General features: G+C 61.5%; 2 protein-coding genes across 4 annotated transcripts; both read right to left on the bottom strand.

The window, feature by feature from the left end:
* Nucleotides 1-44265: 44265 nt before the first annotated feature.
* Nucleotides 44266-56537, bottom strand: PDGFA (platelet derived growth factor subunit A). Of its 3 annotated transcripts, XM_040989947.1 has the most exons (7): nt 56309-56537; nt 55041-55137; nt 52213-52317; nt 50181-50368; nt 45978-46104; nt 44928-45037; nt 44266-44814 (listed from the first exon to the last, which is right to left on the bottom strand). In XM_040989947.1, exons 1-7 carry the CDS (start codon nt 56369-56371, stop codon nt 44809-44811), a joined length of 696 nt encoding a protein of 231 aa, XP_040845881.1. In that variant the 5' UTR covers nt 56372-56537; the 3' UTR covers nt 44266-44808. The 3 variants fall into 3 exon arrangements, with proteins under 3 accessions (XP_040845881.1, XP_040845884.1, XP_040845882.1); XM_040989950.1 differs by lacking the exon at nt 44928-45037; XM_040989948.1 differs by lacking the exons at nt 44266-44814; nt 44928-45037 and adding an exon at nt 45830-45885.
* Nucleotides 56538-70699: 14162 nt separating this feature from the next.
* On the bottom strand, nt 70700-113046 carry PRKAR1B (protein kinase cAMP-dependent type I regulatory subunit beta). Its single transcript, XM_040990073.1, has 10 exons — nt 112865-113046; nt 107614-107784; nt 106571-106662; nt 90932-90993; nt 90058-90104; nt 84357-84515; nt 77157-77217; nt 75817-75938; nt 71605-71686; nt 70700-71119 (listed from the first exon to the last, which is right to left on the bottom strand). The coding sequence occupies exons 1-10, from the start codon at nt 113036-113038 to the stop codon at nt 70947-70949; spliced, it is 1143 nt and encodes a 380-aa protein (XP_040846007.1). The 5' UTR covers nt 113039-113046; the 3' UTR covers nt 70700-70946.
* Nucleotides 113047-116574: the final 3528 nt, after the last annotated feature.

Raw genomic sequence — 116574 nt, 5'->3', positions numbered from 1 at the left:
CGGGAGGAGGCTAAGGGTCCCAGGGTGCTGGTGAGGAGCCGGGAGGAGGCTAAGGGTCCCAGGGTGCTGGGGAGGAGCCGGGAGGAGGCTGAGGGTCCCTGGGTGCTGGGGAGGAGCCGGGAGGAGGCTAAGGGTCCCAGGGTGCTGGGGAGAAGCCGGGAGGAGGCTGAGGGTCCCAGGGTGCTGGTGAGGAGCCGGGAGGAGGCTAAGGATCCCAGGGTGCTGGGGAGGAGTCGGGAGGAGGCTAAGGGTCCCAGGGTGCTGGGGAGAAGCCGGGAGGAGGCTGAGGGTCCCTGGGTGCTGGGGAGGAGCCGGGAGGAGGCTGAGGGTCCCAGGGTGCTGGTGAGGAGCCGGGAGGAGGCTAAGGATCCCAGGGTGCTGGGGAGGAGTCGGGAGGAGGCTAAGGATCCCAGGGTGCTGGGGAGGAGTCGGGAGGAGGCTAAGGGTCCCAGGGTGCTGGGGAGAAGCCGGGAGGAGGCTAAGGATCCCAGGGTGCTGGTGAGGAGCCGGGAGGTGGCCGAGGGTCCCAGGGTGCTGGGGAGGTGCTGGGGAGGAGCCGGAAGGAGGCGGAGGGCCTCTGGGTGAGGGAAGCAGATGGGAGGGGCCTGAGGGCCTCTGGATGCTGGGGAGGAGCCAAGAGAAGTCTGGGGGCCTTTATGTGGCAGGCACCGGGCAGAGGTGCCAACGTCCTGGAGAGGGAGCCCCCAAGAGGGTGTGGAGCCACACACACACAGCACCCCCAGGGGACTGGCCACGCCATGGCCCGGAAGCAATCATGACCAGCTCACGAGGCAGGAACACCCTGCCTTATCTGCCAGAGGTGAGATAATGCGAAACGTGTGACACGGGCGCAGGCCAGCAGTGAGTGACGTCAGCTGGCCCCAGTCCCACCGCACCTGTGGGGACCGCCCGAAACCTGGCTGGTGGCCATGCCCCCCACCCCCGCCCGGCTCCGGCCTGCACCAACCCCAGGCCTGGCCTTGGCTGCAAGGCAGCTCCCACGGCCTCCAGCTGGCACCAGGAAGGCAGCCCACCTCCAGGGGCCCCACAGAGCCCTGGGGTCCACCTGGCCTCGCTGCCCACGCCTGCGGCCTGGCTTCCGGGTTCCTGCCCTCAAGTCCAGGGCATCCCCTGCGCCCAGGCCTCTGGCCTCAGCCGCACTCCCAGACGGGGGAAATATTTTGTTACCTTGGAGACGTCACGCACGCACACTGCTTGAGGCACGATTTCCCGCTACGGCTCCCGCCCGGCCCGGCCTCCGCCCCTGCCTACCCCTCCTGGAGGAGCGTCGCAGCTCCCTCAGTTGTTTCCCCGGGCAGAGACCCTGGGGGGAGACAACTTCTCACCCCTCTCCTTCCCGCCTCCCTTCAGGCGGTGCACCTGCACCTCCCGCAGGTGAGGCACCAGCGTGCATGGCCGCGTCTCAGCACCAGGTGGCAGCAGAGCGCCAGGGATGAGCTGGCAGAGGGCGGGAATGGGGGGCCCACTAGGGCCCAGCCCCACATGGGCCACCCCACAACGCCCACCCACAGTGGCCACACCCCCTGAGCCCCCAAGGTGCCCACTGCATGGAGCAAGACAGCCGTGGGCAGGTCGGAGGGCTCAGGCCTCTAACCCAGAGGGCCTGCTGTTGCCGGCCAGTCCCTCCCGCCCACCTGAGCAGGACACTTGCTCTCACGGATGCAGCGACAGGGCTGTGGGGGTCCAGTACGGCTGTGCTGGGCCTGAGCTGCACACGTCCCTCACAGACCCCTGCCGGAGTCGGTCGGTGAATACACAAAGGGGCCGACTAAAGGTAACCCCCAAGTGGACACGCAGTGGCCTTGCATGCGCAGCCTGGACCCACGGGGACGCCAGGACTGGGAAGAGTGCAGGCCGGAGGCAGAGGGGACATGCATCAAGGCTTGGCAGCGTCCTTGGTAGTCACTCTAAGCCCAGCCCATCTTGCTCTCCCCTCCCTGTGGCTTGTCTGCAGGATGCTTCTGGCCTCAAGAACTGGTGAAAGGAGGTGGCCTCACTGGCAGCACTGAGACCCCGGGCTCCCCTGTGCTCATCGTCCCTCCGGCCCCTGCCTGAGACACTCTAAAGCTCTGGAAGCTTCCACCAGTCTGCAGCCCTGGGTAGTCCTTATTGAAAGAGCACACAGCCTCCCACACCATACAGCATTAATCAGTAACGAGCGGCCTGGCTGTGAGGTCACTCCCCTGCCCGCTGGCCTCAGGCCTTGTGGATTGGCCCAAGCTGGCCCTGCCCATGGCAATCAGGGCCACCTTCACCGGGGAGACTGCTGCTCCCAGGGCCCGTCTCTGCTGGGCAACAGTGGGCATCACATGGTACCCCCAGCCCCCGCCAGCACCTGCCCCCTCAGGGACCGGGTCTGTCCTCCCAGATGGGGCCCTCATCCCTGCAGCCCCTCAGACCTAGAGACCACCAGCAGGAGCCCACCAGAGAGGGGTTGAAGGAGCCAGAGCCACAGCCCAGAGCTCCCTGCAGCCCACACAGAAGATACCCCAACATATCGATGACACCCCACACAGGTGCCTCACACGCAGCCTGGTCTTCCAGAAGCACAGCCAGGCTGCCGCCCGGGGGCTGTGGCTCCCCTACCTGTCCGTCTCCCCTGGAAGCATGGGCTCCCGGCCTGTGACAACCTGCCTAGTGCCCCTGGGCCTGGAGTAGGCTACTCTGCTCTGTCCACAGCACTCGTTTAGCAATGCTTCGGGCTCGGGTGAGACATATCCAGTGGCTATGCCAGGCACTGGTGGCACCCCCAGTGCAGAGGCCCTCAAGACACAGGAACGGTGGGCTTGGTGCCCACCCAGGCCCACCTCCCACCTGTCTGTCCGTCTGACAGGCAGCTCTGAGGTGGATGTGTAAGTAACGGCAGCAAGCTCAGGGACGTGCCCGCTCGGCCACAGCTCAGGGTCCACGCTGGAGTGGCCACCCGTGGCTCCCACACCTCAGGAGGCAGAGCTGGGCCCCTGGAAGACTGTGGTCAGCGCGGGCCCAATGTGGACTCTGCTGCAGACGGATTTCCTGTGTCTCTTGTCACATGCCTGCATGTGCAGAAGCACACACTGTGCGCACATGTAACATATGTGCATGTGTGTGTGGGTACTCTCGCGATGATGGCCTGCACTTCCTGTCTGGGAGACGCCCACCACTCCTCTGGCCAGCTGCCTTAAATGGAATTTGAGGACCAGGCTCATTTCTGCCTCCCAGCGCCCAGGAATGTCCACAGCCTGAACCCACTCCAGCCAGTCTGTAGGTTCCCCAAAAGTAGGAGCAGCCCAGGGTGCAGGTACCCAGGGTGGGAAACAACAGGTGCAGGAGGCTGTTAGCCACTGCCTCGCAGACACCGGGAGACCGCCATGGGCAGAGGGCTCCATCTCATCACTGCCTCTGCGGTTGGCACTGACTGCTGGCTGGGAGACACCCCGGGAGGGGTGGGGCCGCGAGCCTCCCAGCTGAGGAGGGTGTGGGTCCAGCGACTTTTATGGCTGTGAATTGGCAGCACCTGTGAAAGGTGTAAACCCAGGTGTGCTCTGGCTCCCAGGGACCGTTGCCCCCAGGCGGGACGGCCAGGGGCCAAGGCGTTCCCTGCCATAGGGTCCACATGAGACAGGCCTCAGCGTGGAACACAGGGACCTGCGCTCGCTAGGGTGGGTATCCGGCCCGCGGGTCCTTTAGGCGCTCCCTAGGCCCTGGAGGGTTAGCTCCAGCTTGGCCCCGCTATGCTGCACCGGCCAGGCCCAGCAGCCCCTCTGGGGAGGGAGACAGGCTGGACATGCCCAGTGTCGTGGGCTTCGTGGTGTCAGAGGCAAAAGCAAGGCAGCTCAACTCCCTTTGGAACATTGTGGGGCCACGGTGTTGTGAGCAAGGCACAGAGATGGCCCTGTGGGAGCAGAACCTGGCTCTCCGTCTGCACTTCATGCCGGCTGCACAGTGGCCTCCACGGCCGGCTGTCAGGTCGCCTTGCCTACGGACTAACTGAACTATTTGAAAGGGATCAGAGAGAGATCTTCCGTCCTCTGGGTCACTCCCCAGATGGAATCCAGCAGCTCCATTCAGGGCTGTGTGAGGGTGCGGAGCCCCGGGCCGTTAACAGGGCGCTGGATGGGAAGTGAAGCAGAGAAGACACCCAGGCCGGCCCACCACAACAGATCAGGATTTCAGGCCTAAGGCCCCTGGGCTGCAGGTGGGAGGGGAGCCTTGCTTGAGCTTGTTCCGGTTGAGCTGACACCCTCACACTGGCCTCGCTGCAGCACAGGGGTGAGTGAGGGAGGAAGAGATGGGGCCGACACGAGGACGTCCCTGGGTGGGGGCCCATCCCAGGGGAGCGGCTGCCCCAGGTGTGAAGGCTGCCACTCCCAGCCTGGGTGGGAGGGGTGTCAGAGCTCCCTGGACCCTGTGCTGCAGGTGCCCATAGCTCAGGGAGGGACAAGCCACAGTGGCCCTGCAGGTTGTGGGGGCAGAGCAGGCCCAGACCGAAGAGGGAGGAGGGACCCTGACCCGGCCCTGACTCAGGAGGGACACCCGTGGGCAGCCCAGCCCTGTACCTTCACCGACGCAGCTGGACATCGTGCTCCCAGCCCACCTGGCTCCTCTAGGCTCACGGTGTCAGGTTGTCCTGAGAGGCAGAGGAGGTGGCCCTGGGCGAGAGGCCACGTTGCAGGTAGACCTGGGCCCTGGGCCCGGCACAAGGACCGCCCCTCCCAAGGGTGGGGCCATGGGCAGCCATGCAGGGGGCAGTGTCTTGGGGCCGCCCTTGGGCCACCGCTGCCCGCCACAAGGCCTTCCATGCCAGCCGCTGCCCACATCAAGGGCCTGCCGGGGAAAGGCGTGTTTTCCCCTGCCCGCCGAGTTCAGGCCCGGAGCACCAGTGTCCCGCTCCGTGTTTAGGAATAACAGCTCTGCTGGAGCCTGGGACCAGATCAAAGCCCGAAACGAAACCCCCAGGAGGGAGGCCGCCCAGGGCAGCACATTTCTTCTGAGCTAAAAAAGGGGCTCGAAGCTGCCCTGCGGTCGGGAAGTCTGGCTCGCGAGCCGCGGGGACACGGCCTCCAGGGCTTCTGGGCGTGGAGGGTGAAAATATTTGGTTGACAATGGAGACAGCTTGGCAGCCGGTCAAGCCCAGCCTCCAGGAAAACCCAGTGTGCTGCCCCTTCACGCACTCAGACACACACAGAGCCACACACGAGTGTGTACAGATATGGATATGTACAGAAACACCCCGATAGACCCCACGCTGCACATACTGAAACATGGATGTATATACACATAGAACACAAACACCGCTATGTATACAGAGAGAAAGCATGGAAATGCGGAGGCAGAGACACGCGGAGACACAGCTGCACACACGACTGTGCAGGGCGCCCCGCGGCTCACAAGCACTCACGCACAGGGCGCATACGGACTGTGAACACGCATGTGGACACTCCGCGGGCTGCACGCATGTGTGCTCACACACAAGCTCCTAGTGCCCAGCGGCCAGGCCTGTGGCCCTCGCCAGGGACCTCCCAACCACGCGCTCACTCTCGGCCGGGACCTGCCTCCCTGCCAGGCCCCGGGGCCGAGGACAGCGTCTCTGCCATCACCTGCGTGTGTCTTCTCACACTGGCCCACCCTTGGCGTACAGTACGCTGGAAAGGAGTGGCCAAGGCAGGGGGCAAGAGGGTATGTGGACGCCCAGCGCCTGTTCTGCCACCCGCTCTGACAGGAAGGTGCCAGTGCCCAGGGTGATGCTGTGTCGAGACCTGCAAAGCTGCTGGGGTCCCAGGACTGGAGGGCAGAGCTGCTGCCTGGGCCCATGTAGGAACGTCAAGTTGGAGAAGCTGTGAAGGTGTAGGGAGCTCTGCAAATGGCAGCAGCAGCCAGGGCTGAGCCAGCCCGGAGCCAGGAGCTCTGTGTGGGGACCCCACATGGTTGCAGGGGCCCAAGGACTTGGACCATCCTCTGGGGCCTCCCTGGATCATGGGCAGGGGGATGATGGAAGCATCTGGAACCTGCACCTGTACAGGACGTGAATGTCACAGACAGCAGCTCAACCTGCTGCCCACAGTGCTGGCCCCAAGGTGGCCATCTCATCTCACCAGCAACAACACAGGGAATGGAGCCTGCGCATTACAGAATAGCCAGGGTGCCAGCACCCCTGGATCTTGCCCTCTCTGCGCTCATGGGGCAGGAAGACAGCCTGGTCCAGTCCGCGTGCCAAGGCTGCCCACCCTGGACAGCTCCCCCAGAGCACCGGCTCCCGCCTCAGTCCTGGGCAGAGGCACCGACGAGGTGACCCTCTCTCCAGGACGGTAAAAATAGCGCGTGGCCAGCTCCTCTTCTGGGCAATGTTATTTCAGGCTGCAAGTGTTAATGGAACAGGAATTGGCGCAAATGAAGCAGGTGGGCGGGGCTGTGAGTTGCAGCATGGACTGCTGTGCTGCCCTATGCTGCACCGACAGCCAAGTCCGGGGACTAGCGATCTGCTCCTGTTAGGCGATACCCCAGCCAGGCCAGGGACCTCACCCTGAACAAGAGCCCCGGCCCCAGGGGACTGCTAGGCTCAGTGCCCTGGCCCAGTGGCCTCGCTCCTCTGGGGGAGCCGCAGATATGATGTGGCAGTGGACATGGTCTGTGGTCCCCCAGGTGTCTGGTTGGGCAGTGACATCACCTGATTGTCCCCCTTCACAGATGAGCAAACTGAGACCCAGAGTGGACTGACTTCCAGACCTGCCGTGCAAAGCGCACCCCACCTGCTCACCTTCTGGGTCCTCCTCTGAAGAAGAGGCTGTTGGGGGTGTCAAGTGAGGCTGGTGCTGGAAGGGTCCCCTATGCCTGACACAGTCAATGTCACTGTGTCCCCGCATTATCCTGACCTCACAGCATTCCCACTGCCATCATGCACCTGATGGACACTTCCAGGATCCCCCAGAAAGAGTTCACAGTGGACACCTGGGTCCTGCCGCAAATTCCACCCCCTCTGAATACTCAACTAAGCCCACGCCAAGCCACACCCCCTCTGAATACTCAACTAAGCCCACGCCAAGCCACACCCCCTCTGAATACTCAACTAAGCCCACACCAAGCCACACCCCCTCTGAATACTCAACTAAGCCCACGCCAAGCCACACCCCCTCTGAATACTCAATTAATCCCACTCCAAGCCACACCCCCTCTGAATACTCAACTAAGCCCACACCAAGCCACACCCCCTCTGAATACTCAATTAAGCCCACACCAAGCCACACCCCCTCTGAATACTCAACTAAGCCCACGCCAAGCCACACCCCCTCTGAATACTCAACTAAGCCCACGCCAAGCCACACCCCCTCTGAATACTCAATTAATCCCATTCCAAGCCACACCCCCTCTGAATACTCAACGAAGCCCACGCCAAGCCACACCCCCTCTGAATACGCAACTAAGCCCACGCCAAGCCACACCCCCTCTGAATACTCAATTAAGCCCATTCCAAGCCACACCGCCTCTGAATACTCAACGAAGCCCACACCAAGCCACACCCCCTCTGAATACTCAACGAAGCCCACACCAAGCCACACCCCCTCTGAATACTCAATTAAGCCTCACTGTAAACTCCACCCCTTTTTGAGTATTCAATGAAGCTCTGCCTGACAAAGGCAGGCGCGAATGGGCAAATCTTGCTGAGGTCTTCTTGCTCCCAGGATGTCTGTCCTCGGTCTTCGAAGCTGGTGGCACCCAGCCCAGCAGCCCTCATCTCTGCTCTGCTCTGACTGAATCCTGCACATGCTTGCTCCTCCCACCACACCCTTCCCTGCTGAGAGGGAAGGGTCTAGGAGGGGCCCAGCCAGGGGCCTGGGTTGGATTTGCAGCGAGAGCACAGGGTGCCTGCCCCTTGAGCATGAAGGGCAGCTGCACCTCCCTGGCCCTCGGCCACCTGTGGCCCTATGCCGTGTACTCTATCTCAGAGACCCCACCACATCCCAGTCGGTGGGCTGCACCTCAGGGTTTCCACCCGGTAGCATTGGGGGGAGACATGGGAGCCCGCCTTGTGCCAGGGGCGCTCAGTTGCCCTCACGGTGCAGAGCCACTGAGGAGGGACTGGGCACAGTGGCCCACCCAGGGTCTGGGGTGCTGGGATCCCTCCATGCTGCTCTGTCTTTGGGGGCTAGGATACGGGTCCTGAAAAGGCGGGCCCCAGCCCGGTCATCCATCCTGCTGCCCGCTTGTTTACCATGTGGGGGTGCAAGCCTGCCCCTGGCCCCAGCTGTGGAGCAGCTGAGCTCATTGGAAACCGGGCCTGAGGCCTGAATGCAGCCCTTGTCCGCCGGCCCTCGCCGTGGCCTCGGCTGCTGCCCAGGGCCTCTATTGACTCAAGATAAGCCCTGTAGGAACAGCTCACCATTTGGCGCAGCGTCTGCGGGCCGGGCCGGGCAGGGCCAGCTGGGTTTGCCGAGGGCCAGGGTCCAGCGCCTGTGCAGCAGACACCCGGTCAGGCCTTGGCCCCGGGCCGTGCGACAGCAGCTATCGGCCCCCGGGTGGTGGTGCCAGGCGGCTGCCCGGCCCATGCAGGTGCTACAGGTGACATCAGAGCTGCAGGATCACTGAGTCTTCCGACTTGGGTCAATATTGACGTTTCCAGCTCCATGGAATCTAATCGGACTTCCGATGACACCTGTGGGCCTCCAGCCACTCCACCAGACCACTACGCCCGCCTGCCAGCCAGGCCTCAGCTCAGCAGCGTCTAAGGCAACAAGCCAGACGTTCTCGGGGGCAGGACCCGGTCGGAAGGCTGGCACTCGGCTGCCATGCTGGGCTGGATGGTGACAGTTTCAGCACCTGCTGATCCCTGGGAAAGGAGCAAGTACCTGCTGAGCACCCCTCCCCCCTCCCCAGGCTGGGGCCCTAAGAAAACCTGCAGGGTAACAGGTGTCCCCAGAGCAGGAGGGAAGCCCCCACCACATCGCAGCCACAGAGGCTCAGCCAGCAAGGAGGCCACACAGCCTTGACCCAGGAGGCAGAGCCAGGGCTGCCCATGCTGTCATGCACAGTCTCCAGGAGGCCCCTGTCCAGCAGCGTCCTCCCCTCTGGGCTGGGCCTGCTTCTGTACCAGGGCACAGCAGGTGCAGCCACAGCCTGACACGGACATCCCATATCGGAGCAGTGGAGTCCCAGCTATGCCCTGGACCCAGCCCCTGCTAATGCAGCTCTGAGGGGTGGGTGAGGAGGGCACAGAGGATGCCCTGGGTGCTTGGGGGGTGGGAAGGTAGGGGCCCTGGGTGTTTGGGGGGTGGGAGGGCAGGGGCCCTGGGTGCTTTAGGAGTGAGAGGGGTGGGGGAGGTACAGAGGATGCCCTGGGTGCTTCAGGGGTGGGAGGGGTGATGGAGGCACAGAGGATGCCCCAGGTGCTTGTACCCACTTGGGCCACTGCCACCACTGCAGAGTGGCCCAGAGGGAGGAAGAACTCTCTCTCTGATAGATAAATAAATCTAGACTTGCAGGTGGTAGGCCCTTGACCACAGGTGGTCTCAGCGGGGCTGCTGAGGGAGCAGCACAGGGCCTGCCTGGGTCAGGCAGCGGCTTTGGAACAGCGCGAGAGCCGGAGAGGTTGGGCCCAGGAGGACGCTCCAGGGCTAGGACTCTTGTAAATGAGGCCCTGAGTTTATTGGAGGGAGGTGCTTATTATCTCTGGAAAGGAATGTTCTGGAGAAAACAAACATCAGTAGCAGAGCTTATCCCCTAGCAGAAAAGCTAGTCAGGGCCAGGGGCTCATGGGAGCAGCAGGGGACCCTGTCCAGGGCAAAACCCACTCTAGTAGCTCCTCTCACCCCACCCTTCCCCCTCCCTTCCCGGCTTGGACACCACACCCTCCTTGCACCAACAGGTGCACTAGCCTCCTGCCAGGGCCTCAGCAGTGTCCAGGCCCCGCCTTGTGCACCTGCAGCCACTGCTGCCCTGTCTGTGGGGCCAAGTCCTCCGTGGTGCCTTGGGGAGGGCCCTGGGCATAGGCGGGGCCAGCTCACTCCACCCAGCCCAGCCTTCTGCCCTCTGGCAGTGGAGGTGAAGGTCCAGGGCCACCCCACCTGCTCAGCCACTGCCTGAACCCACCCTCAGGGCTGTCACCGCTCCCCGGCTGGCCAGCAGCTTCTTTGCACTGTGTTAGCCTAGGCTGTCCCAGTCATTCTGGCCTGTTCTTCACAGAGTGGCAAGCTCTGGAGTCAGCGCTATACCCCAGCTCAGCCCCAGCAGGACCCTGTCAGCCCCCACCAGCATCGTCCTCTCACTGTAGTCACAGCAGAGGTTAGCAAGTCCTAAGAAGGGTCCTCATCCCAACACACACTGACAGGTGTGAGACTCCCTAGGGAACTTCCTGGGGCAGCAAAATGAGAGAAAAATATCGACCGAATTCGCCCCCACACCCAACATCACCATCACCACCAGCACCATCATCTTCATCACCATCATCACCATTACCATCACCATCCTCATCATCTTCATCACCATCATCACCATCATCATCACCACCATCATCACCATCACCACCATCACCATCATCACCACCACCATCACCTTCATCACCATTACCATCACCACCATCACCACCATCATTGCCATCATCACCATCCTCATCATCACCATCACTTTCATCATCACCGCCCTCATGGGCAGACCCTTCTGTCACTACTGGTTGGTCTCCAGGGGCTTCTCCTGGGGCAGTCTCATCCAGCAGCTCCCCCTGGCTCAGGCCTGCCCAGTCTGCCCCGCCCAGACTTCAACACCATCCTGTTGTGCAAGTCCTGCATCCTGAACTCCAGGAGGAGCCTGACCCTGCACAAATCCCGAGACCTCTGTCCTGCAAGCCATGAGCACCCTGGGGACAGAGACAGGCCCAGTGGGGAGCAGGCACCGACTGCATTCCTGGTGACACAGCACTCGCAGGGGAGACACGGATGGGGCAGAGGTCTCACACGCAAAGTCCTGGGCCAGCACTGTTGCACTCACATCTCACCGTCAACTCCTCAGCAATGAGGTGGCGGGGACTTGGCGGCATCTGGGTTTCCTCCCCGCCAATCCAGGTCACTGTTGCCTATGACTCGGCCACCCAGACCGCCAATGCTGCCCATGTGTGGGGTCTCCCTGGCCGGGTCCAACATGCAGCAAACCTAAGGCTTTCCGTTCCTTTCCTGGTCCTCTGTGCTGGCATCTGGCTGTGGTGTGGCAGTTCAGACTGCACGGTCTCTTCCCGGCAGTGGGGAGGGGACTGGTTACGGTGGGTTCTTGGTCGGCCCAGAGCAGCACCTCTCCACTGTCCGCCTCATCCTGTCCTGAGCGCCTTTCCACTCAGTCCCAGCCAGGACCCCCCATTTCTGCCCAGGGGTCCAGGACACCTACAGGATCCAGGTTGGTTGAGTCCAGGTGGCATAGCTGCCCCCTTCCTCTGGCCATGCCTGGCACAGCTGCTGCTGTGCTCCTGGACCTCTGTGTGTCTTTCCCAAAGCTCCCGTAAGCAGCACAGAGGGTTAGGCACTGTCCAGCCTGCCAGGTCCCTGGGTCCAGCCCTGCCACAGCAACCACAGGCGGGACTCGAAATTAGGCCCACTGACACAGCAGACCCAGATCTAAGCAGGGATTTTCGCACAGCTCCACAATGCTGCTATAAATATCCAAATGGCCCCTGGCAGAAAAAAAAGGCTCCCACCCCAAAGGACAGGGAAACAGCCAATTTTTACCCGTTGCCATGGTGACCAGCAGGCTTTGGGTTCTCCTGCGAACTCTGATTTCCACGCCTTGTCCATGCTGTCCCCTTGGGCCAGGTCGTCCCGTGGCCCACCTTCAGCCTTTGCTCCGCTGCTGCCTTCACAGGAGGCAGAGACACAGGATGCCCCTCCCAGCCCCAAGGTCAGGCTCCCCTGGGAACGTCCCAGGATGGACACTGGATTATCCACTCTTCCTCATCTGCTGAAATGGCCTCTCAACATTGCCCTGAAAGCTGTGGGAGCAAGGCTCGTGCTAAGGGGCCCTGCGTCATCCGACCACCCTTGTGGCTCTGGGTGGACACAGCAAGGTCACCAGGCGCCCCGTCCACGCCTTGTTGATAGTAAAGTCTCGAGCGTGTAGGCGTTTCCTTTCTGGTCCGGCTCCTGCGGTCTTGCTTCTGGGGTCTGATAGCGCTCAATGAAGTGAGCTCTGAAGCTTCAGTACACAGGGTCCAGTCTCACAGCTCCTAAGAGGGCGCCTGGGCCAGCACGTGACAGCCTTGCAGGGGTCGGGTCTGTCCACTGCGTGCAGGAAGAGGACAGCACATGGGGACATGAGGAGCCTCTCCACCCCCTCCTGCAGCAAGGGGCTGAGCCTTCCCTGTCACTCACCCTGCAGAACTGAGCCTGGGGCCTGGTTCACACAGAGGTAACAGCAGCCTGGGGCCTTGGAAAGGCGCACCTGTCATCCCACCTTGGAGAACACAGCCAGGGGCCCGGACATTCCTGGACAAGAGCAGGCAGGGCCTGGGCAGCCAGGAGACAGCCCCTGCCAAGCTCCGGATGTGGCTCCCGGCACAGGCCTGTCTCGCAGGGACAGCCCTGCTCCCGTGCTGACAGTCCAGCCCGCGGTGGCAGTTTCTGCAGGTGGCCAACTGTCAGAAACCAGAGCCTGGGGCTGGGGAACCTGACATTCCTGGGGTCCCCCTGGCAGGGTCACTAAGTCCCAAAGCAACAGAACTGCCCTGGGTGGTCAGTGGCGTTGGGGCCACATGCAGACCAAACGCCTCCCTGGACAGTGAGCCAGGCCCTGTGCCCCCACACTGGCCCTGAGCCATGCCCAGCAGGGACCCAGTACCCACCCGTCCATCTGTGCCCACAGCTGCCAGGCCAGGTGGGAGCTCGGATGAGACCAAGGTCACCCAGGTTACAAAGTGTCTGAACCTGGGCTCCACCCGCCCTGGGGATCTTCCCCCTTTAGACCCTCACAAAGGCACGCAGAGCTGGGCAGGAGACATATGGCAGGTGGGACTGCAGAGGGCTACAGGGAGGCCCCCAAGCCATTGTGCCCACCCTGCCCAGTTCTGAGACAGTCCAAAGAACCAAGACTGGATGACATCACAGCTGGAAAACCCAACTGGCCAGATCCGCAGGCCTTTAGGGACAGGACAGCCGGCCTCAGGTCACGTGACTACCAGGACACTTGGGAGCACAGCGGAGCTAGCCCTGGAGGGCACGCAGGGAGTGCAGGGTGCCTGTCCTAACCCACGGCTGCACCGGTGTCTCTGAGGAGGGCATCACAGCGGCTGCTCTGACGGGTGGGTGCGAGGCAGCAGTGCCGCCGGCCCCTCCATGTCTGGGGCCCCTGCACCCCCGTGGGAGACACAGACGAGCCTGGCCCCAGCTGCTGCAGACATTCGGGGAGTGAACCAGTAGATGGAATATTTCTTCACCTTTCAAACACCACCCTAACAAGGGGATGTGTTCCTGGCAGCCCTTACTCTTCCAGTCAGGGGTGCCCAGTCAGGGCTCAGCATTCCCCAAGAGCCCGGGGACTCCGCCCCGCCTCGTGGTCACAGGCAAGAAGGCAGCTTTTATCCCCTTTCATCTGCTGCCAGGCCACTCCAAGGGGAGCAAGCACTTCCCAGCCAAGCCTGCTCTGCGAATTCTGCAGTAAAAATAGCTGAGGCCAGTGACTCTGTGGTGGGACTGCAGCCCCAGGAATGCCCGGCGTGTCCCCTGGGGGCCTGGCCGCCTTTCCCAGAACCAACAGCACAGGCTCCATGGCAGGGCAGAATCCTACCAGGCTGCTGCACCCCAGGGCCTTTAATCTGAATAAACAGCACAATGACATGGGTTCCGATCCCGGGCCTCAGAACCCCACAAGCACACAGCCAGGCTGCACCTGCAGCCCAGCAGGCTGGAGGTCCAGACCCTGAGGGGCAGCCTGAGGATTCACAAATTCCCTGCTTACTCCCTCGGCCAGTTTGCAGGAGAGGATACAGGACCTGCCTGTGGCTGATGCTTCCCAAGGTTTTAAGACTTCAATTCTATTAATGTTATCAGATGCATGAATGATGAAGAGTGGGTGAATGAGTGAAGGAGTGTGTAGGTGAATGAGTGTGTAGGTGAGTGAGTGAAGCAGTGTGTGTGTGAGTGAGTGAAGGAGTGTGTGTGTGTGTGAGTGATGGAGTGTGTGGGTGAGTGAGTGATGGAGTGTGTGTGTGAGTGAGTGAATGAGTGTGTGTGTGAGTGAGTGATGGAGTGTGTAGGTGAGTGAGTGAATGAGTGTGTGGGTGAGTGAGTGATGGAGTGTGTGTGTGAGTGAGTGAAGGAGTGTGTGTGTGAGTGAGTGATGGAGTGTGTAGGTGAGTGAGTGAAGCAGTGTGTGTGTGAGTGAGTGAAGGAGTGTGTGGGTGAGTGAGTGAAGGAGTGTGTGGGTGAGTGAGTGAAGGAGTGTGGGGGTGAGTGAGTGAAGGAGTGTGGGTGGGTGAGTGATGGAGTGTGTGTGTGAGTGAGTGAAAGAGTAGGTAAATGAGTGAGTGATGGAGTGTGTGGGTGAGTGAAGGAGTGTGTGTGAGTGAGTGAAGCAGTGTGTGTGTGAGTGAGTGAAGGAGTGAGTGTTAGTGAGTGATGGAGTGAGTGTTAGTGAGTGATGGAGTGTGTGTGTGTGAGTGAGTGAATGAGTGTGTGTGTGAGTGAGTGATGGAGTGTGTAGGTGAGTGAGTGAATGAGTGTGTGGGTGAGTGAGTGAAGGAGTGTGTGTGTGAGTGAGTGAAGGAGTGTGTGTGTGAGTGAGTGATGGAGTGTGTAGGTGAGTGAGTGAAGCAGTGTGTGTGTGAGTGAGTGAAGGAGTGTGTGGGTGAGTGAGTGAAGGAGTGTGTGGGTGAGTGAGTGAAGGAGTGTGGGGGTGAGTGAGTGAAGGAGTGTGGGTGGGTGAGTGATGGAGTGTGTGTGTGAGTGAGTGAAAGAGTAGGTAAATGAGTGAGTGATGGAGTGTGTGGGTGAGTGAAGGAGTGTGTGTGAGTGAGTGAAGCAGTGTGTGTGTGAGTGAGTGAAGGAGTGAGTGTTAGTGAGTGATGGAGTGAGTGTTAGTGAGTGATGGAGTGTGTGTGTGTGAGTGAGTGAAGGAGTGTGTGGGTGAGTGAGTGAATGAGTGTGTGGGTGAGTGAGTGAAGGAGTGTGTGGGTGAGTGAGTGAAAGAGTGTGTGGGTGAGTGAGTGATGGAGTATGTGGGTGAGTGAGTGATGGAGTGTGTGGGTGAGTGAGTGATGGAGTGTGTGGGTGAGTGAGTGATGGAGTGTGTGGGTGAGTGAGTGAATGAGTGTGTGGGTGAGTGAGTGATGGAGTGTGTGAGTGAGTGAAGAAGTGTGTGGATTGTTGAGTGAAGGAGTGTGTGTGTGAGTGAGTGAAGCAGTGTGTGGGTGAGTGAGTGATGGAGTGTGTAGGTGAATGAGTGAAGGAGTGTGTGTGTGAGTGAGTGAAGGAGTGTGTGGGTGAGTGAGTGAAGGAGTGTGTGGGTGAGTGAGTGAAGGAGTGTGTGTGTGAGTGAGTGAGTGAAGGAGTGTGTGGGTGAGTGAGTGATGGAGTGTGTGTGTGAGTGAAGGAGTGTGTGTGTGAGTGAGTGATGGAGTGTGTGTGTGAGTGAGTGAAGGAGTGTGTGGATTGTTGAGTGAAGGAGTGTGTGGATGAGTGAGTGAAGGAGTGTGTGTGTGAGTGAGTGATGGAGTGTGTGTGTGAGTGAGGAGTGTGTGTGTGAGTGAGGAGTGTGTGGGTGAGTGAGTGTGGATGTGTGGATGAGTGAGTGAGGAGTGTGTGTGTGAGTGAGTGATGGAGTGTGTGTGTGAGTGAGTGATGGAGTGTGTGGTGAGTGAGTGAGGAGTGTGTGGTGAGTGAGTGAGGTGTGTGTGTGTGAGTGAGTGATGGAGTGTGTGTGTGGTGAGTGAGGAGTGTGTGTGAGTGAGTGGGAGTGTGTGGGTGAGTGAGTGAGGAGTGTGTGTGTGTGTGTGTGGTGAGTGAGGTGTGTGTGTGTGAGTGGTGATGGAGTGTGTGTGTGGTGAGTGAGTGTGTGTGTGGTGAGTGAGGAGTGTGTGGGTGGTGAGTGATGGAGTGTGTGGTGAGTGAGTGTGTGTGTGGTGAGTGAGGAGTGTGTGGGTGTGTGAGTGGAGTGTGTGGGTGAGTGAGTGTGGAGTGTGTGTGTGAGTGAGTGATGGAGTGTGTGGTGAGTGAGTGGGAGTGTGTGGTGAGTGAGTGTGTGAGTGTGTGTGTGAGTGAGTGTGGAGTGTGTGTGTGAGTGAGTGAGTGGTGTGTGTGTGAGTGAGTGATGGAGTGTGTGTGTGAGTGAGTGTGGAGTGTGTGTGTGAGTGAGGAGTGTGTGGTGTGAGTGAGTGTGGAGTGTGTGGATGAGTGAGTGAGGAGTGTGTGGTGTGAGTGAGTGAGGAGTGTGTGTGTGAGTGAGTGTGGAGTGTGTGGGTGAGTGAGTGATGGAGTGTGTGGGTGTGAGTGATGGAGTGTGTGGGTAAGTGAGTGATGGAGTGTGTGTGTGAGTGAGTGAAGGAGTATGTGGGTGAGTGAGTGATGGAGTGTGTGGATGAGTGAGTGAAGGAGTGTGTGTGTGAGTGAGTGAAGGAGTGTGTGGGTGAGTGAATGATGGAGTGTGTGGGTAAGTGAGTTATGGAGTGTGTGTGTGAGTGAGTGATGGAGTGTGTGGATGAGTGAGTGAAGGAGTGTGTGGATGAGTGAGTGAATGAGTGTGTGTGTGAGTGAGTGATGGAGTGTGTGTGTGAGTGAGTGAAGGAGTGTGTGGATGAGTGAGTGAATGAGTGTGTGTGTGAGTGAGTGATGGAGTGTGTGTGTGAGTGAGTGAAGGAGTGTGTGTGTGAGTGAGTGATGGAGTGTGTGTGTGAGTGAGTGAAGGAGTGTGTGTGTGAGTGAAGGAGTGTGTGGGTGAGTGAGTGATGGAGTGTGTGGATGAGTGAGTGAAGGAGTGTGTGGGTGAGTGAGTGAAGGAGTGTGTGTGTGAGTGAGTGATGGAGTGTGTGGGTGAGTGAGTGATGGAGTGTGTGGGTGAATGAGTGATGGAGTGTGTGGGTAAGTGAGTGATGGAGTGTGTGTGTGAGTGAGTGAAGGAGTGTGTGTGTGAGTGAGTGAAGGAGTGTGTGGGTGAGTGAGTGAGGAGTGTGGGGGTGAGTGAGTGAAGGAGTGTGGGTGGTGTGAGTGATGGAGTGTGTGTGTGAGTGAGTGAAGAGTGGTAAATGAGTGAGTGATGGAGTGTGTGGGTGAGTGAAGGAGTGTGTGTGTGAGTGAAGCAGTGTGTGTGTGAGTGAGTGAAGGAGTGAGTGTTAGTGAGTGATGGAGTGAGTGTTAGTGAGTGATGGAGTGAGTGTTAGTGAGTGATGGAGTGTGTGGATGAGTGAGTGAAGGAGTGTGTGGGTGAGTGAGTGAATGAGTGTGTGGGTGAGTGAGTGAAGGAGTGTGTGGGTGAGTGAGTGAGAGTGTGTGGGTGAGTGAGTGATGGAGTGTGTGGGTGAGTGAGTGATGGAGTGTGTGGGTGAGTGAGTGATGGAGTGTGTGGGTGAGTGAGTGATGGAGTGTGTGGGTGAGTGAGTGATGGAGTGTGTGGGTGAGTGAGTGATGGAGTGTGTGGGTGAGTGAGTGATGGAGTGTGTGAGTGAGTGAAGAAGTGTGTGGATTGTTGAGTGAAGGAGTGTGTGTGTGAGTGAGTGAAGCAGTGTGTGGGTGAGTGAGTGATGGAGTGTGTAGGTGAATGAGTGAAGGAGTGTGTGTGTGAGTGAGTGAAGGAGTGTGTGGGTGAGTGAGTGAAGGAGTGTGTGGGTGAGTGAGTGAAGGAGTGTGTGTGTGAGTGAGTGAGTGAAGGAGTGTGTGGGTGAGTGAGTGATGGAGTGTGTGGATGAGTGAATGAAGGAGTGTGTGTGTGAGTGAGTGATGGAGTGTGTGTGTGAGTGAGTGAAGGAGTGTGTGGATTGTTGAGTGAAGGAGTGTGTGGATGAGTGAGTGAAGGAGTGTGTGTGTGAGTGAGTGATGGAGTGTGTGTGTGAGTGAGTGAAGGAGTGTGTGTGTGAGTGAAGGAGTGTGTGGGTGAGTGAATGATGGAATGTGTGGATGAGTGAGTGAAGGAGTGTGTGTGTGAGTGAGTGATGGAGTGTGTGTGTGAGTGAGTGATGGAGTGTGTGGATGAGTGAGTGAAGGAGTGTGTGGATGAGTGAGTGAAGGAGTGTGTGTGTGAGTGAGTGATGGAGTGTGTGTGTGAGTGAGTGAAGGAGTGTGTGTGAGTGAGTGAAGGAGTGTGTGGGTGAGTGAGTGAAGGAGTGTGTGTGTGTGTGTGTGTGTGAGTGAAGGAGTGTGTGTGTGAGTGAGTGATGGAGTGTGTGTGTGAGTGAGTGAGTGTGTGTGTGAGTGAGTGAAGGAGTATGTGGGTGAGTGAGTGATGGAGTGTGTGGATGAGTGAGTGAAGGAGTGTGTGTGTGAGTGAGTGAAGGAGTGTGTGGGTGAGTGAATGATGGAGTGTGTGGGTAAGTGAGTTATGGAGTGTGTGTGTGAGTGAGTGATGGAGTGTGTGGATGAGTGAGTGAAGGAGTGTGTGGATGAGTGAGTGATGGAGTGTGTGTGTGAGTGAGTGATGGAGTGTGTGTGTGAGTGAGTGAAGGAGTGTGTGTGTGAGTGAGTGATGGAGTGTGTGTGTGAGTGAGTGAAGGAGTGTGTGTGAGTGAGGAGTGTGTGGGTGTGTGGTGTGGAGTGTGTGGTGAGTGAGTGGAGTGTGTGGGTGTGAGTGAGGAGTGTGTGTGTGAGTGGTGATGGAGTGTGTGGTGTGAGTGAGTGTGGAGTGTGTGGGTGATGAGTGTGGGTGTGTGGGTAGTGAGTGTGGGTGTGTGTGTGAGTGAGTGAAGGAGTGTGTGTGTGAGTGAGTGAAGGAGTGTGTGTGTGAGTGAGTGAAGGAGTGTGTGTGTGAGTGAGTGAATGAAGGAGTGTGTGGGTGAGTGAGTGATGGAGTGTGTGGATGAGTGAGTGAAGGAGTGTGTGTGTGAGTGAGTGATGGAGTGTGTGTGTGAGTGAGTGAAGGAGTGTGTGGGTGAGTGAAGGAGTGTGTGTGTGAGTGAGTGATGGAGTGTGTGTGTGAGTGAGTGATGGAGTGTGTGGATGAGTGAGTGAAGGAGTGTGTGTGTGAGTGATGGAGTGTGTGGGTGAGTGAGTGATGGAGTGTGTGGATGAGTGAGTGAAGGAGTGTGTGTGTGAGTGAGTGAAGGAATGTGTGGATGAGTGAGTGATGGAGTATGTGTGTGAGTGAGTGATGGAGTGTGTGTGTGAGTGAGTGATGGAGTGTGTGGGTGAGTGAGTGAAGGAGTGTGTGAGTGAGTGAGTGAAGCAGTGTGTGGGTGAGTGAGTGATGGAGTGTGTGTGTGAGTGAGTGAATGAGTGTGTGGGTGAGTGAGTGATGGAGTGTGTGTGTGAGTGAGTGAAGGAGTGTGTGTGTGTGTGAGTGAAGGAGTGTGTGTGTGAGTGAGTGATGGAGTGTGTGGGTGAGTGAATGATGGAGTGTGTGGGTGAGTGAAGGAGTGTGTGTGTGAGTGAGTGATGGAGTATGTGGATGAGTGAGTGAAGGAGTGTGTGTGTGAGTGAGTGAAGGAGTGTGTGTGTGTGTGAGTGATGGAGTGTGTGTGTGAGTGAGTGATGGAGTGTGTGGGTGAGTGAAGGAGTGTGTGTGTGAGTGAGTGATGGAGTGTGTGTGTGAGTGAGTGATGGAGTGTGTGGATGAGTGAGTGAAGGTGTGTGTGGGTGAGTGAGTGAAGGAGTGTGTGGGTGAGTGAGTGAAGGAGTGTGGGTGGGTGAGTGATGGAGTGTGTGTGTGAGTGAGTGATGGAGTGTGTGTGTGAGTGAGTGAAGGAGTGTGTGGGTGAGTGAGTGAATGAGTGTGTGGGTGAGTGAGTGATGGAGTGTGTGGGTGAGTGAATGATGGAGTGTGTGGATGAGTGAGTGAAGGAGTGTGTGGGTGAGTGAGTGATGGAGTGTGTGGATGATTGAGTGAGTGATGGAGTATGTGTGTGAGTGAGTGAAGGAGTGTGTGTGTGAGTGAGTGAAGGAATGTGTGGGTGAGTGAAGGAGTGTGTGTGTGAGTGAGTGATGGAGTGCGTGGGTGAGTGAGTGAATGAGTGTGTGGATGAGTGAGTGAAGGAGTGTGTGTGTGTGTGAGTGAGTGATTGAGTGTGTGTGTGTGTGAGTGAAGGAGTGTGTGGGTGAATGATGGAGTGTGTGTGTGAGTGAGTGATGGAGTGTGTGGATGAGTGAGTGAAGGAGTGTGTGGGTGAGTGAGTGAAGGAGTGTGTGGATGATTGAGTGAGGTATGGGTGCGTGAACACATGGCCCAAGTGCTGTGGCCCCCAAGGGGCGGCTGGCACGGCATGCTTGCCTGTGAGGGCAAGACGCAGGGTGCACGGGTCCAATCTGGTGGGCCCAGGTGTGCCGGCCCAGGCAGCTCGGGCAGGGCCTGTCCTGAAGGATGGATCTCGCCGTGGGAAGGCCAACTGGACGGTGTGGAACTGCAGTGCTGTCCCTGCCTTCGCTGCAGACACCGAGGTGAACTCCTGCCCTCCAGAGCCACAGGCTTCTGAGTGAAACATGTGTGCCCCAACCCTCATGAGCTCTGAGCTGAGACTGAGCACTCGACACCTGGGAACAGGTAGGGCAGCAAGGCAGCAGGAAGGTGCAGGCCCGTGGCATTCCTGTCTACAGCAGCACCTCCCTGGAAAGACAAGAATCTGGGGCCGGAAACAGCCTTCCCCTGTTAAGATAATGCAGTCTGCAGCTGAGAAACCCAAGTTCATTGCAAGTTCACCAGCGGTCCCAGTGCCCGTGCCCTGGAAATCACTTCCTGGGGCCGTGGGAAAACCCAGAGTAGAGACGGAGGTGGCCCAGCCCGCAAGGAGGGGCTGCACCTGGTGTCCCCAGCACCCTCTCGACTCCATGCCACGGCCCCCACGCCACTCTCTTCTCCAGCACCTTCCATGGCTCCTGCAGCCAGCAAGCTCAGTCCAATCTTCCCAGTGGAAGCGGCATTCACACGGCGGAGGAGGCCATCAGATGGAGAGAGGGGATGGTGGCCAGCCCGGGCATCGGAACTGCGTGTGTGTGGAGACTCTGAGCCGAGGCCAGGGTGCAGGGTACATGGAGAGATGGAGTAGGCCCCAGGGGACTTCACAGACCGGGAGGGGCGGGCAGCCCAGGGAGGACACCTGGTGGGCAGCTAGCGGGAGCAAAGCAAAGAACAAGAGGGGCCCCACGACAGGGGCAAGGGGCTGAGGGGTTCAGGCCACGCACGCGGGGGCTGGATCAGGATGGCAGCTGCAGACAGGCCATGGCCTGTCAGCGGGAAAGCAGGCTGCCAGGTCCAGCATCCGCCAGCCAGCCAGGACTTGCAGGCTGTCAGCTCCCCCTCCCCAGGAATTCCTGCCCCCTCCCCTCTGCTGTTCTATGCTGACTGCAAGGACCCCAGAAAAGCACGCTCGAGGGAGTTTCCAAGCACAGACCAGGGAAGCAAGCTGTCTTGTGTGAGTACTAGAGCGACAGACCGTTACTGAAACCACGTCAGGGGCCAGGAGACCCTCCTGGAGGCTGAGTAAATGAGCCGGCGCACAGGTGGAAGAAGACGGGAGGAGGGATGGAAGGGTGGGGGATGGGAAGGTGGGGGAGGGCAGGGGCAGTGGAGACGGGGCATCAGTTACATTTCAGGAAAGTGAGAAAGCCTGTGTCCAGTGTCCCATGTGGCCCTGGCAGGGAGCTCAGCTGAAAAATCCTCCCGCCCTGGACGGCTGCACTGGGCCATGTGCCGCAGCCCCATCCACTGCTGAGCCTACTCCTCAGCAGGCGTCCGGGGCCTGCACTGCCCTCACAGGGACTGTGGGTCCCCAGTGTCCCCCAGCCTGGCCCTGGGCAAGAGCCATAGGCAGCTGCAGGTGCAAGGGACAAAAGTGCCGCCCTGCCCAGCAGCTCTAGGTGGAAGACAGGAGGGTCCGTCTTCAGCACCCAAGCCTTTGTGTGCACCACAGCCTCCTCTGGGGGTACCAGGCTCCCCAGTGCCAAGCGTGGCTTTCAGCAAGAGAGCCACAGGCCTGCCCCTGTCCCCAAGGCTCCACATGGGGCCTTGGCTTCAGTCTCCCCCCTATAACTTGGGGTAACATCTGATTCCGCTAAGGAGGCAGGAGCCCCTTCCAGATGGGCACACCTGGGAGTCAGGGCAGGGCTCGGCGTCCAGCAAACATTTGCCTCCCTCTCTACCTGCAGCAAGAGAGGAGGGAACCCAGGGCCCCCTGAGGCTGACCCAGCACCCTCAGCAGGCCCAAGGCCACCCAGCAGCTCTGCAGTAAAGGACATTAACACCATCCGAGCCAGGCTCCCTGCCCCAGGAGGGGCACAGCAGCTCTGAGGTCACGGCCAACACCCACGTTGCAGCCCCAGGTCACTTGCCACACAGAAGAGTGGGGACCGAACGGCCCAAGCAAGGAGAGGCACCCACAGGCCCTGGGCCAGGCCAGCGAGGGGTACACAGGGCTGCAGTGCTGCTGACAAGCCCACCTTGATTCCTGGCTGCCCCACTGCCAGCCTAGCTCCCTACTACTGCTCCTGGGAAAGCAGAGTGAGACGGTCCGAGGCCTTGGTTCTGCACCTGTGTGCCCGGATGAAGCTCCTGACTCCTGGCTTCAGCCTGACCCAGCCCTGGCCACTGCGGACATTTGGGAAGTGCCATGGTAGATGGAAGATCTCTCCATTTCTCTGTGTGTGTCTCCCTCTTCCTTTCTTTGTAACTCAGATTCTGAAATATATAAAATAAACCTTTAAAAATAATAACGAAAAGAGCAGGGAGAAGGGTATAGCCCATCCAGGAGGCCCCTCAGGGAGGAGGTGTCCCCAGACCCGAGGCCAGCGGCTTCTGGGAGGCCAAAGCAGTGGGGGGCAGGTGCCTAAATGCATGCCAGGCTTCAAATCGGAATCCTTCCTCTCAAACTAGAGGAACTGGCTATCCAGGAGTTTAAGTTAGAGCCCTGGGGCCGGCTGCAGTCAGAAGAGGGTGCGGGCATCTGTGGGCTCAAGGGTGCTTGAGGTCAGGGCTCGATCTCAGAGGGGAGCTAGGTGTCACAGGCATGGAGAGTGGGCAGACTCAGGGGCCATCTTGGAGGAGGGCGCAGAGCCGGGCAGTTGGCCCGTGGCTGGCCTGGGGTGGGCTGTGCCAGGTGGAGGGACACATCGGAACATAGAAGCCCCTTGACAGGTCTGTGTCCTGCACCCCCTCTGCCAACAAGAGCTGCCATCAGATGGGGTGGACTCAGGCACAGTCAGAGGTTCCTGATCCTGTCCAGGGCTGTGTGTGACCACTGGGATCCCTCAAGAGCCAGGCGTGGCTGATCCTCATGTAGGGGCCCCTGGGGGCTGAGCTACGGTGACAGGGGTAGGGATGGACCCTTGCAGCTCCATCGCCTGGCACCTGGGACGCCCCGGAGGAAGCCAGGAGCCACTTCCACACACATGAGCCCTGGCCAGCAGTGGCCGATGTTGGCATGGCCCAGAAGTAGAAGTGCTGATGGGGCATGGTGTTTTGTACACACTCCACTCTCACAGGAGTCACAGGACCTCGTGGTGTGAAAAACCACGTGTGCATTTCTGGGTGTGTCCATCCTGGGACGGTTGCTGCAGCTCCCCTGTGCCCCTGCCACATCCCGTTGGTTTGAGAACCTCTCCCTCACACCTGGCACCAGCCAGCATGTCAGCGGGCACTTGTCCTTCCCAAGAGACAGGTGGCAGTCTCTGTCCACTCAACGAGGGCTGTGTACCTAACGGGCAGGGATGTTATCGGGCCGGCTCTCCCACGTCGGCACAGGGGCCCGGCACCTGAACCCTCGCTGCTGTTTCCCGGATGCCAAGCGTGGGAGGCAGGGTCCCGACTGCCGAGCCGCCTCCCACCCCAAGGCTGGCTTTCCATTTCTCTGGTTGGCCTCCTCTCAGGATCCCTCTGACTCCAGCTCTCCGTCTCGCCCGCCCAGGGACCAGCGGACTGCCCGGGCACCATGTGCAGAGCCCGTCTTGTCCTCGGCTGGCATCCTGCGTCTGCCTCTTGGCATCTCTTGCAGGGCAGCTCTTCTCTTCAGCCCAGTGTGCTGACCACTGCCCCTCAGCTCCATCTACTTGCATCAGGTGTTGCTGCTCTGATGGTGCACCATGTCCAACAATGCACACGCGCAGAGGATTCCCAGTGGGGAGGAAGGCCAGGCCTGCAGGCCGGGTCAGAAGTTGTAGGTCAGCGGGCAGCATGGCCCTGACGGTGGAAACCTGTGCACATGATGTTGCACAAAACCTCAGGATTCTAGAAGCCACACCATGTGCAGAGTCACAGTGAGGCTGCAGCCACACGATGTCCCCAGGCGTGGTGCCTCCAGCAAAGGGGCCACGTGGGCCTCTGTGGGCAGAAGGCCAAGGCCTAACCACGGGAAAAGAGCTCAGGGCTGCTGGGTTCCGTCTTCCTGACATGGCCCAAGGTCCAGCCCCAGCACATGCCGCTTTGTTGGAGCCACTACCGCCATGACCCTGGGAGATTCAGAAGCCACGGTAATCCCTAAGCAGGACAGGGCCAGGAGCCAGGAGCTCCCGGGAACATTGGCGGACCACCAGCTGCTACTGGGGAAGGAAGATCATCAGCATTGCTAGCCCCACCCCTCACCCAGGGACCCCTGGCGGGGCTCCTCTGAGACCACCCGCGCTGCCTCCCCTGTGGCCCTGGGTGCCCCTCCCTGATAGGCCCGGAACCTTCTCCCTCCCAGAAGCGTGGAGGTTTCCACAGATCAAAAAACGAGAGGAAGGTATTTTGGAAACATGGAACCTGCCAACTAATTAATGTCTGCTTGTTAACGAACTGCTTGAAGGAAGGGAGAGGCAGCGGAGGCCTTAGCCACCAGGCATGAAAACAGACAAAGTGCTCCTCACACCAGACCCGGGGCACAAACTGACAAATGGCAGGGCTGCACCTGGCCCTAGACGGACAGCTTCAGGGCAGGTAGAATGTCCCAACCAGCAGTGGCCGCTGATGCTGTGCGGTGCCAGCCATGTCAGTCACTTACCCACCAAGACGGAGAGGGAAGCAGATACGGCAAGGGAAGAGATGCTAAAACAGGCTTAGCACGAACCCCAGCCTCGCACTACAGGCAGGGCATCTGTCACACACAGAAGAGGATCAGCAACCATCACACAAACGCTCCTGAGAAGGCAGACGCAGAGGACATGGTCGGGCAAGGGAAGAGCCAACATACTGCTGGGGTTGAGACAGCACAGCCCCACTTCTTCACATGCAATGCCTACCACACACCAATTGCTCCTCCAGTCGCCCACAGGTCCATCATAAGCCTGTGCACCTGTCTAGATGTTCATCAAGAGCTCTCAGCAGGTGTGACCAGGTGGTCTCAGCAGCAGGTGTGACCAGGTGCTCTCAGCAGGTGTGACCAGGTGGTCTCAGCAGCAGGTGTGACCAGGTGCTCTCAGCAGCAGGTGTGACCAGGTGCTCTCAGCAGCACGTGTGACCAGGTGCTCTCAGCAGCACGTGTGATCAGGTGCTCTCAGCAGGTGTGACCAGGTGCTCTCAGCAGGTGTGGACTAGGTGCTCTCAGCAGGTGTGACCAGGTGCTCTCAGCACGTGTGACCAGGTGACCTCAGCAGATCTGAACATTGCACCAATCTGCTACAAGTATGACACCTTCTTCTCTTTGTTTTTTCCTGCAGTGTGCCACAAGTGTGTGCTGTTGCTAACAGTGATGTTTCCTCGTGCAGAAAGTGGGGTTTGCCTCCTGGTGTCAGGAACAAGTGAGCAATGTCTCCCCTCCTTCCCCCTGGCACGACCTAGGCCCCAGCTGGCTGTCGGCCCTGGCTGTGGTCCCTGACACCAGGGTAGAAGTGCTTACGGCCCTTTTGGCAGGACCGGCCTCTGCTGGCGCCTGCCCGCCCCTGGAGCAGCAGGATGTGCTCCTGGATCCCCACTCAGCCGTTGTCCTGCTGCTGGAACCCAGCCCTCCCTGTAGCTCGTGTCCAGGCCTGCAGGGCAGCCAGGGGTGAGCAGGAGGGCACGGTGCCAGGCGCGTGGCCAGGAGCTGTGGGCACTGACTCTGCTCACTCAGCACCCTTCCAGCCCTGTCCCTGGACGAGCCGAGCTGCTTTTCTGCGGCCCCCAGCTTCTTCCTCTCCATAGTCAAAGCAGCCCCAAGCCCAGCCCCTCCCCCGAATACTGCCCAGAGACTGAAAGGGGGAGCAGAGACCCAAACGGGGGCTCTTGCTCTGGGCGGCAAAAGTATCCTCTCTAACCAGGCTGCCAGCTCACTAAGCACTGAAAACCCAGGGCTGCCAGTGCAATGATGGCCCAAGGCCACAGAGGACCAGCCAGCTCTGTCCAGCGGCTCTTACCTCAAGAGAGGCCATGAGGGAGAGCTGCCTAGGCCCTTGGGTTTCAGGGTGGGGGGCAATAACCCATTCTAGCTGCCATACCCAGACTTGAGTCTCAGGCCCTGCTGTGATTTGGACAACACACAAGCAGCTGGGGTGGTAGATGGACAACCAAGTAACCATGCAGAACACTCGCCAGTGTCGCCCCACTGCTGCGCTGGGGTTCTGGGAGTATAGAGGCACTGGGGTGTCTGGGTTATAGAGGCCCTTGGGGGTATGGGGGAATAGAGGCCCTCGGGGGTACGGGGGTAGAGAGGCACTGTGGGGTCTGGGGTGTAGAGACACTGGGGGTGTGGGGTATAGAGGCCCTTGGGGGTACAGGGATGTAGAGGCACTGGGGAGTGTAGGGGTGTGGAGGCATTAGGGGGTCTGGGGTATAGAGGCACTGGGGGGTCTGGGCCCTGGAGGGGCCACCAGCAGCATCTGCAGGCCTGTGCAGCGACAAGAACCATCCCACACAGGACGGAAATAGCGACCACAGCCCCGACTCCCCAGCTAGAACAGGCCCCTTGCCACCCACCCGACGCTGCCCATGACTCAATGTCCCCTGGCACGCCCCTCTGCCCTGGGCCTGGTTCACAGATCCCTTTCAATGCGTGTCCAGCCTTCAGCCAACAAGGGCCCATTCAGAAGGGCCCCACGTCCTGGCGCTGGGATGGCAGGCGGAGGCGGGAGTGGATGTCATGTCCCTTCCACCCCAAGGGTGACGGCAGGCCCCATGCGGGTGGCACACAAGCCTGGTAACATCCATCCACTTCCGTCCAGCTGCAGAGAGCAGAGCCAGGAGGGCCTGGCCAGGGCCGGGGTAGATGGGGTGTGTAGCCCTGGGGTTCCATGGCCGTGACTGTGTTACTGAAATATAGGAAGGACAGAGGGCGGAGCAAACAAGTCATACAAGATGGCAGTACCACAACCCGAATGACATAGAAGACATGTGTGGGCATGCTCACATATGTGCTCATGGGTCTCTGTGTGCCCGTGGGTCTCTGTGCCCGTGGGTCTCTCTGTGCCCATGGGTCTCTGTGCCCGTGGGTCTCTGTGCCCATGGGTCTCTCTGTGCCCATGGGTCTTTGTGCCTGTGGGTCTCTGTGTGCCCGTTGGTCTCTGTGCCCGTGGGTCTCTGTGTGCCCATGGGTCTCTGTGCCCGTGGGTCTCTGTATGCCTGTGGTCTCTGTACCCGTGGGTCTCTGTGTGCCCGTGGGTCTCTCTGTGCCCATGGGTCTCTCTGTGCCTGTGGGTCTCTGTGCCTGTGGGTCTCTGTGTGCCCGTGGGTCTCTGTGTGCCCGTGGGTCTCTGTGCCCGTGGTCTCTGTGCCCGTGGGTCTCTGTGCCCGTGGTCTCTGTGCCTGTGGGTCTCTCTGTGCCCATGGGTCTCTGTGTGCCTGTTGTCTCTGTGCCCATGGGTCTCTGTGTGCCTGTTGTCTCTGTGCCCATGGGTCTCTGTGTGCCTGTTGTCTCTGTGCCCGTGGGTCTCTGTGCCCGTGGGTCTCTGTGCCCATGGTCTCTGTGCCCGTGGGTCTTTGTGTGGCCGTGGGTCTCTGTGCCCGTGGGTCTCTGTGTGCCTGTTGTCTCTGTGCCCGTGGGTCTCTGTGCCCATGGGTCTCTTTGTGCCTGGGTGCCCATCGGTCCCTATGTGTGCCTCTCTCATGCATATGACTATGATGGGAGTGTGTGCATGTGTCTGCCATGTGCCGCTGCCCATGTGTGTACTGCTTGCTCGGCTCTAAGTCAGCCAGGGCCAGCAGCTGACCATGCCCCTCCTTGGGTGCTTCTCCTGAGCCTGCCATCTATTATTGGAGTAAGGTTCCCCTGCTTGGCAGAGGCCACTGGCCAGTGGCTCTGGACCTGCTATTGCCACATGCCACAATTTCCACCTGTGTGAGGTGGGAGGAGAGGCTGCCACTATGACATTGGCGATATGTGGGGTAGCTGGCTCTAGCTAAGCACACCATGGCAGGACGAGGTCCAGCCTCCAGGCAGCTGCCCTCTCCAGGGCAATGCCCACTCCTTCCCCAGCGCAGCCTCCCTGGCTACCACACTTGGACCCTGGGGTTTGAGTGACAGCCACCTGGGGGTGAGCCAGCCAGCAATAGCAGATGAGAGAACTCCGGTCACTTGCCCACCCCCCAACCAGGGTGCATCCCAAGCTTCCAGGTCACATACTTTCCAAATGACAGCTGCCACTGGCAGCACAAGCCACCACAGGTAGGCGCAATCGGGCCCTGCCAGGGGCAGGGAGCGGCCTTGCCACTCCAGGCAGCCCAGGCTGTAAGGCCGGAGGAGTGCGCCCCATATTCAGTTGGTCTCCACACTGTGGGGGTCGGGAGGAAGACAAGAGGGGTCTCTCTCTGGAGACCCCAGCCCCACTCTGTCACACGGGGGCTCCCAGAGGCACCCTCTGGAGACTCAGCCCTGCCCTGACATGTGGCTTCCAGGGCAGCACCCCCTGGAGACCCTAGCCCTGTGCTGATATATAGCTCCTGGCCAGCCCCATCTGCAGGCACCTGAGTTCCTGGGCCCCTGGAATATTCTCCACTTGTGGTACTCTTGTGTCCTGGGGCTGACCCTGGTCACTCCCAAGGAGGCCCCAAGGCCCTAGTTCCCACACTCCCACTGCACCTGGCAGCAGGCCTTGGACTAGGTCAGGTGCTACGCTTGCCGGGATGCACAGGACTACACAGTTGGGATCATGTCGGATCTTCCCCAGGCACCTGGACAGGGCCCCAAGCAGCCAGCCACTTGGTGGGAGCTTCTTGGGTGGGTGACCCTACCTCCAGGGCCATCCCTCAGCTGGGCTGCTCTGCTGTGGGCATCCGTCCGCTGTTACAGCAATGTGGGCAGGGTCCATCGGACAGAGAAGCTTCTTGCTCTGTGCCTAAGACTGACAGTTGGGCAGGCTCATTCTGCAGGCCTGGGTACCCTCCTCACTGCATCCCACAGAGGCCCAGGAGATAGCGATCCCTGACCCAAGTTCAGCCAGTGGCGGACAGTAAGAGCTGGGCAGCAGTGGACTCTCGTGGCTGACCGTGGACGTGGCCAGGCCACACTGTGCCCCTCTCTGGGGACGGCACAGACTCAGAGATGCAACCTTGTCCTGCCCCAGTCTGAAGACCCATCGTCCTCCAAGGTCAACAGCACCCAGCTGCAGGGACGCTGTGACTGTTAAGAAAGGGCCTAGGCACTGTGTGCTTGAGTGAGCCCCTGCCCACCTCGAGGCTCCTCCTGACCAAGTGGGGCACCCTCACTGCACCCCTCAATACCAAGTGGGACTGGGAAGCCAAGAGATGCACTGTCTGGGACAGTGGCCACTGGGCACCTGTGGGAGGGAAAAGAAGGGGAGGCGGCACTGCAGGCTGTGCCTGGTACATGTTGGACTGGTGGCAACCAAGCTACCAGGTTAACAGGCAGGCGGCCCTGGGTGCACAGAAGCAAACACAAACCCTCACACCAGGTGGCCATCAGACAGGGCAGCCCGGCCAGTGGAGGTGGGATAGCGGCTGCCACACCCCTTCTTTCTCCAGGAAGTGCAGAGGGCCGGGGAATGTTGGCATGAGTAAGCTCACCCATTTTGGCCCCAGAGAACCAGGGCCTGGCCCATCCGTCACTGTCACCAGCTCCGCTCCACAGCCTGCTTCCGCCACAAACAAGAGCAGAACAGAGAGGGCTCCTTGGGGGCCGGCTACTGGCAAAGTCACCCTGGTCAGGCAGGAAGGCCTTGCCAAGCTCATACTCTCAGCCAGGGCTGGCTGGAAGCCCAGCCTCATCTGGGGTCACCAGGCCAGGCCCCAGCTCCTGGACACAGGGGTTCCTTCCTGCAGCAGCAGGAGACCAGGCCCCAAAATGTCCATGTGGAGCCTGATGCACCCACACGGGGTGAGGCTAGGAGCACTCTGTCCCTAGGCCCACTCAGCACTGGCAGGTCTGCCAAAGGCCTCTAGAACCCCCATCTACAAGAGTCACTCTGAGGCCCCACACATGCGCAGGCAGGGGCCACATAGCGGCCAAGGCCTTAGGGACTGTGTCGGGCAGGGCCTGAGCTGCCAGTTCCCCACAGCCAAGGTTTCCCCTGGGTCCCTCCATCTCCACAAAGGAGACCAGGCCTGCACCCAGCCCACCATGGCAAAGGCAGAGGGTAGGGCTCATACCCACGCTCGGCTAAGCCCACATCAACGAGCCTCACACACAGCGCAGCCCAATCAGTCATGGCTGAGGGCACACGTGTGATTGATGAGTCAACTTGAAAAGTAGCATGTAGGGCCCGGCGTGGTGGCCTTGTGGCTAAAGTCCTTGCCTTGAATGTGCTGGGATCCCATATGGGCGCCAGTTCTAGTCCCGGCAGCTCCACTTCCCATCCAGCTCCCTGCTTGTGGCCTGGGAAAGCAGCAGTCGAGGACGGCCCAAAGCCTTGGGACCCTGCACCCGTGTGGGAGACCTGGAGGAAGTTCCTGGCTCCTGGCTCCAGATCAGCACAGCACCGGCCGTTGCGCTCACTTGGGGAGTGAATCATTGGAATCTGTCTCTCCTTCTCTCTGTATATCTGACTTTACAATAGAAATAAATCATTTTTTTTTTAAAGTGGCCCTCAAGAGAGGGGAAGAGGGGACAGAAGGGCAGGCACCAGGAAGCGCCGGGGCACAGGGACCCAGCCTACCATGGGCCCACCAGGTGGGCAGGTGTTGGGTCCTGCAGCCAAGGCACCACATGCACATTCGCGGGCCTGGGCTCCAGGACAAGATGATGACAGCACAAGTTGTTGTTGGGTTCCGGTCACCATGTGGGAGACTGGCTCCTCTTCCCACCTCCCCAGGCTCCTGCCCCAGCCTGGGGCCATGTGGCTTTTAGACAGCGACGCAGCAACCAGAGCTCTGTCTCCCAAATCATTCCAAAAAGGGAGACAGCTGCTGGCCAGCCCCAGGAGCTGAGGGGTGTCTGACCCACACCCGGGCTTCCTGACCCCACAGCTCCCTTTGTCCTCCCGCCCACCCTGGCCCCAGCTGTCAGCCCCAAAGAGGAGGGTGGCAGGAGGCCCTGGCCGCCAGCACCGGCTGTTCCTGGGCCGACATTTGAGCCCCAGCTTAATTATTTTTCACCCGTCAAATAATCTCAACAGAGGCCAGGCCGGCTAGCCAGTCCACCACCGAGACACACAGCAGCTTCTGAATGAAGCAAGGACCGTCAGGGCCCTGTCAGGCACTAGGTCAGCACCCTTGGGCAGGTCCTGGCTAAGGGAGGCAGGTGCCCAGGAAAGCGGTCCTCCCCAACTCTGGAACCCTCCCCAGGCCTCCGCCCACCTGAACCCAGACTGTGGGATGCAGGAAGAGGTGTGGATGGATGCCGGGAGCAGCCCCAAAGGTGTGCCTGGCAAGTATGGCTCCCAGGCTGTGCCTGTCACCACCACACCCAACACAGAGCTGGCCAAAGGCATGGTGGGGGGCGGGCAGAATGGCAGGGGTGTAGACAGTGGGTGGCCGACGTGAGGACGGGTGGGTGGATGAGTAGGTCGATGATGGGTGGCTGGAGTGATGACAGATGCAAGCTTACATGACTAGAGGGCTGGGTGCATGTGGACAGTAGAACAGTAACTCCTTTACCCTAACAGTAACAGGGGGTCTCAAGCTACAAGCCCCCAACTCCAATCTGTGAGGAGGTCCCAGGGTCCTCTGCAGCTGCTCCCCTCCACGTGTGAATTAAACTGATGCCTGCCCACTCACACAGCTGAGGGTCCCACTGCTGCCTCCTAGGGACCCTGCCGTGCTGGCCCCGCACAGGGTGGTCCCATTCGCAGAGGAAGCCAAGGCCATGTCAACAGCTGGCACTTGCCTCACTCAGCTCATGCCAGGCCTCCTGCCCAGGAGAGGAACAGTGTGGATCAGGGGTAGGAGCAGGTGTGCAGATGTGGCTGTATGCTAAGAATCTTCCAACCAGCCCCTCATACTTGTGTCCCTCCACCCCCGCAGCTGGAGCTGGACAGTGGGGACAAGGAGCACAGCCACGCCCCCACCCCTAGATTGCCCATGTCGTCACAGATGTCAGACATGGTCCCCTCAGCCCCAGTGCTGCCCTCTGAGTGGGTTGTGATCAAACACAGCTCTGTATGGCATGCCTGCGCTCCATGACCAACTTTGCCATGCCCTGCTTCGTGGACTCCCAACAGGAAGCCAAGGACATGTCACGGGTGTCATGGCCACCCCAGTACCATCCCCTTCACCACAGCCTAGGGTCACGGACCCGCGGCAGGGGGCTTCGGTGGGTCTGAGGGTGACCATGGAGTCAGCCCTTCTCGGGGCTGGGATTGACCACGTCCCCGCTCCCAGGACTGAGGGATCCTGTCCACCCCCATCCTGGACACCTCCAGTCCCATGGGAGCCAGTGAGGCCAGTGCTGGGACTCCACACTGCTCCCATCCCCCACGGCACCTTGCCCTGACCTGGTCTAGACCCTGCAGTGTTCCCCTCTCCCAGAACACCTTGTCCTGACACCCATTTCACAGAGGGGAAGGTTGAGGCCCAGAGGCCAGGACTCAGGAGTGGTGGGGGAGGGTGTGGATGCAGGAGGGACAGCATCTCCCAGCCACCACCAAACACACAGGGTCACAGTGGCCTGCCTAGCCCAGCCCCCCACAGTTCCTGGCCAGTGAGTGAAGGTGGCACGGGGCAGCACCACCCAGAGGGCAGACACTCCCGTGGCCAGGACACTGGCACTTCCTGGCTTGGCCGGATCTCCGCTGGGGGGCGGGGGGACAAGGGGGCGGCCTTCCAGCTGGCATTCAGACTCCTCTGCCACCATTTGTCCATTTCCTGCCCTGGCTGCAAATTTCAACCATTTCCTTCTCGGGTCACCTCCAGCCTCTGCCCACTGCCTGGCCCTGCGCTGACCCCGAAGGGGCGGGGATGCAGTCCTGCGCTGACTGAAGCTGGTCTGCTTCTAAAGCTCCCAGGAGAGAGGCTGCAGTGTGGGGGTGGGCAGTGCTGGGGCAGGGTCCTGACGGAGTGCTGGGACTGGGTCCATCGCCCCCGCAGCCTGAGCATGGGGGGCGCCCTGGGACTGGGTCCATCGACCCCGCAGCCTGAGCATAGGGGGGGAGCCCTGGGACTGGGTCCATCGACCCCGCAGCCTGAGCATGGGGGGGGAGCCCTGGGACTGGGTCCATCGCCCCCGCAGCCTGAGCATGGGGGGCGCCCTGGGACTGGGTCCATCGACCCCGCAGCCTGAGCATAGGGGGGGAGCCCTGGGACTGGGTCCATCGACCCCGCAGCCTGAGCATGGGGGGTGCTCTGGGACTGGGTCCATCGACCCCGCAGCCTGAGCATGGGGGGGAGCCCTGGGACTGGGTCCATCGACCCCGCAGCCTGAGCATGGGGGGTGCTCTGGGACTGGGTCCATCGACCCCGCAGCCTGAGCATGGGGGCGCTCTCGGACTGGGTCCATCGACCCCGCAGCCTGAGCATGGGGGGTGGCTCCAGTCTGGCCTGCACATTACACCCCAGGCAGGTTTCTCGCCACACACAGGTCCTGGACTATCCTTGGGGAGGGTCTCCTGCTGGGGGCCGGCAGAGATTCACCAAGCCAGAAGCCAGCAAGCGGGAGACCCTTGCAGACTGGGCCAGGCCCTGGCTCACACGCCTGTCACCACCAGGCTCAGTGACATCACAGCTCAGCATTCCTGCATGTGTGCGCGGGAATCCCTCCCAGGGGGCTGTGTGTCAGCGGAGGCTTCTCCCACGCCCACCATAGTCTCCCAGCCCCCACCAGACCCTGAGAAAGCCCCGTGGCGTGGCTTCCCAGGGAGCCAAGGAGCCAGGTGCCCACAGCTGTGTGTGAAAGAGGGTACTGGGCAGGCTGGTGACCACGGGTTCCCCGCCTGGGGCAACCCAAGCTGGGGAGTGGGAATCAGCCTGTGGAGTGGATGGAGGCGGAACATGAAGGCTTTCAAGTCAGATGACCAAGTCCTGGTGTCCAGGCCACCCAGGCTGGCTCCACGCCCCCAACCCCACCCTGCTCACCAGCACCCACCCGCAGCTGCCAGGCCTCGGAGGTGCAGATCTGCCCAGGGCCCAGGCTGGACAGAAAAGGTCGGCAGGTGTCTCTGCCCAGCAGGAGGCATCAACTCTCTTCCTCTTTACTGCACAGCGGGTGCCAAGCCCCAGACCCACATGGCCAGGGATGAAATTAGAACACTGACCCGCCCCACTGAGGGGCCAGCACCACCCACCAGGACTCTAGGGGGCAGAGCCGTCCTCGGCTCTGCTCTGGCCACTTTTTGAGGGCCTCTTAGACACGTGTGGACAGAGCACATGAGTGGATGGCAAAGAGGTAGAGCCTATAGCACACAGCTCTATGGCTTTGCGCAGGCCTGGAGCTGAGAGCTAGGCCAGCGCTGACGAAACTGGCCTCTTGCGGGGGAGGGACCAGGTCCCTGGAGCGCAACATAGGATCCCGGGATGTAGTCACTCAGGCCCCGCCAAACCTCGGCTGCCTCAGGGGTGCTGGGTGCTCCCCAGCCTCGGTGCCCTTTTGTCTGTTATAGGGGTGCCGCCTGCCTAATCCAGCCTGACCTCACCCAGGACCCCAACGATGCACCTGTGAGCTCTGCATGGACAGGACCGCACACTCAGCACAACCCGTACCAACAGATGAGTGAGTGAAGGAATGAGTGAATGCAGAGGCCACCAGACCTGAACCCCAAATCCCTCAGGGCCACCACGTGAGGACCCCTGCACACGGCCACAGCAGGGCCACCAAGGGACCTGGAAAGGGAGGAAGCCTGGAGGAAGGGGCAGTGGGAAGGCTCCGGAAGGCTCCGGTGTCAGGCCCTGCTGGGTTCCTGGGAGAGGGAGGTGGACAAGGGCAGTGCCCGGCACGCAGGCAGCTCTGGCTTTCCAAGGCTCGGGGAGCAGGACTGCGAGCAGAGGCTAGGGCTCCAGCTAACACCCAAAATAGCTCCACTGACTCAGAGCCAGCTCCGTGGGAACGCGGCCGGCGACTGGAGGGCGGATCCCATGGGCCCATGGGGCTTGGCCCCGGTGACGTGGAGGGGACTCCCCTGAAAGGTCCCGCTGCATGTCTGCATTCTAGAGCTGGTAGGCTTCAGCGGTACGGGGAGCAGCACAATTCCCATTTGGGGGCTGAGAAGGGAGGAGCTTTGGTGGCAAGTGCAGCAACTTCTGAACAGTGCAAAGGTTAGGCCATATGGTGAGCTGTCCAGGCAGGGCCCAGGACTCCCGCCCCTCTGGCTCTGCTCTCTGGTCAGCCTCAGAACCTCACCTTCACAAGATAACTGCCATGGCTCCAGGCATCACGTTTTCACCTATCAACCTCTAGAGGGCCTTGTGCCCCTTTAGAAGAGCCAGCAAGGTGCCCGGGGAGCCCTGGATGTCTCTGGTCCTGAGGCCAGAATGGCCCCTGGTTCACCCCTGAGTGACACGCAGATGGGAACATGCTAATTGGCAATTGGTCCATGGGCTGTCAAAGCTCCCTGTAAATGCAAGGCCAGGGAACTGGCTGTGAAACGCAGGATCCAGACTGACTGGCAGCCGGGGAAGGAGGGCAGAAGTATAGGAGCCCTGTGCAGACACCTTGATGCCTGTGCTGTGCGCCTGCCGGGGGTGCCTGGGCTGTGTGCCTGCCAGGGGTGACTGTGGGTGCCTGGGCTGTGCACCTGCCGGCGGTGCCTGAGGGTGACTGTGGGTGACTGTGGGTGCTGGGCTGTGCACCTGTCTTGGGTGACTGTGGGTGCCTGTGGGTGCTGGGCTGTGCACCTGCCAGGGGTGACTGTGGGTGCCCCAGGGTGACTGGGCTGTGCGCCTGCCAGGGGTGACTGTGGGTGCCCCAGGGTGACTGGGCTGTGCACCTGCTGGGGTGCCTGTGGCTGTGGGCTGTGCACTTGTCTCGCTGGGAAGGATGCGCTCAGAGCCCCGTGCTGTTTAGTAGTGGAGCTGAGCCTCCCAGCACAGGATGTAAGCCCCCCTGTAGGCGCCCAGCCAGGCCATCAGCTCATTCATTCCACTCTCTCCCAGCACTGGTGGAATCACTATTTGTTTACAAGCACTGAGGCAGGCATGAACTTGGGAACCTCAAGGTCCAAATCCCAGCTGGCCAGCAAGGAAGAAGCAGGCTCTGACTGGCAGAGAGCTGAGCCATGGGAAGCTAGCCTTGTCTCTCTTACACTGTGCATCAACTTCCTGCCAGTGCAGCCCGGGGTCTGTCCCAGTGGGTCTGGGGGCACAGACACTCCATGGAGCTGCTGTCATGGCTGTCCCTCTGACACCAAAATGGAGTTAAATATGCACAGTTCTGGAGTCTGCCATCACATACATACAGAGAAATAAACTGTGTCTCCTCCAAGCATGGGGCTGCAGGAGGGGTGGGGGGCTGTCCCCATCAGAGCCCACAGGTGGCTGTGGGGGGAGATGGGGAGACGGAGCTGGCAAGCCATGGTGTCTGCTGGGATGACTCAACCCAGGCACCATGGACCCAGTCCAGGCCTGTAGCAGGTAACCTCCTGGGCTTGCAGCATGAGGTGACCAGGGGGTGACATCTGGGCCCCTGAGCTCCGTGGCCCCAAGGCAGAACGTCCCAGTGCCTTTGGGAGACGACGGCCCAGGGCCCACCCAAAGCAGGAATGTCTGCTGCCCTTTGGAGTCACCGTGGCCAGCCCTGGACACCGCCCCTTGTGAGGACCAGAGTAACAGAAGAGCCTCGCAGGGGAGGGGCGGGAAGGAGGGGCCTGGTGCCCTTCATGTTGCTGTGGCCAGGCAGTAGTGTCCCTGTGGGGTGTGAGGACAGTGGCCCAGCCACAGAGACCCAGGCTAAGACCACAGCAGGGGGTTAAGAAGGGTTCAAGGAGGCTCAGGCCTGCAGGCAGCAGCTGTGGCAGGCCTGGACGCTGGGCACACACACTGCAGAAGTCATGGGTCCCAGACAGGTGCCTGGATGTCTCCATCTGTCGCAGGGTGATTGGGAGGAGGAGCAGAAGCAGCCAGGGCAGTACCAGCGTCAGCTTCACTCCCCTTCAAACACCCCCTTCAGCCCACGAGTCTGCGTACATCCAAGCTGGTGTGACGGACACCAGCGTTTCTTCAGCTGTCAGTTCCACAGAGACAAGAACACGCCACCAGCCAGCAGTCAGTCCCACGGAGGCAAGGACTGGGCAGAAGACAGCACATAGCCAGCCACCAGCAGTGGTCAATGCACTCTCGCGGGACGTGGACAGGTGGACGGATGGATAATGGATATGTGGGTGGGTGGGTAGAGAGGCAGGAGTTGGCTGGAATAGTGAGGGATGGTGGACGATGTTTACACAGACAGACACAAGGGTGGTATGAGGCCCGTGGGACTTGAGGGGGCCCACCTCTGCCTCCATGTCTGCTGACACCAACCGACGCTAACCCTCACCATGGAATTGGGGCCAGGCCCGGCGAGGAGGGTCCCCAGGCTCTCAGGGCTGTCAGAAAGGCCTTGGGCGCGCACTCCATGTCTTTCTCATGGAGAGACGCTGGGGCACAGACGTGGGCCCCAGCATACGGCAGAGGTGAAGCATTGGCCAAACTCAGCATTACTGCCCACACTGGGGACCCATGGACCCCCAAGTCATGGCGCCCCCTCCCCAGGCTGCAGGCTGAGAAAAACCCTCTTGTGCGTCTCCACTGCCTGGAAAATCACCGTCCTTGCTTAGGCGTTGCCATGGCAACAGATTCTCTGTCATAAACAGAAATCTGGGGTCAGGAGATCCCACGTGTTCCCCGGGACAGATTTTGAGGAGAAACTTCTGGAATCTTGAGGCCGGCTCGGGAGGGTGCCTCCAGGCCCACCCATCCTGCACAGCCCTGGGAGTGGGGCCGGGGGCTGAGGCCTGGTCCCTGGAGGTCGGAGAGGCAGAGGCACTGGTGTGAGACCCTGCCTGGTCCAGTCCATCTCTGGTCCCCAGAATCCTGGGGCACCTGCCCAGAGAGGGAGTCACTGCATGCAGGCTTCCCCCACCCCCAGGCCGGGGGGCCCCGGCAAGGGCTGCCAGTTGAAGAGGGTCAGCCCCTGCCCGAGCCCCAATCCAGGCCAGCACGGGTCAGTGTTCAAGAAGGTGGGGGCAGTAGGCACAGGTCCCCTCGAGGAAGGCAGTCAGGCCCAAGAGCCCCTGGACGCCACCCAGGCAGGCGGTGGCGGCAGCCAGGGCTGTGTGCCAACCCTCACCTCCTACACCCGGATTAGGTAAACAGTTCATAGCCAGCGGACAGCCTGCGCCACCCTCCCTTGGAGTTCCAGGGGCCCTGGCTTGGGGGGAACAACAGTGGCTTCTGAGGCACCCAAGACAAGTCCCATGAACCCCCAAGAAGTGAGGGAGAGGAGGCAGGGTGGGCTGTCGGGGGGCCTCAATAGGCAGGTGTCCCAGGAGGAGAGGCCCCGGCACATGGAGATGGCTGTCAGGCATCCTGGGAGCTACAGAGGCCCCTTCTCATGGGGCTCTATAGGCCACAGGGTCCCGACCATCCTCCCTCAGTGCTTGGGCCTGCTGACGCAGCCCACACCTGCCACCCTGAGCTAGACCCTGGCTAGGGCCGGGCAGTGCTGAGTGGGACAGGAGCTGCCCACTGTCCCACGCTGGCACATTCTGAGAGTCCCATGCACCCCTCATGTCTGTGTGTGCATCTGTGCATACATGTGTAGAAACACCGCTGCATATGTGTTCATGTATGTAGACATGGTTCCATACACATATCCGTGTGTGGACATGCCTCTGCACACGTGTCCACACGTATGTCTATACATGCATGTGCATCTGTGTATATCTAATAGTCCTAAGGGTTAGAAAACCCCACCAGCCAGAGTTGTGGTATAGCAGGTTAACTTGTCTGCAATGTCAGCCTCTCATATGGTTGCCAGTTCATGTTCCTGCTGCTCCACTTCCCATCCAGCTCCTTGCCTGTGGCCTGAGAAAGCAGCAGAGGACAGCCCAAAGCCTTGGGACCCTGGCTCAGGTTCTGGCTGCTCCACTTCCCACCCAGCTCCCTGCCTGTGGCCTGGGAAAACAGCAGAGGATGGCCCAAAGCCTTAGGACCCTGCACCCATATGGGAGGCCCGGAAGAGCTCCTGGCTCCAGATCAGCTCAGCTCTGGCTATTGTGGTCATTTAGGAAGCAAACCAGCAAATGCAAGATCTTTCTGTCTCTCCTTCTTTCTGGAAATCTGCCTTTCCAATGAAAATAAATAAAGCTTTTAAAAAAATTCCACTGGGCCCAGCACAGTAACTTAGGGGCTTCAGTCCTTTAGATTTATTTATATGTAATAAGGCCTCCCAAGAGCTGAACAATAGATATGGGCTCCCAGTGTACAAGCTGCCAGCAGCCAGCCAGGAGCACTACAGATGGACAAGGCTCGTGGGTCAGAAGGGGAAGAATGGAAGCAACCCATGTGTGGACACACATGCACGCACACACACTAAAGTCACACTGTCCACTGCGTCTCCATCAACACCACTAGCAAGTGACCCCTCACGGTCCACAGGTCTCTCAAAGCAGCTGCAAGAACCAGGCACAAAAGGCCAGCTGTGCACGTAAGTGACCACAGTAGACACCTACTCCATGTCCTTCTGACTGGAGTCATCAACCAACCTCAAAATTTGAGTGGAAGCACCACGAGTCAAAACCACCGGGTGAACCCGGGAGCCACCCGACAGAGGGGACGCGACACTGGCACAGCTGGACATGGAGGCCAGGCCACCCGTGACACATAACCTGGGACATCCCACCGTCCACTCAATGACGTCTTCCGGTGGATCCCTGCCTCAAGCCACCAAGATGCAGGTGCTGAGGAGAAAGCAGGAGTGGCTGTCCCCGACACACCCCTGGGCAGTCCTGGTCCAGGCATCTGCAGCCCTCCCCAACCCCTCCTGCTGCTGTTGTGGGCTGGGCAGGTACCCCTGCACCCAGGGGACCTGTGGGCCATGCCAGGCACCAGGTGGGGCTCTCAAGACAAATGCTGGAGTTCTCTGGCAGCCCAGATGCCCTGCTGGACACAAACTACCATGCCTGCAGGGGTGCAGTGGGGGTGTCTGAGGCCAGTGAGGGGCCAGACAGGCTCAGGAAGACCTGGGGATGGGCACAGGGCGAGAAGGCCAGTGGGTCCAGGCCAGCAAGCAGGGAGCAGCATCAGTGTCACAAAGGCAGGGCAGGGAGAAGGGAGTCTTCCACACAGCGGGTCACTCCCTAGATGGCTGCAATAGACAAGGCTGGGCCAGGCCCAAGCCCAGAGCCCAACTCCCTCCAGGTCCCAAAGACTTGGCTACCACCTGCTGCACTAGCTGGGAGCTGGGTGGGAAGCGGAGCTCCAGCATGGGATGCCAGAAGCAGACAGCGGCTCTGCCCACAATGCCGTGAGGCTAGATGCCACGAGCTAGCAGCCCTCTGACAGCCTGGGCTCTGGTGCTGGTTCCTCTCCTGGCCACCTGTCTGCTCTGGGCTTCAACTGCTGGCTGCCAAAGATGCCAGGCTGCAGGTAACAGGAGGGCCACGGTGCAGCTCTCACACACACACACACGGTGGCTCTACCAAAAGCAGATGGGTGGGCACAGGGAGAAAGCCACAATGACAGTGTGGTGGGGCAGGGCTCACACAAAGCTGGGCAATTGGGGCGTGCTGGCCACCACCCAGCAACCCCCCAGCCTCCGGCCCACAGCTCCTGAAGCCTCAGAAGCCTGACTTCCCCTGTCTCAGCCCTTGCCCTCCCTGGCCCGGGTGGTCAGTTGTGACAGTGCAAGTCCCCCTGGCTTCAGAGGCACCCATGCCGGTCCCCAGATCCGCCCACCAGGCCCAGGCATCTCCCACACCCCTCGATACCTCCATACCCGTTTGCTGCTAGTTGTTGGGGACGGAGGCCTCTGGCCCCAAGGACAAGAGCTCCAAGGGGAAGTCTGGCAGGGGCCAGTGAGAAGCCAACCCAGACCTGGGCACCTCACCCAGCCTTCCCAGACACAGCACTCTATCTTGGGATTGACAGTGGGCACACACAAAAACCGGGGCTGGGAGTGGGCTTGGTAGAGGTTATCGGGGGTCACCCTGACTGGCCACACCACCCATTAGTTCACATAAGATATGACAGTGGGGGCCTGGCATAGTAGCCTAGCACCTAACGTCCTGGCATTGCACATGCTGGGATCCCATATCGGTGCCAGTTCTTAACCCGGTAGTCCTATTTCCCACTTGTGGCCTGGGAAAGCACTCAAGGACTGCCCAAAGCCTTGGGACCCTGCACCCACATGGGAGACACAGAAGCTCCTGGCTCCAGGTTTCAGATCAGCTCAGCTCCAGTCATTGTGGCCACTGTGGGAGTGAATCAGCAGACAGAAGATCTTCCTCTTTGTCTCTGTCTATCCGAGTTTCCAATAAAAATAAAATAAATCTTAAATATAAAAGATATGATGGTGGGGCAGAAGTGACCAGGCAACGGTATCCACAAGTATGTGAGTTGGCTGGTGTGACAGACTGAACCTGACCTTGCACTGGCTGGCGCACACAAGAGTCAAGTCTGAGGTCACCCCAAGGGACTCTGCAGCTAGACCCCTGGACTCAGATTCCAGCCGCCTTGGAAAACCCCCGGACGTGTGGTCCAACCTCAGCGTGCCTGTGTCGGGACTGGGCCTCCTCAGTTGCTGGTGCCTGTGCAGTGGACAGCATGCTCAGGTGCACACGGGACACGTGGCAGCCAGCTCGTGTAGGCCAGCACAGGACGTCTGCTGCCTCATCAGAGGATGCAAAGTGGAACAGGTTGGACAACTCTCCCGGCCAAGCTTTGCAGCAGGTTCCTGGGTCTGTACTAACGTGGACTCGGTCAGCCAACAGACCTTGGAAAGATATTCCCAACCTCGGAGCAACAAAGCTGACAACATCTCAGAACTATCAAAACCACTCAAGTAACAACATCCTCGGAACACTCTGGGCCCATCGAGGTCTCTAAGGTGTCAGCAGATGACCATCCCTCAACCCTGGGTGCTGACGTAGGTGGACAGCAAGGAGCAGCCTTCCCCCCTCCTCCCCTGCAGACCCAGGAGGAAAAAAATGAACTGAAACATCATCCCACCTGGGCACGGCACGACAGCATAATGGTTAAGGTCCTTGCCTTGAATGCACTAGGATCCCATATGGGCGCCGGTTCTAATCCCGGCAGCCCCGCTTCCCATCCAGCTCCCTGCTTGTGGCCTGGGAAAGCAGTCGAGGACGGCCCAAAGCCTTGGGACCCTGTACCCACGTGAGAGACCTGGAGGAAGTTCCTGGCTCCTGGCTCCAGATCAGCGCAGCTCTGGCCATTGCGGCCACTTGGGGAGTGAATCATTGGACGGAAGATCTTCCTCTCTGTCTCTCCTCCCCCTCTCTGTACATCTGCCTTTCCAATAAAGTAAATCTTTTTTGTGTGTGTATTTTACTTTATTTTTTTATTACTATATTTTTGACAATCTTTACATAGTTAATTAGGGTAAAAAGGTTCAAGAGCTATAGGAAAGTGGGTAAGACTATTATTTCCATATTGTTTCCTTCATGTTTAAAGGCGGGTACTAAGGGAGAAGGCCCACCCAATTTCCCACCCTCCCCAGGTCCCGCATGTAGAGTATGCTCCAAGGTTCAGTAAAATAAATCTTAAAAAAAAAAAACATTGTCCCACCAACCTTACTCCATACCTGACCTTCCCAACCCTAATCAGAGGCCCACATGGGCACGCTAAACAATGCTAAAGAGAAAATTTTAAATGTTTTAAAATATAGAGATTGACAGCTTGGGTAGAACAGCCTGGTGGGGATGGGGCAGGCACGCTCCCTGGGGGCACAGTCCCAGAGGCCCTGAAGTCTAGGGTGCTGGGTGGGCAGGACCCCGGGGTGTCCATCTGCCTACAAGAGTCCCACACTAGCCCCTCTGGAGTCTGAGGACACTACACTGTGAACGGGAACAGACCTGAGCCTAGGGAGACAGGACACGGCCATGGCGTTACACACAGGGACAGGCTAGCGTGGGCCTGGGCTTAGCGGGGAGGCGGGTCTGCCGCCAGCAGCGTGGGGGAGAATCCACAGATGGGACGCTTGTTGCCTTGCTGCATGGCACAGACACAGGTCATGGGGGATGCCGTCCCGGGAGACTTGTGGGGCTGAGCACTGACACTTGCCCCCATTTAAACCAGCACTGTCCATTCTAAACTTGGTGTCCTGCCCATGTTGACACTACACCAAGAGCCCCCCCACAGGCAGCAGGACTAGGCGCTGTGTTGGGTACTCAACAAGCCCTGGTCACGCGCCGTCAGGAGGCCAGGTCCACCACGGCCCCTCCCCTCAGCCCAAGGTAAGATGCAGCCAGGAGCAGGGCAACCAAGAAGGCTGGGGCCATCGGCACACTCGTCCTGTCAGGTGCCCACCACAGCAGCCCTCAGCTAGGCAGCACACGTCGCTTCAGGCACGGGCCTGGGGGCGTGTTGGCCAGCCGCCCTGTGCCCCTCGCTCTGTCTGTCCATCTGCTGAAGTGTGGGAGCCTGGGACCCAGCGTCCCCTCTCCTGCTGCCTCTGGGCAAGTGTTGGTCGCGGCTGCAGCCCGGCCCAGCTTGCGGTCTCCTGTGGCTGGCACAGGGGGCTGGGGAGGGCCCAGCTCCGGCCTTCACCCCCATCTGTGACACGGACCCGGACACGGGGCAGACGCCGAACCCAGCCAGGCATCTGCAACTTGGCCCCAAGACGCAGGCCCCACGCACAGGTGTCCTGGCCCAGGCCCTTGCAACACGGGGTGACGTGGAGGAAGCGGCGCCGGCCCCAGCTGCACCCACACTCAAGCGACACGCGGGGAAGTGGTGCATAGGCAGGTGTAGCACATTTATTGTAATATATGTCATTAGTCTGTGTCCTGCAGGAAAACGCCGTCCCCGGCCGCCGTGGCCTCGCGTGTCACTGATGTCGCTTTGTCCGAGATCGTTAAAAACAAAAACAAACCACGAAAGGAAAGCCAGGTAGAGAGTACAAAGGGAAGCTTAACAATCACTTTATGGTGTAAAAAAAATCCACTTAAGGCTCTCGGGAGGGGTGCTGCGACAGACTGGGCGGCGTCCGGGCCAGCGGCCCAAGCCCTGCGGCCCCTGCCACGGCGGCCAGCCGAGCCCCGCGCACACGTGTCACCCGCGTGTCCATCCGAGCCTGGGCGCGTGCCGCCCCCGCCGCGCGGTCCGTCTCTGACAAGGCGGCTTCTGGCTGCCCCGCCGCGGACACACAGTCACTGTCTCTGTCCCCCACAGTCTCCCCCGGAGGAGAACAGAGACCGCAGGCTGGCCAGGAAGCACCGTACAGAATAGTCGGGAATGTAAGACGCCACACACATCGTGTCCCAGGAGAGGGCTGCCGGAGCCTTCACCTCACATCTGTGGGGAGAGGTGAGAGGCAGCGCTGAGGGCCACGGCGCCAGGACCCTGGCGGGACCGTCGCCCCCTTCGCGGGAAACAGGCCCGCACAGGTCCTTGCGCCCTCTCCCTACCTTCTTCTTCCAGCCCAGGCCTTGCATGTGAGTGCTGGAGCTCTGACAGCCATCGTGGGCTCTGAGGCAACCCTGAGGATGGACGCCACCGGCCACGGACAGGAGGGTCCCTGTGACCAGGCAGAGCCACACTGAGCTCTCTGGGGACGGGTCTTCCCTGTGCCACCCTCCCCTGCTTATCCACCACAGGGCCCAGCAGGTGCAGCAACTAAAGTGGAAGCCTGGGGGCCTAGGGGCCTCTGACCCCAGCTCCCTGCCTCCCTGGGCCAAGTAGATACTCTCCTCCAGGCAGTGCTGAGGAACGGCCCAGCAGACATCTGGGTCACGCTGGCCAGTGGAAGCCTGGCTCTGGAACAACCCTTCTGTTCTAAGACCAATGATTTGGGGGTTCCGGGTTCCACTACAGCTGAGGACAAGGGTCACTTGGGGGGGATCTCAGAGAACCCTGCCCAGCTACATCTGCCTTCGTCTTAGCCCGGAGCCCAGACGTGACTTCTGGGACTGTGGCACCCCCGGGATGTCCCAAAGACAGTCCTGCAACACCCCCACAGCGCATGTCTGCTCTGCTCCAAGCACACTCGGGCCCGCTCAGGCCCTCAGCTGTCCCGGCTCAGCCAATTTGCTTCACTGTCAAATGGGGCGAATCCGACTGGTACCCCTCAGAGTTGCCCTGAGACCCACACCACTCCATCCTGCGTCCCCAATCAACGACAAAGACACGAAGCAGCCAGGGCCCCTGGGTGGCAGGAGGGGGTGCAGCCGGGACACCCACAGCCCAGGAACACCGAAGCTGGCAGGCCCCGGCCAATCAGGGCCAAGCCCAGGAGACAGAAGCCGATTTGCGGGCGTGATCAGAGTGACGCTCCCGGCTTGTCCAACGAACTCCTACCTGGTCGGCTGCCTTAGGTGGGTTTTAACCTTTTCCTTTTCCGCTTTCTACCTGACTCCCTCCGCCTTCCTGTTGGCGAGAGGGCGGAGGGAGAGCGCCTCAGAGCCATAAAGGCTGGCCGCGTGGCCCCCCAGGCCCCCCGGCGGGGGTGCTGCACTCACCGGTCTCCTCCTCCCGCTGCTCCGGGCCCAGGCTGGAGGCCGCACAGGCACACTCCAGGTGCTCCTCCAACCTCACTTGCACTTCTTTCAACTTGGGCTTCTTCCTGACATACTCCACCTTGGCCACCTGCCAGACAGAACAGAGCCCACCGTGAACACCCATCGAGGCCAGCCAGGGAAGGGGCCAGAGCAGCCTGCCCCGTGACCTCCAACCTCCATCCGCATCCCAGGCACCACGCCCAGAGGGCTGACAGCCACACACAGGGGCAGAGGGGCAGGGGGCCAGGCAGAGAAGCTAGGTTCTTAGGACAGAAGCCGGGCCACTGGGCCGCTCCTGGCAAGGCCTGGCTCAGGAAGCCAGGGAAGACAGGTAGGGCAGCCTGTGGCTGGGACGGGCCTGACCAGAACCCCTGCCCAAGGCTGCTGGGCCAGGCAGACCCATACCTCGGGCAGCCTGGGCCTCAGGACACAGTGCACCAAGGAGCACCAGACGGCACCTTCCTTCCCTGTCAGGCTCGACAGCAGCTGCGACCCTCCACCGACCTCCCCATTCTCCTGAGGCGCAGCTCCTGACAAGAGTGCCCTGGCCGCAGAGATCACACAGGCAACGTGCACACGGAATGCCTCCTCGCCCACCCATGCAGGCATACACACCTGTCACGGAGCACCTCACTCCTCATATGTACACACACATATGTGCACATGACACACCTCCCGGAATGCCTCCATCCCACGTGTGTACACATGACAGCCATCACCGGAATGCCTCCATCCCACATGCGTGTACACACGACACACCTCCTGGAACGCCTCCATCCTACATGTGTGTACGCATGACATGCATCCCGGAATACCTCCACCCCACATGTGTGTACAAATGACACACCTCCTGGAATACCTCCACCCCACACATGTGTGTACACACGACACACCTCCCAGAACACCTCCATCCCACACATGTATATACATGATACGCTTCTTGGAACACCTCCATCCCACATGTGTGTACACACGACACACCTCCCGGAATGCCTCCATCCTACATGTGTGTACGCATGACATGCATCCCGGAATACCTCCATCCCACACATGTGTGTGCACACGACACACCTCCATCCCACGTGTGTACACATGACAGCCATTACCGAAACGCCTCCATCCCACATGTGTGTACACACGACACACCTCCCAGAACACCTCCATCCCACACATGTATATACATGATACGCCTCTTGGAACACCTCCACCCCACATGTGTACACATGACATGCATCCCGGAATGCCTCCACCCCACATGTGTGTACACACGACACGCCTCCCGGAATGCCTCCATCCCACATTTGTACACACGACACACCTCCTGCAATGCCTCCATAAGTGTACACACAACACGCCTCCTGGAATGCCTCATCCCACATGTGTACACACATGACACACCTCCTGGAATACCTCAATCCCACATGCATTCACACACACCACACACCTCCCTGAACGTCTCCATCCCACACGTGTGTACACACGACACACCTCCTGCAATGCCTCCATAAGTGTGTACACATGACACACCTCCATCCCACATGCATGTACACACAACGCACCTCTGACACACCTCCTGGAACGCCTCCCAGAACAACCTCCATTCCACATACATGCACACACACACATCACGGGAAGGCATCACCCATGTGTACACACATGGCTGTCCCGGGACACTGTGCACACACACACTCAAGGGAATACACCCTTGTCCCAAGGGTGTGTGTGACGGGATGTCCCCTTTTCCACACGGGTGTGAGCACACACACACACTGTTAAAGGAATGATTCCTTACCTTGGCACATACACCACAACTATATGGACACATACCGTGTGTACATACACCAACATACACACTCACACATACACAACTTGTGCAGGTCATCAGAGGACACCTCCTCCCCCAGTGGACAATAGCCCTCACTCCACCTGGGTGCAGCTCTCCCAGGGGCCTCCCCGTGGGGCCTGACATCACATCCAACTTCACACAAGGCGTGCAAAGGCCCTTCTCTGTCACTCCCTGCACACAGCAGGCAGCACCTATGAGCTTCCCCAGGGACTACTTACGCTGTCACTAGGAGGCTGGAGATCCTCCTGGCACAGTTGGGAGTGCAGAGGGTTAGTAAGACCTGCCAGTCCCTTTCTCATGCAGTCCAGGGTAGCACCCCACAGTAACCAGCCCTGAGTCACCGGGGCCCAGGCCTGTCCAGTCCCTGCTATGGCCGCCTGTGCAGCCACATTAATGGTTAACTGGTAGTGCAAAGGGTGCCGGTGCCCAGCAAGCGTGTGAAGTGTTGTGGGCCACCCGGGCGTGAAGGAAGCCTGTGAGCTGTGAGCTCAGGGTGTGTAGGCACAGGGTCAGGGACCAGCGTACAGGTTTCACTACTTCAGTATGCATGGGAGAAACCAGCTTGGCACTCAGTGCTGCCTCCCATCAGACACCTGTGCCCGGGGACCACACCCACATAGGGCCACCTGCTCATGGGCCCACTCAGCAGAGTGACACTTGGGCCCCAAGGGCTTATGTGTGGAGGCTCTGCATCCCCAGGGGGCCCACCTGCTCCCGACCACTGTGAATTGGAAAGCCCAGGACCAGGGAGCTCTGGACCCTTTCCCAGAAGCACGGGACACAACCCCCCCCCAGAGCAAGGATGGAGCCCTGTCCCACAAATGGCCAGCAGCCCTTCCTGAATGCCCAGACTCCCTCCTCCCTTAGCCTGGAGCTGCGGACAGCGGGCAGCAGCCCTACTCCCAGCCAGGCAGGGCCACAGCAGCCCCTCCTCTCACCTCTGCAGAGCCAGCCTGGGCTCTCTGGCCCATCACGCACCCATGTAGGCGGGCCACACAAGGAGGGGTCTCTTGGGCCCTCCGGGCACTGCCCCCCACAGTGCCCGAGCCAAGGGCACTCAACAGGCCGCCCCGTCTGGGAACCTCCTCTCCAGACAGCCCCTTTATCAAAGGTAAACAGACAGCGATTTATGACGGCACCTGCACGGGCCACGTGTGATTCCTGGCCAGGAAACGTGCGGCATTCCCCCGCCCCCTCCCTGCCGGCAGCTCAGGACAGTCAAAGTCTTGGGAACTTGACCCAGGCAGGCCAGGGCCACCAACCAACCACGGCCCCCAATCCCCATGTCAGGGAGAGGTCCCCCCGCTGGGCTGCAAGTCCAGTCCTCTCTCCAGGCACAGGTCTGGGGCAGGTCACCCCTCCAGACCCCTGTCTGGGCCCCCCGCTCTCGGAGCTACCAGGCAGATTAAAAAGGCAGGTGCCCAGGTTGGATCAGGGGCTCCCCCCAGGTCTGCGAGGCCACCTCCCAAGCACCCAGCAGCCAGGGCCACGAGGCTCCATCAGGCTGCCCTGGGAGCCCTCTCCCCTCTCCTGTACACAGGGGGGGCTAGGCCTCCCGGGAGCCTGGGGTACTGCTGGCCGGCCACAGGAGGCTGACCGTGATGGGGGCTGTCCTGGGAGGGTGGACACCAGCAGGCCGGGCCTGTAACGCTGGACCCGCACCCTGCACAGAACTCAGGCCTCTGCCCACGTCACCCGCCCACGCCCAGTCCCCTCAGCCCTGAAGCCAGGAGGACAGAGCTAGGGCGGCAGCCAGGAGCCCACCCGCCGCTCCCCAGGTTGGCCACTCACACCCAGAGCCCTGACACTCCCCCCGGGGCAGCTGGCCCACCCGGGGCCCGGACACGGCCGAGCACAGGAGGCTGACGGCCGCCCCCACCATGCCCAGCCTGGGTCCCAGCAGGGTGACAACTCCACTGTGGCATCATCAGGAGGCCATAAAAAGCAGAAATGCAGGGCAGACGGCACTCCCGGCCAGAGGCTGGGGCCAGCCCAGAGCACCGGCCGGTCCGGGAGCGCGCTGCGGAGGGTTCGGCCTCCACGCGGGTCCCCAGGACGCTCCTCCCCACGCGCGGCCAGGTGAGCGGGCAGGAACACTACTTCCAGAAGGCGCCTGCTCAGAGGGAGCTGGCCTCTGGCACCAGGCCGGTCCCCTGCACACCTGGGGCAGTCACGCGTGGAATCTGCTGACTCAGTACCCAGAGGCCCAAGTCCCCAGGGGGGCAAGATAAGTCCCAGCTCGGGGCGAAGGTACCCGGGGCCCCGACACGCGGCCTCCCCCGGCTCCCAGAGGACACTCACGCCCTCGCGGGCCTCACCTTGACGCTGCGGTGGTGCACGCGTGACGGCTGGCACTTGACACTGCTGGTGTTGCAACAGCCGGTGCAGCGTTTGACCTCCACGCACGGCGGCCAGATCAGGAAGTTGGCCGACGTGGGGTCCACCTGGCTCCGAGGTATCTCGTAAATGACGGTCCTGGTCTTGCAGATGGCAGGAATGGCTTCCTCTGCGGGGACAGCGGCGTGAGCCTGGAGGCCCCCCATGCTGCCCAGCAGGGCCACCTCCACCCACGCCCTGAGACAGGAAGTATGGGCACACCCCAAGTTCCCTGCCGCTAGGGGTCAAGGACCCCACTGACCCCCAACCAACTTCGGGTCAAGCCACCTGAAAACACCCAGCAGGCACTACTACCTCCCCTCAGAGCTCCCAGCAACACCAGGTCCTCACAACCCACCTGGAGCCCCGCCTCCCCTCACACACCCCGCCCACCTCCCCTCACACCCCCACACCTCCCCTCACACACCCCGCCCACCTCCCCTCACACCCCGCCCACCTCCCCTCACACACCCCGCCCACCTCCCCTCACACCCCGCCCACCTCCCCTCAGAGCTCCCAGCAACACCAGGTCCTCACAACACACCTGGAGCCCCGCCTCCCCTCACACACCCCGCCCACCTCCCCTCACAGACCCACACACCTCCCCTCACACCCCCGCACACCTCCCCTCACACCCCCGCACACCTCCCCTCACACACCCCGCCCACCTCCCCTCACAGACCCAGCCCACCTCCCCTCACAGACCCCGCCCACCTCCCCTCACACACCCCGCCCACCTCCCCTCACAGACCCAGCCCACCTCCCCTCACAGACCCCGCCCACCTCCCCTCACACACCCCGCCCACCTCCCCTCACACACCCCGCCCACCTCCCCTCACACACCCCGCCCACCTCCCCTCAGAGCTCCCAGCAGCACCAGCACCTCACAACCCACCTGGAGCCCCGCCTCACAGGCCCTGCAGGCCCCGCCCACCCCTCAGACCCCACCCACCTCCCCATAGGCCCCACCCTCATCTCCTCACACACCAAGGCCCCACCCACTTCAGAGACCCCCCAAAGCCCCGCCCACCTCCCCTCACAAGACCCCCAAGGCCCCACCCATTCCCTTACAGACCCCCAAGCCCCGCCCATCTCCCCTCGCAGACCCCTGCAGGCCCCGCCCACCCCCACATCCCAAGTCCCCCTAAGGCCTTACAGACCCCAAAGCCCCGCCTACCTCTCTCACACACCCCAAGGTCCGGCCCTCTTCCTCTTGCAGACCCCAAGGCCCGCCCATCTCCCCTCACACTCCTGCAGACCCCACCCTCCTCACCTTACACACCCAAGGCCCCGCCCTCCTCCCTCCAGGCCCCACCCTCCTCACCTTATACACCCAAGGCCCCGCCCTCCTCACCTTACACACCCAAGGCCCCGCCCTCCTCACCTTATACACCCCAAGGCCCCACCCTCCTCACCTTACACACCCCAAGGCCCCGCCCTCCAGGCCCCGCCCACCTCACCTTACACACCCAAGGCCCCGCCCTCCGCCCTCCAGGCCCCGCCCTCCACCCAGCAGGGCCCCCCCCACCAGCCCCTGCAGGGAGCAGACAGGGCTGAGCACTGCAGGGCCACAAGGCACCTGGTCCTTTTGTTTTTGGACAAGGCAAAGAGCCTGGACTCTGGGAACGGAGAATGGCGCCTGGCAGGGCCCCCTCGCCAGGAGGCTGCTGGGCAGCAGGAGCCCCCGCCCCAGCATGACTGGGGGCAAGAAGGCACAGGCCCAGGGACCCTCAGAGCAAGAGCCCCCGCCCGCCCACCCGCCCCGTGGGCTACACCCAGCTCTGCAGCTGGCAGCCGGCTGCCTGCCCTGCCACAGGCTGCCTGCCCTGCCGACAGGCCCCGACAGGAGCAGGCACTTCAGGAATTCGTGGTGGCTCGGTGCAGTGGGGCGGGCGGGGCCTTTGTTGCTGTGGGGAGGAAATGGCGCCCCGGGGCCACAGAATCGGGGCCAGCCAGCAGTCCCGCTCCACTCACCGATGCTCCGCTTCCTCCGCACGGGTGCCAGCCGCTTCTCAGCCACAGGCTTGGCTGCGTGGACCCTGGGGCCTCTCAGGCTCGGCTCCAGAGCATCCTCGGCTCCTACTGGGAGATGAGAGAGCCTGGGACCAGCCCCTCCCCACCCCTGCACCCCTCAAGGCCGCTTCCAGGGGCCACTAACCACGGCGACCCGGAGCTGGGCTAGGGGCGGCCTCCCTGGGTGCCTCCTTGTGGGGGGATCCCTATCCCAGCACTGACAGGCCCAGTCCCTAGAGGGGTGCAGCAGATTTTGGGGGGGGCTCAGGCAGGCTGCTAAGAGTCCCACTGGACATGTGGGCTCTGCTGCCTGGACAGAGCATCCAAGCCTGAGGGCCAGGCCAGCATGGCCTGGAGGCCAACCCTCCCACTTGCCTTGCTCCTGAAATGCATCTGCCCAGGGACCATAAGAAAACCTGGCAGTGTGGCCACTCGCGATCACAGAGCAGGGCGACTGCAGGTCTGAAGCCAGGGTACCCATGGCATCAGCACAGAGTGGAAACCCCAGCCCCAGGACACACAGCCTACCCATGCCCCTAGCTGGCCAGGGCAGGCCCCGTGCGGCCTCTGTCCAGTGCCCCAGCGTGAAGGACACTCGGATGACAGCTGCTTAGCCTGTCCCCACCACCTAACAGGACAGCTCAGACCAGGGCAGAGTTTAGCTCCAGCTCTACTTCTAATGATGCAACGTTCCACTGCCACCAATTTTTTTTTTTGAGACCCAAAATAAGATCAGAACAGAACAACTCATGTCAGAAGAATTTCCCATCAACGAACTGTCACAAGAAGCAGCTTTTTATTTCTTTTCTCTCAAAAAAGTGATATGGCTTGGTGGTGGCCATCTTGGTGCCACCACGCCAGCCAGCACATCCAGGCCTCTCGAGGTCAGTGGCCACCTGGGCAGGCCCACATCGACCACCAGCCTGGAAGTGCAGTAGGTTCTGGCGTCCTTGGACACGCACAAACAGGGCAAGCCAGGGACAAGAAAACAGCAAGGGACACAAGGCTCCAGGTCCAGCACGTCCCTGCTGTGCCCTGCAAGATGGAGCTCAGACACCAATCCTTCAAGGCTCCACATCTGGGGAGCTAGGGGAGCCCAGAGGACCCAAAGCAGGGGTCTGTGAGCCAGGGCCCAGCCCCGCACGGGACCCTGGCAGAGCTCCCCAACACCACACAGCAGACGCCGAGCTCCACGGCTTCAGATCTCAGGCCTCACGCATGGTGGGATCCGCCCCCCCCCCACACACACAGGCCAGGCATCCTCTGGCACTACCTGCAGGTCACAGAGCTCCACCCCTTGGCCCAAGCACTGGTCATGCAGCTGGAGGGACCCACCCCAAGGAGCTGCAAAGAACAGGCACGCCTTCCTAGGGGACCTGCAGCCAAATGGTCAGCCACTCTCCAGAGGGACAGAAGCAGGGTGAGCACACAAGACCCCCTGGACTAGCAGGAGCCATCCCTGCAGAGGGGCCTAGGGGAGCAGTCTCCTTCCCCAACTGTCAGACAGGTAGGTGTACAGGAGAGATGGCGGCTAGGCCGGGGCGCTCAGCAGGAGCCCAAGTTCCTCCCCCCACCCCAGCCCCCAGGTCAGGAATGCAGCAAAACCCCCCACGGACTTGCAATGCAAAATGGGTTAATGGGTTGGGGCGGGGCAGAAAAGCCCTCAAAGTGAATGGCCAGCCCACCACCACCACAGTCAGAAGCTTCTTCCCAGCTCCCAGTCCACAGAGGACTGGCGGGCAGCAGGTGGGCCTTCTCTTCCCTGCAGGCTGCAGGTCCAGGGGCAGCCCGGCCTTGCTCCCGCCCACCCCGGACCGCCAGTGAAACCCAAGCCCTCTGATAAGGATCAGCGAAAGGATTTCCTGGGTCAAGAAGCTGCAGGAACTGGCGGGCTGTTAGAAAATACTCTTGGCAGGAGACGCCAACAGCACCGCATAATTAGGTACAAATTTCCAAATGACTAGCCCATGTGACTCCACTGAACTCCCCCCCACACACCCCCTGTGAATTTCAGTTAAAATCCTTGTACTTGGGCTGCCTGCAGCTACTGTTCTGACAAGCTCTTAAGCCATGAAAGCAAAGCAAAGCAAAGCAGAAAGAAAAAAGAAAAAAAAAAAAAAAGGAAAGGAAAGAAAAGCACAAACCCACCAGGTGAATCCGTGAGCTGCTGCCCAGGAGCCCTCCAGGCACTGCCACGCCCACCCCACCCTGCAGCCCTGGGTCCACTCCAAGTGTGGAAATGACAGCCAAGGCGACACGGACGCTGGGTGCTAAAGCGGCCCGGTTCCAGGTCCTGAGGGGGCGCCCCCCAAACAGCCCCAAAGTGGCAGGCGCATCCCAGGCGCATTTTTTGTAGGATCGGGGTAGAAGGCCCCGGCCCCCCTCAAGAACCGCCTTGGTGGGCTGGGCGGGAGGCTCCAGCGCGCCGCACCGCCGCAGGGCGCACGGGCCTGGGCCGTCTCCGCTGCTTCTGGGGATCAGTGCACACCTAGCCAGGGCGCCTAGCCAGGGCGCAGGCGCCCTGTGTGTGGCTGAACTTTCCGCGACACCCACAGCGCTTTCCTCAAACGCAAAAGGCGGGAGGGAGAACGAGCCGGCCGGCGAGCGAGCAGCCCTCCGCCGCAGCCGGGAGAGAAAGTGGTGGCGATTGGAGAAACTCCTGACTCATCCGCCTGGGCGTTTATGGCTGGGGGTTGGATTCTGACCTTTCGGTGCGCTCCTGCGCGGCGCCCGGCCTGGCCGAACGCGGGAGGTGACGAGGGGCGCACGAGGGAAGGGGCGCGATTTACCTACGGAGTCCATCTCCAGGAGCCGCTGCAGGTCTCGGATGCTGTGGATCTGACTGTGCGCGAGCCGCTCCAGCACCTCGCGCGGGATCTCGGGGCCCTGTAACCAGAGGCCAAATGGTCAGCGCAGCGGCGAGTCCCCGGCGGAAACAAGGCCCACCCCGACTTGCGGAAGGTCGAGCCCCTCCTCGGCTCCCCACCCCCATCATCCCGCGCTGAGGCCCCTGCGCGCCGAGTCGGATGCGGGAGGCCTGGGAGTTTCGGATTTGATAGTGGAATCAGCGTCCCGAGACATCAAGTGGAAATGCGTCACGGGGCCAGCGGCACTGCCACTTTCATCTCGCCGGGGGCTCGGGTTTTTCGCCTGGAACCCCGGCCGAGTGGCGAGGACCGGTTCCCGAGTCACCGCCACCGCGCGCGCCCCACCCCTGCCGCCGGCCGCGGCCCTAGCGCCGACCCGGACGCCCCGACCCGCCCAGAGGCCAGCAGAGGCTGCCCGGGAGAGCGAGGGTTAAATATCCGCCCTCCGTCCCAGCCCCGACTGCAACCTCGGCCTCCCCACCCGATTTTTTTTTTTAAGGGAATTGGGGGTCGCTGTAGTGTGGGGGAGGGGGAGGCTTGCAGCCCCAAGTTCCCACGACGGGAGCTCAGGAAAGTCATTCATCAACACAGAGCTCCCGGAGACTTAGGTGGGGGGTGGGGACGCGGCGGAGGGAGGGCGCGGGCGCCTGGCGCAGCCCCAGCTCGCCTCGCGCAGCCACCTGTAAGCAGGCCCCGGCGGGCGGGTCTGCGCTGGCCCGGCGCGCGCGGGGCTCGGGGCCGGGGGCTGCGGCTGGGCGCTGCCCACCCTGCCGGGGCCGCAGCGTCTCCTCCCGGCTCAGAGGAGGCCACTCTTCTCCCGCGATCTGCGCGCGATCGCTCTACCTCCGTCCGTCCCTCCCTCCCTCACACTCACACACACACTCACACACCCCCTTCCCCACACACTCCGTTACCGCAGGGCCCGCTGCGCGCCACAGACCCCTCCCTCGAGGCCCCCGCACCCCTGGAAGTTTCTCGCCGCTCCGGGTCTCCCCACCAACCACCCCCGAGGCAGAGCGACGCAACACCCTGGAAACTCACCAGGCACACACTTACGGCAGAAAACAGAGCCCCGCCGGGGAGACTCGGAATTCCGCCACCCAAGCGGACAGCCATACGCACTCCTACGGAGGGTCGGGGCGCCAGGGCGCAGCCCAGAGAGGGGACGGGGCCCCGGGGGTGGCACCCACCTCGGCCAGGGCATGGGCCAGGTATACGCAGCCCAAAAGCAGCAGGCAAGCCCAGGTCTTCATCGCGTCCCGAGGCGCAGGCGGCTCGGCGGGGAGGCGAGACCGCGGGGCGGGCGCTCCAGCGGGGCTCCTGTGCCGGCGAGATTCAGTACCATCCCTCAGGAGCGCGGCCGGGGCAGGGTGGCGCGGAGAGCGGCGAGCCGGAGGAGCGCGCGCGGCGAGTGCAGCGCCAGCGAGGAGCAGGAAGGAGGGAGAGTGCGCGCCCGCCGCGCCCGCCGCGCCGGGAGCCTCCAGGGCCGCCGAGTAGGGGGTGGGGACGGAAGGGGCGGAGGGCGGGGGCTGGGCTCTTGGTGCGTTCCCGGTGCCGGCCGCCGCCGCGCTCGCTCCCCGGCGCTGGCTCTAGGAGCCACCGGGCCGGTAATTCTGCATTTTTTCGGGAATCGGCCCCCGGAGGGACGCCGGAGCCAGACTGGAGCCGGAGCTGCTGCCGCCGCCACCGCCGCCGCCGCCACCGCCCCGCGATCACCTGTCCGGACACCCGGCTGGGCCGGGCCAGGAGGCTGCGGGCGCCCCTGCGCGCCGACCGCGGGCCCTGCGCTCCCCTCCGGCCTCCACTCGCCGCCGCCGCCTCCCGGCCGGGCACAACACGGCCCGGAACGGCGCGGCCCGGCGGCCTGCGTGCGCCCCTCCGCGGCGCGCCCTGGGCTCCGGCGCCGCGCTCCGCCCTACGCCGGCCGGAGCCGGGCAGCGCCCGCGGCCGCGCAGCCGGGCAGCAGCCGCCGCCGCCCGCGCGGGCTTGAGGGCGGGCACAGGCCGAGCTGGCGCCGCCGCCGCGGGGAGACGAGCTGGAGGAGGCGGCGCAGGCAGGCCTGGCTCGCCGGAGTTGTGCGGCTCCGCAGGACGCGCGTGTGGAGCCGGCCGGCCGCGGGGAGGGGGTTATAGCGCCGCCGCCGCCGCTGCGCCCCTCCCCCGCTCCCGCCCCCTCCTCCCCCGGATTCCGGGCCCGGGACCCGCACCTCGGAAGCGCGCGGGGATCGTGCGGGCCGGGCCGGGCCCGGCCGCCGCCGCCTGCGCTGCAGTGAATACGCTCCCGCTCCCGCCGGCAGCTACACCCATCCAAGCTCGGAGCACAGGCGCCGGGGCCCCCCGCGCCCCTCCCTTGAGCTTGCCCACCCTCCAGTGCCAGCTGCAATTCTGCGGCACCGCGCGGGGAGGGGAGGAGGCCGCCGCCGTCGCCGGCTCGCCTCGCTCGGGCCCCAGCGGCGGCAGACGGCAGCGCCAGAGCCGCTGCGCCAAAAAGGGCATGCGAGCAGCCGGGCGCTTGGGCCGCTTTCCGCCGCGCGGGTGCAGGGCCCCGGCCTTCCCGCTCCATAAAAGGAGGGGGAGGGAGGCTCGGTGGAGGGGAGGGGCGGGCTTAGGGGCGCGTCTGGGGCACTCACCTGGCGGCTGCCACGCGCCCCCGCCCAGGCTGGGGCACCTGAGCGAGGCACCTCCACCCACATTCGCGATGGGGCGGAGTCCGGGCCTGGGGAAGGGGCTCCAGCCCGCCTCATCCCACCTTGGGACCCCCGAGTCCCACTGCCTCGCCAAAGGCCTGGGCCGCGCCCAGCGCCGAGAACTGAGGGGGCGGCGAGGAGGAAAAGGGCCGCCCGAAAGGAGACCCGGGCTCAGAGCTTCCCGCGCCGGGATCCGCTGGGCTCCCAGAGCGCCACCTCCGGCCGCTGCGCCGCACCCAGCGCGCTGCGGGCGAGCGAGGCGCGCGGGGGCTGCTCTTGGAGTGGCCTGGACGGCTCCCCCACCGCGGAAGGGCGGGCACGCCTGGGCAGGGTGGGGTCCGCCCGCCACCAGAGGCCGGCAGGGGTCCCTCCCGAGGGGGCGTTCGCGCCTCAGTACCAGAGCCAGAAGTGTGGTGGACTGAGTAGACTCCGGAGCCTAGGTCTTTAGATACTAGGAGAAGCCCCCGTGGATGGGTGGGTGGACCGGGCCGCCCCTGGCGGCTAACACTCCGGTCCTGTGGGTTACACCCACGCCCCCGTCCCGCCAGACAAAGACGGTGGAGGCGCAGCCCCGCGGGCTGTCTTTCAAGCCCCTAGCCAGGCCGGCTCACGCATTTCAAAGACCGAGCGCTCTGGGGGTGCGCCCTCTTCCCCTAAGGCTGGGGGAGGAACCCTTTATGCAGCCCCCCGGGTGGTCCTGGGTCTGCGGGTGCTCCACACTGCGACCCCTGCCACCCAGGGTGCCCTCCAGGTGGCCTGGGACACTTGGCAACGTTGGGAGCCCGCACCCCGAGACCCGAGAGCGCAGCTTTGGCCCTAGGACCACATCCTCCTCGCGGCTTTGGAGGCCCTCGTGGCTGCACCGGGCGTGAGCCCTCCGACACTTATCCCGGAGTTGTGCGCGGAGGTCCCAGGTGGAGGGGATTCGAGGTCACGGCCCGGGGAAAGGTCGCACGGTACGCGGAGTGGGGAGCCAGGACCCTCCAGCCACGACCCCCTCCCTGAATTCCACGGGTTCCGCGGTGTCTGGGCCCTGTGCTGCGGGGGCGCGCAGCTGGGGTTGGGCGTGGGGAAAGGAGACGTGCGGGAGGCCTGGAGGGCATCACCTTGGGACGCCGGAGCTGCGATAGCCGCGCGCGGACCTACCCCTAGTCGCCGGCCGCTATTAAAAATAAAACCGCGACCGTCGTCATAGCGACCACGACAAACTGCGGCTGCTTGAGGGGGTACGACATTGCGAGTGCGCCACGGCCGCCTCCGAGGGAGGCCAGGGTCGTCCCTCACCCCGGCGACAGCCGCCAGTCCCGCGGGGAAACGGGAGGAAATGGATCCCCACTTCCCGTCCCACTCCGGGATAGGACACTGAGGCCGCGGAGGTCTCCAACTTGATGGACAGCACCGCTCCGCCGCCGCGTCCCTGCTCCCAGCGGCAGGTGAGCCACGCGGACCCTGTGCGCGGGGACTGACGGGGGACGCCGCACCTGACCCGGCCGCTGCAAGGGGTCACGTGCCCCTGCGCGCGGGGGGGAGCGAGGTGGGGTCGAGTTTCGTTTCCAGCCGCTATTAGGCGGTTCCCAGGCCTCCCTGCGTACGTTTGATAATGAGGCTAAATATACCCTGCGTTCGCGCGAGGCGGCGGCTGCAGCGGCCTGGAGCGTGGGCGCGGCGCTCTGGGCTCCGCCAAGCATCCTCACCCCGGGTCCAGCAGCCAGGCGTCCACCAGGGGACCCGCTCCTCCGCCTCTCCTGGTTAGCCGTGCCACCCCGCGGCCGCGGGCTATCATCCTCGGAACTGCGGGACCCCGGCGGCCCGAGGCCGCGGATGCTCCGGAACTGGTGGGACGCGAAGGTGCACCTGGCGGCCCAGGATGTCCGGCCGCCTCCAGAGCTGGGTTCCGGCCTCTCTCGGGCACCCTGGGCGGGTCCCCGGCTTTTTCCCGCAGGCGGTGATTAAGGTGAGTCAGGGGCTGCAAATAGGCCGCGAGGGGGTGCGCTCCCGGGGACTGGCCGGGCCTCTGGGCTGCACCCCCGCAGCGAGACACCACCCTTTATGTCAGGGTATTGAGCTTGCGGAGAATGTCTGCGTGTGCCCCAAACGTGTTTGTGTGTGCGCACCACACATGTCCGTCATGTTTTGTCTCCCGTGTTTGCATGTGTGTCCCTCGTGTGTGCATGTGTCCTGCCCACTGCTGTACTGCCATTCTCCTGCCCAGGCTCGGCACCAGCTGGTGCTGGGTTAATGTGGTGCCAGGCCAGGAGCTGAGCTCTCGCGCACAGAGACAGAGGCAGGCCCCCTCACCACTGCCACCTGGTCCCATCCGTCAGGCTGGGGGGGCGGGGAGGGCACACCAGGCGCCTCCCATCCCTGGCTGTGTCTCCGCACCCCTCAGCTTCAGTCTCTTTAGGGAAGAGACGGCAAACCCAGGGCGCCACGCTCAGCTGCTTCTCCAGGGCCTGGTCTGGGCCGGGGCAGAACCAGTGCTGCCTGCACCTGGGCCGTGCAGGTGGGGCCAGCTGAGCTCCCAAGCGGATTCCAAGACAATCTGTGCTTTATCTCCAGGCAAAGCTGTCTTCCTTTGGGCGATTAAGCTGGAGGTGGGTTCAGACCCCTTGAAGATCAAACGGGTTGGAGGTGCAGGCGTTAATTAGCTTGTTATCTGTGGCTGCCCCAGGCCGGGGAATCAGGCCTTTCCAGTCGGGACTCCCAGTGAGGTAGCAGCTTTGGAGTGCACATGAGGGGAGCCCCGTGTTCTGTGGCTGAAGATGCTGATGGCTCCAGGAAATTGGAGCGTTAAGAGGCCAAGGGGTGGTAGGCCATGTGCAGCCTCCCCCAACTCTACCCTGCCGGGTGGGCCTGGGACACCTGGCAGAGACGGTGGTGCCAATGCTGTTTGGGGAGAGTGTGCACCAATTGGTGTGTGCTTGGTCCAGCTCTCAGGGCACAGAGCTGAGATCCACACAGGAGCTGCCAGGACCATAGCCTCAGAGAAGAAAAGCTGAGTGCCAGCACACGGATCAGTGCCTGTGGTCACCCAGCATACGCCCATGTGCCTGGCACTGCCCCACCAATGGGGATCCCCTAGGAACCTATACACTGGGGACAATGAAAGTGTGCCAGAAGCCCACCTCCCCCCATGGCAGGGATGTGTGGGAAGGAGCCAAGAACAGTTCTTGGGGGCAAGGGGAACACAGGGCGCGCGCGCGTGAGTGTGTGTGTGTGTGTGTGTGTGGTGGTGGCCTTGGGATCCAGGAGACAAGTCTGGATTGAGCGTAGTGTTGGGCCAGAGCGAAGTGTGAAGGAACATGGGCACTGTGTGGAGCTCTGCAGAAGGGGGTGTCTTGGCCCTGGGGCTGCCACCACTGCCTGCCTGGGCACCACTGCCTTCATCTCTGGGCCAGCTGGGGCTCCCTGCTACCCCCATGTCATAGTACCCGCAGCCTCCAAGCACCCCCAGTCACTGCCAAGAAGAGCAAAGAGGTCAGCGGAAAGGACACAGCTCTAAACCGCCACCCATGCACCCAACGAGTGGCCAGCTGGTGGCCAGGACACTGCACCCTGAATGGAAGGTGGCCTCCAGATGGCATGCCACCCACCATTCAGCCTCCATGACCAAGCTCCAGAACTTCAGCCCTGCGGGCACCTGGGTACCTCCTGTGGCCAAATGAACACCCGCAGGGGAAACAGCCCTGCTTGGGGTCTACTCTGGCCCCTCCACCCCCAGGCCACGCAGAGCCAGATGGACAGCTGCCAGTTCTGTCTCAAGCTGGGTCTCTGATCCTGCAAATGGGCTAAGTTCCATAGAGGTGGCAGGTGCAGGTATGGGGTTCATATCAGTTCTAGACTCCTCCACTTTGAGGGGTCCCACCCTGGGGAGAAGCAGACTCAGCCAGGAGGGGTCCTGGGGGGTTCAGGCCCCAGCAGACAGGCCACATGTGGCAGCCAGATGGCCGCAGGCCAGGGGGCATCTAGGGGGTTGCACATATAAAGGTGGGCAGCACAGCAACCTCTCAGAGGAGCAGGAAGCCACAGAACCTGGACACCCTAGGGTGGATCTGGGAATGAAACTGTGAAGGGAACAGGGGCAGGGAAGAACTCATGTCCCAGATGGAAAATCCAGATGGAAGCTTCCAGGGCACTGGTTCCAACCCCTTAGCCACCATGCCTTGGTGGTGGCAGAGGCATCAGAAGAGTGAAGCCAGATGTGTCCGCCCGAGCCAGCTCACAGCTCCAGGGACAGTTACAGCCACTGAAGCCCCGCCCCCCAGCACTTGGAGCTGCAGGAAGGCCCCTCGTCCTTGGGGAGTAGCTGGTGGGGTGCAAGGCTCACTATGGCTGCAGCTGCTCTTCAGGTGGTGCAGGTGATGGAGGGATTTACAGATAGATGGCAGGTACGACTATCCAGAGAGAGGTTGTGATAGCGGGTGTGCGGATAAGATGGATGATGGAGATATGATGGATGATGATGGAGATGATGGCAATATGATGGGGAGTGGACAGACAGTGCCAGACAGGGAAGAGAGGGAGGATGGGATCGGTGGAGCCAGCGAGTGGTGAGCCAGATAAAGGTACAGGACTACTCTTGTGACTTTCCTGTAAAATTGAAACTTTTCAAAATAAAGTGGTGAAAGCATTAGCTCCTGCCTCCTTGTTTCCTATCATTATTGAGCTTCCAGGGCAGAGAACTGTCAGAATACAGAGAGCAAATCATAAACACTACAAGGAATGCTGTGTTTCACATTCTTAAAGTGATTTATTTGGGGCCAATGTGGTGGTGTCACAAGTTAATCCTCTGCCTATCCCATGTGGGTGCCAGCTGAAGTCACAGCTGCTGTGCTTCTGATCCCGCTCCCAGCCTATGCTCTGAGCAAGCAGCAGAGGGTAGTTCAAGCCCTTGGGCCCATGCACCCATGTGACAGGCTGGGAAGAAGCTCCTGACTTTCCTTCTGAGTGAAATCTGCTTTTAAAAATAAATAAATCCTGGCCTGGCGCTGTGACCTAGCGGCTAAAGTCCTTGCCTTGAATGTGCCGGGATCCCATACGGGCGCCGGTTCTAATCCCGGCAGCCCCGCTTCCCATCCAGCTTCCTGCTTGTGGACTGGGAAAGCTGTCAAGAATGGCCCAAAGCTTTGGGACCCTGCACCCGTGTGGGAGACCCGGAAGAGGATCTGGGCTCCCGGCTTCGGATCGGCACAGTACTGGCCATGGTGGTCACTTGGGGAGTGAATCATCGGACGGAAGATATTTCTGTCCCTATCTCTCCTCCTCTCTGTATATCTGACTTGCAATAAATAAAATAAAGCTTTAATAAATAAATAAACCTTAGTTTTATGTAGTGGCACTGTCGTAGCCAATGAGATTTATCTGTGTCATGATTATTGAAAAACAATAAAAACATGAAATTTTTAAAGTATTTAAGAGAGCCAAAGTGGTGTTGTGCAGGCTAAGTTTCTGTCTGTGGCACCAGATTCCCATATAGGTGCTGGTTCAAGGCCTGGCTGCTCCACTCCTATTCCAGCTGCCTGCTAAAGAGCCTGCGGAGGTAACGGAAGGTGGCCCGAGTGTTTGGAGCCACGGAGGGGACCTGGGGGAAACTCACGGCTCCTTGGGCCTGTATCCGTCACTGATTGCAACCATTACAGGAAGCATGCACTAGAACATTCTAACACTGCAGACGCTCACACAGGGAGACTCTGCACTCACACTCACACAGGGAGACCCCGTACACACTCACACAGGGAGACTCTGCACTCACACTCACACAGGGAGACCCCACACACACTCACACAGAGAGACCCCGCACACACTCACACTCACACAGGGAGACCCCGCACACACTCACACAGGGAGACTCTGCACTCACACTCACACAGGGAGACCCCACACACACTCACACAGAGAGACCCCGCACACACTCACACAGGGAGACCCCACACACACTCACACAGAGAGACCCCGCACACACTCACACTCACACAGAGAGACCCCGCACACACTCACACTCACACAGGGAGACCCCGCACACACTCACACAGAGAGACCCCGCACACACTCACACTCACACAGGGAGACCCCGCACACACTCACACAGGGAGACTCTGCACACACTCACACAGGGAGACCCCGCACACACTCACACTCACACAGGGAGACCCCGCACACACTCACACAGGGAGACCCCGCACACACTCACACAGAGAGACCCCGCACACACTCACACTCACACAGGGAGACCCCGCACACACTCACACTCACACAGGGAGACCCCGCACACACTCACACAGAGAGACCCCGCACACACTCACACTCACACAGGGAGACCCCGCACACACTCACACAGGGAGACTCTGCACACACTCACACTCACACAGGGAGACCCCGCACACACTCACACAGGGAGACCCCGCACACACTCACACAGGGAGACCCCGCACACACTCACACAGAGAGACCCCGCACACACTCACACTCACACAGGGAGACCCCGCTCACACTCACACAGGGAGACCCCGCACACACTCACACAGAGAGACCCCGCACACACTCACACTCACACAGGGAGACTCTGCACACACTCACACAGGGAGACTCTGCACACACTCACAGGGAGACCCCGCACACACTCACACTCACACAGGGAGACCCCGCACACACTCACACAGGGAGACCCCGCACACACTCACACAGAGAGACCCCGCACACACTCACACTCACACAGAGAGACCCCGCACACACTCACACTCACACAGGGAGACCCCGCACACACTCACACAGGGAGACCCCGCACACACTCACACTCACACAGGGAGACTCTGCACACACTCACAGGGAGACCCCGCTCACACTCACACAGGGAGACCCCACACACACTCACACAGGGAGACTCTGCACTCACACTCACACAGGGAGACCCCGCTCACACTCACACAGGGTGACCCCGCTCACACTCACAGGGAGACCCCGCACACACTCACACAGGGTGACCCTGCATACACTCACACACGGAGACTCTGCACTCACACTCACACAGGGAGACCCTGCACTCACACAGGGTGACCCTGCACTCACACTCACACAGGGAGACCCTGCACTCACACACTCACACAGGGAGACCCCGCACACACTCACACAGGGAGACCCTGCACTCACACAGGCTGACCCTGCACACACTCACACAGGGAGACCCTGCATACACTCACACAGGGAGACTCTGCACTCACACTCACACAGGGAGACCCTGCACACACTCACATTGGGAAACCCTGCACTCACACACTCACACAGGCTGACCCTGCACTCACACTCACACAGGCTGACCCTGCACTCACACACTCACACCGGGAAACCCTGCACTCACACACAGGGAGACCCCACACACACTCACACAGGGTGACCCTGCATACACTCACACAGGGAGACTCTGCACACACTTAAACCGGGAGACCCTGCACTCACACCGGGAGACCCTGCACTCACACACTCACACAGGCTGACCCTGCACTCACACTCACACAGGCTGACCCCGCACACACTCACACCGGGAGACCCTGCACTCACACTCACACAGGTTGACCCTGCACTCACACTCACACAGGCTGACCCTGCACTCACACACTCACACCGGGAAACCCTGCACTCACGCTCACACAGGCTGACCCTGTGCACACACACTCACACAGGGTGACCCTGCACACACTCAAACCGGGAAACCCTGCACTCACACACTCACACAGGCTGACCCTGCACACACTCACACCGGGAAACCCTGCACTCACACGTTCACACAGGCTGACCCTGTGCACACACACACTAGCACTGTAGTGTTAGTCCTGCAGGCACTCATATACTGACCTATATGTCTTTTAGCATGCTCAGCTCCCGCCCTCAGGGTTGAACCCAACAGATCTCTTGTCCAGAGGATGGGGGCACTGCTCAGTGGCCTCCTGGTGGTTGCCTCTTCCTTGACCTGGTCTCAGCCTCAGCTTCTCCACCTGGGAAGTGGTAGGAAGAGCAGAAGTACCCCAGCAGTCACCATGTCCAGGGGCCAAAGGAACAGCCGAGTGCAGGCCATTTACAGGCAGGCCATGAGCCAGGGAGCAGCACAGGGTCAGGCAGAGAGGAAGGACTGGCTGACAGGACCCACCCACAGGCGGAGGCACACAGTGGCCACCCAACATCCCACTCCCCGGCAGCTACAGGTGGACTAGGCAGCAAAAGGAAGGTGCACTCTCAGCCCTAGGCCTCAAGGGTGCGGGTGACCACCTCAGGGCCAGCCAGGAGGGGGCGTCTTCCCCAGCACCAGACTTGCTCTGTTCTTCAGGCCCTGGCCAGGGGAGCACTGTGTGTGTGTGTGTGTGTTGGTGGGGGTATGGGGCCCCCTGCCTGAGACCTGCACCAAGTCAGGAGCCCTGCACCGCTGGCCCTGGAAGTGCCCAAGCCCCCACCTGCTGGATATCTGTTGGCCTCTCTTGGCCAGGGGATCAGGAGGCAGAAGTGGCTGCCCCCTTGGGGCTGCTCAGATGCTGCCACAGCTTGGCTGTGGTATGGCGTGGGGTCCACATGTGGCCTAGTTGTGGCTCTCATGGGAAGGCGTGTGACACTCAGCAGGTGCTGGTGAGCTGGAGTAACTCCACCCCTGAGCCGAGCACACCGCTCACCCCCAGGAAATCCAGAAGGAACACCCACACAGACGCTGCTGCTTGGAAGGCTGGGGTGTCAGCAGCTCCCACCGCCTTCCCCAGCTTCCCTCCCACCTACCCCCAAGCCCCGTGCGTCTCTCCCCCATCCCCCTTCCAGGCTCCTCCTCCTCTCCCCCCATCTTCCCTTCAGCTCCTCTGCCTGCAGCCTCATCCCTGCAGCCTCCTCTCTACTCACTGCCCCTCGCACGGACAGGCTCCTTCCATTCTGCTCTGGAGAGGCACAGCAGTGACCCGCTCAGCCCCACCCTCAAGGAGCCTTCCGGAAGATGAAGGCAGACAACATGCACCAGACTAGAAGCCTAACCTGCTCAGCTGTCTGCCTCCAGCTGCAAGGGCTACAAAGTCCGTCCACACTGATGGACAGACGAGGACCTGGGAGGCCAGGTCCCAGCTACTGTCTCTGCCGCCAACCCCATGGTGGCTATGCTCTGGAGTAGGAGGACAGCTGAGGACGCTCTTGTGGCCCAGGGTCCTGGCCAGGGAAGGCTGAGTGCCCACAGCGGTCCTGAGCCAGCTCATGTGTATGCAAGGCAAGTATCAGCCGCATGTCACCAGTCACTCACATGACCTGTCAGCCACATGACACCCCTCCCCTCCCACGCTACCTCCTCAGTCCTGGCCACATCAAGAACCACCACAGTCTCACCCAACAGCCACGGACAAAGCTAGCATGACACACCGGGGCAGCCCCAAAGGCCAACTGTTCTCCATCCTGACCCCAGTAACCTGGGGACCTCACAGCCCCCACCACAGGGTTCAGACTCCTGCCAGCACCCAGCTACCGCCCTCAGAGGGGGGCCAGGGGTACGGACACCACCCTCTATGAGTTTGACAACAAAGCATCTGGCTCTCCACCCAGGCAGCAAACCCCATTGCCATCCCACACCTGTGGTTCCTCCCAGGGGTGATGGAACCAGGCTGCCAAGAGCTTCTAGGGTCCCTGGGCATCCAAGAGGCTATGGGGCCTAGGAGTGGGTGGGCAGGTGGCCCAGGACCATGTACGGGCTCTGTCTCTTTCTAGAATGTTCTGAGATAAATGTGTACGCCTCTGGTGACCGGTTTTCTGCTGCTGACATAGCAAACCCTTGAGGACAAACAGGCCTTGGGAGGCTAGCCGGTGAGCAGACAGAGTGGAGTGGCCAGGTCCACGAGGGTCCAGAGAGCAATATGAGAGCTTCGAGGAGGCAGTGTTGGGGGCCGCCGCAGCAGAGCGCTTCTCCTCATCGCAGGTTCCCCAAGGCGGCTCTGGCCAGACCTCTGGCTGCACGGTCACTAGGGAGCCACTTGCCACCCTCAGCCCGCCCACCACCACTTCCTGAGCAGAAGGTGGGGCTGCCCAGTCTCCCCAGTGCCTCACCTCCGAGGTTCTAGGAAAGGGAGCAGGAGAGAGGGCTGCCTGCGACCTCTCCTCTGTCTTGGCTTTGTATTACATTTTTAAATTTTATTTAAAAAAAAAAGTCAGAGTTGGGGGATGGAAGAGGAGAGAGATCTTGCATCTGCTGGCTGCGATGGCCCGGACTTGGCCAGGTTGAACCCAGCAGCCTGGAGCTCCAGCCAGGTCTCCCACATGGGCGCAGAGGCCCAACACTTGGCCCATCCTCTGCTGCTCTCCCAGGCCATCAGCAGAGAGCTGAGTCCAAAGTGAAGCAGCTGGGAGCTGAACCAGTGCCTGTGTGGGATACAGGCGCTGCAGGTCAAGCCTTTCCCTGCCGTGCTCAGAAAGCCTGGGTGAGGGCCGTGCTCCCCTTGTGTCTTCCTGGTGGAAGGGGCAACCAGGGGGCTCAACCTTTCCTACCTGAATACCCATGCAAGGCTCCTCAGGGGGCTGTAGCCCTCCTGTCCCACCTGTCCACTGCAGTGGCTCCTCCATGCTTCCCTGCTCACCAGCTGTGTACATCCACCCAGTCGGCAGTTCAGCCGAGAACCCCGGTGACCGTGCTGCCCACTGCACCACACTGCCAGCCCTCACCCAGGCTTTCTGTATTGGCCCGCAGGCATGGCCAGGGGCACCCAGGAGGCGTGACCACCCATGGTGGTGTCCTGTTGTGGTCCCTGCTCCGAGCTCCTCTCTGGTCTGTGCTTGGGCTATGCCAAGGTCCCTCACAGAGCTGCCCACCCTCTGCAGGGCCAAGGCAGGCTCCCTGACATGTGTTTCGTGAAGCCACCCTTTCATGGTCACTCTTGCTCTGCCTGGTCCACGCAGAGACAGCCCCACATCCTTGGGTCACACCTGATGCCCAGGGGCAGGCGCTGTCATACCCATGCCACTAAAGAAACACCTGAAATTCAGGACGCTGAGAACTTGCAGGACCAGGGCCAGAAGAGGCAGAGGTCAGTGGGGCCAGCTGAGCTGCAGGACCAGGGCCAGGAGAGGAGGCAGAGGCCAGTGGGGCCAGCTGAGCTGCTGAGTCACCACTGTCACTGAGTTCTGGGCCAAGACCACCACTCTCTGCCTAGCTGAGGGCAAATCCCACATGAAGACTTGGAATCCCCTGCACACAGCCTCGGGTCTCCAGGCCCAAAGTGACGGTTACCTGACGCCTCCCTAGACCAGACCAGAGGAAGCTAAGCCAGACCAGATCAGACCAGGCCGCATGAGACCACACCAGGCTAGGCCATGCCAGACAGTGGCTGGGAGAAGCCAGACCCAGGACAAGAGGCAAGTTACCAGCTTGTGATCTGGTTACATCTCGGGAGTTGAGAGCTAGCAGGAAAAGCCAGTATGGCCAATGGGCAGTGGCAATGGCTGGGACAAGCGAGGGCAGACCCCAGGGCCTAATAGCGTCCACGTCTCAGAGGCAACCCTGGACCTCCACCATGGGGTGGCCCCTGGGGTCTGAGATCCCAGTCCTCAACACCCCCAGACACACAGCCGCCAGCCCCATCCTGGACCCGCCAGCGTCTCCCATTGTGGCTACCAAGGCCTGATCTCCACATGAGTCACCACCATTGGTGACTCAGCACCCCATGCCAGCCAAGGGGTGGCCAGGCTCGTCTCTGGGCTGAAGGAGCCCGGCCAAGGGCAGCCACCAGAGGCAGTCAGGACCAGCTCCTGTCGTCCTGGAGGAGCCCACCTCCCCACTGTTGTCTCCACAAAGCCTCCAGCCTGGGGCACACAGTCACATGTTGACCAACCTCATGCTCAGGTCCCTAAGGCCTCCCTGCTCCGGCCATGCTCTGCAGGCTGGCGTCCACAGTTGAGATGTCCACCCCACCGTCCCCACCCACCTCTGACTCGTCTGGCCTGAGCCTCAGCTCCCCTCCTCCAATTCCCTCATTGCTCTGCCGCTGAGTCTGGGGTTCACGGGCCTCACTCTGGTCTCACCCCCACAACACCACCAGAGAAGCCTCACGTCTCTGTGTCCATGTCAGGGCCCTAAGGGGACAAGGCCCCGCCCTCTCGGCCGAGCCAGGGTACAGTGGCTTCCCCACCGAGGTGCCAACAGAGGCTGTCCAGGACACACTGAGGGGCTGCACAGGTACTGGGGAGGGTGGGCCCAGGGAGGGCAGACTCCAGCTTGACAAGTCAGAAGGTTCTGGAGGCCAATAGCACCGACAGTTGCACCAGCAGCCATGAACAGTGTTTCCCAACCCGCCACCCTGGGCAAAGCCCCGCCCACAAAAAACTGTAGCCAGCAGGCTCCCCTAGGGGCAGGGTGCTCATCACGTTTAATGCGCATGCATTAACTGTGGGTACACAAGGCCACAGCCGTAGGCAAAGGGGGCGGGGAGCATGGCAGAGGGCTCGGAGCCAGGCTGGGGGGCCAGGCTCCAGGGAATGGCACAGAGTTGGCACAGGGGCACCTTGGGGGCCTGGGAGTTCCTTTGGCTCCAGGTTTCTTCACAGCATGGGGGACAGTGCTGCCTGGGTCCCCCAGGACTGGGCGGCAAAAGTGTCGGGGAGAGCTTAGGGCTCCGACCCCCCAAATTTACCAAGGGTGTTGGGACCCTCCCCGGGTCACCAGGAAACCGCTTTGCACACAGGGAAGCGGACACCTCCTGCAGTCCCCACAAACATGGCTGTTGTAGGGGTTACCAAGTCTGTCTCAGCTGCGTCCTTCCTGTGTGGGGCACCTGGCCAATCAGGAGCCTTGTTCCCAAGATTCCATCAGGCAGCCCCGCCTACCCAGGCACAGACTTTCCAAAAAGGCCACGGAGGAGCAGGGGCACCCGGCGGCTGCTCTCGCTGCTGTGGCCACAGCCCAGGCCACTGGAGGCCTGCCATGCAGCCATCCACTCAGGGGCAGGGAGCCCCAGGCCCACGGTTCTGGGGCACAGTCCATGTGGAGTCACGGGGGCTGCGGGGAGGGTCCTTCCGGTGGCAGCAGGGGGGGGGAGGGGACACAGATGGCCTCCGTCCCCAGAGAGACGCGGGCCGGGCTTCACTCGCTGGCCTTTGCCGGCCACGCGCGCGGGGGCGTCGGGAGCGCGGGCAGCAGGCGCGGCTCAGACCGTGAGGGAGATGAAGCTGTTGTAGCGCTGGATGTTTCTCTTGAGAATGTCGGAGCAGGGCCCCAGCACGCGCTCGAAGCGTGGCCGGTCCAGCTTCACGCATTTGAGCGGCCCTCGGGCCACCACGGTGGCCGCACGTGGCCGGTTCAGCAGCAGAGCAATCTCCCCTGGGTGGGCAGGGGAGGCAGAGAGAGAGAGAGAGAGAGCGCGCTCCCAGGAGCCGGCAGAGGCACCCGAGGTCGCGGTGGGAGGGACATGGCCACTGGATGGAGGGCAGGCGGCCAGGAGCTTGGTGTTTCCAGTCAGGGAGACCCTGGTCCCCTGGACGCCCAGGGCAGCTTCTTCACTGCTTAATTGAGTTCAGATCGAACCAGGCCTGGGCCCCCCTAGCCCCAAGGGTAGCTGGCACTGTGGGTGTGGCCTAGGCTGCCCTTGGGCCCCAGCTATGGGAATGGCCAGGTCTCCCTCAGCACCTACCCCCTACATATGTAGAATGCCAAGGGTGATGTGCCAGTCCCACCCTCAGTCATGGCCAGGACTGGTCCCTGCCAGGGCCCAGATGGGGCTGGACCAGGCCTTCTGTCACAGCCCCCTACCTTGGTCCATCCCGAGAAGCCCCACTTGAGGACTTGTTTGAGGCAGGGATGCTTACCAAAGTAGTCCGAGGGTCCGAGACGTCCTACCTCCACATACTCCTCGTTGGGAGACCTGCGCTGCAGGACGGAGGCCGTGCCCTGCGGGCCCAAGGGGAGATGAGAGCCGCACACATGGGGTGGCGGCCAGGAGTGGGTAGAGGGGAGCTCGCCCATGTCACCTCCCACCCAGCCCCATGCACCTGTTGCCACATGCCTAAACCCGGCCCTCAGCCCCAATGTCAACAGATGTCCGTAAGGCCAATCGTCGGTCACCGTGCACTGGCCGACCTGCACATGGACACGGGACGCACAGTTTTCAGACGGGAAATTCTAACGTAGGGCCTGAGGGGTCGGGAACTGTCACAGCAGGCCCTGGCTCTTGCAGCTGACCTTGGATTACCCGCAAAGACTGGGCGGACGTCCAGCCACGCAGGGGCTCCCAGGGTCAGGTGCCAGCAGAGCGAGGTGACCCCCATGCAGGGGAGCGGGCAGCACCCAGCTCAACTATTAACAGAAGTGGGAAGAGGAGGGGCAGCCGCCGTCCCCACTCCTCACGGCCCTGCGGCCGCCTCACAGGCTATGGGCCGTGTCAACAGGCCAACCAAGTCATTCTGAAAAGTTTCCACACCCCATGTGGGAAATCTCAGCCCCGACGCTGGGCACCTCTGCCAGGCGTCGAGGTCCCCACGGGCAGGGCACAGACGGCTGTGTTCCGTGCTATCTCCTGACCACTCCCGGCTCCCACACAATAGGGCTTGCCCATGACCGAGGCCTTTGAGAGAGCAGGAGCACCCACTACAAGTTCAGGCCAACGGAGGCCAGGGAGGCAGAGGCGGCACCCCTCAGGGACCCCGGGTGTGTAGGTGGGCTCGGTTCAGCCTGGCTCCCCCGTCTGAAATGCTGCCCAGGCTGGGCCCAGGTTAATCAGTGACTTTCCCCGTCCACCATCTGGGGGCAAAGCTGGGGCTGCCGTGCCTGGAATCTCCAGGCACCAATTGGCAGCCCCGAGGGGGGTCCCGTCTGGTTCTCCCCCCACGGATCCGGCCACGGACCCCTGGGCTTGGGGCCTCGGCATGTTTACAAAGCCAGCTGAGGGAGCAGCAGGGTGTGCATGTGGCGGGGACCCACTGTGTGCGGGGAGGAAGAAGGCGCCAGCCGGGGCCCGGCCACATGGCAGGCTGTGCCCGAGGGTAGCACGGGTACTGAAGCCAGCAGCCTTGCTCCTCGTCATGGAGACCTGGGGCAGGAGTCCCGGCAGGAGACCGGCTGGGTGTGGGCATTCTGGCTTCCCAGGTCCACGCTCGGCCCGTGCCTCTGGTTCTAGTCCTAGAGCCGATCTGTCTCCTCCAAGTCCCACTGGTGGACCTGAAGCCTCAGGCTGAGGGAACCGCTGGGCTATTTCAAGCTGGGAGCAACAGCAAACACCTGCGATTCCCAGGAGCCAGGAGGGCACACTGGGCCCGGTGCCTGTCCCAGTCATCATATGCCTCCCCAGGCCAGCAGGACCCACCACGAGAAAGCTGCAAGCGGGGTCCGCCTGGTCTGTCTTGGGAGGCAGGTCTCAGGGGCTTACAGGCTTTCTGAAGAGGGAAAGTGGAGGTGTCAGGCTGAAGAGGAGGACGCCAGAACTCTGGGAAACTCGGCCACACTCACAGGCAAAGCCAAGATGTCGGGATGCTCGAATCGAGCCCTGGCATCAAATGGGGTGCCCTGCTCCGGCCCCAGAGAGTTTCCTGAAAGGGAGACAGTGCTTGGAGGGGCACCAGGCCCTGGCTGTGGAATGACAAGAAGGAGCCAGCACCGAGCCCAGGTTCCTATGTCATCCTGAGCAGGCTGGGCTGTGGGAGCCTGGAGCTCCTCAGTGGGGTCTCAGCCTGAGGGCGGACGCCTCAGCATGCCCAAGCATCTGGGGACTGCACGGGCAGGCGACGGCTGGGAAAGGCCGTGCTGGAGTTGCTCCCACATTGCGAATGTTTGTAAAATTAATTCGCTATGCGGGGGAGGGGCAGGGCGAATCAGATCCGGCATTCTCGTGGCAACAGGGATGCAGCCCTTGGGGTCCAGCTGCCCCCAGGCCTTGCGGGTCCTGGATTTGGCCAAATCAAGGAATGCGCTGCGGCAATGTGAGACGCCCGCTCCCCTCTCAACCCCTCCCCTGCTAGCCCAGACTGCCCTGAGTTCCTGGATTGCAGAATCAGGCACGAATTCTGACAAGTAGGGAACAGCTGCCCACCCCTACCCCCATCCGCCAAGCAAGCCCCAAAAGCACCTCTCCCAAGTCAGGAGACCCCGCCTCCCTGCCCCACAAGAGGGCTGTGCACGGCTGGGCTCCTGGGGACCCTGGGTTAGAGCCCCAGCCCCAGGCTGCCCCAGGGGCCCCAACGTCCCCAGGCTGTGGGCTGCAGGTCCTCCTCTCTGTGGCTTTTTTTCAGAGGCTGGATTCATGTCTCTCAAGGGCTTGGGGGCCAAGGAGGGGGGCCCTGCTTCCGGATGGACCCCAGGGCCCCATCACCTTCAAGACTCCCAGAAACCACCTGTTTGCAAGGGCTGTTGCCCAAGTCTTTGCTGGGGAGAGGACCGCCACATAGCCGCATCTCCCTGTACAGCAGGTTCAACTGCCAAGTCCTGTTGGCCCCCAGGGGCTCAGCTGCTGCCCACTCAGGAGTCCACTGGGGCTAGGACGAGGACGGGGTACCAGCACTGCATGCAAAAGGGCAGTCCCTGTCATCTGTGGGGTTCACAGCCGGCATGAACATCTGGGAGGAACAAGCAGGGCTCATGGGCAGGACTGCGATGGTGGTGGGCTGAGCCAAGAGCCCCCCTGGGCTCAGGTGCGGTGGGGATGGCTCCTGGGTGCCAGTCCTGCCACAGGTGACAATCACAGACCACACAGGGTGGACACCAGGAGCCCACACCACTTCACACACGAGGATATGGCCAGTAGACGGCTGCACCCCAGAGCCCACCTCCGCACCCTGACCCCCAGGAACCACCTGTAGCTCTCCGCAAACTTTAGCAGGTGGCAGCCCAGGGCCTCCTCAAGGGGTGCCACCCCTTTCTCGGGGTCCTCCTAGCAGCCAGCAGCCTGAGGTGCCGACCCTCACCTAAACACACAGCCCAAGGTCCAGGGACTCCAAGATTTACACGGCCACATGCAGGCACAGCTGCCACATCAGGGTTGTACTCAGCTGGACCTCGTGTCCAGGCCGTGCCCAGTAGCCAGCTGCTCTTGGGCAAGCATTCAGGTCTCCACACTGGCTGCTGTGGTGCAGCCTGCAGCGGTGCGGTGGGATGACCTGCAGCATGTGGGGGGCGGAGGGACCACATGGTCGCGGGGTCGTGTGTGGGTTCCAGTTCTGCGGGGGCTGGGGGGACCACAGGGTTGTGGGGTCATGGTGTGGGTTCCAGCTCCTCCCTTGGGAGCCCAGGAAGCATCCCCCTATGGCCTAAGGGGAACCAGACAGCCTGGTACACAGTGGACAGAACACAACCACATGGTGGGAACTGAGGCCACAGACCCAGGAGCCCCCACTGCCCGCCCCACCAGATCCCATAGGGCTTCTCCCGGGGCTAGGACCCACAGCCCCCACCATGGACAAATTAGGGGTGAACTGCATCCAGAGAGCTACATGGGCCCACATGTGACCAGAGGCTCCGGCTGTACAGAGTGGCCATGCCCCTCACACAGCAGCTCAGAGGCAGGCAGGCTGTGGCCCCTCATGCATCCTGCTGTCTGCCCTGGTGCGTGGCAGACGGCAAGGGCGATGCTGTGACTCAGCAGAGAAGCCCTCCGCTGTCTGCTGGCCCTTGGAATCCTGCCATCTGCAGCTGTGAGGACGGACACGGAGCAGCCCCACAGCACCAGCATGCAAGGGACGCCAAGCACAGCACACGGTCAGGGCGGCGTGAGCAGCTTCCTGTGAGCTGCACATGCCAGAGCGTGTCCCGTGTCCTGCAACCTCACTACACACGCAGGTGTGTTCTGCACATGTCCATCCTGTCACGTGTGCAAGCGTGTATTCACCATGCATGTGTGTCCCATGCCCTGCAGTCTTGTCATATGAGCAGGTAGGTATCCACAGAATGTGCCATATGTTACAGTCCTGCGTCCCCACCAGTTGGATCTCACGGCAGGCCTGTGCGGCTCTGCGTTTAAATTTGTGTGGGGTTGACACAAAGGGCACCGTACCAGCTCTGTGGGCACACCTGTGCAGGCAATGCCCACTCACCTCCGTGATGATGAAGAAGTCGTCCCCGGGCTCGCCCTGGACCACAATCTTCTCTCCGTCTTCAAACTGCACGGGCTCCAGGGCATCGGCCACCGTGAGGCGTTCCCACTTCTCCAGGGACTCTGTGGCGAGAAGACAGGGTCACTAGGGGCAAGGCAAAGATGGGCACGCCCTCAGCAGCCACCCAGGGTGCAGGACTCAGCAGCATCAGCCAATCCACCTACAGCCACTGGCTCAACCTGGTGCCAGGCCTTTTACAAATGGAACCTCCTAGTGTGTGGGATAATTCTACCTGCCCACAAACAGGCCTGTCCACAGCACAGCTGAGCTTCAGGGCCAGAACTGCTCAAAGGGCCAAAGCCTGGGGTCCTCAGAACACCTGGCGTCCTATCTGGGGAGACAGACCCTGGGAGGAAATGTCCCCTTGACCCCGTGTGTCACCCTCCACGCTGAACTCAGACACCCCGCTTCCGCCACAGTCCACTTGGGACCCATGGGATGACTAGCGTGAGAACGACAGTCCCCGAGAAACCACAATGAGAGGCCAAGTGGCCGACAGTGAGCAGCGAGCAGCAGCTTTGGGCTGTCAGGGGTCTCATGCTGACACGTTCCATTGCCTGCTGTCCAGAAACGCCCTTGGCCACAGTGACTGGACCGGCTCTTACTGCCAGAGAGGACCTGGCAGCCGCGTGTCCAGGACAAACCCGCACAAAGGCACAATTGCAGGTGACTCCCGAGGGGAGGGGACAGAGCAGACGCAGGTGACTGCGGGAGGAGAGGGCCCACACCTGCCCTCCCAGGGCCAAAGGGACCACAGGCACTCCTGAGGGAAGAACGCCCCACACCAACCTCCCACCTTTTACGGAGATTTAGAGAGGTTGTGGGCAAGGGACCACCACACTGCACACACGGGTGCAAGTGCCTGCTGCTCTGGGGCAGTTGTTAGCAGCAGCCTCCCAGTGACCGCTGAGGGGCCTCCTTGAGCATGTAAGTGTCCTCCAGGGCCTGAGGGCCACAGGGGGACCCAGGACGCAGGGACGGCCCCACAAGAGCCACACTCAAAGCCTGACTCATACTGGACACACAGACTTGCACCGTGCATCAGGGCAGGGTTACCTGTGTCAACAGCAGGGACATGGAGTTTTCAATTTTGTTAACGTGGGTGTGTTTGCAAACACGGGTGCACACATGCCTGTGCATATGTGTGAGTGTGCACATCTCAGACTCACAGCTACCGGGAGCCCCCAGCTATGAGCCACTCCAGGAAGGGACCCCAGGGGAAGGGGCAGTGCCCGAACGAGGACGAGGAAGCGGCCACCCCAACAGACGCAGCCACCGACCCAGGATGGAGACTTTGCTGAGGAATTCCTCATACATCTTGCGTTTTCTCAGCGTGCTGCCCTGTGGGGAGAGAAGAGACAGAGGTGACGGGAAGCAGGGGGGAGGGGAGAAGACAGAGCATCTGACCGGAAGCCCCTCCAGTGGCCGGGTGTCCATGGGGGACTCTCTCCCCACCTCCTCCTCCTTTTTTTTTTTTTTTTAAAGATTTATTTATTTATTGGAAAGTCAGAGATACAGAGAGGAGGAGAGACAGAGAGGAAGATCTTCCGTCCGATAATTCACTCCCCAAGTGAGCGCAATGGCCAATGCTATGCCGATCCGAACCCAGGATCCAGGAACTTCTTCCGGGTGTCCCACGCGGGTGCAGGGTCCCAAGGCTTTGGGCCGTCCTTGACTGCTTTCCCAGGCCACAAGCAGGGAGCTAGATGGGAAGTGGAGCTGCCGGGATTAGAACCGGCGCCCATATGGGATCCTGGCGCATTCAAGGCGAGGACATTAGCCTCTAGGCCACGCCGCCGGGCCCAATGAATCTTTTTTTAAAAAGAGATCCCATGGGCCCAGCGCGATGGCGCAGTGGTTAAGGTCCTCGCCTTGCACGCCCGGGATCCCATATGGGCGCCGGTTCTAATCCCGGCAGCTCCACTTCCCATCCAGCTCCCTGCCTGTGGCCTGGGAAAGCAGTCGAGGACGGCCCAAAGCTTTGGTACCCTGCACCCGTGTGGGAGACCCAGAAGAGGCTCCTGGGTTCGGATCGGCATAGCATCGACCGTTGCACTCACTTGGGGAGTGAATCATTGGACAGAAGATCTTCCTCTCTGTCTCTCCTCTCTGTATACCTGCCTTTCCAATAAAAACAAAAAACAAAAAGAGACCCCACAACATCACTTTTACCGAGTGCCCAGTGGTCACACTTAGGGTGAGAGCAGCAATGGCCAGCCCCAGGCCTGTCTCCAGTCCCCCTAATCCCCCAGCACCCCCTCAATGAGCTGCTAACTGGCTGAGCACACGGCGACTCCTGCAGAAGGGAGCTCGGCGCCATGAGGGACCCACAGCACAGGACAGGCCATGGCAGGAGCCCCGCCCTCTCTGCTGGACACCAGACCGTCTGCGGAGGAGACTGTGTGTGTCGGCGGAGAGGGCTGGACAACTGGCAGCGACGCTGAAGGCTGTCCCCAGAAAACTGTGACAAGAGCACCAGCAGCAGAGAGAGAGAGAGAGAGTTCTGCATGCCCGGCCACAGCCAGCGGCAGCTATGCACACCTGATCGCTCTGGGCACCAGGGTTAGGGCAACCTTTCCCAGCTGTTCCCAGATGGCCGGGCATCAGCCAAGCGATGGGGATAAGGGTGGTAACGGTGATGAGAATGATGGAGAGTAATACAAATTACTGAGTGCAATGGGGAAGGGCCAACAACCCCACCGCCACGCTGGTCTGCCCACACGCCCAGCCTTGTCCCCAGTGGGTCATAGTTTCCCTGCCAGTAACAAAAAAATGGGCCCCATGTCTTCAGTGTCTCCAAGCAGGATGCCTTCTCCTGCCTCCCCAACATCTCGGACACCAGCACATTGCCAGCTCAGCTCCTGTTGAGAATACAGAGGGACAGAGCACTTCCTCTCCACCAGAAATGGAGCAGAACCCTCTGCCATCAGCATGGCCACTCCCATGCCAGGCCCTGCCGTGCCATCATCTCCCGGCTTAGGAGGGGTCACAGATGCCCAGACCTGGGACACTGTGCAAACAGCAAGCTCAAGCAGCCTCTCCCGGCTCACATGCTGGTCAGGGTACCCACGTGCTGGCCAGGGCACCCACGTGTTGGCCAGGGCATCCACACGCTGGCCAGGGCACCCATGTGCTGGCCATGGTATCCACACGCTGGCCCGGGTATCCAGGGCACCCACAGTGTATGTTGTACCACACCACGCTCAATCTTCTCATGACAGATGGAAAGGACGTTCACAGTCATGCAGCTGCAGTGAGCAAAGTTTGGCTGCATCTGCCCAGGTCCCCAGGGACAAGTGTGTAGGGGGGTGGGTGTCAGGCTGCATGTGGTAGCTCAGAGAGCGACCCATGTGGGGCTGCCTTCTGTGCGTGCTGCCCAGAAAGCTGCGACCTCAGGGGCTCGCTGCCCTGAGCCCTCTCCTTTGGGGCTGAGCCACCATGGCTGAGGCAGCCCAGCCCCAGTGCCTGCAGAACTGTGGCTAGGGCTGTGGCTCCATGGCCCTAGAGCACCTTGGGAGACTCGGGCTGATCCATGGTGTGAGGCGGAGCCAGGGGCACAAAGAGCACCTCAGCTGCCATCTGCCGTCCTAGCACACCTGGGGCAGTCCTGGGGGAAGGTGGTGTCCCCTGTCAATGCTGGGCTGTACCACAGGACCACTCATGACAGAATCACAGATGCCCTGTGTGGCCAGCAGCACCCCAGCTCAGGGGCACAGGCCTCATCCAAGTCAGAGCAGACACTGGAAGGGTAGGGCAGACAGTGGTGGGCAAGCCGCTCTGGGGCTGGGGGCAGGGCCATGAGATCAGGGCTCCAACTGGGGCAGCCTGGGGCCCTGGGTTCACTCTCCACCCCTTGCTCTTGCCCTCCCTGTGTTTCTGGGCTAGCCAGCGCTTTGGTGCCCTTGTCTGGGCTGCAGGCCTAACAGTCAGCACACGCACAGCCTGCACTCGATGTGTGGCAGTGAGGGGAGCCCAGACCCCAGGAGCTCTGAGCTCTGGAGCAGTGCTGAGCGCACACTAGTTCCCATTCTGGTCTCTGGTCATCTCAAGCTTCCCTGGGCTGGGAGTCCAGCCCAGCAGTCCTGCGAAACCTCACCAGCCGGGCCCCAGAGGGTGCAAGTTACTTCTGCACCTGCTGTCAGTCCACAACCCAGGTTCCCACAGCAACAGAGACACCACGGAAACCCCACGTGTTGAAACACAAGCAGGCCCGCGTTCCAACACGACTGCCCACCACAGCAGGCCAGGATACTCTGGGCTGTGGTGACGGGGCCCAGGCACTATAAATCCCGCCAGCCATAAAAAAGGCATTTCTTCCTTACACACCCTGGCCACCCAGCAGGAGAAAGACGTGTGTGCTTGGCCCTGGGAACCTCCTGCAGCAGAGTGACAGCTGGGGTGGCCACCGAGGGCCCAGGGAGGAGCTGGCCTTACCAGGACTCTAAGGCTACTTACTGGTGTGACGGAGGCAGCACTGGGGCCTGGGCCAGTGGGTCCTGCACTCCATGGGCACCTGGGGGCCCTGTCCTCCTTGCTGTTGTCTCAGGGGCTGCCAGGAGCTTGGCAGAGCTTGGCCAGAACTACCCAATGTGGAGTCTGTATAGGTGAGGCTGGTGGCCATCAGCCCTGGCGTCGGGGCTTACCGAGGTCCAGCCCACACCGGAGCCTGCCCAGGGCACAAGGCACAGCTTCTGCATCCCTCAAACAGGAATCAGCCAGGCTGCCCTGAGGAGACGGGGCTGCCCTGGGGGTGGGGGTCGCCCTGGGGGTGGCAGGCCATCTGGGGGGCTGCCCTGAGCCTGGGGCTGCCTTGGGGGTTAGGGGCTCCCCTGGAGCTGGGGACCACTGGGGGTTGAGGCATGAAGGACAGGTCAAGGGCTCCCTCCCCTCACTGCCCTTAGGGAACCCTAGTGGGAAGAGCAGGAGGCAGGAGGTCAGAGAGAGGTCAACGGGTGCTGGCTAGGGGTTCAGGGACTCTAACATCGACCCTGGGCCTTGGTCAGGTAGATGTCGGGACTGGAGAAAGAAGACACGGCCCACCTGGCCCACCGCACTGGAGCCAGGACCCCCAGTCCACGCTCTGAGGGCTCAGAGGTGGTCAGAGGTATAGGCACATGACAAAACATCTGTCCTGACCCACGTCCCCAGTGCTGTCCTGACATTCCAACTCAGTCTACATGCCCGTCACGTCCTGGCACAGGGCCGCAGTACAGTCCAGGTGGACACAGGCCCTGGGGCAGACAAAGAAAAGGCCAGTGGCTTGCCAGCTTCTGCTGGGCCAGCCGGAGCAGAGGAGGGGGATCAAGCTGAGGCCCTCCCCATGGCCGGGCTCCCTTGTCCCTGAAGAAAACACGCAGCAGCGGAGAGGAGACACTGACACCCACAGAAACTTCTGGACCAGAGTCTTGTTCTGAGGGCAGACGCTGGCTCCGCATCCAGCATTGATGGACACATCCAGAACTGACCTGGACGGAGGCCCAAGGCCCAGGGCTCTGGCACCTGCACCAGCCACGCCTGTGGTTTTCTTTCTTGGGATGCGGGAGCTCTGTCAGTCCCAAGCCTGGCAGTGACTATTCTTGGTACAGAGGGAGCCAGAATTAACACAGAGGAAGCACCAGCTGCCATCATGGCTTCAGAGCTTCCCTGAATACACGGTTCCAGCCACAATAAAAAAAAAAAATAGCCGGTAAAGATACAACACAGACAATGAGCCAGAGCCCAGCCTTTCGCAACCCTGGGGTCAGGTGTCCGTGGACTCCCCGGGGGGCCCCCATGGCAGGGGAGTGGTCCCCCAGCACCGGATAAACAGCAGCAAGCAGGCATGGAATCCTCTGCCCTACCCACACTGTGAGCATAGCAGGCAGGGGCCCCCTGACCATGCTGGGCCTGACAACAGTCACCCCAAAGAGGGGGCCAGATGTTGCCAGGTTGGAAGGTGCCAGTCCCGACAGGACACATGATGTGAGGGAGCCGGTCCTGACAGGTCATCTGGAACTGGTCATTACAGGGCCTGAGAAGTGGGGTGTGAGGGAGCCTGTCACGACAGGACCCACGGTGTGGGCTGTGAGGGAACAAGTGAGGGAGCCAGTTGTGACAGGGTGTGAGGGAGGGAGTCACAACAGGACCCACAGTGTGAAGGAGCCGGATGTGACAAGTCCGGTGTGAGAGAGCCAGTCCTGACAGGTCATACAATGTGAGGGAGCCAGTCCTGACAGGTCATACAATGTGACGGAGCCAGTTGTGACAGGACCTGGGGTGTGGGCTGTGAGGGAGCCAAGTCCTGACAGGACCTGAGGCGTGTGGTGTGAGGGAGCCAGTCACAATAGGACCCTGGGTGTGAGGGAGCCAGTCACAATAGGACTTGTGGTATGAGGGAGCTGGTTGTGACAGGACTCTAGGTGTGAGGGAGCCAGTCATGACAGGACTTATGGTGTGGGCTGTGAGGGAATGAATCCTGACAGGACCCTGGGTGTGAGGTAGCCAATCATGACAGGAGCTGTGGTGTGATGGAGCCGGTTGTGATAGGGGTGTGGGGTGTGTGAGGGAGCCAGTCATGACAGGTCATACAATGTGAGGGAGCCAGCTGTGACAGGACCTGCGGTGTGGGCTGTAAGGGAACCAGTCCTGACAAGACTTGCAGTGTAAGGAAGTTGGTTGTGACAGGACCCTGGCTGTGAGGGAGCCAGCCGGGTGTGACAGGACTTACAGTGTGAGGGAGCCGGTGTGACAGGACCCAGGGTATGGGGTATAAAGCTGGTCATGCCAGGATCTGGGCTGTGGGGTGTGGGGGAGCTGATCATGACAGGATCTGGGGTGTGAGGGACCTGGTCCTGTCAGAACACATGCCATGAAACATTGTTCCTAACAGGATCCAGGGTATGAGGGGCCTGTTGTGAGAGGCCTGTTGTGGTATGGGGGACCTGGTTCTGACAGCCTGTGGTCTGATGAAACCAGTCCTGACAGGACCCATAGTGTGAGGGACCGTTGGCGATAGAATCTGGAGTGTGTAGGAGCCAATCCTGACAGGACCTGTGGTGAGAGGGGATTGATTCTGATACGACCCGAGGTGTGTAGGGCTGATACTGACAGGAGGGAGTTGAGGTGCCTGGATCTGACAGGACTAGACTGAGGGAACTGGTCCTGACAAGTCTCATGGAATGAGGAGGACCCATAAAGTGAGGGAGCCAATCCTGACAGGACCTGGGGTACAAGAGCCCAGGTGGCAAGAAGGTGCTAGTCCCGACAGCTCCCTCAGCATGAAGGACCTGTGGCCTGAGAAGTCTGATCCTGACAGGACCCAAGGTATGCAAGGCTGATGCTGTTAGAAGGGAGCTGGTCCTGATGGAGACCACAGTGTAAGGGGGCCAGTCCTGACAGGACCCTGAGAGGACCCCTGTTGTGAGGGGCCAGTCCTGACAGGAACCATGGGATGAAGGTGCCTGTCTTGACAGGACCAGGGATATGAGGTATGACAGGGGCTGGTCTTGACAGGACCTGTCAGTTTGGGGGGCAGTCCTGACTGGAGTCTCACAGTGAAAGGGCCTGTCCTAATGGAACTCACAATGTGAAGGGGCAAGTCCTGAGGGGACCCATGCTATGTTCCCTGACCATAAAAGCCTTCATTCCTGAGTTCTCCAAGCTTCCCCAGCCTGGTCTTGGGGCATTCTATGGAGGAGCAGTGGTTGAAGAGCAATCAGAGGCCCCTGGACAGCCCACGTAGCTTATCCTCAGCAGGGCCAGACCACACAAACACTATCCCAGAGACTGCCCTCTACCGAGCTGTCCTCTGCCCGGTCCTCCTGGGTCACCCTGCCAGGCTCAGAACAGCTTCAAGAAGTGCTGCAACTCAAGGAAGACAAAAACCTAAGTGCAAGGGAACCCCAGACGAGGACTGCCAAGCTTGGAACCCTCCAGAAGGAATCTCCTATGGCCCACTCTGTCCAACCGTGAGAAGCATCTGTAGGGGCACCGAGCTATAGCCAGGCTGCGGTGAGGCCTCTGTCCACCCCTCCTTGACCAGAACTCCCCCTCCACAGCAGGCTGCTGACTGGCCCATGAACACTGCAGCAGCTGCTGCCCCAAGGCCGTTGGCCTCCAGTCTCAGACTCAGGCTCACTGTGAGGAGGCAGGGCTACCACAAGCCTTCCTATAAATCTGCAGTCTTCCCTCCTGTACATGTGCGTGCAGCTTCCTGTTCAAAGAGGCATCTGGCAGGAAGTGTCGGGGCCTGTCTCTTAGGTAGCGGACTTTCTGCAACAGGCTACAGAGGATGCACACATGCACACCCTGAGAGCCTGCACCAGCTGAGAGCCAACCCAGCTGTGAGCAAGAAACTGAAGCATGGAGGAAGCAGGGGCCAGGCCCAGCCCTGGCCTCGCAACATCAGTGGGTGCCGAGATCATTCCATCGCCCAGACTGGAAGGCAGAAGGGAGCCCCAACGCCAGTGTGTGCGGAGGCTCCAGGCCAGGGTGCCACTCACCATGAGGATGCGCCGGTAGCTATCGCGGTCAATGCCCCAGAGCTTCAGGTCCGTCTTGGCTCTCACCGTAGCGGCCCTGGGAGTGCCATAGATGAGCGCCAGCTCCCCGAAGCTGCCACCCTCACTGATGTTGGTCACCCATTCTCCGTTCACGTACACCTGGGGGTGGGATACAGGCATGTGGAGGGTCAGGGCGTGTCTGTGACAAGCCTGTGGGGTCCAGCCCTGGAGCTGAGGGACTCGGGGGACTGCATTCCCACATAAGCTCAGGAACAAACTCAGAGCAGGAGACAGGCAAGGGCCTCTGAGCTCCCCCAGGGAACTCCCATCAGCTGGTGGGCAGAATACAGCATGGTGTGCCTGGGAGACGACACCCCAGGTGGGCACGGCTGGGGACCAGGCGCACCGTCCTGGCCTGAGGACCACGGTGTTCCCCGCTCCCCATCCCGTGCTGGCTGTTCTGATGATCAATCCCTCCAGCCCATGGGCAGCACCCCAGCACCCAGGGCTAGGGCCTGAACCGGAACTGCTGTGGCCGGAGCAGGGACTGCGACAAGACCCCTTTCAGGACATACCCTGCACAGTGCAGCCCCTGTGCGAAGGCAAACGCGGCCGCGTCCATGCAGAATGGTGCAGATTGTCCATTATGCAGCCACTGGGCCCTCTTTATTCCCCAGTAAGTTCAGGGCCCCAAAGAATGGCTCCCAACCGAAAGAAGAGGCAGGGGCTGAGTGACGAGGCTCAATGGCTCTTTATCCACACCACGACAACACCCAGATTTTCCCCCATCGAGAAGGGCCGCCAGGTGATATGTCCACACCCAAGGGCGGGCCAATGCTGGAGAGAACAGGGCACTCACGGCATCTGGAGGAGACGTGGACCTGGTGGTGGAGCAGGTGACTAGCCTGCTGGCTTGGCCACCATCAACACACGCCATCCTCCATCCCACACAAAGACCTCTTACCAGTCATGCAGGTAGGCTCAGGGACATGAACTTGGACAAGTATGTGCCCCTGGGGAGGGTCCAGGCAGAGCCCAAGCCCCATGATGCACACACAGTAAGGGACCATGAGGACACCCCTGGCATGTGGCAAGATGCCAGCACCTGCTGCCAAGCACGGGGCCCCAGGATGAAGGGTATGTCCAGCAACCTGGTGCGGCCATCACAGCTGTACCCCTCAACTTCCTGGGGTGTAGGGCAGTGGCTGCTGTGGGGCACAGCCAGAGAGCCCCTCCCTCCCTACAAAGCCCAAGGTCCTGAAAACTGCCCCCCACCCCACCCCTGCCAGGCAGTCAGAAGAAACCATTGTGCAGGCCCCACAGACGGACGGGCCACCTCCCCGAGGACAAAGGGGCCATCCTTCTCGGGACACTGGCCTCTGTCACCGCTCCCCGGCGCAGTGTCGGCCCCACCCAGCTGGCACGCACAGGGCCTGCCTATTGCTCTGTTTCGTTTTTTGTGTTTTTGTCTTTTAGAAGAAAAATGAGAAGAGGCCCCCAGGGGCCACAGCAGGGTTGCAGGGTCAGCCACTCAGCTCCCTCACCCCGCACCCACCGTTTTATTCATACCCTCACCCTCAGTGCCCTCAGTCACAGCATGGATTTAGAGTGCACGGGAGACTCGTGTCCCGGGGGGATGTGCTGATCAGCCGCAGGCTAAAAAGCTGCACACAGGCTGAGGGGACCGCCCCAGAAGGCAGCCCCCCGTGGCCGGGCCCAGTCATGCAGAGACAGCAGAAGCCGAGGCAGCAGGGGAGCACTGGGCATGACTGGGTCTTGAGCAAAGGTGAGGGGCGGGCAGAGGGGCTGGCAGACCACACATCCTTGTGCCCAGGAGTTCAAGAGGCACCCCTGTTGCATGCCCCTCCGCCTTCCTCATGTCAGTCCATTTTGGCTTAACCCCTCTGGCTGCCTGTCCATGTGACCTGGTCCTGTTTGGGGGGGGCACTCTCACGTCACAGGGGCTCCTCCTCACGGTGACTGCCTGTCAGGCGGGGTCTCCAACGAGACTGATGGAATGCCAGGCAGGCCCCGTAAGTCACAGCCTTGTCCCCTTGCAGCTGCAGCCAGGAAACGGGCGTCCACCCACGGTGCCCAGACATCCTGGCTCTGGCCAGCCGGGGTCCAGCAGGGCCTTAAAAGCTGCCTTTGTCCCCAAGGCCTGGAGCGGGGAGGCAGGGAGGGGCCCGTTGCCACCAGGACATTGTATTTGGGGAATTCCGGTTCTGTGAAGGTGACCTCACCTCTTCCCTTCCTAAGACAACCCAAGTGTGCCAAGGCTGGGCAGGCAGCCAGTGAGGACGCGGCTCAGCGGGAAGCAGCCAAGCCCATCTTGGGGGTGCCTTCGTGTCGGGGACACCCTGGGGGGGGAGCCAGCTCCCTTCCTCCCCGTATTCATCCTTTTAGGAGGGGTGACAGATACAGGGTGCAGAGTCAGGGGGATTAGCAACATCCGACCCCAGGGTTTACAGTTAGCCCCTGAAAGCGGGGGTGGGGGTGGCAATGAGGAGGATGAAGGGCTCCATAGGGGTCGGAGGCAGAAGTTCTCACTCGGGGCTCTGCTGGCTGCCCAGCCTGGCAGTCATAGCCCCGGGCAGGGACCATGACCACAGGCTCCCCTCCTCTGTGATACATTTGGGGTACACTCAGGGTAGGGAAGCCTCTACCTGCAGACCACCCAGCCCCCACCCCGTGAGCTGTGCTGGCCTCCAGGAGAGACAGGAACCCTGCTGCGTCCAGCCGGACAGAGCCTTTCTCCCCTGGGTGGCACGTCTCTGTCCTGGGCAGGTAGGGATCGGGAGCTGCATGAGTGGGCAGGAGTGAACTGCAGGGCTGAGCAGCAGGGTCTGTGTGCCGCATGCAAGGAGCAGTTGCAACTGGACCCAGTGTGGGCACTTAGGGACCTGGCAGAGCCCAGCAGCCAGGAGGCACCAGCCTGCACAGGGATGGTTTGGGCCGGACGGGACCCCAAAGCTCGCTCAGGGACAGGCAGCAGAGTGGGCTGTGGGCACCAGCACAGGGCAGAAGGCTGCCATGCCCTGTTCCCCTTGGTCTTCTTCAGGGCAGAAGCTGTATCCTCTCCTTCCCACAGTCTGACACAGGGCAGGGAGGGGCTCCCCCAGGGCCAGGAAACACCTGGGACTCCTGTGGATTCTGAGTGACACCTGGAACTCCGTGGGTGTTGGGTGACACTGGTAGCTCCGTGGGTGCTGGATGACACCAGGGAACCCTGTGGGTGCTGGGTGATGCGTGGAACCCTGTGGGTGCTGGGTGACATGTGGAGCTCCATGGGTACTGGATGACACCGGGGACCCCCATGGGTGCTGGGTGATGTGTGGAGCTCCGTGAGTCCTGAGTGATACGTTGAGCCTCGTGAGTCTGGGTGACTCCGGGAGCCCCCATGGGTGCTGGGTGATACCAGTAGCTCCATGGGTGCTGGATGACACCTGGAGCTCTGTGGGTGCTGGGTAACACCGGGGACCGCCGTGGGTGCTGGTGACACGTGGAGCCCCATGGGTGCTGGGTAACACCTGGTGCTTCTGTGGGTGCTGGGTGACACCGGGCACCCCTGTGGGTGCTGGATGACATGTGCAGCCCCATGGGTGCTGGGTGACACCTGGGGTTCCTGTGGTGCTGAGTGGCACTGAAGCTACGTGGGTGCTGGGTGACACCTGGAGCTCCGTGGATGTTGAGTGACACTGGGGGTTCCCATAGGTGCTAGGTGACATTGGTGACACCCATGGGTGCTGGGTGACATCTTGAGCTCCCATGGGTGCTGGGTGACACTGGAGGCTCCCTGGGTGCTGGGTGATACCTGGAACTCCCAGGGGTGCTGGGTGGCACGTGGAGCTCCGTAGGTGCTGGGTGACACCAGGGGCTCACAAGTGATAGGCAAAGGGCCTGGTGGCGCAGCGCAGTGGCCAAAGTCCTCGCCTTGAACATGCCAGGATCCCATATGGGCTCCGGTTCTAATCCCGGCAGCTCCACTTCCCATCCAGCTCCCTGCTTGTGGCCTGGGAAAGCAGTCAAGGACGGCCCAAAGCCTCGGGACCCTGCACCCGTATGGGATACTGGAAGAAGTTCCTGGATCCTGGGTTCGGATCGGAATAGCACTGGCTGTTGCGCTCACTTGGGGTGTGAATCATCGGACGGAAGGTCTTCCTCTCTGTCTCTCCTCCTCTCTGTATCTCTGACTTTCCAATAAATAAATAAATCTTTAAAAAAAAAAAAAAAACAAGTGATAGGCAAAGAGAAAGCACCGAGTGTCACTAAAGCTGCTGGTGTAAGGTCAGGGCCAAGTGGGCAAACCATCGGTCCAAATTGGGACAGGCCAAGGTCCCAGGTCAGCAGCTCCGGAGAGCTACCCTGTCTCCTGGGTGGGCCCATCCCACCCAGGTGCCCCAAGCACCCGCTCCCAGACAGAGCCAGGCAGAGGACTAGGCTCCCTTCCCCTGTCGCCTCTGTTTCCTGTGGTGGTTTTTTCTGACCCGTGGTGAGGAGCAGGAGGCAGCTGTGACCTGTAGCTGAGCCCAGGGCTAGGCTGCTTCCGGGCACTTCTCCCTGACCCCGGGCAGCCCTGGGTGTGCTCCGGTCCAGGAGGGCGACAGTCCCCACCCCAGACGTGGGGGCCTGCCCAGCCCCCCTGCTGCAGCCAGCACGGGGCCGGCGACTGTGACCCAGAGGCCCCGGCAGGCACTGTGCGTGCGCCCTTCGCAGGAGATCAATGTGAATCATTTCCTGAGCGTCTGGCTTCGGAAGCAGAACGGGCTTGCCCCAGTTCCCAGAACTCCAGCGATGACCGCTGCGAGGGGAAAGCCATGAGTAAGGGCCTCCCCAGAATAGCGCTGCACGGAGGCGCAGCCCTGAAATAGCTCAACCAGGGCCCGGGCGTGGTGTCAGCTGCACAGCGGCTGGCAGGGCCGGCTCAGGGCAGGTGGTGGCAGTTTGTGGTAAGGGAGGAGGTGTGGCGGCCACACCGACCATCCCCAGCCCAAGTCCCCGCCCCTAAGTGACTCGGGGGGGCCCTCAAGGATAGCAGTGGGCATCTGGGGCCTCATCTCATGGTCGACAGAAAGGGCCATAGGAAAAAATCACATTACTGTGAAGTTGAACTTGAGCTGTGACCCAGGAAGGAAGTGGACAGGTGCCGTGGAAAGAACAAGGGAGGCAGGTGCGTCACCAAGAGGACAGATGGTATAGAGAGATGAGGTGGGCTCAGGGAGAGGTCTCCTGGCAGGGAAGTCCACCCAGGCCAGCACGGAGTGGACAATAGTGTGGGGATGAGGTGGGCTCAGGGAGGGGCCCCAGAGATGCCTCTCCCCTCTGCAGGGCAGGCTGCCCAGGCCAGCACAAACGGGGTGGGGTGTAGGGTGGGGAATGACGGTGTCCCTCTGGGCCCAACCCGAATAGAAATCAACCCCTGCTCTGCTAGGGGCAGGGGCCGCTGGGGCAGGTGCCTGGGATTCCGTCCAGCAAGGCAAACCAAGGAGGACCCAAAGTGGGCAGGCTGAGCACAACACCCTGGGGAAGGTGGAGGCAGAGGACAGAGCACACAGCCCCAGCTGCTGGCCACCCCCACTCGCGCTCATCGCTGACCGTGCTTTCAGCCCTCTCCCATTGCTGTGTGGGGGACAAAGGGAACAGCGCCCAGGAGGAGGTGTGGGGACAGGAGCCACTGTCCCCAGCAGCCGGGGGCACTCACGTCCACTTCTCCTTGGTCAATAACGTAGAAGTTGTCACCTTCGTTCCCTGCAGGAGGAAGAAGACAGGTGTGAGCGCCAAGACACAGGAGCTGGGCAGCGGGGGAGTCTCTCTCTCTCTGTCTTTGTTTTTAATTTTCAAATTATAGGTCCAGCATGATGACCTAGTGGCTAAATCCTCGCCTTGTATGCTCCAGGATCCCATATGGGCACTAGTTCATGTCCCAGCTGCTCTACTTCTCAACCAGCTCCCTGCTTGTGGCCTGGGAAAGCAGTGGAGGAATGCCCAAAACCTTGGGACCCTGCACCCACATGGGAGACCCTAAGGGGGCTTCTGGCTTCGGATCAGCTCAGCTCCGCCACTGCGGCTACTTGGAGAGTGAACCAGCCAATGGAAGATCTTTCCCTCTCTCTCCTTCTGTCTGTAAATCTGCCTTTCAAATAAAAATAAATACATCTTTATGTAAAAAAAGAAAAGATTTTCAAATTATTTTATTTGAAAGGTTGAGTGACAGAGAAAGCAAGCCATCCCCTGGCTCACTCTCTAAGTGGCTCCAACAGCCAGGGCCAAGTCAGCAGAGCCAGGAGTGCCATCCAGGTCTCCCATGTGAGCACAGGGCCCAGGGCACCAGGCTGTGCTTCACTGCTTTCCTGGGGCACCACCAGTGAGCTGGCTGAAAGAGCAGTAGCCGGGACTGGAACGCTGGCGGGGCGAGCTGCGGCTTAACCACCCGTGCCGCCATGCAGGCCCCGGCTAACCCCAGACGGCAGCCCAGGAAGGCTCCGGTCCCAGCCACGTTCTCCGGGTGGACCCACAGGACCCAGTGTCTCCCCACCTTCCCCCAAAGGTGCACGGAGCATGGCCGCGGCGCTCACCTTGCTGGATGACAGTCTCGCCGGCAATGTGGGTGACAGGGAACATGGCGTCAAAGATGTCGCTGGAAAACAGACACGGAGCAGCTGGAGCTGCAGGCTGGACAAGCACCCAGCCCCTCCCACGTCGAAGCTCACTGAACAGGCCCAACACAGGATGGGCTGAGACACACTTACTGCCCCTGTCCTGACTAGATCCATGCAGTTTGCTGCCTTTGGGGGAAAACAAAGACCCTTTCAAGAGCAAGCTCAACTCCAAGCTCCCGAGCTCCTGAGCCCCCTCTGCCCAGCCACACAACTGCGCTGGATTCCCGCAGATTGGGGCCACACCCCACGCTCCGAGCCAGGTGGACACATCTGGCTCCTCCCACATTCACTCAACACGAGGCAGAGTGACATGCGGCCACAGCTCATCCACTCAGCTTTCTGATGCAGGAAAGCACCTGCCTGCTCCTGGGAGGGGCGCCTGCCCTTCGCCAGCGCCGCCCTTCTGGCCGACCCCCACAGTGCCCCTCTCCCAGGGCTCCACTCCATGAAATGGACCACAGCTCCCCTCCTGCCGCCGGTCTAAACAGAGAACTGCCCTGTGCTGAGCAGAAGACCGACCGAGGGGAGCCCCGGGGGACCTGCAAGGCGCCGGCTGGGCTCTGGGAAACAGAGCCCAAAGGCTGGACCCGCCTGTGCCCAACCCAGGAGGCAGAAATAAGGAATTTTCGCCTGCTCTGTTCTCCCCAGAGCTCAGAAGACTCCTCCCGGGTTCCGGTTCCCACTCCACTGACAACCCACACCCTGTGCCCTGGGCGCCCAGTCTCTTGCCCTGGCCGCTCCTCGGCCAAGCGCCCAGACACCTGCAGAGCTCTCTGTCCCCGCACCACTGCAGTGACTGCACTGCCTCAAAGGCTGTTTGACTCCTGGCAGTGAAACATGCAGAAAACGCATCAGCAAGAGTAGCCTCTGGCTCTGGCCTGGCTGCTGTGGTCATCTGGGGACTGAAGCAGCAGGTAGAAACTCAACCTCTCGCTCTCTCAAAAAGTAAGCAAATCCTAAAAACTAATAGTGGCCAACAGACGCCATACCCACTCAGCCTGTGTGGCCACAGGATGGATGCACTGCCCAGAGAAGAGGACCTAGCAACTGGGTCCCCCAAACACCCAGGGTGGGAGGGGTGAGCCTCCCATGGGGGAAGCGGACCGGATGGTCACCTGCAAGGCAAGGTCTCCCAGAAGGACACTGCCTGGACCAGGCATGGTCAGAGGAGACCCAGGCCGACCTACCCACAAATCTGCTCACAATACAAATCCTGCCATCCCAAAGGGGACCCAGAAGTGCCTGCGGCCACACCCCCCAACATCCTTCCTCAGCCTCAGGTAAAAAAGTAGTCCCCGGTTTGCAATGCCCAGGACTCCCGGTTCTCGAAGCTGTAGGGCCCCCGGTTCTCAACACCCAGGACCGCTGGTTCTCAAAGCCCAGGACCCCCAGATCTTGATGCCCAGGGCCCCCAGTTCTCAACGCCCAGGACCCTAGGTTCTCAAAGCTGTAGGGCCCCTGGTTCTCAACACCCAGAACTGTTGGTTCTCAAAGCTGTAGGGCCCCTGGTTCTCAACACCCAGGGCCACCGGTTCTCAACACCCAGGACCACTGGCTCTCAAAGTCCAGGATCCCTGGTTCTCAAAAGTCCAGGACCCCCGGATCTCGATGCCCAGGGCCCCCAGTTCTCAACACCCAGGACCACCAGTTCCAAAGCCCAGGACTACCAATTCTCAACACCCAGGACTCAACACCCAGGACCCCCAGATCCAAAGCCCAGGACCCTCATTCTCAAAGCCAAGGAGCCACAGTTCTCAACTTCCAGGACCTCCTGTTTTCAAAGTCCAAAACTGCTGGTCCTCAAAGACCAGGACTGCCATTTTCAAAGCCCAGGGCCCCCGGTTCTCAACACCCAGGACCTCTGGTTGTCAAAGCCCAGGACCCCCAGTTCTCCAAGCCCAGGATCCCAGCTCCCAACGTCCAGGACCCCCAGCTTTCTACAGGCAGGCCCCACTCCTCTTTTGCCTGTGTCTACTCTCTACACCTTGTCCCTTGTTCCACCCCTTCCTGCCCCATCCGCTGCAGCTCCCGTTTGCATTCTTTGAACTGTGTCTTCCTCTTGTCACTGTGTTGGATGCACATTCTGGTCCTTGCAGCAGCCATCAGCACCAGGCCCAAGGTGTGTCTGAGCTGGGTGCCCTGACCACACCCCCGGCCACATCTGCCATGGGGGCTGTGCCTGTCCTGTGGGTCTAGACCAGTGACACCACCCCTGAGCGTGGCCTCCTCGGGGACAGAGGCACACACCTTGTGGGTGCTCCTCCTTCACCCACACCCCAAGAACCGTCAGCTTGAGCAGTCTCTTTCACTCATGGTTATGGGCCCGAGATCAAGGGGCCCGCCACCACCCCCTTGCAGTTCCAGGTGACCCACGTGCCAGGCACAGAGGGACAGACAGACACTCAAGGACCAAGAGGGCACAGGCGAGTGGAGAATGGCTGCCCTGGCAACATGCCGCCAAGCTCAAACACAATCATAGGCCCTGAGCCAGACAGCGAAGCCCGCCCTCACCCCTCTGACCCTGTCCCTCACAACCCTGACATGACCCTGACCTCTGACCCCTGACCCTGTCCCTCACACCCCTAACCCTGTCCCTCAAGCCTGACATGACCACTGACCCTGACCCTCATGTCCCAGGGTCTGCCACCTTCTCTCCTTCATCTTCATTCATGTGGGACCATTTCTTAAAAAGCTTGTTCCGCTTTTTTGTGCATTTTTGCTTTTCAAATTTATTCTGTTCATTTGAAAGACACACAGAGACATCTTCCGTCTGCTGGTTCACTCCCTAAATCCCCACCAAAGCCAGGGCAGAGGCAGGCCCTAGTCAGGAACCAGGAGCTCCAGCTGGGTCTCCCACACGGGTCCAGGAGCCCAGGGACCTGAGCCAGGCTCTGGGACAGAGGGTCCAGGCACCCTGAGCAGCATCTGTCCCCACTCGCCCCATGCCCTCACTTGGATGCTTGCTTGTGGTGGCCGCTCCTCGGAGCCTGCGATGCCTGTCGGGCTGGGCTTCCTTGGGGGCTCCAAGAAGGGGCTCCAGGCCGGCTCCTGGGTGACAATGCCCAGGCAGCCAGCAGTGCCCCAGCCTGCCCAGCTTTGGGCTGCACCATTCGTGGCGCAGTGAGCAAGCAGGCCTCCAGGAACGCCCCCGTTGGAGCGTGCCCAAGTCCCTTCTCCACAGCAGTAAGGGGCACTCGCGGAGTCTAGGGGAGCTGACGACCCACCCCAGGATCTCCCCGGGCACGGAGGAGGGCCAGGTGCTGGCCCCCGGCTACTCACACAGAACTGTGCTGGAGCTCCTGGCTCAAGGCCAGCCTGGCCCACCCTGGCCGTTGTGGTCATTTGGGGAGTGAAGCAGAGGGAAGCTCTTCCCCTCTTTTTCTGCCTTTCATACAAATAAATAACACACTTAAAAGGGTTCCCAGGGTGCCCGTCCTGGGCACGTGACCAGGCAAATTCACCCAGGTGGGCGGGTGTCTTCCCCAGGGTCCCGAGCAGGGCGCTGGGTTCCCGCTGCTCCTGGGCTGGCTTGTGGAAGTGCAGCCGGAGGTGGCCCCACAGGTAAACACCCCCCAACACACGCTGCTGTGAGGAAGCCTGCGCAAACAGGTCGGGCCAGTTCTCAGCGCCAAGGCCACCCCAGGGGGCAAAGGAAAGGGTGGCCAATCAAAGCTAGCCCTGGGGCGGCAGCACGAGGACCCCCCACCGAGGCGGGCTGGGGCCAGTGGGGAGGGCCCGCAGCTGGCTCCCGCAGGGGAGCCCCAACAACTACAGGGTCAAAGGGAACAAAGCCGCCCGGGACCCCAGAGGACAAAGGAGAGAGACTCGGCTCTCCTTTCTACCCCTGCCGGCTCTGACTTTCACAGGGAAAGGGGATGGGGTGGGGAGGGGGCGTGCCGAGCCAGGCCACACGCTCCCATCCCCCGCCCCAGGAACACAAAGGCGGCACACGTGTGCGGACAGGCACGGCGGGAAATGGATGACTGACAGAAGCAGGCGGCCGGTTCAAGTGCATCCCGGAGGGGGAGGGCTGCAGGCCCACCCTGGGCCGGCGGCCCTGCACCTGGTGCCCGCCGCACCCCCGGCTAGGCTTCCACACAGCAGTAGCTCAGTGAGCACAGGGGAGGATCCCACGGGTGCCCAGGGGTGAGGGGTATCCCCAGGGGTGAGGGGTATCCCCGGAGGCAGCAGAACCCCTTTCCCACCATGGCCCCCAAACCAGAACCTGCCCCAGCCAGGCTTGGGAAGTGACTCGGCTATGGAAGTTTAGCCTGGCCCAGGAAAGGAGCAGCCTTTGCCATGGTCGTGGGGTAGCCCCCGCCACAGTCATGGGCACGTGGGGCTCAGCGTGTAACCCAGTGGAGCTCAGCGTGGGCTTCCAGAGGCCCGTGGCAGTGGGGCAGCTGCAAAGGGGCAGCCACGGGCTGCAATCATGGGCTCAATGGGCTCAAGGGGCAGCCCAGTCACCGTCATGGTCGCGCGGGGCTCAAGGGGGCAGCCCTGGGCACAGTCATGAGCGGGCGGGCACCCAGTCCACTCCCAGGAAACAGGCAGGGGCACCTTCTAGCTCATTCTACGGGGATCCACCACCAGCATCGGCCCTGTACCTCTCACAGACTGATGTGGCGGTCACACCAGGTTGACCAGCTGGGCCGGGTGTGTGGCTCCGGCCTGGCTGTCCCCCACCCAGCGGGGGCTTAGAGCAAGTCCAGCTGTGCACCTCCTGGGCCTCCACAGTGGGCCGAGCAGGGCCCACCCCAACCCTCCTGGGCAGTCCGGAGCAGAGCTCCAGATGCTGGCTGAACCACTGACCTCCCTCCAGCCCTGGTGAGTGTGTCAAGTTCACGCCCCGCTGGTCCCAGGACGCTGGGAGGCTGCTCCAAGACCCAGCAAGGAAGGGTGACCCAGGGGCCACTCCAGAGGCCAGGCAGCCGGGCACATGTCTCAGGTTGGCCCTGGGTCAGTCTGACCTCACCAGCGTGCAACACTCAGGTGGTCATGCGCATCAGCCCTTGAACCCTCGCCTAACCCAGAAACCAACCTGAAGCCTCCACAGAACCCTGCAGCTCTTCGCGGGTGTCGGCCACTGCTTCATCCTCCAAACGCCCAAAATGCAGGGGAAACTGGCTGGGTATGGCAGGGGCCTAGCTCCTCGGGCCATCACTGCTGCCTGCCAGGGTTGGCACTGAGCAGAAACTAACCATGGGTACTGCACCCCACCAGGTCCCAAGTCCTGGCTCCAGTGGGGGGCTCTCGAGCACACAGAGCCTTGGTAGCCTGCGGAAGACAGGCAATGAGTGTGTGTGCACTGCACGTGTGTGGAAGCACTCCATGTGCCTGTGACGTGTGGGGAACGTGTGCCAGAGCCACAGGTGTGTCACACGCACTGTGTGTGCAGACATGTGCCGATGGGCATACGTGCCGGCACACATGTGGAGGGACATGTCTGCATCTAGATGGAGGGAGGATGCCCACAGCCACCCCCTCCTGCATCTGCTGCCAGAAACGAATGGCCAGACCCAGGTCCCAGGAAGCACCACGGGGACCCTGGCCCACACTCAGCAGAGCAAGGTCCTCACGGACAGGAAGACAGCTTGAGCAGCTCAGCCTCGCAAGGAGGGGGTCAGGAGAGGCAGACCCCAGCACCCAGGAGGGTGCCTGGCTCAGCAGAGCTGGGAGCCAGGAAGCAGGTCCACAAGGCACCTCCACTGAGAGGGCAGCTGCAGTGGCCGTGTCACCTGTGAAAAGGAGCAGTTGCCAACACAGCAAGCACAGGGTGTCATGAGGGGCCTCTGGCAGGGTCCCAGCACTCTCCCCAGCCATCATGGACCATGCACACCAACCGTGCCCCTCATGGTATACCAAGATGCCGGGCTCTCTGGCCATGAGCTCTGACAGAGGAACGCAGCCTGGGCCTCTCCAGTCCCTTCCCGAAAGGTCCCTCATCACAGCCAACTCAGGCCTCTCAACTGCAGGAGCACAGTGACCCCAGGTGGCCAGCTCCTCCCACGCTGCACCAGGCAGAACTGCTGGCTCTGGGGACGCCACTGCTCCGTGCACCGTCCCCCACGTCCACAGAAAGCGCAGCGGTCTGTGGCCACCCCCACCCCACTTGAGGCCAGCTCGGTTGCCAGTGAACGGGAGCTCATGGCACGTACGGTTGGCTCAGGCTCACACAGGTGAGATTATGCCCAGGCCGTATTCCAACAGTCATCAGGAGGGTGGACACACGGACGTGCAAGGAGCGCCACGACCTTCAGGCGAAGCATTCACTGTCAGCACGGAGCCCACCCCGCCCAAGTCAGCTGCCACACCAGAACTCCAACCCTCATGTGTGGAAAACGTCCCCAGAGTGAGGAAGCGGACAGCTCCCATCTCCAGACCAGGCTCACGGCGGGGGCTCAGACACAGAAGGGGGCAGGGCTGGGGTCTCGGGCCCCTGCCACCTCCCCATGCTGCCCAGGACAGACCAAAGACCGAGTTATGCCGTGGACAGCCCCGGAGGCATGGCTGCCTCATCCTGGGACGGCACCATGTGGGTCCACAGCCCATCTTCCCCATGACCTCTAGGGGTCACTGTCACGCAGTGATTCACGCACAGGAGTCAGTGGAGGGGCTCGAGCCTGTCCTGGGCTGGGGGACCCCACTGTGGGGACATCCAGCAGCCACTGCCCCCCACACACAAACACACACAACTCCCTGGGGGACCTGAGACACAGGTCATGCGAAAAACCTCCGGTGGGTCAAGGTCCCTCATGGAAGCCCCCAGACAGCCGGCCTCTGACCTGGCTGGGCCCCAGACACAGCCGGCTGCCAAACCTGACAATCCCAGGACACGGTGGCCCTAGGCATGGCCAGTCCACAGACACAGCCGGCTGCCAACCCTGACAATCCCAGGACACGGTGGCCCTAGGCATGGCCAGTCCACAGACACAGCCGGCTGCCAACCCTGACAATCCCAGGACACGGTGGCCCTAGGCATGGCCAGTCCACAGACACAGCCGACTGCCAACCCTGACAATCCCAGGACACAGTGGCTCTAGGCATGGCCAGTCCGCAGACACGGTCAGCCCCAGACACAGTCAGTCCCCCAGGCATGGCTGCCCCTGGACACAGCTGGGCTCTAGACACGGCCAGCCCCAGGCATTGCCAGTCCCCAACATGGCCAGCCCAGTGAACAGCAAAGGAGCAACAAAGATCCATGAACCAACTGCAGGAAGATCTGCAACGCAAGCAGGGCCACTATGGAGCATGCCAGTCACTGGCGTAGCCCCTGGCAACGAGTTCATAGTCCCTTCACCAAGCGCCCCAGAGAGCAGAATCAAACAGCAAAGGGGTTGGCACTACGGCTTAGCAAGGGAAGCCTTCATATGCTGTGCTGGCATCCCATATGGGCACTGGTTCATGTTTCGGCTGCTCTACTTCCCATCCAGCTTCCTGTTTATGACCTGGGAAGGCAGTGCAGGATGGCCTTGGGACCCGAACCTGTGTGGGAGACCTAGAAGAGGTTCCCAGCTCCTGGCCATTGGGACCACTTGGGGAATAGCAGATACAAGAGCTCTAGCTCTGCCCTGCAAATACATAAATAACCCTTAACACACCGAGGGGGAGGGTTCACTCTCCTGCCGTCCAACATATGGGAGGCAGGCGGCTCCGGGAATAGCACAGGCACCCCCAAGCTGCCAGCCCCACCTGGCAGGGCGTATGTGGGCTCTGAGCAAACCCAAGACACTCAGCAGCTTCCCCACTCTTCCACCCAGCGCCCCCACCCCAGCTCAGCTCTGCGTCAGACAAACCAGGCAGCAGGGGTCAGGTGCACTTGGCTGCCCGAGGACCGGGTCCTGGGGGCACTGCTGGGCAGCCATGCTGGCTGGCTCAGCTCCCTAGGCATCCCTGAGAGATCAGAGGGCTCAGGACTGGCTGAGCCAGCGTGGCCTCCACCAGGTCCCTCCATGCTGGCTGGCTCAGCTCCCCAGGCATCCCTGAGAGATCGGAGGGCTCAGGACTGGCTGAGCCAGCGTGGCCTCCGCCAGGTCCCTCCACGCACCAGGCTACTCTGCCTTAGGTACACGGCTGCACACTCGGCACAGGCTCTGAACGTATGAACGGGGGTGACTCGGAAACACGGAGGTGGAGGGGCAGTCACGGTGTGTTTGGGGGTCCCGCAGCAAGGGCGGCACTCGGATAGAGCTGGGAGCCTGCAGGCAAACCCCTCTGCCAGGCACAGAACAAGTCCCAGAGACGGGCCGTATCTATGTCCCGGAAGCAAAAGGAGCTGCAGCAGACGGCTACCTGGATGCCGCACCAACTTCCAGGAGAAACGTATGAGACGCCCTGGCCAGCCCGTGCCCTCCATGAGGGCAGGCAAGCAGGGCCCCAGGGAGCAGCAGGAGTCCAGGTGTGAGGCTACCGGTGCGCACAGGGGCCCAGGGCTCCGTCCAGGAAAGCGGCAGGCACCTGATGGGCATGGCCCCGACCCACCGCACGCGTGCCGCAGGGCTCTCTTCGGTGACCTGTGAGGTTGCACACAGCACCTGGAGGTCACAGTGCCCACAGGGATCCCCGGATGACAGTGGCCCCACACAGCAGATGAGGCCACAGCCCGACACCTGGCAGGAGCCCTATCCAGCCCCCAAACTGGTCTGGTCTCTCACGTGCAGGGCCAGGCCACCTGTCCTGGGACAGTCCCTGCTCTGTGCACCGCCCAGCCTATAGCGCCCACACAGTCACCTCTGGCCACGCGATCTCTCCCAGCACCTCCGTCCCCACTCATCCTCCACCAACCCCGGGACCCTCAGCCCCCGCTGGCTCCTCACCCCTGGTTTTCACAGCCACAGTCCTTAAACATCACCGAGCGCCACCTGAAGAACTCCCTGGGGGACGGCACTGGGCTTGGTGGTGAATGCACAGCCCAGAACCCCACTGCTCCGAAAGTGGGGTTTCCACAGCTCGTTCCTGCTTTCTGGGAACAGCAGGTGGTTGCCAAGGGCCCGGGTCCCTGCCCCCCACGTGGGAGGCTTCAGCCCAGCTCTGGCTGTTGTGGCCACTGGGGAGTGAACCAGCGGTGGAAGCACACTCTCTCTCTCTCGTTTGCTCTTTCTAGTAAAATGGACAAATATTAAATATATACATATATATGAAGCAGCACCTAGTTTAAGAACATTCTCTTTTTTTTCATTTTATTTGAAAGGAAGAAATCCAAATAGAGACTTCCATCTTCTGGCTCACTCCTCCTGGGCACAGTGCCCTCCCCGGCCCCTGCCAGGCCAGCTCCATCCAGGCTCCAAGACCCCTGCACCTGCACGTGCCCGGCTCCCCAGCTCTCCTCCTCCTCCTCCTGGGCATGGGCCCCTCCCCACCCCTGCCTTCTGCTGCCCTCCTCCTGGGCAGAGGGGCCGGACCTGGAGCTCAACGAGGTTCTGTTCCCCGTCAAGGCTGCATGAGAAGAGAACTTGTGTCCTTCCATCACACCAAGCTCCACGCCGGAGGACAGGTGGGTGGACGAGCGGTGGGTGGGCACATGGAGAGATGATGGGTGGGACACAGTAAGTGGATGGACAGGTGGGAGGGTGGGTCGATAGAAGGACTGGTGGGAAGGTGACGGCTACACACACAAGTACACATGGAATGCGTGAATAAGTGACAAGTGAGTGACCAGTGCTGATCTGGCTCCCCTCAAGCACCCAGACTGACCCGCACTAAAGGGCATGGAGTCCACAGTCACAGGGCAGGAAGAGACTCCTCACCAGGGTGCAGGCACCCCGAGGGTTAGACAGCAGCAGCTGACAGGCGCGTGCCCGTGGTCCAGGCCCCATCTGAGTGTGTCCCCCGGCAGCTGCCAGCAGCGCCAGACAGTGGAGGGAGGCCGTCCTGGGGGCCGCCTCTACCTGCTCAAGGGCCATGTGGCTCCCAGTGCGACCTGGGGGCAGCTGTGCAAGCTGTGTGACTGCCCAAGCCCTGCCCATGTCCCTGGTGAGGGAGGGAGGGGCTGGAGCCCCTACCCCAGCAGAGTGTGGGCTCCGTGGCTGCAACGGAAGCTGCTGCTGGCCCTGGCACCTCCCTGACTGCCCACATAGCCAAACAAGGTGTGCTGGAGCAAGGGCCCAAGGTGACCTGCAGGCCCCAGCCGGCCTCTCCCTGTCCCAGCGCTGATCCCAGGTCCTGCATGGCTTGGCATGGTCGCCTCCACCACCACTGACTCACAGGACTGACGGAACGAGGTCAGCTGAGGTCCACTGCAGGCTGGGGGCAGCGGGGGTGGGGGATGCATCTGGCTCCCCTGGCCTGGTGCCTGGGGCTCCCCTGGGACTTCAGGAGGAAGGACGCGGCAGCCAGCTATCAGTCACAAGGTCCAGAGCAGAGTTTACGGGCCACCCCATGCTTCCGCACCTGGAAGACCCAGGCTCAAGGGATTCCTGCCCACGGGGAGGGCGCAGAGGCCAGGCCACTGGCACCTCCATGTGGAGGGCCTCATGCCCTGAAGAAGGGCTCCGCCAGCCCTGGTCCAGGTCTCCTCCCTCCAGTCTTCACGGCTTCCTGGGGCTGTGTGTGGGTGAGCAGGCTGTCTCCTGCCCAAGGTCCACACCCGAGGCCCAGGCTGTGCTGCCCTCAGCCCACATCTGCCGCTGACCCACCAAGCCCGGTCCCACACAGCCCTCACTGGGGGACAGAATCTGCAAGGGGGTCCGCATCCCCCGCAAAGGTGGGACAGTCCGTATGCTTGTTCCTGCAGACCGAGGAACTCCCAGGTGGAACGGGCACCTGAACCTGTGCTCTGAACCTGTGACTGCCTGGCTAAAGTTTGTCCCAGCTGCTGAGAGGCTGTGCATGACACAGAGCCCCCTTGGCCGGCGACACTCTGGGGACACTCAGGGACACTGCAGCTGGCCCCACGCTCAATCCACAGCAAGGGAGCTGAGCCTGGTGACCCACCGGCCCGCCAGGGTGGAGGCAGCGCAGGGCAGCAGGTGGGGTGATGTCAATGGGGGTAGGGGGAGTGGAGTCACTGATGGGGAGGGCGCAGTGACACAAACCACCACCAGGGGGCAATACACACCGGCTGCAGTGTTGAGGGCCCCACAGGGTAACAGGGCCAGCCGTGCCATCCATATAAAGGGTATCACCATGGACCGGGGAGCCTTGGGCGGGGGCTGCAGCACGCTGGACCCTGTGCACCACCAGACTTTGAGGCCACGGCCAGGAGCCAGGGACCCCAGTGTGTCCCTACACCCATGGATGGGACACAAGAGGTTGCAGGGGATACCAGCTGGGACTACCCTCCCTAAGCGATCCCCACTTCCCTGATGGCTGTAGCCCTGCCATGGGCACTTTTCAGCCACTGCTCCTGACCCGTGCATGCAGCCATGGGGCAGCCTGGCCTCCTCACTCCCAGCCGGGGGCTACCAGGAGCCTGGTTCCAGCCCTACTCTCCATCCACCACCAGAGTCTGGCTCAGAAAGCCCACGGTGCAGCAGTCCCTGGGTCCGCTCTGGCCAGCGCAATCCTGGCTGTGTGCCCTCGGCATGGTAAAGCCATTAAAACATCTCCCAATTTCCGTCTCTGCATTTTCCAACACCCTCCATGCTCTCGTCAAGGGGCGGGCAGGAAGCCCCAGCGGTGGAGCCAGCCTGCAAGGAGGGGGCCAGGAGGTCAGAGCCGAGGCCAGAATGTGACTCCCAGACGGTGTGTTTTGCTCATCACCTGCAACTGGGAGCCAACGCCTGCACGCACAGGCAGGGGGAGGGAGACAGGCGGTGGCTGCTGGCCGTGCTGGGCCAAGCCCCTGTGATTCTGACTGGACCTGCCAAACAGAGCTGCCCACCCACCTGACCTGGGTCCACGGGGTCTCTACTGCCAACATCGAGGCTCCCAGGGGCTCGGCGATGCCCCCAGGTTCCCCAGTTGGGGCAGGCCGGGAGGGAAGGAGTCCACAGGGACTCCCCCCATTACTGTCCCGACTGTTCCAGCCATGCCCCGAGGGTGATGGCGATGGTGCCACTCAGAGCAGGACCACCCACAGAGGAGGTTTCACCCCATCTGATACGTGAGGAAATGAAGACTCAAAGTGCAAACATGACTTGTCAATGACTTCTCCCTTCAAATGTCACCACAGTGCTTGGTTCTGAGTGAGCACGTGTGTGTATATGTGCCTACGTGTGTGTGCACGTGTGCGGCTACACCAGCCAGGCACTGTGTCCACGGTCTTCCTCCCCTTCTCATGTCCAGCTCCCTGCAACTGGACTGCAAGGCCAAGTCAGACAACCCACCTGTCCCAAAGGTGCGTGTGCCGCCATCGCGGGGAGCAGGGCCCAGACTCCGCCCCGTCGAGCTGTGTGGTCGCAAGGAGGGACAAGGGGGGAACTGAGGCTGCATGGCAGGCAGGTGCCCGGGGGAGTGCCAGGCAGTGCACACCCCACCCACTTCCTGGGCAGCGAGGACAGGCTCCCCTCGTGAACAACGTGGACCTGACACCCCAGACAGGGGGCTTGTCACCCCTCAGTCCGGAAGCAGCCCCTGCCCCAGGTGTGCAGCACACAGAAATGGCTGTGAGCAGCGTTCCCTGTGCACCCCAGGAAGACAGGGACGGGGTAACACGTCCTTGGCCTTCCACCTGGGTTTGTGCAATTTCCGTTAACACCTTCAGGGGAGCTGTGGCCTCTGCCTCTGTCCAGGCTTGACTGACCCCGGGCTCCTGCTCCCCAGCGCTCTGCAGCCCCAACGCAGCCCCTGGGTCTGGGCCTCACGCGCCCCCTGCTGGCTTCTATATGTCAAGCACGAGGGAACCAGAGGCTGTGACCACACACTGCAGGGTACACGCCTGGGACCCCCCGAGACACCCATAGCGTGGCCAGCCAAGATCCCAGGAGTCACCAAGTAACGTGTGTCTTGTCAAACCACATTTCAGGCCCCTCCCACGCTCCAACCCCACCGACCCCTCTGTCCACCTTGCCCTTCAGCTCCCAGCACGGGGGCCATGACACTGCCCTCTGCCCTGGGCAGCAGGGACACTGCATATCCCAGTATGCAAGCCGCAGGATTCTGCTCCAACCCTGGGTATCACCCAGAGAGGGCCCTGTCCCCACAGCCACAGCAGGGCACACACAGGGCCCTGTCCCCACAGCCACAGCAGGGCACATGCAGGGCACACACAGGGCACACACAGGGCCCTGTCCTCATAGCCACAGCAGGGCACACACAGGGCACACACAGGGCCCTGTCCCCACAGCCACAGCAGGGCACACACAGGGCACACACAGGGCCCTGTCCCCACAGCCACAGCAGGGCACACGCAGGCCCCTGTCCCCACAGCCACAGCAGGGCACACGCAGGGCACACACAGGGCACACGCAGGGCACACACAGGGCCCTGTCCCCACAGCCACAGCAGGGCACACACAGGGCACACACAGGGCCCTGTCCCCACAGCCACAGCAGGGCACATGCAGGGCACACGCAGGGCACACACAGGGCCCTGTCCCCACAGCCACAGCAGGGCACACGCAGGGCACACGCAGGGCACACACAGGGCCCTGTCCCCACAACCACAGCAGGGCACACGCAGGGCACACACAGGGCACACACAGGGCACACACAGGGCACACGCAGGGCACACACAGGGCCCTGTCCCCACAGCCACAGCAGGGCACATGCAGGGCACACGCAGGGCACACACAGGGCCCTGTCCCCACAACCACAGCAGGGCACATGCAGGGCACACACAGGGCACACGCAGGGCACACACAGGGCCCTGTCCCCACAGCCACAGCAGGGCACACACAGGGCACACGCAGGGCACACACAGGGCCCTGTCCCCACAGCCACAGCAGGGCACACGCAGGGCACACACAGGGCACACACAGGGCCCTGTCCCCACAACCACAGCAGGGCACATGCAGGGCACACGCAGGGCACACACAGAGCACACACAGGGCACACGCAGGGCACACACAGGGCACACACAGGGCACACACAGGGCCCTGTCCCCACAGCCACAGCAGGGCACACACAGGGCACACACAGGGCCCTGTCCCCACAGCCACAGCAGGGCACACGCAGGGCACACGCAGGGCACACACAGGGCCCTGTCCCCACAGCCACAGCAGGGCACACGCAGGGCACACGCAGGGCACACACAGGGCCCTGTCCCCACAGCCACAGCAGGGCACACACAGGGCCCACGCAGGGCACACACAGGGCCCTGTCCCCACAGCCACAGCAGGGCACACGCAGGGCACACGCAGGGCACACACAGGGCCCTGTCCCCACAACCACAGCAGGGCACATGCAGGGCACACGTAGGGCACACACAGGGCCCTGTCCCCACAGCCACAGCAGGGCACACGCAGGGCACACACAGGGCACACACAGGGCACACGCAGGGCACACACAGGGCCCTGTCCCCACAGCCACAGCAGGGCACACGCAGGGCACACGCAGGGCACACACAGGGCACACGCAGGGCACATGCAGGGCACACACAGGGCCCTGTCCCCACAACCACAGCAGGGCACACACAGGGCACACACAGGGCACACACAGGGCACACACAGGGCCCTGTCCCCACAGCCACAGCAGGGCACACGCAGGGCACACGCAGGGCACACACAGGGCACACACAGGGCACACACAGGGCACACGCAGGGCACACACAGGGCCCTGTCCCCACAGCCACAGCAGGGCACACGCAGGGCACACGCAGGGCACACACAGGGCCCTGTCCCCACAACCACAGCAGGGCACATGCAGGGCACACGCAGGGCACACACAGGGCCCTGTCCCCACAGCCACAGCAGGGCACATGCAGGGCACACGCAGGGCACACGCAGGGCACACACAGGGCACATGCAGGGCACACGCAGGGCACACACAGGGCCCTGTCCCCACAACCACAGCAGGGCACACACAGGGCACACACAGGGCACACACAGGGCACACGCAGGGCACACACAGGGCACACACAGGGCCCTGTCCTCACAGCCACAGCAGGGCACACGCAGGGCCCACAGCAGCCCTGTCCCCACAGCCACAGCAGGGCACACGCAGGGCACACGCAGGGCACACACAGGGCACACGCAGGGCACACGCAGGGCACACGCAGGGCCCTGTCCCCACAGCCACAGCAGGGCACACGCAGGGCACACGCAGGGCACACACAGGGCACACACAGGGCACACGCAGGGCACACACAGGGCACACACAGGGCCCTGTCCCCACAGCCACAGCAGGGCACATGCAGGGCACACACAGGGCACACACAGGGCCCTGTCCTCATAGCCACAGCAGGGCACACACAGGGCCCACAGCAGCCCTGTCCCCACAGCCACAGTAGGGCACACGCAGGGCACACACAGGGCACACACAGGGCCCTGTCCCCACAACCACAGCAGGGCACACGCAGGGCACACACAGGGCACACACAGGGCACACGCAGGGCACACGCAGGGCACACACAGAGCAGCCCAGCCCTTCCTCAAGGACTCTCATTTTCAGGAGGTTCTTCCTCTGTGCCTCCCTGGGGAATGTGGCCCAGGCCTGGGGTCCCCACTTGGGCATTTACCTTCTCTCATTGTCATCCAGGTGGGTGAAGAGCACATTCTTAGAGATGGCCCTGGCCAGCGCAGTCATGGTCTTGTAGTCTTTTGGGATGACCTGTAGGGGAGCCCAGCACAGTCAGAGCCGGGGACTGGACACGGGGGACCACCCTCTGGGCCGCCCCACCTGGCAGCCATGGCCTGACTCAGCTTGCCTCTTCACTTGAGACAGGCCAAAGCATACAACCCCACCGGCCCCGATTCCCACTTCGGGCTGCCCACACTGGCCCCGATCCCCACTGAGCTGCCCACACCGGCCCCGATCCCCATTGAGCTGCCCACACCGGCCCTGATCCCCACTGAGATGCCCACACCGGCCCCGATCCCCACTTCGGGCTGCCCACACCGGCCCCGATCCCCATTGAGCTGCCCACACTGGCCCCGATCCCCACTGAGCTGCCCACACTGGCCCCGATCCCCACTGAGCTGCCCACACTGGCCCCGATCCCCACTTCGGGCTGCCCACACCGGCCCCAATCCCCACTGAGCTGCCCTGCCCAGCGCAATCCCTCAGCACAGTGTCCTGCCGGCTATCTGCGTCCTTGAAGGTGACAAGGTTTCCTACTTTGTAAAGGTTCAGCCCACGGCTGTTTTAAAACAGAAACAGCAGCTGGCATTGTGGTACAACTGCTGAAGCCACTGCCTCTGACGCCGGCATCCCAAGTGGGCGCTGGTGCTGGTCCTGATTGCTCTACTTCCCGTCCAGTTCTGTTTATGGTCTGGGAAAGCAACAGAAGATGACCCAAGGCCTTGGGCCCCGTGCCACACGGGACACACAGAGGGGGCTCCTGGCTTCAAATGGGCTCACTCCTGGCAGCCGTGGCCATGTGGGGAGTGAACCAGGAGATAGAAGATCTTTCTCTGTCTCTCCTCTCTGTAAATCTAATAGATAAGTCAACAAACAAACAAACAATGCAGGGACCAGCCCGGACCCAGGTGCTCCCTCTGCCCATGACCATGGCCGTGTCTGATGCCCGCCCAGGCAGCACCCAGGGTGTGGCGGTCTCACCTTCCTGACGTAGGACACGGCATCTTCCTCAGTGTACACCTCGGCGCTCACCCCACCACGCCGGCGCCGGGCCTTCACCACGGGGTTCGGGGGCACTGGGGACACCTCTTCGTCATGCGAGTCTGACTGGGAGCTGGACTTCTGCCAGGCCAGCGTCTGTCTGTTTTCTTCCTACGCAGGAGCAGAACATGAAGGGCTGGGGTCACAGAAGTGGCTGTGGTGAGAGGGGTCAGTGGCCGGGCAGGTGGCCCCTGCTGGCCAGCCTGGACTGGGCCTTCCCCTCGCATCCCCACAGCTTTGAGTCCACTCAGCCCCAGGCTTCACCCACAGTGACCCTCGAGTGGGGCTTAGTGCCCGGTCCGAGGCACCCCAGAAGACACACTCAGCAGCTCACCCCAAGTGAACCCCCACCTCAACCCCAGGACCTACGCCTTCCAGCCCTCCCACTCCAAATGTGTGACCCAATGGCTCCTCAAAGTCCCATGGCCCACCAGGAAGGAGTACTGGCTCCTCAAAGTCCCGTAGCCCACCAGGAAGCTGGGAAGCAGGGGTACCCACCTGGCATCCCACCCAGCAGCCACTCTGCACCACCCAGCACCCTGCCCAGTGGCCACTCCACACCACCCGGTACCCTGCCCAGTGGCCACTCCACACCACCCGGCATCCCACCCAGCGGCCACTCTGCACCACCTGGTACCCTGCCCAGTGACCACTCTGCACCACCTGGTACCCTGCCTAGCGGCCACTCCATGACCTGAAACCCTCGGGCAATCACAGGGTACCCCCAGCCCAACCACAGTGGACACAGGAGACATGGAACACTCCTGGCTGTCCAGCACACGCTGAGGCCCACATCCACCCACCATGAAGTAGGGAGCAGCGGGACGTCGGGCTCCGAGTCCCTGTCCAGATGAGCTTGGTGGGACACAGCCCTGAACGACTCCCCCAGGATCCAGGATGTAGCCCAGAGTTCCCTAGCCATCTGAATGCCAAAGGGTGGCTTCACCCCTCCCGGGGAGCCCAGCTCTCTTCTGACCCACCCAGGCAGGCAGCTCATCTCCATGCCACCTTTGCCACCTGCCCACAACCCCAGCCATTCCCTAACGCAGAACCCAGGCTAACGTGCATGGCTGTCCCTCTGGGCAATGTCAGTACCTCCGGATGCCCCCAGCTTCCCGGGGGGCTACGCTCACATCCACAGCAAAGACTGAGGCAGCTCAGGGCCCTCAGGGGGTGGTACTGCTGCCCCAGCACCGGCCAGCTTCTCTGCTAAGCACCACCCTGGGGACCACTAGCCACTTTGCTGTTGCTATGACAACAGCTGCTCATAATGGCCACTCCGGGCTGCTGGCTGCTCCTCCATACTGGCTGTTCCTTCCACCTGGAAACCCCAGGAGACAGTCTACAGGTGCGACCACCCCTGTCCATAGGAACTACACTGGAGTTCTAGCCAGTGTTGCCAGAGGGCCGCAGGTCAGGAGAGGCCTGGCCTTCGCTCTCTCCAGGTGAGCAAGGGTTGACGCAGCATGGGCAGAAGGCCCAGCTCGGACAGAGGAGGGCAAGGGGCAGGGAGAGCCAGGGGCAGCACCAGGTTCCTGAGCTGGGAGGCAGGAGGTGCAGCCATGCGGACACTGTGGCATATTTATGGCAAACTGCAGCCACACGAACACGCAGTGTGAGTGCCCTGCGCAGCATGATGCCCAAAGCTGCCAGGGGCGGGCACTGCACGGCCTCCCATCTGCCCTGAGCACCACATGTGGGCACTACGCCTGGCTTCCTCTGCTGGGGGTGCTGGCCAGTGCCCTTGCCTTCCCATGGCAACAGTCCCCCTTTATCCATTCCCTGCAGGGGTGGGGGACCCAGCTGCCGGTCTGGGTGTTCCCGGAGTGGAGCTGCTGCGCTGAGCGTGGAGGAGCTGCCGCGAGCTGACTGTGCCAGGAGCAGTCCCACCTGAGGGCTCCTGGTGCCCCTCCCTGGCACCTGCTATTTAGGCCCCTGATCACTAAGTCACTAACGGGCGGCTTCCATCTGGGTCTCCCAGCGGGGTGCAGTGGCCCAAGCACTTTCCCAAGAACTGGCAGTCCCAGAAATGGCAGGTGAGCCCTGCAGCCTGCGGCTGGAGGAGTTGGGCAGGGGAAAAGACAGGGAAGTTGGGGACGGATGTTGCACTTCCTGCCTCTAAACACCCCAGCCAGCAGAGACGCCCGGCAAGCAGAGGTTCAAGGCCATGGCCAGAGCCTGGACCCCCTCGGTGGGCATCCACTGCCTGTCACCCTCACCCCCATTACACACACACCAGCACCACTTGAAAAAGTCGGTGAGTTAAGCTGCCACCTGTTCCTCCAGCATCCCACGTGCGTGGCCAGGAAACAGTCGGCCAGAGACACGTGTCAGCGTCAGCCCCTTGGGCTTTTCCTCTCCATGCTCACATGGATGAATAGTGCATGCATGCATAAACACAGTTACATAGTCACATGTGTTGTGCACGTATGTGCTCAACACTGCATGGAAAGTCACACACTTTTTCACACATACACACCCACAGACATTTACATATGTAGGTATCTGTACATAATTTACATGATATGCATTACACATACATGTTTGTGTGTATATTTACACATCACATAGTTACATGCCTGATGTGTTTATGCATTTACATGCATGGTTCACACACATAAATGCTTACACACATACTGGATACATGCATACATTTGCATTCATGAGTATTACATGTATTACATGCACATATATTTGCATGATTATTGTTGGTGTCACCACTGGTGAAACGGGACTGTGCCAGGTATACCACCCCAGCATTCCCAGCAATGGCATGGCACTGCTGCCAAGGGTCGGTCCAGGTCAGAGACCCAGCAGTAACGGGCAGCACGAGTCCCCAAGGCAGCCACGGGGCAGTCCTTGCTCCAGGACCTTGGGACATGGCTTGTCTGGAGGTAGCCCATTCGCAGAGGTCACCTGAGGGGCCCTAATTCAATAAGGCCAATGGGGCAGGCATGCAGGTGCCGTGTCCTGCCCAAGTGCCCACTGACGCACACACTGGTCCAGCATGTGGCTCCCAGCCGCCGGTGGGGGAGATCTGCATTGGCTCCCTGGCTCTCGTGGCCATCGGAGAAGGCACCAACATACAGGACACGGCTCTCTCTCCCCTCCCCACCCCATCGTTCTTTCAAAATAAATCATCTTTACGAAGGGGCTGGCACCATGACACAGTTAAGCTGCCACTTGTGACATGAGCTTCCCACAGACACCAGCTCAGGTCTCACTTCCATCCAGCCCCGGCTAACAAAGCAGCAGGTGACAGCCCGAGTGCTGGGAGGCTGAGCTGGGACTCCTGGCAGCTGGCTTCACCCTGGCCCATCCGGGGAGTGAACCAGCAGACAGACCTTCCTCCCCTCTCTGTCGCCCGTGACGTGGACACAAAGGTACGCAGGCTGACCATCACACAAAAACAAAGGTAGAGACCGGGGGGAGGCATCCACTTGTGAGGGCCGGCCCACGAAGGCTGAGGGCTAGGAGCAGACTGAATCACAGCCTCTGCCGTTACAGTCGCTTGGCCCACGGCAGGGGGAGCAGACCCTGGCAGCCGCCAACAGCCAAGGCCCAGGAAGGGCCAGCTGAGAGCCTGATCGAAGCTGCGCCAGCACTTCGGCGATTCTCAGCCCGCAGGAGCACAGTGCCCAGGTGGGCACCAGCTCTCACCGCTCACGGCCCCTCGTCCCTCCTGGACTCCAGCCCTGCCCCCGCACGCTGGGCGGCTGAGTCACTTCCCTGCCCACGCCCAGCCTCCGCCCGGGCCTCTGGGTCCGTGTCCGGCTGCTCCCAACCCCGACAGCTCACCCCTTCGTTTCCACCCACGACGCTGCCCCCCTTTCCTGGCCAACGTTCCTGACAGGAATGCCCACTCGTCACCATGGAAACAAGGGGCCAAACCGCCTCACAGGCCAATCATCTCAGGCCAACCCTCGCTGCAGCCGTCAAACGCCTCTGGCATGGATGATCCCTCACCGGGGGTCTATGTGGAGGCGGGGAGGGGGCACAGAGCTCCTGCTGCAGGCCGCTTCCTCCCGGGCCCTCGTGATCCCAAGTCCCCCAGAATGTCCCAGACACTCAGCCTTGGGTCCTGGCTGCACAAAGCCACCCCACCCTGATGACATCACAGCAGGGCCCAAGGCTGAGGACAGAGGCTCCATCCTCTGCTGCTTGCAGTCTCCCGAGCCTGTGCCCCGAGCTGCCTGGAGGTGGTCACCCAGGACACAACCAAGCCAGCCAGGGCCCAATGTGAGCCACCTGCCTACCTGCCCAGGGACAAGGGAACACCTCCATGGCCACCCACATCTGCCCAGAAGGTTCACAGACAGAACTGCCAGTAGGCAGTTCCACAGCTGCCAGTAGGCAGGTTAACATGGCTCGGCTTTTAACGAGACAGTGCATTAAAATGAGCTTTTTTCCCCCCACCAAAACAAACATCTTTAGATTCCTCTTTTCCCTCGATTTCTGAAGCGCCCTCAGAATCAGAGGACATGGCGGCCGCTGCACCTGGCGGGCAGCAGGTGGACACGACACCTGCACTGGGAGCTCTGTCGGTTCTGAGCTTGACTGGTTTTCCGTAGTGCAGGCAGCAGCGCCTGCAGCCCGCGGTGGCTAAGGGAAAAAGCAGGGACACCCCTGGAGTCAAGCGTGGGTCGCCCGGGCTCCTCGTGGGGCCCAGAGGGGCCCTGGGTGGCACCGTGGGGAGCAGCCAGCGGAGTGGGCACAGCCACCCAGTCCGGGGCAGCCACCCAGCCCCGCGCAGTATGAGGACTGGGCACAGCCACCCAGCCCCGGGCAGCCGGCGGAGTGGGCGCAGCCACTCAGCCCCGGGCGGCTGGCGGAGTGGGCGCAGCCACCCACTCCGGGGCAGCCCCCCAGCCCCGCGCAGCATGAGGACTGGGCACGGCCACCCAGCCCCGGGCAGCCGGCGGAGTGGGCGGGCCAGGGGCGGTCACGCCCTCCGGAGAAGGAGGCGGGGTGGCTGAGGCCGGCACCTGCTGCTCCCCGGGCACCATCCTCTTCCTGTCCAGCCAAGGACCCGCAGTTTCTTCCTCCAGACCTAGCCCCCACCCAGCGCTGCGGACGGCCAGGGAGACACCTCCTACCCCCGCGAGAGGCGGGGCAGGGTGGGCCGCCACCGCGCGGGGTCCACGCAGCCGCACCTGCCCCAGGGGCAGCGGGCGGCGCGGGCGCCACCGACCTTCTCCAGCCTCTCGAAGTGCTCGCGCAGGAAGCGCATGGGGCGCTCGGGCTTGGCAAGGCACAGATGCACCACACAGTCCCGCAGCGCCTGCTGGATGCCATGGGTCTGCACGTACAGCTCGCAGCCCCGCAGGTTCTCATCGTCGTCCGCGTGGAAGGAAGGCGACGCCATGGCGAGGGCCAGAGCCAGCAGTCGGTCCCTACCGGGGAAGCACAGGCGCGGCGTGAGCGCACCACTGCGGGCCTCGGGGTCCTGGCGAGCCGGGCGCGGGGCCGGGGCTCCGCCGCGCCGGGCCTTACCTGGGGACGGGCCCCGGCGGGGCCGGCGCGACTCCGGGCATGGCTCAGGGCCCCCGACCGCCCGCCACCCCGTCCCGGTGCGCGGGCACTTGTGTGAGTGCGGGGAGAAGGTGCCGGAGGGCGGCCGCCGGCAGGCGGGGACCCGCGCCTGGGCGCGAATGGAAGATGCCGAGCCCAGCCTGGCCTGCCGGGCCGCAGTGGAACAATGGCCGCGGGCGCCGGCGCCGGAGTCACAAAGGCCGGGCCGGGCAGGCTGAGGCGCCCCGGGGGTTGTCGGGCTGTGAGGAAGGCGCCCCCCCATCACGCTCGGCCCTGCGCGGGGGCCTCGGAGGGTGGGACGCGACCCCCGGCCACCCCCCACGGACCTCGTCCTGGACCATGGACCGTCCTGGAGGACTCCCGCACCCGGCCAACCCCCCCGCGCTGGCCACAGGGTCCGACCCCGAGGCGGCCCGCACCCAGCCCCGCGTACCTGATGCGCTGCGCCCGAGGCCGGAGGCGACTGCGCGGGGACGCGGGCGAGCCGGGCCCTGCACTGCAGCGGCGCCGCCCTCCCGCACCGCCCCCGCGCCGCGCTCCCGCCGCACCCCGCCCGCCTGACTCCCCTCCCCCTGCCCGACCCTCACACCCTGGGCCTGCTGGGGGTCGCGAGCCCAGCCTGCACAGACCTTCTCAGTAGCCGCCTCCCTGCTCTCCAGCCCTGGACTCTCCAGTCCCCGCCCTAGCCCTGCTGAAATCCAGGGCAGGAGAAGGGAATGGTCAGATGGGGAGTGGAGCCCCAGCGCAAGACAGCTGCCCTCAACTTCCTGACCCTGACGGGGATCCCCCCCTCCCCAAGGCGGACAAGCCCGACACCAGGAGACAGGATAACGGGGCCTGCTCCCCTGCCAGGTCCACTTGTGTTACCCTCATTTGTGCTGCACTCCGCCCACCCTGCCTCCCCTATTCTTCCCACAGTCTTCCACCAGGTCACCTGCATCTGCCTGCTCCCTCTTGAACCACGAAGGAATTGCCCCCCACACACCCCGTCCCGCCCCAGCACCTGTTGCATGTCTGAACTCAACACTCCTTCCCGCAGGGACCTGTGCCCTGCCGGGCTCCGGGCTGTGGGTGGCCACCCAGGCTTCTGCTGAGTCCCCTTCCCACCCCCCAGCGAGGGTGAGGGCTGCCCACCCCACCCACTCCCCGCCACCTGCTGCCTTTAACCTGGCAGGCCACCTTCCAGTATCTTACTAGTGATCCCCACCAGGGCCACCTGCCCACATGCTGCCTGCTGAGCCTGCAGATCCTCCCGGGGCCTTGAAGCTCCCTTGAAGATGCGCAGACTGGGCACCAGCCGCGCATCTGTGTCCTTTCCCACCCCTCACCTGCAGCTGCGGTCACTCCACCACGTGAAACTGGGATGGTCACACTCAGCCTCTGTGGGGTCGCCCGGGAGCTGACCGACACCCCACAGTGTGTTGGCAGCACCCCAGGCTGAACACAGAGCACAGTGGGGATGGAAGGGACACGGAAAAGTGGCCCCAGGAAGCTGCCCACTAGAGATCCCTGGAGGACGGGGCAAGAAACACTACCCCGCAGGTGAACCCTGCGTGTGAATGGACAGGCCTGCCGAGGGCCCGGAGCAAGGGGCTCAGAAGTCTGCCCAGGCAGCCTACGGGAGCTACGGGGAGGGACGAAGGCAGTGTGGGTGGTCACTGCAGGACAATGGGGATGGGGTGAGAGGGGACAGCTCAGGAGGGCCAGGCTGCCAGGTGACCCAGAAGCCGCCCAGAGACTTTGTGAATGTGACCCAAGGTCCAGGAGCCATCAGCGTGAAACCTGGTGGGTCTGATCACACACAGAGAGAACATTTTCTACATTAAAAAAAAAAAAATCCACTAGAAAGACACAGAATCAACTCGCACCACAATGTTCGTCGTCCGCTCTGGGTGTGACTCCTGGCACTGTAGCCACAGGCAGCAGGCTCCACTTCCCATCCAGCTCCCCGCTTGTGGCCTGGGAAGGCAGCAGAGGACGGCCCAAAGCCTTGGGTCTCACACCCATGGTGAGACACGGAAGAAGCCCCTGGCTCCTTCAGTCCTGCCGTTCTGACCACTGGGGGAGTGAATCAGCAGATGGAAGATCTCTCTCCTTCCACCGCACGCCAGTGCCTGCGCACCAGGCAGGGCCCACACAGTCCCGGGGCACCAGGAGTGGCACCACGTGCCTCTCCCCACTCAGGCGCTAAGTGAGGATGCACCTGCCCAGCCCAGAGGCCCAGGGCAGCCCTGCTAAGTACAGGTGCCGCAGCCAGGCCCACAGCCACGCCCATTCCTACCCAGCCTCTGTCTCCACTGGCAGAGCCAGCCCTGCCTGCCCCTTGGGCTCCATCAGGCATCCCGACTCCCTGGGCACAGCTTTCCCTCCTCCTAGGATTCCCACACTCGGAGGCACCCACCCATTATGAGGAAGCGCCTTCAGCTGGTGAAGTCAGCAGCCTCCACCACACGTGCAACCAAGCCTGGCCAGCAGCCTCTGCCTCTAGGACCCAGAGCCTCTGATGACCCCTTGGCCCCTTCCTGGCTGTGGTCATGGTCTGTGACCCTGGGCACAGCTCTGGAACCTTCCCCCTTCCCTGGTGCAGGCTGTGGCTGTGGTCTGTGGTCTGTGACCCTGGGCACAGCTCTGGAACCTTCCCCCTTCCCTGGTGCAGGCTGTGGCTGTGGTCTGTGGTCTGTGACCCTGGGCACAGCTCTGGAACCTTCCCCCTTCCCTGGTGCAGGCTGTGGCTGTGGTCTGTGGTCTGTGACCCTGGGCACAGCTCTGGAACCTTCCCCCTTCCTAGGTAAACGTGGCCCACACCAGCTACACCCCACATGACGGAGCCCATGTCTCACCCAGTACCCCTTCTCAAGGCCAGCACCTGCCAGAGTCCAGCTGAGTTCAGAACTCAAGAAGGGTGCGTGGATGAGGCGCAAAGAGAGAGAGACACGGACCACCAGGATTCCATGATCATTGTGGACAATGCAAGAAAGCTGTCCACTTTATTTATACAGAACCAGTCAAACACTGGCTCGGACTTTTTACGTCATGGTCAAGTGGGTGTTTCTAAGGATAATTCTGCGGTTTGTTTCACCTAAAGCAGGATATTATCCATCCTGGCGCCGTGGTTGGGAAAAAGTTCTCAATAGATGGCGTATATCAATCAGTAACACATTCCTACCACAATCCTCATTCTACGGCTTAGTCTTGAATCAGCTAAGGGAGGAAATGCATCACAGATGGACCTAAAGATCAAAGAAGGAGGGAAAGAATAGATTCCACTACACCCGGGGACAGAACACCCTTGATTAGCATATGGTCAATGGGGGCAGAGACAGCAATCATAAAAGGCCCTTTGGCTAAAAGAGTATCAGCAACATCAAC

Source organism: Ochotona curzoniae, unplaced genomic scaffold (assembly GCF_017591425.1).
Source record: "Ochotona curzoniae isolate NIBS_2020 unplaced genomic scaffold, NIBS_Ocur_1.0 contig_54, whole genome shotgun sequence".
Classification (NCBI taxonomy): domain Eukaryota; kingdom Metazoa; phylum Chordata; class Mammalia; order Lagomorpha; family Ochotonidae; genus Ochotona; species Ochotona curzoniae.
The sequence above is the reverse complement of the archived record's forward strand: the minus strand, read 5'-3'. Positions and strand labels throughout refer to the sequence as shown.

Bases quoted from the DNA above. Each gene is read 5' to 3' on its own strand.
- PRKAR1B (XM_040990073.1), bottom strand. From the start codon at position 113,038: ATGGCGTCGCCTTCCTTCCACGCGGACGACGATGAGAACCTGCGGGGC. The intron at 106,663-107,613 runs GTGAGACCGCCA...GCTCCCCTACAG, and splicing joins CCGTGTCCTACGTCAGGAAG to GTCATCCCAAAAGACTACAA. The intron at 75,939-77,156 runs GTCGGTGGCTGC...TTCTCGCCACAG, and splicing joins CAGCAAAGTCTCCATCCTGG to AGTCCCTGGAGAAGTGGGAA.
- PDGFA (XM_040989947.1), bottom strand. From the start codon at position 56,371: ATGAAGACCTGGGCTTGCCTGCTGCTTTTGGGCTGCGTATACCTGGCC. The intron at 50,369-52,212 runs GTGAGTGGAGCG...CTGTCCCCGCAG, and splicing joins GCGGAGGAAGCGGAGCATCG to AGGAAGCCATTCCTGCCATC. The intron at 46,105-50,180 runs GTGAGGCCCGCG...TCTGTCTGGCAG, and splicing joins TGCACCACCGCAGCGTCAAG to GTGGCCAAGGTGGAGTATGT.